This window comes from Canis lupus, chromosome 13 (assembly GCF_003254725.2).
Source record: "Canis lupus dingo isolate Sandy chromosome 13, ASM325472v2, whole genome shotgun sequence".
Lineage (NCBI taxonomy): Eukaryota > Metazoa > Chordata > Mammalia > Carnivora > Canidae > Canis > Canis lupus.
This window is the reverse complement of record NC_064255.1, coordinates 24,514,961-24,659,139: the sequence shown is the minus strand read 5'-3', so window position 1 is coordinate 24,659,139 and position 144,179 is coordinate 24,514,961. Positions and strand designations below refer to the sequence as shown.

The 144,179-nt window shown below is 38.8% G+C and overlaps 2 long non-coding RNA genes across 4 annotated transcripts; one reads left to right on the top strand and one right to left on the bottom strand.

Annotated features, from left to right (window-relative positions):
- Positions 1 to 47,854: 47,854 nt before the first annotated feature.
- On the bottom strand, positions 47,855 to 112,118 carry LOC112662332 (uncharacterized). The gene is made up of 6 exons (XR_003138413.3): positions 111,860 to 112,118; positions 111,220 to 111,308; positions 110,592 to 110,680; positions 102,405 to 102,567; positions 59,530 to 59,732; positions 47,855 to 48,118 (listed from the first exon to the last, which is right to left on the bottom strand). It is a non-coding gene; the product is annotated as an uncharacterized LOC112662332 (long non-coding RNA).
- Positions 112,119 to 112,172: 54 nt separating this feature from the next.
- On the top strand, positions 112,173 to 121,819 carry LOC112662333 (uncharacterized). Of its 3 annotated transcripts, XR_003138415.2 has the most exons (5): positions 112,190 to 112,280; positions 116,257 to 116,396; positions 117,552 to 117,606; positions 118,949 to 119,149; positions 120,867 to 121,819. It is a non-coding gene; the product is annotated as an uncharacterized LOC112662333 (long non-coding RNA). The 3 variants fall into 3 exon arrangements; XR_003138416.2 differs by lacking the exon at positions 118,949 to 119,149 and having other exon boundaries at positions 120,867 to 121,818; XR_003138418.2 differs by lacking the exons at positions 116,257 to 116,396; positions 118,949 to 119,149 and having other exon boundaries at positions 112,173 to 112,280; positions 120,867 to 121,818.
- Positions 121,820 to 144,179: the final 22,360 nt, after the last annotated feature.

Genomic DNA, 144,179 nt, shown 5'->3' with positions numbered 1-144,179 from the left:
TTTAACAGAAAATTGGTCAATTAATCCAACAATACCAGCTTGAGAGATTAAAGTTAAATGATTTTTTATTTTTTTATTTTTTAGGACCCGCTTCCAAGCCACACAAAAGAATAAATAAAAAATTTAAATCTATCCTTTGGTTTTTGACCCCAAACATTATTACATGGCTTGATCCCAGCCTTCATTCAACAGAATTGGCTCTGAATAACATTTTGTTTCCAAAAAGTCTACTCCACCCTCAAAGAATAGATTCATCACCATAGGAAAGACAAAAAAAAAAAAAAAAAAGTGCTGTACGCTCTGAAGGCAGTTCTCAGGAATGTCCAAACAAACTCTGGCAAAGTCATCTGAATAAGAGTTCACCCTGTGCTGAGTGAGATTGCTGATAGTTATCAGCAGCTCTTTGAAGGTATTAGTACTGATATACTAAAACACACTGAATTATATACTTTTATATGGGTGAATTGTATGATATGGGACTTATATATCGCAATACCATGATTTTTAAAAGGAAACATCATTGGTTTATCCTGGGCTAGCTGCGCCAAAGCTCAAAGAGGTAGCTTTATGCCTACAGGTTGCAGTTAAGTTGGAGAGACATAAGCCCACCATTAACCTTTGTCCTTCCTGCTTATCAGCTGGTGACTTCCTGCCACCTCCCTGGGTTCCATGAGCTTATCATCTCCATTACTACGCAGGAGTCCAGGGGACTAGATTGAGCCTTCCAGTCTTTCTTCAACAAAGATCTTTGAAATGGGAGTCTTTTGAGAGCTATCTTCATGGCACAGGCCAGCTGCCTTGAGGCCTGCCAAGTGTTCATAGAAATTGACAAATCCCCAAGGCACCTCATGAAAACTATTTCCTCAAGAAGACTCCCTACAGAGGAGTTCAAGGAAGCTGCAGAAATCCCCATCATGTGGGGCTGCAAAAGAGATAAGGAAGGTTGGAGAGGTTAAAGCTAATTACTCTGAGGAATATGTTTGGTCAATACCTGGGGTCTTTTAAAACCAGCAGCAGAGTTTACTGAGTGGAGAGATTAATTGAGTAAAAGGCATTGGCACCCTGAATTCAAGAGAATGTCCTCATTAGCAAAACTCACCAGTTATTGAGAGAACCTTGAGTGAGAAACAGAGGAGTCTAGTTATCAAAAAGTTTTACCTAAAACTGATCTAAACACACACACATATACACACGCGGACACACCATTTAATACATAGAATTTTCTCTCTTTACCTTTTGTATCTTCTTTTTTCTCTCTGCTTTCTTCTTTCTCTTAACTCATTCATCAAAGGACCTACTTTGGGCCAAGTGCTGAGGGAACAACTCTGTCATAGCCCCTGCTCCCACATAGTTAATGGTTATTGGGATATTTCCAGAGAAAGAATCTAGAATGCTGCAAGATTGCTTCTCACTCTCATTCTTGCAAGTGGTCCAGTCTGGAGCTGTGTGTGTAAGTCCTCCATACACGTGGATATGTCATACATGGAAAATGCTTCCTTTGGTCAAGATCAGATTAATTCTTGTCACCAACCTTCTTAGAGTCTCCAGAGGGACCACTGAAGCTACAAGCAGTTATAGAAGTCAGAGACCCAGGGAAATTCTAATTTTTGATAACTCTGGAGTAGATTGAGGAGCCCCAAATCACAGGAATCCTGGTTTACAGTATTTACCTTGCCACAAACATCCTATTTTTCTTTAGTTCTTCCAGAGTGTGGGAGACCCAAACATCACAACAGATGATTTGGAACAAGGAATGTTTCAAATTGTCATAGCTGCCGTGATCCCAAGATTACTGATTCCCATAGAAAAGTAGGTGGAAACACAAAGTATCTGGGTATTGATTCAAACACGAGAGGTCAAAGCAACATTAGAGTAGTACTTCCAAGGTAGAAAGTCATACATATAAGAGTTCATTAGGATTAAGTTTTGCTGTCAGTAAAAGAAATCTAGAAAATTATTGCTTAAAGAAAAGTTTCTTTCTCACATTTCAAAAGTCTTGAGATGGGCATTTCAGAGCTGATAGATTGCCTCCTTGATGCCAAATACTATCATCCTGCTATATTTGGTCCTCTGGATGGCTTTCATTCCCCCAACATCCTAAGGTTCCAAATTTCTTTCTAAAGTCAGACATTACACACATATTCCAGAAGCAAAATGGGTGAGTAAAGAGAGAAAGGCAAGCCTCTTCTCTCTTAAAGAAAGTTCCTAGAAGAGCCTACTGACACTAACGCTTATGTAACGTTGGCCAAAATGTAGTCACATGGCCTCACCTTATTGAAAGGAAAGGTGAGAGATTTGGTGGAGCAGCAATGTGTCCCAGTAAATATTAGGGTCTGTTACTAACTGGAAAGGTAAAATGGATTATGAACTCAACTTTAGATAATCTTTCCATGGTTATCAAAGAATTTGCTAAAAAAGAAAAAAAGTTTCATAAGTTTCATAAGCAAGCTATGGTATTGACTACCTAAGGTCCTTGGGAAGGAAAACTTCTGCTTCCCTGAGCCTGTTTCTTCACTTGTAAAATGAGGACCTGTGATCACTTTGGTGGCATCCTTCTCTTTTTTTGAAACCTATTTGACTTGGGTAGAGTACGTGGAAAATTTTCTCAATTCCTTGGCCTTAAGAGTCTTAACAACTATCTATAAAACCTGGGTTATCTTTTGCAAACATGTGTCTGTCTAGGACTTGTTACATTCAGTAAAAAGACAAAACTATCAGAGTGTGGTCAAGCTAATGACAAGGAAGAACAAGGTCCATTAAACTCCAAGTTAATTGCCAATAAGTGGTAAACTCCTAATTAAGCAGTTGACTTAAAAACCAGACAGTTAGGATTACATTAGTCCTTATTTTTCCCAAAAAATTGTTCAACCATGAGCATGAAGGACTCTTTATGCTGTTGAAGTGCAATGGATGCCTCACCCGACCCAGGGGAACCCACTGAGGACCAGTAAGGGAAGCAAAAAGGCCCTTAGGGCATCTTGTGCAGCTTTCCAAAACACAGACGCTAACTCAGCTTCTGGAAATCTAAATTGTTCTGCATGTACACTCATGATTACAAGGGGAGAGGAGGGTATACAGGAGAATTCCACATGCCTGGGTTTTTCTGGTAATCAACCAGGGAAATTTCAATGTTGATCCAGTATCTAGAGATTAAAAAAAAATCTTTAACCTTTACTTTCACAGCCCTTCAACCACCTAACACACAAGACTTTTTAAAATATCATTACCATCAACTAATCCAATTCTAGGATTTCAGATTCTGAGATTTATGTTTTTTTTTATACAACCTAAGGTGCTGTTATGATATTGGGACTAAGAAATCAGATTCAGGAATTGGATGGCTTGGGGTGCTAGCTCCTGTTCTAAAATTTACATGTTGTATGATGTTGAGCAAATTAGTCAACTGTGTATATCCCAGTTCCTTCTGCAATACTGGGAATGATACTGACATTTATCCCTTTATGGGAGTAGTAAATACAAGAAATCCTGGAATGAAAGCTTTTGATAAATTTCACTTTAAAAAATGCAAGCAAATTTTTATTCTTCTGCATTCCACTTCTTCATTTCCACTAAAATTTCCCATTGGCCTTACTTCCACCACCACCTCCCTTGCCAGATATATCTTTCTTGAGTCCCTGCTGGCTGGATATCATGGAGGACCTGTTTCAACATCAATCTTGCAAGCCTCTACCCTCCCAACTTGACCTTTCTTGTTGTCTGCCTTTCCAATGTCCACCCTGTAGTACCAGGCCTGCTGAGTACCACTGGGAGAATGATGAGATGGAAGCTAATCGGCAACAGTACAAACTTACATGCAGCATTGACTGGGCTCAGAATGCAGAGAGGCATCTGTTAGTCATGCCTAGTTCCTACTTTCCACAATGAGGTTCCCATTTTCCACACACAGTTATGATCCCAACTCTACCTTCTCAGCATGAATCAATTCTTTTCTTCATACATGCTCTAATTCACTCAGCCAATAAATATTTAGTCAATCTCTTCCACAAGCTGGATTTATGGTTTCCAAGACAACTCTCACCAAAAGAAGTCTGAGGCTCATTCATTCATTCAAAATGATCTTACTACTGCAGAAAGAATGCCAAGACCTTTAATAAATTCTCTCGAAATTAATCCACACTTTCTTCTAATGTCTACAGAAGAAACACTGTTTCTATACGGCCCAGTTGCTCCATCTGTGTTCCTCTCCACTCTCAGCTATTTCCTTTGATACTTCTTTTCATATTCTTCATTTCTCCCTTGTGGCTAATTCCTTATTTAATTATTTGGAGAGTTTCCATTGAGAAAACAAAACAATCATTATTATCTTTTATTTTTGTTCTCTCTCTTTTTATCTCTCCTTTTCAAACATCCTAAGCATGTCTAACACATTCTTAGGACCCTCTCCCTTTCACTGCATTACTCTTAGGAATGTGGTGTAGCCCTCAGACAACTGGCTCTAAGTCACTACTGGCCATCTCAGTGCCAGGTTCTAGGGATCTTCCCCATCCTCATATCATTTATCTGTCCTTTCTATAGTGCTTAGCCTTGGTCATTCTCCTGTGCTTGAAATATCAATCCACCTTCCATCATTTTATTCTGAGTGCTTCTCTGCAACATTTATAACTATTTCATCTTACTGTCCCTCCTTGGATCCAAGTTTTCCACCACCCAGGGACGCAGTCCCCCAAAGTCTGTTCTCTCATCTCCTTCATGTTCCTCCTCAGTCTGTTTCATCGCTGTGTAAATGAACTCACAATTCTCTCTCTATGCTATAACCTTTCCCCATGTTCTAGACTTAATCTTTTCACTGGTTACTGGACATCTCCATATCAATGGGTCGCTCAAACATTGCTCAAAATAATGAACAACCTTCATGCTTTGCTCTACTTCTGCAAAAGCCCTTAAATGGTCCATTTTTGCAGTCTTGCCAAAGATGATTATAATCTAGAGTGCCCATTGTAACCCAAAATATTCTTCTTAGATTCACATATATCAAAAACCATTGATCAAAATCTTTCTACAGAGAAAAAAATAAATGTGAAATCTCTGCTAACATAGTTCTCAGATGCCTCTATGATTTGGGTCCAACCATCTTATTAGCTTCATTCATTCATTCATTCATTCATGCAGTCAACAAGTATTTATTGAGGACTTACTATGATCCAGACACTATTCTAGGCATTGCTGAATAAAACAGATAATACTTGATTAGTATTATCATCACTACTATTATTAATAATCCTGCTTTTAGGGAGCTCCTGTTTCTGTACGAGTTTATCCCCACACGATGCTAATTACACTTAAAGTATGCTATTCACTTTTTCTGACCCATTCAGTTTTGTTTTTCACTATTTTCTTGATTTTTTTTAATGTATGGAATTCATTTTCTTCATTTTCTTCTTACCTGACAAAAATTGCTTTTCAGAATATCAATCATGACTATGAATAAAACCTCAGAAAAAGAGGTTTATCAAAATCCATTATGTATCCTCTCCTCAGCCTCATTCCATCCCTCATTCCCCAGATGCACGATGGGTTTCAGAAACAATGAACCCTGTAACTCCTGGGATGGCTATGCCCTTCCATGGCTCTTTACCTTTACGGTTGGGTTGATCTCAGTCTGGGGAACACACTTCTCCTTTCTTTTCCTGGCTAACTCCAGGAAGACAATTGAACAGAAAAGTTAGAGTCTGGATTGGAATCCAGGCTCCACACACCCCCCTTTTTTTTTTTAACTTCTGGCATGACCCGGACAGATTAACATCTCAAAGTCACAGTTTGATCACCTGTACAATGTGGCTATCAACAAAAGCTACATCATAGTGGTGTTGCCATGGTTAAATAATACACAGGAAGCAAATGGGATACTGCCTGACACGTGCAAAACCTCAATAGCTATGGCTATTGCTATTGTGGTCACAAGTCGTGTGGTAGAGATAAATCAGGGGCTAGAACACACCTAAGAAGAAGAGTTTGTGTTACTCTGACAGGTCTGTGAAGTTTCGAGACATGTATATTCCTCTTTTGTGTATATTCCATGTATCTATACCACAGACTGTGACAACATATTTTTCATTGCGTATTTACATATCTCTCTCCACCATGGAGAGGCTGAGAGGGTAGGTGCCATGTCTTATTTATATTTGTATTCACGACACATAGCACAGGCACTGGTTTGCAAAAGCTCAAGCATGTTGAGTGAAATAAGAGTGCACCAAATTTAACTGCTGAGTCAGCTTCTTCTCAAGGAGACATTTCTGGCTCTCCTCCACCTGCCTTATTCTCTGCAGCATCTGACACTTCAACATTTCACAGTCATAGTTACAAGGGCAATATCTCACGAACCCCTAGACTGTAAGCTCCCTGAGAGAAGCCGCTCTATCCACAGGCCATTATTCAGTATCGCTTGCCAGAAGAATGCATTAACTGAGCTGAAATCATGCCTAGAAATGGAGTGGCTAGGAATTTAGAAATTGCCCAGATGAAAGCCCTGGCATGGGTCTTGAATGGGTGGCCCAGCGTTGCTCACATTTCCTGCCTTCCTCCAGAACCCCATGCTTACACAGCTTAAAGACTCTACTCTCTGTGTGGCAAAGCTTTGGAATCTGGCTGCTAAAATCAAAAGAAGAGGAAGCGGAGGGGCCAGGGAGTCATTTGAAATGACTGTCCTGAGATCCCGTTTCATCATGTGGATGCACTTAGTGACACATCAGGAAACTTTTTTCCAGCAGCAGGTCTTTTTTTTCCCTTCCACTTGTGGACATGTTGAAAGATCACACATACGTTTTCAATGAAGTCACTGACAATCACGGGAAGCCAGCAGCAACAGCTGGTGGGTCTGAGTTACCCCGAGGCAATTTAATCTCCTGGCCTCTCATTGGGAAAACAGTTTGAGAAAGGTATAGCCTCAGTTTAAAATATACATATGTATAAATATATACACACATATATATTTTATACATATATATTTATATGTATAAAATATGCATAAAATATGTGTATAAAATATATGTATATAAACTTGTATAAATATATGTATATATGTGTATAAATATATGTATATATAAACACACATATATATGTATTTTTTTAAATACATAGGAGATGCAATAAGGAGAAATTATATGGTTTAAAGGAATTGCTGCCATTACTATAAGCTAAGAAAGAAGAAGGCAAGAGGGACCTCATTCCTTGGATGACAGTGAAGCTTGTTATCAGCACAGAGTAGCCAGGACCAGTGCTCCTGGGAGAATTTCACTGCCTTTGTAGAATGAGATACTAGATTTCTAACTCCCAGCAGGGAGTCTGGGACTGGGGCACTTTCTGATCTGGAATGTCTGGACCAGCATCACTCCTGAGAGATGAGTAACAGGAGAGGGACAACTAACAGGTCAGGGAACCCTGAAAACAGTCATCAGGGCCTGGAAGGGAGCAAGCAGAGGTGCTGTACAGCTGTGAAATGTCAGCAGGGATTCCAGGAAAGGTGCCAGGCAGTGAGGTCAGCAGTTGTCACCCTACTACTACTACTGTCACCCTACTACCCTACAGGCACAGGATCACAAAATTGTGATTTTGTGATCAAATCTAGCAAAATTTCTTCCCCAAAACAAAACAAAAGAAAGAAGGATTGTGGAGGTCCCTAATGCTCACATACTTCCTACTGGATGGAAAGGTCTAGAAGTTAAGAAAGATAGGAATTGAATCATGGGCAGATTAAAATACTGAGAACTCTAAGGAGGGCATTCCACATGTCAGGAAGGAGATAAGCAGAGGTAAATGGGCAGCAAGCATATGGTAAGGATAAGTAAAACAGGAATGTATTAAATAGAAGAAAAATGAGAAAAGGTTGGGGAAAATTTGGAAAGGGAGCAGAGCTTCAACTAATATGTATATAAGGAGCAATGAAGGAGCACACAAGTACAAATGCAAAAAAATAAAACTGTGACTGATAGACCACATATTTTTCAAATACCAGTGGAGTATTCACCAAGATGGCTGTATCCTGAGCCATGAAATGAGCCTCAACAAATTTAAAAGAATTGAAACCATACAGGGTATGTTCTCTGACCATAATGGACTCAAGCCTAGGCTCAAAACAGAAAAAAAAAAAACACAGGAAAATCTCAAAATGCTCAGACATTAAACAATGCACTTTGAAATAATCCATGGATTAAAAAGGAAGTCTCAAAAGAAATAAAAAAAGAGCTGAACAAATATGCAACATATCAAAATATGTGGGGTGCATCCTAAGCTTTGCTGAGAGGTACTTTACAGCACTTAACATGGTAGAAAAGAGAAAAGGTCTCAAATCAATAATCTAAATTTTTACCTCAAAAAAAATTACCTCAAGAAACTAGAAAAAGGAGAGCAAAATAGAAACAAAGCAAGCATGAGTACAGAAAAAAAAATAAAGACAGGCAGATATAGATGTGCTTGAAATTGAGAAAATAAATGAAACAAAATGACGGTTTCTTCAATAAAGTTAATAAGCCTCTCATAGGACTGATAAAGTTACCAGATGAAAAGACACAAATCACCAATATCAGGCATAAAACAGAGAATATTACTGTAGATCCTGCAGTCACTAAAGGGATAATAAGGGAGTAATACAAATAACTTTCTGCTTATAAATTTGACAACATTGAAGAAATGGACCAATTCCTTAAAAACCACAACCTACGATCATTCAACCAAGATGAAATAGGCTCCTGAATAGTCAGTCCTATAACCACTAAAGAAATTTAATTTGTAATTTATAGCTCCCCAAAAAGAAGTCTCCAAGCCCAGAAGATTTTACTGAAGAAATTTACCAAACATTGAAAGAAGAAATAACACCAATTTTACACAAGTCCTTCCAGAAAACAGAATAGCAGAACTGTTCACAACTCATTTGATTAGATATTACCCTGATAGTAAATAAAGAAAGGGCTGTACAAAAAAAAAAAAAAAAACAAAAAGCTACACACTATATCTTTTTTTTTTTTTAAGATTTTTAGATTTTATCTAGGTTTTCATGAGACACAGAGAGAGAGAGGCAGAGACATAGACAGAGGGAGAAGCAGACTCCCAGCAGGGACCCCTATGCCAGACTTAATCTCTGGACCCGGGATCATCCCCTGCGCCGAAGGCAGACGCTCAACCACTGAGCCACCCAGGCGTCCCCACACTATCTTTCATGAACTTAGATTTAAAAATCCTCAACAGAGGATCCCTGGGTGGCGCAGCGGTTTGGCGCTTGCCTTTGGCCCAGGGCGCGATCCTGGAGACCCGGGATCGAATCCCACGTCGGGCTCCCGGTGCATGGAGCCTGCTTCTCCCTCTGCCTATGTCTCTGCCTCTCTCTCCCCGTGTGTGACTATCATAAATAAATAAAATTTAAAAATCCTCAACAGAATATTTGCAAATTGAATCCAGCAACATATAAAAACTAATTACATGCCATGACAAAGTACGATGTATCCCAGGCATGAAGACTTGGCTCAGTATTCAAAAATCAATCCATGTAATCCAGCATTCCAACAAACTAAAGAGGAAAACCCATATGACTGTATCAACTGAAAAAGCTTTTTGACAAAATCCAACACCCATTCATGATAGAAACTCTCAGCAGATTAGGAATAGAGGGGAGTTACTTGGATTTGACAAAGAGAATGGACCAAAAACCATGCAGGTGACATCACTCTTGAAGGTCAAAGTGCTTTCCCCCTAAGATCAGGGACAGGGCAAAGATACACATTCTCACCATTCTTACTCAGCACAGCGCTGAAGTTCCAGTCCGTCCTCAGCCAGGGTGACAGTCTATCTCAGGCCCTGTGCTGGCAGCGGGTTTGGGGGACCACCAAGGGTCTTAGAAATACACATGACAAGTGGGTAGGGCCTCTGAGTTGTAGGAAGTGCAGCAGTATGGAGGGGTGCTAGGTGTGAATGAACACCTGCAAACTGGAGAAGCCCTGAGAATCGTTTCTCTCCTCCGTTAGCTCTGTAATAGGAGACCTGACGCCAGTGTCCCAAGTGGAAGTCCCCACCCCTCATGCTCCCCATCACATTGTCCCTGGAGTCACAGCAGCACCGGTGGCTCTTTGCACCTAAAGAGCAGTTTTAATTGTATCAGACCTGCTGGGGCTTGTTCTGAGTCTGTGGAAAGATAGGAAGCCCTCAAAGGAAGTCAGGGTAAGGTTACACTGACCAATCTGTAATCTTGCTCATGACTTTGGGGCAGAAGAATGTTCTGCTGCAAGACTACATTGCTACAATCAAATTTAAAATATGTGCGTGTCTGTCTGCCTCTCTCTCTACCTATGGTGCACACACATACGTGCACGCGCACACACAGACACGTTTAAGCCACTTTGGCTGCTTGGAGCTGGTTCCGACTCTTAAAGTTTGAGTGTTATCTTCGTTCTGTCCTAAGAAAAACCCTTCCCTCGTAGAGGGAACCTGTTTCCTTCCTCAGAGTCTTCAGGATCCCCTTTCAAGGTTTTAAGTGCAAACCTCTGTTAACGAGATCCCAACACCTCCAGGCTCTCAGAATCTCTAACCTTCCCTCTGTCTCCTCACACATTCCACAATCCCCAAGTCCCGGCATCTTTGCTTCTGAAATGCTTCTTAAGTGTATGATCTGCTCCCCCATAGGACACTCATGACTCCAGGTCAGACCCTCACCGTCTCTCATCTGAACTAATGCCCCAGTTTCCCGAACCATCTTCCCGACTCCGTCTCTCCCTGTAGACCTTTCTCCACCTTGCTGCCAGCATGGCCTCCACGACACAGATCTCATCAAGTCATTTCCCTGCTTCGATCATTCCTGGTGGTTCTCATCCCCAGCCATCCTAGGACCATCATAGTGTGGTCCATGGTCTAGAGACAGCTGAGGACTGTGCTCACATCCATGCCAAGATAAGCACAGAAATTGAGAGCGAGGGTTTGCAAACTTTATGGACATCCGACATTGCCATGTTTCCCAAGTGTGTGATGAGTGGACTTGTGTCATTGAACATGTCAATCCAGGCTACTGTTGGACCCACATAGTGAGTCATGTGTGGCACAAGCTCCATACTCCCACTGGTCTGTCAGAGACTGGCAAATAAAAACCAACACTGCTTCTTCACCACAGCTATAGGATAGAGTCCAGAACCTTCACCTCAAATCCTTCATCATCTGGTCTATGCCTATGACTCTTCTACTCCCTGGACTCCTATATCTTCCCTTCTTTCGTGAAGCTCCTTGACAGTTCTCCAAGTACAAGGTACGTATTCTTCTTTCTGAAATACCTCTCCCTGCCTTGTCTGTCTGGAGACTTTCTCTTATCCCTGACAGCTCTGCCAAAACAGCTTCTGTGATGCCATGACTGATGTACCTTTAAGTCACCAACATGGATATCCCCACCATATGTCCTTCCCTACTACCCAGTACAGTCACTCAAGAAGCATTTTTTTGCAATGGCAAATCCGGGATGAACAGAATAAGGCAAAACTCCTGCCATCGTATGATTTCTAGTCTCATGAATGTTTCGTGCGTTGTCTCCTTGAGACTATGTCTTAAACATCTCTGTGTCTCCAAAGCCTCCATGCTGTGAATCTAGTGGAGACAAAAGGGATAACATTCAAAATTAAGGTTGATAATAATAGTTAAAACATAAGGTCCTGGAATTTTTTTTTTTTTTTTTTTTTTTTTTACCGCCTCAGTTAACCTGTCTGGGATGTCACTTCCCCTTTTATCACATGTCGGATCTGAACTGTAGGACACCTACATTTCCTTTAAAGCTCAAAGATTCTACTCTAGAGCCAGGGGATTCACATTACCACAATCCTTCCAAATTTCCCTAGCAGATGGCCCTTATCTGCCCCACATCCCCACACCAATTCTTTGGACTCTAACACACAAGTAACAACCGTGAGAAGGCGTGTGGCTCTATTTTCCTGATACTTTCCATCAGGTCTTTCTCAGCACTGCATTCCTTTGGTGCTGGTGGCCTTTCAGCTGCTCATAGACTGTTCTGTAGCCATGTAATTAAAGTAGAAAGAAACAGGGATTTCATAAACGGGTTTTATTCTACTGACATCTTTCCTAGGTGTTGCTGGGAGATGGAGGGAATGAGAAAGGGCATGTTTCCACATCAACATGACACATGTCCCAAGGCTTGCAGAAGAGCATCTGATAGTCATTCACACATAAAACAGTGGGTCTGGAACACCTCAAGTTAAACACAGTAAGCTGGAAATTGAGCTGTCATTGTGAAGTTAAGTCAAATGGTCCCCATTAAACCTGCTGAAGTGAGGTCGGTGCTCTTCTGTTCTCCTCACTCTCTATGGATATCAGATTTCACAGAAAAGTACGTGGAAGTACATATTGTCCTTTGAGGTTTCAGATCAGATCAAAGTCTCTTGTCCCCACAGGATTTCAGCTCATAGAGAATCCTTTCTAGACTTATCCCACACCCAACTCTTGACTTGGAATAAACAAACTCTATCTGACTAAACTCTTTCCTTGCTCCTATGGAATATTGTTGATGAATTAATTTAATTGCCGTTTGGGTCACAACACTGTCATGCACAGTGATCATTTTCCATTGCATTGCCTTTCTGGAAAAGTGGGCGACATGCTCCTAGGGCATGGTGTCCCCCATAGGGCTTCCTCTTGCCCAAAACACATCCACCCAAGCCCCTCCACACCTGGCTGGAACTGACTCATGCTTCCAATTTGAAATTGGATAACACCTCCATCACCCCAGAGCATTCCCCAAGGTGGGGCAAGTGGCATTCTTGCCCGCTCCCATAGTATCCTCGAAAACCAAGCTATGAAAGAGAAGCAATAATAATACAAGTGTCAAATTATCTCTCACTTGGTGGTGAGCAAATAGAATGCCCTCATTTTGAGGTCTTCTTCCCCAAGTCAGTCTAATATAAGAAAAAAATATTCACCAACTCTCAAAGACCGAAGAGCTTGACATTTTTATTTCCTTGAACAATTCTCAAAGATACTCAACTGAGTCAGAAACATCTAACAAGATGGTCAAAGATGCTGCAAGTGTAATTGCTCTACAAGGGGGTGATTTACCATGTCACTTGGAAATGTCACAGTTAGGGAAGAGCCTTAAATCATACCGCTGTCCCTCACCCCACCCCCCACACCCCACCCCTCAAAATCTCCCATGCACTTAGCGTAGGAGCCTTGGCGGGCAATTCTTTAGTTCAAGACCTGAGTTGCAAATGATTCTGCTCCTGTCCCTGGGGCAGGCCTTGCAGAGATTCCTGTCACCACAGAAGGTCACCACATCTGTCCTCACCTTCCAGACCACTTTCTCTTGAATCAACAGGCTGGCTTACCTCCTCCTGCACTCCCCATGGCCCGCTCACCATACCCAGGGCCTGCTACACATATTAGTGCTATCAAAGCAATATTCCCGGCAGGTGTTCAAAGAGGGGGACCACACACCCAGGAGGAAGGAGGAGATAAAGGTCTGAAAACTCAGTTTTAATTGTATTTGGATTGGGGAAGCCTGTTTTGATTAACAAGTAACAATGTAACTGCGTATCGCTTACAATTTAATGAAAAGCTGGGGTTTTTTTTTCCTCCTTAAGAAAGTGAAAGGGGGACTCAGATAGCTATGACATCTTCCACCCAACCCCCAAGCAATTATTTGATTCAGGCTAGCGATGTAATTTGAATGCCCAGATGCAAGACTGACAAAAATCAACTTTCAAAGGGCTCTGGTGCCCCCTGCTGGCAACTAGTACTGAGACCAGTGACACAGAAAAGGATCCCGAGGCCCCGAATGTTGCAGTTCTCACTTCCACTTTCCCTGAAAGATGAAGAAGGTGGGTCAAAGAGACTTACTTAATAAAGCCATTAAACTTGTTAATAGGAATTGTACTGTTGTCCTAGGGGCACCCTCCCATGTTAGAAAATCCCTTTTTTTCAGATAGGATGTATTTTTATTTTTCTCTAGCTATGTTCATGAGCATATTACTGACCCTCCTCAAGTCAATTACCTGTTTCTAAAACAAGATAATAAAGATCAAATGACTTTGAAAGCACTGGAAAAAGTACCATTCTTTTTTTTATTTTAAGATTTTATTTATTTATTCATGAGAGGCACAGAGAGAGAGGGAGGCAGAGACACAGGCAGAGGGAGAAGCAGGCTGCATGCAGGGAGCCCGATGTGGGACTTGATCCCGGGACTCTAGGATCACGCCCTGGGCCGAAGGCAGGCACTAAACTGCTGAGCCACCCAGGGATCCCTGGAAAAAGCACCATTCTTTGAAAAATATTTACCCGGTAGTTTTTAGCTTTGGCATCTTCAAGGTTGTTTGGAAATTGTTGCATGATCAGGGCTCATGGGTTCCCCTCCCTAATTACTATTCTGTGAGTTTGGCTAATGAGAAGGTGGATAATAGGTGACAGTTGTTTAGTTAAAGTTATATAAATACACACATACTCTCTGTGCCCATATTTACAGCAAATTACAATCCATATAACTTTAGGACTGACTGAAGTACAGATGTGGTGTTATTTACCAGTTCTCCTTACTAATTTACTGGAACACCCACCTTCTTCCCGTGGAACACAGTGACCGAATGCCCTCTCTTCTCTGTCTTTGCCTAATTTGGCATCATCACAACCAAGTTCACATCTGAAAGCTCTGCCACTTTCTTATCTCAGAGTTAACATGTTAATCACAGGAAGTTCTTGGAATCTCTTTATGTAATTGTGTCTTTTTGCTTTGCTTTGTATTATTTTGGCAAAGCAAAATCTGGGTGAATTCAGAAACTTTAAAAGGCATGGCACTCTTCCAGTGGGAATTTGCTCTGCCTGTGGAAGTCACTATAAATATGCTGGCCCTGGTAAAACAAAACAAAACAAAACAGAACAAAACAAAACAAAACATTTTATGGACCTTCCTGGTTTTAGGCAGGAAAAATGCAATTCTATACAGATATTTATTAAATATCAGCTATATGCAGGCATAATATATTGTTCTTAATAAGGATACAGGGGGAGCAAGAGAGACTGGTTACAACCCCACAAAGCCTATAGTCCAGCAGGAAGGATGGTGATTGATCAAAGATCATTTGATTATTTCCTCTTTGCTATCATAAGTCATTCCGCTGGTTGCAGAGGCTGTATTTAAAAGCTGGCTATAAACTATTTCCTGGGAATTTGCTTTGAAATTATTTTGAATATGTATGCACATATTTTAAAATGATTTGAATACACACACAAAAGCAAGTTGCAAACTATAGAGGGCTGTCTCAGATGGTAATAAAATATGAACCAGGTATTATATTAGTGTCCCAGTTACTCTAACTCCCAGCTCATAATCTATTAAACCATTTTGGTAACCTGCAAGCTTGAGAGTTCAAAATATTTGCTAGAGGATTGCCATGAGCATTCCTGTGCTTCAGTCCCTGCATTTCTGATTCAGTAGGTGTGAAGTCACGTCTAAGACCCTGTTGTACCTGGCCCATAGACAACCCTTCAAAAAATGTACTTCTGTCGCACCTGAGTGGCACAGTCAGTCAAGCGTCAGACTCTTGATTTTGGCTCAGGTCATGATCTCAGGAATATGAGATGAAGTCCCACATTAGGCTCTGTGCTCAAAGTGGAGCTTGCTTGAGACTGTCTCCCCAAGGAGGCCTGTAGTGCGAGGGGCATGGTTTGGGGGTGGGGCCCTGGGGACTCCCTCCAGCCTTTCTCTGAGGGCGCCTTTCCAGTCTTGCCCAACCCAGGGACTTCTGTGCTTGCCTCAGCCACCTGCAGGAATGAGGTGCCACCAGGGCCCCCGCCCTGCATCCTTCCGGCCTCCATGCTGGCCGGCCAAAACCCATCTCCCTGTCTCTCTGCCCCTGCCCCTGATCACCCATGTGCTCTCTAAAATAAATAAATAAATCTTTTTTTCCCCAATTGTGCCTCTTCATGAAGATTTATTTTCCATCAATTCAGTAATACTTTTTAAAAAAATACTACTGCTTTGGGAGGTACCCATATTTATTGGATATCTTCTGTATGCTAGATGCTCTGCATGACACTTTCCCGGGGTGGTTCAGAATTGTGATTAAGACCAGAGAAAGCATACCATCCGGGTTCAAATCCCAGCTCACCTAACCTCTCTGTAGGCCCCATCTCATTAGTAAATAACAAAAGTAACTTCATCACGCAGTAATTGTGATGATAAAATGGGTGATACATGTAAAGCGTGTAGAACAGCACCTGGAATATGAAAGCAGATGTTCCCAGTACACATATTAAATTGAAGCTAAAAATGGCCAAGTGGTTTGAATCAAGTACACACAGCCAGTAAGTGGTATTTCTGAGAATGGTATTTCTGAGTGTTATTTCTTCAGATACATAAACCTAAAGCCTATTTTGAAACATATATAACCTTCACTTTCAACCCCCAATAAGCTTTTGGACAAAGCAAGGCATTCCTCTCGAGAGTAATGATGAAAATATGCTGTGGTGTGTGCTAGAGCAGGTGACAGAGAACAAGAAGCCCCATATGAGTTTAGATGAAAAACCCCCATATAGACCTTGAAAGATCCATCTATCACTGCCTGGTGAATAGAAATATATCTAAGAATTTAGATTGGCTAGAAACCCAGGTTTTCAGATACCCTGGATTCAATGAGAGCAAAATAAAAAGTTTCAGCTTCTAAGCTAAATGTTCTGGACTCTACCAGGTGTTAAGTGCTGAAAAGTGGAGCCAGACCATTCTGTAATGTGTTCTCACACTTGAGTGCAATAAACTTCATCTGGTCCAGAAGTTCTTTACTAGACATAAAGTGAAAATCTCCCTTGTTGCAAATTAAAATAATTTCATCCCATCATTGGAAATGAGATTCTCAAGTAAATTACATTACTGGTTAAAAAATATGCTTGCATGTCTCAACAGCGGTAAAGTGGTAAACATTCAATCAAATGCATACTAAAATCCGGAGTAATTAGTTTTATTTCTGAACTGTCTCTGTGCTTCAGCTTTTGAGAAGTGCTGAACTGGACAGATAATGGTTTGGGTGCAGTAACATTGTCTTACATTTCTGTATCATTCAACACACATACACAAAAATAATGCTTCTCATGTTAATGGTCTTATATTTAAAAAATAAATCTGTAAATCCCATGCCCTAAAGTTGGGGCATTGAGATCATATAATTAAAAATGATAAGCCCTGAGATGCCTGGGTGGTTCAGCAGTTGAGAGTCTGCCTTCAGCTTAGGGCATGATCCCAGGGTCCTGGGATCGAATTCTGTATCGGTCTCCTTGCAGGGAGGCTGCTTCTCCCTCTGCCTGTCTCTGCCTCTCTCTATGTGTCTCTCATGAATAAATAAATAAAATCTTAAAAAAAAAAACCAATAAGCCCTGGCATTCATATTGGTTTGATGCTGGCATGTTGAAGATACGTTATATGTTTAAATATTTGAACTTGTTCCTCCAGACAATAAAGCCCTACCAAAGAGTAGATAGCAAATCTGCCAAAAGCAGCTTCTTTCTAAAGAAAAAGGGCAAATATGCATTGTCCATTTCCATTTGTACCCAGATTAGTTATCATTCCCTCTAAAACATTCTACTGCTTTCTCATCCCCTCATTCTTTTCTAGATTACTTAATTCTTTCCCATAATCTTTATTGTTTCCAGATGCCACACTCATGATTTGTTTAATGGTTAGCAATTATAGTGGCCATGACTAAATTTAACCAGTAATTGTACAAAAGTTTGATACCTCAGTGTAATCCAAAAGTTATCTAGCTTTACAAATGACAGGCAAGCAATAGGATACCTTGAACAGTGAACCTAAGGAAACAAAGGATTTTTTTTTTTTTAATAATAAGGTGATAGGGGACTTCAGTTCTTAAATCAGTGAGGAGGAAAAGTAAGAAGGTCTTACCCCATTGATTAGAAGGAATTCCCTTAGATTTAGTTGATAAGAATGGAATGTGCTCTCTCGACAACATGATACAGAAAAGAGATTTCTGAAAACTGGAAAAATTTCATAGATTTGCCTGCCAAATTCAACATCAGTACAACTACTATGTAGTTAAAGAGAGAGCTCATGAGATTGATCCATAGATGCTTGGATTTGAGAGGATCTTGCACGGTATTTAGGGTAAGAGTATTACTTCAATCCAGATGCTGAGAAAAGTTAATTTATAAGCTAATTTAAATAGTGTCCTAGGATAAAATCAATAGGCAATAGCTAAGAAAAAACATTAAGGGCTTCGTAGAAAGATATGAGTATAAAAGTAATCATTACCACACACAAAACATCTTCCAAAATAACAGAAGCTTTATAAAAAAAGAGAGCAAATGAAATAAATAAAATATTGAAGGACTCTTGTGTATATAATTAGACATGATTATATACACATAATAACTATATATATAACTATATATAATTAGACATGATTATGTATGTAAATAACTATATAATTTTATAATAAATGTTTTATATGTCACATATACAAATATATAACATTTTTTACATATGTAATGTTACATATTTAAATATATATAGATGCATAGGCCAGATGTAATATATGCATATATATGTCGGAACTGAGACCAACCAAATCATTATCATAGTATCAGTAAATAAAAATGGATTCACATAACTTATTAAAAGGAAAATGTTTTCAGAACGGTTAAGAAAGTAAAATACAGTATTATGCTGTATATAAAAGACATATTATGAAGAGATTCAGAAAGATTAAAAATACAAGGTTAGTATATTTAGACAATGGAATATTTTTCAGTGCTAAAAGGATATTAGCTCTGAAGTCATGAAAAGATATGCAGAAACCTTGAATGCATACTCCTAAGTGATAGAAGGCCATCTGAAAAAGCTGCACATTATATTATTCCAACTGTATGACATTCTAGAGAAGCAAAAACACAGAGATAATAAAGAAATCAGTGGCTTCCAGGAGCTGTGGAGAGAGGAATAAATCATCAGAGCACAGACCACTTTCAAGGCAGTGGAACTATTCTGTAGATAGAACAATGAGGAACAGTTATTACTATATATTTGTCAAAACCCACAGAATGTACAACATCAAAAGTGAACCCCAATGTAAACTATGGATTTGGTGCATTAAGCACACTGATTATAACAAACGTACCTCTGTGGTATGGGATGTTGGTAATGTGGGAGGCTGTGTGTGTGTTGAGGCAGGGGGTGTATGGGGAATCTCTGCACTCACTTCTCAATTTTGCTGTGGATCTAAAATTTTTCTAAAAAATAGTCTGCTAAAAAATGTAGATAGCTAGATAGGTAGGTAGATAGATAGATAGATAGATAGATAGATAGATAGATAGATAGCAAAATGTTAATACTAAGTTAAAACAGAGATCACAACTTTTATGATCAACAAGATTGAATTTAGATTTCAATGTATTAAACATAACTCTATGATGCTAAAGGCAACGATATACAATAAAGCAATTACAGGTATTTTAAAAGAAGATTTTATTTATTTATTCATGAGAGACACAGAGAGAGAGGCAGAGACATAGGCAAAGAGAGAAGCAGGCTCCATGCAGGGAGCCCGATGTGGGACTCGATCCCAGGACTCCAGGATCACACCCTGGGCTGAAGGCAGGCGCTCAATCGCTGAGCCACCCAGGCATCCCAAGCAATTACAGGTATTAATATTTGTTCACCTAATAATATGGCAACACTTTTCATAAATCAGATGAAAAAGAAAACAGAGAGACTACTAACTGGGCACTTGGACACCATCAATACCAGAAACATGACACCAACCAGAAACTAGTAAGCACGTTTCAGACATAAAACAGCTTGCCTCTGAGGTTACAAGTGTCCCCAAGCAGAGCTCTGGGCCTCAGCTGGGATGTCTGCCATGTGAGGAGCACAGTTCCAGGTGGAGTGTGACCCACTCCCACTGATGAGCTCTTCTTGCCTCAGGCACATATCTCCTCACACAAAAATTCTACATCACAACCCCGGCAAGGGCCCAATTGACAACACACAGACACAACCCCAAAGCACAAGGAATGAAAAGCCTTTGAGGATAATCCTCAACATTGGAGATAATTATTCATCACTCAACCAGAATGGACAAGGGTGAGAGCCTTTACTTAATACTTGGGGAGGCCCAGCAAGCACCAGGCCTCAGTGTGGTCAAGTGGCATCTGTAGTAACACACTTACATAGACTATTCCTCACCCTCTTCTGTCCTTCACCACTGGTCTCAGGGAGGACTGTGTACAGAGGCAACCTGCACAACACCAGTCCTGGTTTTAGGGTCTCCTCTGGAACATCCAAGGGTAACTATATAATCACTAAAGTGGAATACACACACATTATCTATCCAGTTGTATATGTATCCAGATAAAACATAAATGTGTGTGTGTGTGTATATATATATCATATACATATATGATATATATATATTCTAAAGTAGACATATATACAGTCTAGTTTAAAATGTATAATATATATAATATATTCTACTTTTGAACAATGATCTGTTAGAACATATACTTTTTTTACAAGTACATAATAAGTATTGACAAAAATGAAAGACATCTTATGTTCCAAAGAAAACCTCTATAAACACTGAAGAACTGAAATAGCAACAAAAGCATTCTCTGACAATAGGGTGATAAAAGTATAAATTAGTAACAACTGTAAAAAATGGCTCTTCCACCTATAATTTTTAAAATATGCTATCAAATAATTATATCATTATAATATAATATAATATACTTATAATAGTTATATATTATAACTATCAAAGAGTTCAAAGGAGAAGATAAAATTTCAAAATTTCTCAAAAACAATGATAATGACCATAGCATATCCATCTCTATGAGATAGTTTTTTTTTAGATATAGCTAAAGTAGTTATCAAAGAACATGTTATACTACTAGATAACCATATCAATAAAAAGCAAAAAAATGAAAATGATATAATGCTCAACTATAAAAGTTAGAAACATTAGTAAGCCATTAAAAGAAGCAGAAGGACATGTATAATAAGATTAAATTATATTATCATAAATTAGAAAGGAGAAAAATAGTAAAACTAATAAATAAATCTAAAGGCTGACTTTAAAAAAATCAATGAAAAAGTAGATAAATCACTGATCTAAACAAGAAAATGAGAAAATGCACATGCACAAAATTCTCAGAGGTCTAAAATAAAGAAAAAAAATTAGAATCCTAAGAGATAAATTTACAAAATCTAAGTGGAATTAATAATTTCTTAAAAACACAACTAGCTGAAACTGATGCCAGGAAAGGGAGAGATTAAAAACAGTAATACTCATGAAAAATAGATAAAATAGTTAAAAAGTTCTTGTTGTTCCATGAGAAACAACAGTCCCAGATAGTTTCAACAGGGAAATTCTTTCAAATCTTTAAAGTTCAGAGAAACTCATTGCTACTTAAAACAAACAAACAAAAATTCCTAATTAGTTTAATGAAGTAAAATAATATTGATCCATAAATATGATAATAATTATACAATAAAAGAAATCTAGAGACAAATCTCAATTTAATTAATTAATTTATTTATTTTAAAAAGATTTTATTTATATATTCATGACAGACACAGAGAGAGAGAGAGAGGCAGAGACACAGGCAGAGGGAGAAGCAGGCTCCATGCAGGGAGCCCGACACGGTACTCGATCCCGTGTCCCCAGGATCATACCCCAGGCTGAAGGCAGGGCTAAACTGTTGGGCCACGGGAGATGCCCCAAATCTCAATTTCAAATGTTGATGCAGGCACATTGAATAAAATATTTGCAAAAAGAACGTGAATGAATATACATCATGACTAAAGATGATTTATCCCAGTAATTCAAAGGTGATTTAATATTAAGAAATCCATTACTTCAGAGAACAATCTGGCCCAGCTGCTACCTTGACACTAGCCTCCTGAGACCATTGGCAGAAGGCCCAGCTGAGCTGTGTCCAAATTCCCAACTCACAGGAACTGAGAAAATAAATGTTTGTTGGTTTAGGTTGCTCGGTTTGTTGTAATTTTCACAAAACAGTAAGAGATAACTAATGCAAATATACAGTAAATTCTGAACAAAATGAGTAATCATTATAAATCTTGGACAGGGTAGTCCATGAGATATTTAAACATAATTTAAGACCTCGGTAATTAGAAGTTCGTTCAGGTGGCTGGATAGACAGACATATGAACGGAACAGGATAGGAAATCCAGAAACAGATCAATTATGTGTGACTTTCAGTACATTAAAAGGCAGCAAAAAAATAAATGAATGAATGAATGAATAAATAAATAAATAAATAAATAAATAAATAAATAAATAAATAAAAATAAAAGGCAGCATCACAAACTAGCAGTATGGTAATAACTGGCTGGTTCTATTTAAAAAGTTGAAATTTGATTCATTGCTTACAGTAAATAAATTATAAATATATAAAAGATTTAAGTACAAAAACAAAAATGTATAAGAAGAAAGCATGAGTGGATTTTCACCAAAGAGGAAAAATGTTCTAAGGATGCCTCCAAATCCAGAGCAAAAAAGAAGAGTGTTGGTAAATTTGATTAAATACAAATTTGAAACATTTGTATGCCAAAGCACCATAGGCCAAGTAAAACACTGGGAAAAAAAAATATTCACAAACTGGTAATTTCCCTATTTTGTAAGTAGTTCCTAAAGAAAGAGAAGTAAAAGATGAGAGCCTTGCTTTTGGTTTGCAGACTTGGGACTTCACAGGTGAACCTTGGACCTGGCCCTGGTACCTGGATGACAAGGAGAGACAGAAGAAGAAAGGAAGAAGAGGCAGGTCACCCCAGATTGGTAGGTGGCCAGTTGAACAGGCAACTGAACTTAAACGAAGCTTGCAAGTGGATCTCTTGCATCCGCCCTGACACAATCTGTGCCATGTTTATATTGAGTCCTTGACAGGGTTCCATCACGTGTACCATCCAGAGGGTCTCAGCAACACCTCACTCTCTCAGTGTTATGTCCTTGAACATTGTTCCCACTGTGGAATAGTGAGCAGACCGTATCGTCCAAGGAGGAAGGGAGGGAGGAGATGAGGAGCAAAGACAAGCTATTCAGACACACATACACAAGTAAACATCTTTTAAATTCATGAAAAGATCCCTAACCTGTTCATAATGCTAGAAATAAAATTTAAAAACCATACTGATTGACGAACTAAGTTGTGGGAAAATAATCTCAAATGTTGCTTCTAGAAATAAATATTTAAACTACTGATGAAGGAGAATTTGGGAAAATCTAGAAAAATTACATGTACACTTCATCTTTGTTCCAGTTACCCCTCTCCTAGGAATAGATTTCAAAGATACATTGTCAAAATTTCACATAAGTCTGCAATATCCCTTGTTATTCACCCCAGTGATTCAGCTTTCCTTGTATCTACAACCTTGTCCTGGTCTCATCGTGGGTGGAACACCTCTCAACCTTTGACTCTGGGCTTGACCATGAAACTTACTTTGAATGACAGTATGTAAATGGAAGTGACCGTGTGCCAGACCCACAGCTGGGCTTTAAAAGATGTAAACAATAAATGATTATTTTTATATTCAACTGAGTTTAGGTGGTTATGTGTTGCATTTCATTTTGTAGCAAAAGCTGATACAAAGGAGGCCTTACTGGGAAGAGCAAATCATTGGGAACCACCCAAATATTCATCAATAGGAGGCTGATTGAATGAACTATGGGCAGACTACACAAAGAATTGTTATGCTTTATGCTTAATTTTTTTTAACAGCGAGAGCAATTGCCATTTAACCAGATCAATTTAAAATAATTATAAGCTACTATTTTTCTTGAGAATCTTCAGATATTTTTCTAAAGTTTTTATTTAAATTCCCTTTAGTTAATATACAATGTAATATTAGTTTCAGGTGTGCAGTATAGTGATTCAACACTTCCATGCATCACCCGATATTCATAAGTGCCCTCCTTAATCCCCATCACCTCTAGTTAAGAGTATCTTTCTTAGTCTCTCTCTCTCTCTCCTTTCTTTCACTCTGCTTAATTGTTTTGTTTCTTAAATCCATATATGAATGAAATCATATGATATATGTCTTTCTCTGACTTATTTTACTTAGCATTATACTCTCTAGCTCCATCCATTTCATGCAAATGGCAAGATTTAATTCTTTTTTATGGTTAATATCTCATTACACACACACACATCACATATTTATTTATTCATCAGTCAATAGACACGGGCTGTTTCTACAATTTAGCTATTGTAGATAATGCTGCTATAAACATCAGGGTGCATGTATCCCTTTGAGTTAGTACTTTTGTATTTTTTTTAAAGATTTTATTTTTATTTGAGAGAGAGTGAGCAAGAGAGAGCATAAGTGGGGGCAAGGGCAGAGGGAGAGGGAGAAGTAGACTTCCCGCTGAGCAGGGATCCCAACATAGGGCTCCATCCCAGGACCCCAGGACCACATACTGAGCCAAAGGCAGATGTTTAACTGGCTGAACCAGGCAGCCCTGTTTTTTTATTCTTTGGGTAAGTACCTCGCAGTGTAATTGCTGAACATCACGTAGTTCTATTTTAAACTTTTTGAGGCACCTCTGTGTTATTTTCCAGAGTGATTGTACCAGTTTGCATTCCCACCAACAGTGTAAGAGGATTTCTCTTTCTCTGCATCCTTGCCAACACCTGTTGTTTCTTGTGTTGTTGGTTTTAGCCATTGTGACAGGTGTGAAGTGATACTTCATTGTAGTTTTGGTTTACATTTACCTGATGATAAGAGGTGTTGAGCACCTTTTCCTGTGTCTGTTGGCTATCTGTATGTCTTCTTTGGAGAAATGTCTGTTCATGTCCTCTGCCCATTTTTAAATTAGATTATTTGTTTTTTGGGTGTTAAGTTGTATCAGTTCTTTATATATTTTGGATACTAACACTTTATTGTATATGTATTTGCAAGTATCTTCTCCCATTCCATATGTTACCTTTTAGTTTTGTTGATTATTTCCTTCACTGTGTAGAAGTCTTTTCTTTTGACGTCATCCCAATCATTCAATTTTGCTTTTACTTTCCTTGTATCAGGAGACATATATAGAAAGAAGTTGTTACATTAATGCCAAAGGGGTTACTGTGAGAATCTTTAAATATTGAAGTATTCATAGCATTTAACTTTTTTACAATATCATTGGTATTAAGGGACCATCGAAGCTCTGTTCTGACCAGATCATTGTTTTCAGCATTAGTAAATCAGAAACTGTAAGTTTCAAATTTGGATTCCTCTAGAAAGGAGAATCATGAATTCCAATAAGCCAGAAGTCGCAGACGTTTTCTCAATACAAGTGATCTCATTTTCTTTATAGCCACCACGCATGAATGAATAGGGAGAAGCTTTGGGGAATAAGTTGCTTACTGTGCATGGCTACTGAGTGCTTCCCCCACCTGGATTGCTGTGGGGAGCAGTATGTCAAGGCCATAAGATGACACCTTTGTGGTCAGACAGACCTGAACTCTAATCTCCACTCCACTTCTTGACAATCTGAACTATGACCAACTTAATTATTGTAAAACTCAAAGTCCTTATCCATCAAAAAGGGTCACTGATACCTACCATGAAGAGTTTCAGTGAGGAGGAAAAGAAGCAGTAAATATACAGGTTCTACACAGTGCTTGCAAGGTCAGGTACCCAAATATGCTTATATGTTTGTTTGTCTTCTGTTTCCCTCCCTTCTCATCAATATTGTGGAGACATGAATGTAGGTGTGAGCTCTGAAATCTCGTAATGATGGTTAAGTTCAAGACTTTCATTAATACACAATTAATGATAATTCATTAATACTTCCATTAATATAATAGACTAATTTTCAAATAAGCTGATATAAATTATCATAATACTTCAATATAAACACAAAATCAAAAAAAATTCTTGAGAACTCATTGGCATTACAAGAAACTCTGCAATCACATACAAAGGCTTGGAATTAATATCGCATTAAAAGAACTCCATTACCTTATTTAATCTAGCTGTGTATGTTAGATTAGATTTATAATTGTGCACTCTTTCTTCCAGTAAAATAATTGTAGATATCTGTCTGTTGTTGCAATGTAACATGACTTCTTCTGGGGGAGCTTATGTCTCCATCACATTGTCACACGTGATCATGTGATTTGCTTTGGCTAATGGCAGATGAATGAATATGAAATATAACACATCCCAGTGGAAAGTGTAAAACTCATCAAGAACCAGAGTGAAAAGTCTCATGATAGACCCAGCATCAATTAGAATACTAAGAATGGTCTTGCTTCAATCCTATGGAAAAATTAACTATAGTAAACTTCTATAAAGGACTTGGTAGTAAATCTATTCTATGCTTGCAGGCTGCATTCAGTCTCTGTTTTATAATATTTTTCCTTTTACAATTAAAAAATGTAAAAGCCACTCTTGGCTTGTATATAGTACCAGAAGAAGCCCCTGCCCTAAATCATACCCTCGGTACTACCTAAGCTTAAAAAGAAAATCCAAAAGGATCAAGCTATTTCTAAGTAACTTAAGTGGGCCCTAGAATAACACTCAAGAATATTTATAGAAATGCAAAAGTATCAGGACTTTACAAAGTAAAATTCACAATGCTTGACATCCAATCAAAAATCCACAGGCATGCAAAAGAATCATAATACAAAACCACAATGAGGATGTAAATCAATAAATCAAAACTGACCCAGAAATGACAGATAAAAAAACTTGTTTCCATAACCTGAGAGGTTCTGACCTGAGCCGTGGCTCACAACATTGGTTTTGAGATTTCTTTTTGTTTTTTACACTTGGGAATTTTCTTTTCCTAGAATTCAAGGTAATGATTTTTCCAATAATTTTCTTACAAAATCTACCTAAAATTTTCCGTGTGTTTGGAGTAGTAAAACAGATCTCTCAATACCTTTTCATCATGATAGTGCCTGGGAGTCTTGAGCCATTTCTCTGTTTTATCAACACACCTCAGTCCTGCAGAATATTGAAGGACAAACATTTATCCTGATCTTTAAGCAAACTAGAATCTCCATTGTGTCAGGTCATATTAGTGATAACCAATCAGGAAAACAAAAATCGATACAGATGTGCATTCAGTAAAACCACTAGATGGTGCAGTATCTTCACATTTCATTAACACTAAAACCCAGAAGGGAATTTAGTCCTTTACAAGGGACACCAAGCAGATAGCTGCCCGAATTTGTCATTCCAGTGGCCTGCCTTACTTGCTGATGATCTGCGAGAAGGGAGTAAGTGTAATGCATCTTGCTTTGCTTAACTTGAAAGGGAGCTTTTACAATTTTTTATGATGGTGCTGTGGTGAGAGTTTGAGTATTTTCAAATGTAAACCCTGAGATGAATTCTGATTCTGCTATCTGTACAGCTAAACATAGGCTGCTTCCCTTACTCGTCTTCCTGGCCCCAGATTCCAGCATTCCTCAAGGCCTAAGGTTGATTCTCCTCTGTAATAAACCTTCACAGACCTTTCTAGTCAATTACTATCTCTTTTTTCCCTAAATTCTTATAAAACGTTTGCTTTGTCCCTTACTAAATAGAATAGTGTAACAATGGGGAAGCTGTTTTACCTACCAGAGGCTCAATTTGCTCCTCTATATAGTGGAAACCACCATATTACATCCTCAAGAATGCTTTAATAAAAACATCATAACAATTAGCACAGTGTTTAACACACAGTAAACTCTTATATTTATTTACCAGCCTTTGCCAATACAGGAAGTATCATTTGTCACTATCTTATGCTTCATTCATAATCTCAGTAATTATTTCTTAACCATCAGCAACATGTCAAGTATCGGCTTGCTGCTATAGATGGAGTAGTGAATAAAAACTACACAATCCATTTCCTTACAAGCCTTAGAACAGAGGAAGGGAGATAAATCATCATTCATTCCAGTAAGTTTTACAATAGCAGCAGTACAGGGTGCTGTGGGAACATGAGCAAAATTAACTTATCGTATAGATTTAGGAAGTCCCCCTCAAGGAAGTATTATCTAAACTGAGGTTGATAAAAATAGCAGTCATTAGTTAAATAAAGCAGAGAAATGGGGTGGCATTTTAATCCGGCCTGTGAAAGCCCAAAGGCAATAAGACCAGGGTTTAGTGAATTGATGGCTTTCAAATGCTGTTTTACACAACAAATATATTTCACATCATAGCATGTACACAGATTCAAACACACATAAGTCAAACAAGGCTCACCCAACATGGTTAACCTTACAGCAAAAAAATGTATTCTTATATTTTCCATTCTATTTTATTTGAGAATTTTTGGTTGCGCCCCAGAACAAAGCACCGAAATACCTGAAGCAAAACAGACAGAAATGAAAGTACAAATAAGAAATTCAAATAGTGACACTTGGAGACCTCAAAACCCCACTTTAAATAATGGATAGAAAAAAATTAAAAAAACAATGGATAGAACAATCAGAAGACCAAAAAGGAAATAGATCTGTACGACACTATAAATCAACTAGCCGTAACAGACATCTATGGAACATGTCACCCAACATTAGAATATCTAGTTGGTCCTTGAACAGCTTGGGTTTGAACTATGCAGGTCCACTTATATGCAATTTTTTGGATAAATACAATATAGTACTATAATGTATCTTCCTTATGATTTTCTTAATAACATTTTCTTTTCTCTAATTTACTTTTTTGCAAGAATACCATATATAATATATCTAACATACAAATCATGTGTTAAATGACTATGTTATCAGGAAAGTTTCTGGTCAACAGTAAAACTTTTGGGGAGTCAAATGTTACAAGCAGACTTTTGACGATAGAGGGGGTCAATGTCCCTACTCTCCACATTGTTCAAAGGTCAACTGTACATTCTTCTCAAGTGCACATGGAACATTCTCCAGAAAAGATCAGATTCTAGGCCATAATATAAATCTCCGTAAAATTAAAAATAATTAAATTCAAAGTTCACTCTAAAAACAAGGGAATAAAATTATAAATCAATAACAGCAAGTAATATGGGAAACTGATATATATATGTGAAAGCTAAACAAAGTACTCCCGAGTCACTAATGAATCAAAGAAGAAATCACAAAGGAAATTGGAATATACTTAAAAATGAAAATAAATTAAGATATGCTATTCTAAAACATACAAAGTACAGCTAAATCAGTTCTTAGAGGAAAATTTAGAGTTGTAAATACCTGTATTAAAAGAAAGAAGAAGAAAGACCTCAAAATCATAAACTAACTTTCCATCTTAAGACACTGGCAAAGGGATACCTGGGTGGCTCAGTGGTTGAGCATCTGCCTTCAGCTCAAGTTGTTATCACAGGGTCCTGGGATCGAGCCCTGCATCAGGCTCCCCACAGGGAGCCTGCCTCTCCCTCTGCTTTTATCTCTGACTTTCTTTGTGTGTCTCTCATGGATAAGTAAATAAAATCTGTAAGAAAAAAAAAAGACTGAGAAAAGTAAATCTAAAGCAAGAGTAAAGAAGGAAATAATAAACATTAGAGAATAAATTAATGAAATAGAAACTATAAAAGAATATAAGAACAATAGAAAAATAAACAAAAACAAAGTGGTCCTTTGAAAAGATAAGCAGAATTGGTAGACCTTTAGCAAGACTCACCAAGAGAAAAAGAGAGAAGACTGAAATTACTAAAATAAAAAATGGAAGGAGAAATTGCTACCAACCATACAGAAATAAAGGGTTTCAAGAAAATAGTATGAACAACTGATGATAGTAAGTGAAACAAGTTAGATGAAATGGAGAATTCCTGGAACTGACTCAGGAAGAAGTTGACAACCTAAATAGACTTATAACAAGTAAAGAGATTGAACTAGTAAAACAAACAAACAAACAAAACTCAAGTCCAGATGGCTTCGTTGGTGAAGTCTACCAAACATATAAGAAAACAATACAAGTACTTCATGAACACTTCCAAAAAACAGAGAAGAGGGAAATACTTCCCAACTCTTTCTATAAGGTCAGAAATACCTTATTTCAAAACCAGACTTAGACATTACAGAAAACAAAACCAATATATTTTATGAATATATGTGCAAAAATCCTTAACAAAATGTCCACAAATTAAATCCAGCAACATAGAAAAAAATTATATACTATGGTCAACTGGGATTTATACAAGGAATGCAAGACTAGTTTCACATCTGCAAATTAATTAATGAAATACATCATATTAACATAATTAAAACAAAAGCCACATGATCATCTCAATAGATGCAGAAAAAATGTTTGACAAAATCAACACCCGTCACAATACAGTTATACATCTAGACAACAGAATATTATTCAGCACTAAAAACAAGTGAACTGTCAAGCCATGAAATGACAAAGAAGAACCTTAAATGGATATTACTAAGGGAAAGAAGTCAATCTGGGAAGGCTAGATAATGTATAACTCTGACCATGTAAAATTTTGGGAGAAAGTATAACTATGAAAACAATAAAAAGATCTGTGGTTGCCAAAAGTTGGGGTGGGGGGGCAGAGCACAGAGGACTTTTAGGGCAGTGCAACTATTCTGTATGCTACTGTAATGGCAGATACACGTCATTACACTATTGTCCAAACCCCTAGAAGGTACAACCCTAATGAGTGAACCCTAATGTGAACTATGGATTTAAAGTAATAATGCATCTATGTAGGTTCATTAATTGTAACCAATGTACCATTTGGGTGGGGGATATTGGTAACAGGGGGAGACTGTGCAGGTGTGGAGACGGGAAGTATGTGGGAACTCCCAGCTCTTTCTGCTTAATTTTATTATAGATCTAAAACTGATCTAAAACTTAAAATCTGTTAGAAAATAAAATTAAAAAGCCTACTTGAGGAGCTCTCTCAAAATAAAAATTTGTGGTCCCCCCTGGGTGGTATTTACCTCAGGCTGTTGATCCTCTGTGTTTTTTCGCTTTCACTAATGAAGACTGGGCCCTCCTTGTTTTTGGTGAAAGGACATTTTCTCTTGAGGTACCCATTCATGCGTTCTCTCTGGAAGCAGAAGGCTTAGAGTCAGCATGGTGGAACCCAGGAAGCTGGGGACCTTGATGTCTCCTGGTTGATCGGCAAAAGGCTTTGTGCAAAGCATTTTAATCCACTAAGCCTTAGGTTCATCATCTTTGAAATGGAATTAGTAGTGACAATTGCATTTAATTATTCACTTAACTATCTGACTAGTGTGCTTCAGAGCAAGGTCCACAAAGACAGGAACAATGTCTGTTTTATTCAGCATCACTATCATAGAGCTGGCACAAAGCCAGCACTGAATAATGATGTACAGATGAATGGACAGAGGAATACACAAAGGAATGATAATGCCTGGCCTGTGGGGGAGTTCTGAAGCCTGAATGAGCCTCTGGCACATGCTAGGTGTCCCCCTTCCCGGGCCCTGTGAATTTGTCTCTTCACCGTTAGAGATCCTCACCTGCCACCCTGAGAAAGCGTTCCTGGCAATTAAGACCAATGGACACCTAGACAAAGAGAGGCTTTAAGAGTACGACTGACCTAGAGAGAAAGGAGACACCTGCTCCATTTTCCCTTAACAACACTTAACAAAAGTAGGTCTTTGTCTTTCCTAATTGCACATTGGGGAAAAGCAGTATCAATTTAAATGTAACACGTTTCAACCAAGGGATAGGCTATTTCTATCCCAGGTCTAACATAATGATTCCCAAGAAGCCACAAACCTACTGATTCAATTATTTGAAGAAAATTTCTAAAGTTGAGACAGGCTTTAATTTAGTCTCCATTATCATTTTCCTGGATCCTGAAGCAGGCGGAGTGAGAAACAGAATGAGCAGCCTTTGTCCAGAAGAAAAGAGAAGTTTGTCTTGTTCTTTCACTGTCAACAACAGGCTGTGTATACTTGGGCACATTGTGTCTCCTCTCTGGGGCTTCACTTCTGGATTTACCAAATCTGGAAATTAGCTACATGAGAGGATCTCCAGAGCACATGTCTAGAGGAAACACTGGGTTAATATTGAGATACAATTTTACACTTGGGAAAACAAAAAGTAGCCATTGTTATAAAACAACAAACTGTATCTTGATTATGTTGTATTATGTCAAAGAGTGACTATAAAGAGAGCTTGTTCTTAGCCATCACCCACTCCCTCTCAAGTCCAAAGGAAACGTATCTGAGTTTTGAGAATGATGTGTGTGTGTGTTGTATGCATGAGTGTGACTTCGATTGTTTATCACAATTTGGAATGGACTAATTGTTGAAAAAATACTGATTATATGATTATTTTATTATTTCCATATCTCAGATTAAAGGATAAAGATGATCAGAATTTTATTTATTTATTTGTTTTTTTAGTTTAAATTCAATTTGCCAACATATTGTATAACACTCAGTACTGATCAGGATTTTAGATACAGATGTCCCCCACTTTGCAAAGTCCGTGATACACCACTTTGCTTTTATGGAAGGCCTACATTAACACCTGTTTTCACTAGCCAAAAGAAATCTGAAGAGTGTTTTTGCTTTTATGAAAAAAGGGCTAAATGTGAAAATAGCATTCTGGATTTCTTTGTAGCAGCCATTATAGAGGCAGCCATACCCTAAGCAGGGAAAGGCCCCCCGCCTCCTTCCAGCTCTGTCCCCTAGAACTACATTCACATCTCAGCATCAAGTTGCCAGAACTTTGACCTATATCCATGAGCATTTGAGCTTTATCTCAATTTATTTTATGCATCTGTTAGCAAAATGTGTCCTATGGTATGAGAAAAGTCTAAGAGGTGATTTTTGGGGTTTCTTTCTGAGAGTGGGGCAAACCTGTATTGAGTTCTTCTACACATGCAAGGTATTGTACAAAGGATTTTATTTAGAATTTTACACTTACTTCTCAATGGCCACTAAATAAATTGACAGAGAATATCTCAATTACCCTCTGCAACATTTCTCTCCTGAGATTTTCAGGGTGGTGAATGTTATTACTTATTAAACTCACAAGTCAATTCCCAAGTAATAAGATACTGCTTTTTGCCACGGAGGCCCAAGTTAATGGACCAATAATGGGCTAGCTTCGGTTTAAAGTTAGCAACAGGGAACTGGAAATTTATAATTCGACGTACACTGTGCCACCTTTCTTATATATGGGAAGGAAATTGGTATTTATTGACTTCCTACAATGTGCTGATTTTCTTCTGATTTAATATTTTAAATAGCTCACATTACTGACACATAGTAACTGTTCAATAAATGCTTACTGAGTTAATAAGTTAATTAGTTAATTTGTCTTCACGTATTATAAATGAGGACATTGTGGCACCTAGAGGCAGTATGTAGTAGAGGTAGGATTCAGGTGTGCCTAATGTCACGTCCAGTTCTTTCTCTTCTTGTTTATACCTCTTGGTTTCTAGAATCCATTCTTAACTTCTCAGTAGCATAGTGCATAGCACATGATCTCCATGTGCCTCAACATTTTTTTTTTTTCAGCTAAAATCATCTTTAAAATCTGAGTTGCCTCTCAAGCCGAATGTTACCATTTGCAAAGACACCTGCAGGGATGACAGGATAGAGCAGTAAATAAGGAAAAAAAAAGTGAAAGAAGTAGGTTAATATCGGTCAATTGGCAGAAGCCCCCCATTTCCCCACCATCCTGGATTTTAAACTTAGTGACGTTTATTATAAGATTAATCCTTTTATGAACAGTGTGCAACTATGAATATCGAGGATAGTGTTGGTGGGAAACCAATAAAAGCAAAATTAATCTACTGAAGCCAGGAGCAAGAGACTGAATTCACGAAATAATGTCATACTTTTCATGAATGGGCCTATGTGGCATTGGCAATATGAGAGCAGCTTTCTCCTGAGACCTTGTGAGAATCAGCCATCATCCATCTCTGGATGTAGGATATTTTAACAGCTTTAATTATTATTTAAAATCAGTAATGTAAATAAATTACAGAATTTGAAGAAGGAAAATGAGAGCTTATAGTGGTGATGTGCCCTCCCTGGATAATCTGGTTAGAAGACAGAGTATAAATCCCATTCTTTCTCAGTGCTAACCATTTGCCAATTCTTTTTTTTCCCTCAAGATTTATTTATTTATTTTACAGAGAGAGAGAGAGTGTGTGCACACAGGTGCATGACTTGGGAGAAGAGCAGAGGGAGAGAATCTTCAAGCAGACTCCCCACTGAGCCAAACATGGGGCTCAAGCTCAGGATCCATGAGATCATGCCGAGTTGAAACTAAGAGTTGGATGCTTAATGGTCTGAGCCACCCACATGCACCTATTTTTTTTTTCATTCAAAAAATGTAGAATAAGTTATAGAGCTATTTTTTTGTTGTTTGATTTTGAAATTGATATTTTTAAAAAGATTTTCTTTATTTATTCATGAGAGACACAGAAAGAGAGGCAGAGACAGAGGCAGACGGAGAAGCAGACTCACTGCAAGGAGCCTGATGTGGGACTTGATCCCAGGACCTCAGGATCATGCCCTGGGCCAAAGGCAGGCACTCAACCACTGAGCCACCCAGGCATCCCTGAAATTGATTTTCTTTTTAAAAAAATTTTTTTTATTGGAGTTCAATCTGCCAACATTTAGCATAACACCCAGTGCTCATCCCGCCAAATGTCCCCTTCAGTGCCCATCACCCAGTCACCCCAACCCCCTGCCCACCTCCCTTTCCACTACCCCTTCTTCATTTCCCAGAGTTAGGTGTCTCTCATGCTTTGTCACCCTCACTGATATTTTCACTCACTTTCTCTTCTTTCCCTTTATTCCCTTTCACTAATTTTTATATTCCCCAAATGAAAGAGACCACATAATGTTTGTCCTTTTCCGATTGACTTATGAAATTGATTTTCTGATGATGAATATAAATTAGTAATTTAGTTCTAAGTGAACACTTAGAAAACCGAAACACATCAGTAATTAAATAAAGTCAATCAGAATGCAATAGTTTGGATATAATCATTGTTAGGATGTTGCTATACTCAACAGAAATTTGGGCAATAAATATGGCTGAGCACTTCACAGAAGAGAAATTCCAGTAAGTATTTAAAAATGGTAATAGACTATGCTCAAACCCACTGGTTGTTCAGGAAATTGAAAGTAAAATGAAACAAATAGCAAATTGAAAATTAAATTAATTAAAAATGACATAGGAGACATAGCTAAAGAAAATATCAAGGAACTAGAACATAAAATCAAGGAAATTATCCAGAATACAGTACAGAGTGAAGGGAGCAGAAACATCTACTCTCTAGAAAATGTGCCAAGTATTCTCTCTCCCAGGATTTCCTTTCTCTTTATGTACCTTGCCTGAATGATCTAGCTGTAAAGCCATTCACTGAGACAAAGCAACTAGACAGGAGGAGTGACCAGGAAGAGGTGCATCCATGCAGGAGGGGGCTGCAGTATTGATGAAGAGACCTTTAAGCAAGGTGAGGAAGGGACAACTGTGGAGGGGTGTCAGTACCTGAGCCAGGTGAGGTCATTCTTGCATGAGAGTGACCCAGAATGGGAGGACTTGACATGGTGAGCCAGACCAAGGCAGGGTGGGGAGGGCATCTGTGCATGTGAATGCATAGAGGTAAGGATGGAAAATTAACTACTCAAAGGAGGATCGAAGAAACTAGAAGCTTAATTTTAAAAAAGATTTTATTTTATTTTTTATTCAGCAGAGAGAGAGAGAGAGAGCACAAGCAGGGAGAGGGAGAAGCAGGCTCCTCACTGAGCAGGGAGCCCAAAACAGGGCTCGATCCCAGGACCCTGGGACCATGACCAGAGCCGAAGGCAGACGCTTAACAGACTGAGCCACCCAGGCTTCCCGAACAAGAAGTTTATTAAGGAGAACCGTAGTCAAAACTTTTTTTGTTGGAGAAAGGAGTTACAAATACAAAAAGAGAGAAAACTAGGACAAACTCTGGGCTATAGGATTAGAACTGGAGGTACCATAATTTTACTCATTTGCTATTGCTGCTTTAACAAATTACCACATACTTTGTGACTCCCAACAACACAGATTTATTATTTTCCAGTTCTGTAAGTTATAAATCCAACACAGGTACCAATGGGCTCCAGTCAAGGTGCTGGAAGGGCTGCCTTCCTTTATGGAAGTGCTGGATTTGATCCCCCTCCCTGCCTTTTCCAGGTCCTCTAAGCTGTCTGCATTCCTTGGTTTGGGACCTCTTCCTCCATCTCAAGGATAGCCTGAGGGGTGTAATTATCATATTGCATGGCTCTGACCTTTTCTGCCACTTTTAAGACTTTTTTGGGATTACATTGGACCAAGCACGATAATTGAGGACAACCTTCCTACTTTAAGAGCAGATAATTGGCAACTTAACTCCATCTACTGCTTTTATCCCCCTTTTCCAAATAAGATAATGTTCACAATTCCAGGGATTAGAATATGGACATCTGTGAAGGGCCATTATGTTGCCTACCAGAGATGGGGACTAATGGTTTTCAATATATATAAACAGAGAAGTATATATAGTTGTTAATGTGTCTATGTGTGTTTCTATTTATAACCTATATGTGTGTATGTATATACAACTCCCTCATTAATCCCTAGTTTTGTCACTGGGTGATCCTGGGACCAATGACATCCTGATAGCAATGACTACACATAAACACAGATCTTGACTTCTATTTAACATTCTCTATCATAAAGAAACAGGGCTCCTTGGAGAGATGGCTGATCCAGAGCTAGGGCATAAAACGTTTAAGATGAGTATAGTATGCCTTATATGTCAGAAAGCAAGAGAAGTACTCCAAGAATGATGGGATGTGCTGAGAGGACACAGAAGCCAGCTTGAAAGGGCCCCTTCTGGCCAAACTGGAGAAGCTGGAACATTAAAATAAATAATGATCGTAGCACATTACAACCCACTGAATGAGACAGGAAACCATGACTCTGCAGAGGTATTATTTAGCAAGTGAATACATCAAAACTTTGATGAGGGAAGGACTATGTATGCAGTTTTAAACTATTCCCTTCAAAATATGTATTAATTTTACAAGACAAACAGTAACTTTAGATCAGAGAAGCAGATGATACCACGTAGCACTGCCTGGGCATCTATTTTATTTGGCTACGCAGCTGCAGGGACCTTACTTACACTAACCTCATGCAAGCCCCTCAAGCAAGCACCTTCCCTAGATAACAGCCTGGAGAGCACAAGCAAACGTACATTCCTGATATGATCCCCCCAAAGCCTTTTGATATACAGCCTTCCCTACTCTTTCAAGGCCTTTCCCTGTGTGCCCCTTAAAGAAGACCCCCATGGAGCTTACCAAAATCCTGGGGCTCCTTTTGGTTTGAATTTATCAATGTAGAACCTACCCAGGGACCCTCACAAATGCATGTGCCCCAGGTCTGCATCTCTCTGCCTGCACCTGCCTTCACCTCCCCACGTGGCCCTTCGAGATGTGCCATGTACTTCCTCCACGACCTCTGAGTAATAAACTTTTGTATCTCACTTTCTCTTGTGCTCTTTTGCTGAACCACAGCTCATTTAGCACCCCAGGATTCTACTTAACAAACGTTAATGTAACAAATCATAACAGTAACTCTGTGGGAAAGTCATTATAGGAAGTGACCTCAAGCCCAACTGTTAACCCCAACTGTTCCCACGAGTGCAAATGACAAAGACTTCTCTAGACTATTAGTCAGTAAAAGATGGCAAACATATTACTAGATAAATGAACAAAAGCCCTGATTTGGAAGGCAAATAAACATCAGTAGATTATCTGTGTGTCTCTTTTAATGCAGGAAATCAAAATTGAAAGAAGATGTCATAATGATAGACCATTAGAAATCAACAAATTAGAAAATGTTAAAACCTGCCAGCATCAAGTATAAGCAAGAATTTGGAGAAATGAGAACTCATCTAAAACTCTAATATATAAATTTGTAGCAAATCACTAGAATATTATTTGGTAAATAAAGTTATGAAGTAGAAAGGTTTTATATCCTAGAGCCTCATAATTTCACTTTTAGGTATAGAAGTATATGGAACTTTGAATATGTATGAGTCTCCAGTTAATCCTGGAGAATCCAGTTAATACTGGAGAATTCCACTGATGTTGAAGAGTCTTTCAATGTATAGCCTAAATGTACACTGAAAGAAGAATGGATATATTAATTAAATATATTTGCACAGTAGAATACTGTTCAGTTGTAAAAAAATGAATTGTAGCTACATTTTTCAGACAGATGCATTTTTAAAAAGATTTGTCCATTTATTTATTTGACTTAGAGAGAGAACATGAGCAGAAGAAGGCAGAGGGAAAGAGTGATTTCCGAGCAGACCCTGAGCTGAGCGCAGAGCCCTATTCGGGGCTGAATTCCACAACCTATGAGATCACCAGCTGAGTGGAAATCAGGAGTTGGTCACTCACTCCACTGACTGAGCCACCAGGTGTCCCAACATGGATACATTTTTAAAACACAACATGGAATAAAAAAGCAAGTTGTGCAAGATTAACCACAGCTTGATAAAATTACATCAAGTTAAAAAACAAAGACAACAAAGAATTATATATTTCATGCATATATAGGTATGTGGCCCTATTATTAAGAAAATCATGGAAATAGGGGTGCCTGGGTGGCTCAGTCAGTTAAGCGTCTGCATTTGGCTCAAGTCATGATCCTGGAGTCTTGGGGTGGAGCCCCGAGTCAGGCTCCCTGCTCAGTGGGGAGTCTGCTTCTCCCTCCCCCTCTGCCCTTTCCCCTTGCTCATGCTTGCTCTCCCTCAAATAAATAAATAAAATATTTTTAAAAAAGAAAATCAAGGAAATAGAAGAATTCCATTTTTGATTCATTAAACAATACAAATTAAAATAAACATTATATCAAGGACTGGTGAAGATAGGGAAATGGGCATATTTACTAAGAGGGATTGGATTACTGCAATATTATTGAAAAGTAATGTGGTAATATTTACTAAAATAAAAATATATACTCTGATTAAGAAACTGTATTAATCAGGGATGCCTGGGTGGCTCAGAGGCTGAGCATCTGCCTTTGTGTCAGGGCGTGATCCCAGTCTGGTGATCGAGTCCTGCATTGTGCTCCCTACAGGGAGCCTCCTTCTCCCTCTAGGTCTCTGCCTCTCTCTCTCTCTCTCTCTCTCTCTCTCTCTCTTTCTCTCTGTCTCTCATGAATAAATAAATAAAATCTTTAAAAAAAAAAGAGAAAAGGAATTGTCTGATCAGAGCTGATCCCCTTACAAAATACCTCTAAATAAATATATCTGTGCAAAGATGCATCCCTATTTGTGTCAACAACAAAGTGGAAGTAACCAAAATGCCCATGAATTGAGGAATGGCTGAATACACTGTGGTATATCCATTCTTTGCAAAGTTATCTAGCTATTAAAAAAACTGAATTAGACTTTGAGAGATAGTGATATTTAGTTAGATGAAAGTAAAAAATGCCAGAATAATGTAATCTAAAATGATCCCACTTTTGTAAATAATTGAATTGTAAAATGATAACCTTAGTCCTAAGCATTTGTGCATATGAATGTATAACTTGTCTGTGGGGAAAGAAATGGATTAATGCATATCAATATGCTAAACTTTGTGACCTTGAGAGCTGGAAATGAAAATGAGTTGCCATGCTATTATTAATTTTTAAATACAATCTTGCATTGTTTCACTGGTTCAAAAGAGAGGATGTTACTTTGATTTTATGAAAAATAAAGGAAAAAAATTTTAATTTTAATAATTCATCTCCACAGGGGACATTTGGAATATTTAATTTCCAAAGTGTATTCTAGGAAACTATATTTTATAATAAATTTAAAGAATTCTCTTTTCCAATAAGTTTGGTAATATGGGATAAAAAAAAGTTTAAGGTAATTTTTTTTACTAAATTATTTATCAAATCACTTAATAATTTTACTTGTGATGTGAATTTCTGAGATGAGGGTTTCACTTGTAGAATTTCTTAAACATTTTGACAACTTAGAATATCTCAGGGAACTATCACTTTATAAAACCAATTTTCTGAAATAATGTGCTAATCCAACTCCCCAGACATAACTAATCTCAACATGAGGTCCAATTCTTTCCAATTTTTTTGCTAGCATTTTTACATAGTGTAGATTATATGGTACCCATAACTTTCACATCTTTTTATTTGTAATGCCTTGTCATAGACATTGTTTTATCACTGGGTAATTTTTATAGACATCAGTTATTATAATTTAGTGAGAATTCCAACATAAATGTTTATGAAAAAATGTAACCAACAAAATCCTATATTAGTAATGGAAGATAGTAAAGAATATGATTAACCTATAATTCATGTACTTGTATGGTTCACACTAAAAGCTTTAAGGGACTGACCAGAGATGATGGATATCTGGAAACAGGAGAGAAGGCATCATGGAGGAGACAATTTTTTTTTAAAAAGATTTTATTTATTTGTTTGAGAGAGTAAGAGCACAGGGCTCCCACTGAGTAGGGAGCCAGACACAGAACTCCATTCCAGGACCCCTGGATCATGACGCTAGCTGCAGATGCTTGACCAGCTGAGCCACTCGGGCACCGCTGAGGGAAAGGAATTTGAAGACAGGATCAAGGCAGCTCTGGCTCAGATTAGAGAAAGTCGAATATCCTGATAAGACAAGAGCTTGCTCAGGACCAGGACTATAGCTTTTATTAAGAGAGGACTGGTTTATATAGAAATCACAAATGTGACTTACGGGTGAGATCCCATTCTACAGAATTCTGTAGAAGGAAGCAATGCTTATTATGACCGTTAAATCCGGGTTGTGGTAACTGAGGCCTGTAATAAAAAAGATTTATGTTTCTAAATACATTCTAAATACAATGGATTGTCTTCACTGTTCCCCTACAAATCCCTTGTTCATGGAAATGGCTGTCCACCGAAAAGAAACCTGAGAGCCTATCTGGAGTCAGTTCAGGCTGCTATGACAGCGTACCATAGCCTGGGTGGCTTAAATAATGGAACTTCCTTTGCTCAGTGTTCTGGTGGCTGGAAATCCAAGGTCAAGATGTCTGTAGACCCTGTGTCTGGTAAGGGCCCCCTTCCTGATTCAGAGAGAGCTGTCTTCTTCCTGAGTCCTCACAGTCAGAGAGCAGATGACAGAGAGCAAGGGCAAGCTCCTGTGTCTCTTCTTCTAAGGGCACTAATCCCATTCATGAAGGCTCCAGTGCATGACCTAATCGTCATTCAAAGGGTCCTCCTCCTAATACCATTACAGTGAGAATTAGGATTTCAACATAAGAATTGTGAGGGTGGGAGGTGGGAACAAACACTCAGTTCATAACAAAGTCACTCCAATAATTCAACTGGAAGCTGCATAAACCCTTATGTGAGTAATAACAAGTACTAACATTTTTAGAGTAACTTACAAACACCAGTCATATATATTATCTAATCTTACCTATTTAACCCATCTGTGAGAATTGGGTATCACTATCTAAATATTATAAATAAAGAAATTGAAACTCAAAGAGCTCAAACAATTTGTCTGAAGTCACAGAGTGAACTAGTGAGTGAGCTCGATTTATACCCGGATGTGTCATCTCATGTTTGTTCTGCTGCACCATACTCCTTCCTCAGTATCAGGCACTCTGACAATAAAGACAGAGGATATTAGTACGTTTAATTTGTTAATTTGTTCATTCTTGATTTTTTTTTCATTCTTGAGTTTTTAAAGTGGAATTGTTTCTTTTATTAGTTGGGGGATCTCTTCACATACTTAAAAAAAAAAACATTGGTGGCATATTTCCATGCCATCGTGTATTGGAGAATATGTTTCCTTTGTCAGAAACATGAAAGGTAATTGGCATAGGTGTCAAGATTTGGGGTTACAACCTTCTTCCCTTAAAAGCCATCAGCTGTCACCCCTTACATTCTAACTTCTGATGTAGTGAAGTCTGAGCCAGATTGACTTGTGTTCTTTTGCTGGTAACCTGTTTTTCTCCCCTCCTAACTGAGTACTTGTTAAAATTTCCTTTATCCTGCTATATCATAAATTTTGCCAGGATCCATTTCCATCAGTCCTTTTTCACTCATGTCATCAGAGAAGCAAAAACTGTTTTGTCTTTACCTTCTAATCTAATTACTTATTGGGATTTTAAATGATTTTATCTTTGTGGGTTTTTAAAAAAGATTTTATTTATTTATTCATGAGAGATACAGAGAAAGAGAGGCAGAGACAGAGGCAGAGGGAGAAGCAGGCTCCATGTAGGGAGCCCGATGTGGGACTCGATTCCAGGACCACAGGATCACCTCCTGAGCTGAAGGCAGATGCTCAGTTGCTGAGACAGAAGATATTAGTGTCCCACAATTTTATCTTTGATACCTACATCCCAGTTACTTTGATTTTATTTTTCCTTGTGAACACTTGTTATGTTCAGGTGAGACCTTCTTTCTCTACCCTCCATATCTACCATTTTTGCTGTTATTTTTCTCACTTTTTATTATTTTTCTTTGAGTTTGAGTTCTCAGTTTATCTTTTTATTCGACAAGCATTTATTAAGTGTTACTCCATGTCACTCATTGTTCTACAACTTTTGGATACAAGTATGAGCAAAAGGAACCAAAATTCTTATCTTTGTGTAATTTATAAGAAAAAACAGAGAATATTTTAGATAGAGATAAATAATTTGGAGATAAATACGCAGGCAAGTGAATGCCAGGAGTGGGGGAAGTTGAATGTTTAGACAATGAGACAGCAAGATCTTTCTTTCTTTTTTTAATTAAAAAAATATTTTAAATTTAAATTCAATTTGCCAACATATAGTATAACACTCCAGTGCTCATCCCATCAAGTGCCCTCCTCAGTGCCTGTCACCCAGTTACCCCAACCCCCCCTCCCCTTCCACAACCCTTTGTTCGTGTCCCAGAGTTAGGAGTCTCTCATGGTTTGTCTCCCTCTCTAACTTTTCCCCACTCGGAAAGCAAGATCTTTCTAAGAAACTTTGGAGTGAAGAGTAAGCCAAGTGGGTGTCTGAAAGAAGAGCACATGAGGTAGAACAAGTAGACGGACAACGATGCTGCCTACTCACGTGTTCAAGGAAAAGCAGACCTCAGTGTTCCCAGTCTACAATATGACAAGGGGAATAGCAGGGAATGAGGCCAGTGTGGTCATGTAAAACCAAGTCATATGAGGACCATATGGGTCATAGTAAGAACTGTGGCATTTGCTCTAAAAAGGAAAGCCTGTGAAGAGTTTTGAGCAAAGAAGTAGCATGAGTTGATCTGCTTTTTCATAGAATCACTCTACCTGCTGTGAATAGGGCCAAAGGCAAAAGAAGAGATATCAGTGAAGGCTACTGTCATAGTCCCAGTGAGAGGTGACTGGTGACTTGGACCAGAATGATAGGGGAGGAGGTGATTAGATGTAGTTGGACACAATATATGTCAAAGGTTGAGTTAGTTAAAACTTTCTGATGGATTGGATATGAGAACATAGATTTTTGTCCTGGGCCACTAGAAGGACAGAGTTAAATTTCAATAAGGAGAAAATCCAGAAGTAGGGAAAAGATATCAGGAACATATTGGAAGTATGTTATTTATGTGATTTTCAAGGGGTGTGGCTTATTTTTGCTCAAGATTTTATTTATAAGATTCAGACATGTTAACAAACGTAGCTGTAGTTAATATATTTTCACTGATCTATACCAGGGGTTGGCAAACTTTTTCTGTGAAGAGAAGATAATAAAAAATTCTGGTTTTGCAGACCAGATGGTCTTTACTGCAACAACTCAACTGTGTCATAGCGTGAAAAGAGCCATTGCCATTATATAAAAGAACGAGCATGGCTGCATTCCAATAAAATGTATTTGCAAAAATAGGCAATGGGCCAGATTTGGTCCATGGGCTGTAATTTGCTGACCTCCTCATCTATAGTATCCAACTGAGTGATGATACCACAATTTGTTTATCCATGTTACTGCTGATGGGCATTTGGAATTTTCATCTTGGAGCTATTGCAAACAATGAACCTTCCTGAGCATGTTTTTTTGGTGTCCAAGTGCTTGCTTATATTTCTATTTTATATATAAAAAGAAATGGAATTGCTGGGTCATAGGCATGTTAATTATCAATTTAAGATAATATACTGGTTTTCCAAAGCAATTCTAATAATTTAACTTTCACCATCTGCATTTGAGAATTCCCCTTGTTTCCCCACCTCACCATGAACTCGCTACTATCAGACTTTTTGTTTCAATGTCCTGGTGAGTGTTTAGTGGTACTTCATTTTGATTTCAATTTGTACCACATGATTGCTAATGAGGATGAACACTTTCATATGGTTTTTGGCCACAGACATCCTCTCTCCTATGGGGCTGGTTAAAGGATTGTGCACATATTCCTATCGGGCTGTCTTTTTTCTCATTATTTTGTAGAGTTCATTATAAATTCTGCTTCTAGGTTGCAATGACATTTACCCAAGTATTCACTTTTTTTTAATGTTCTTTATTCATTCTTAGATTTCTCAGCTTCTATATGGAATACATTTCTTGTGCATTAAATGAACACATCTTTTTTGTGTTTCTACCATATAGTTCTGCTAGTGATGAATTTCTTAAGTTTCTGTTTGAGTGAAAATATCTTAAATTCACATTAATTTTCAAAAGGTCTATTTTTCTAAATATAATATTTTAGGTTGTCTACCATTTTCTTTTAGCACCTTAAGGAAAGCATTCCTTTGTCTGCTGGTTTCTATAGATTCTGTTGATAAATCATCTATCTATCTTATGGCTGCTCACTGGGGAGTAATAGATCTTTCCTTTCCCTCTAACTGCTGAGTTTTAAAAAATCTTTGTTCTTGGTTTTAGCAGTTTTGTTTTAATGTTCCTAGGTGTGGCATATATATATATATATATATATATATATATATATATATATATATATATTCATCCTGCATGGATGTCTAAGGCATCTGAAATTACTGGCTTAATTTCTCTTGCCATTTTTGAGGAATTTATAATACTTTTTGCCTTATTGCCTCACTTCCCTTTCTTTCTGGGTCTCCAGTTATCTATTATAAGACTTCCTTATTAGATTGTCTAGGTATGTTATAATCTGTATATTCATTCATTTGTCTTTATAAGCTTCATTCTTGATATTTTCTTTGAGTTAACTAATTCTGCTTTTGGCTTTGTCTAATTTGTTCTTTAACACACAATACATTATAATTTTTAGTTATATACTTGTTTCATATTTAGAATTTCAATTTGATTCTTTTTATAGTTTCCAAGGCCCTGTCAGATTATCAAACGTGTCTGTTATTAACTTGAAAATATTTAGCAGAGTTGTTTTGTTTTAATCTGTGCTTTATAGGGCAGCCCGGGTGGCTCAGCAGTTTAGCACCTGCCTTCAGCCTGGGACGTGATCCTGGAGTCCTGGGATCGAGTCCCACATCAGGCTCCCTGCATGGAGCCTGCTTCTCCCTCTGCCTGTGTCTCTGCCTCTCTCTGTGTCTCTCATGAATAAATAAATAAATATTTATAAATAAATAAATAAAGTCTAAAAAATAATCTGTACTTTATAGCTTTATTATGTGGATCACCTCTGGATTCGTTTTTCTTATTTGTTGCTCCTCTTGATTCTATGTCATATTATCTTGCATGTGGATTGTGTGTGTTGTTTTTCAGTTTCATAAATATTTTTTCCAATTTTTTTCTAGGTTTTCCCTGGAGGAGGTTAGTCTGAACCACATAGTTTGAAATTCAGGAAGTATAATTTCTGACTCTTCCCTTTTTTAGAAATTATTATTGCTTTTTTTTTTTTTTTTTTTTTTTTTAGTTTTCTTGCCATCTTTTACATCACTCATCTGCATTTTCATCTCTTCTTAATAACTTTTATCTCCCCCTGTCTTTATTGTGGTGATCTGCTTCTGTTCCAGAGTGGCAATGTTTTCTTACATTCTCCTGAAAATACCAAACTAGATCTGAAATTTTCCTAAGTTTGTTACTCCTCTGAGTCTTCAGGACCAAGTTCCTTTGTTTTATCCTACAATTTACCCAAAAAGTTATTAACATTGCTCTTTCTGTTTGTTATCTAAGGAGAAGATCTTTGTAGACTAATTGACAGAGTTTGCAGATCACTATTATTTTGCTTTCTGTAAACTGCAAGTCTGGTCAGGCCTCAGACTGTGACCTATATATACCTGAATGGCAGCCTGTTGTGTACAACTTTTAGGCCAATTCTTAGTAGGCTTTCCTTGAGTAGGTTTTAATTAGGCTAACAGATCATTTCCTTGAATGCATACAAATGCAGAGTAAAAAACATGGTAAATCCTGGTATATATATATATAGAACTCCATCTAGTTCTCCCTATTTTTACCTTTCACCTCCTACTCACAACACCACTTAGGAGCCTTATACCTCCAGGATGCTGCACTACAGCCTGTTTGAGACTATGTGGTTAAGGTAGTCTAACCTTGACTATTTTAGCAACCTTTCTAAATGTCATATTCTTTATTTGTAAAATATTATACATGTAAACTTAACAGCACAACTGCTGACACTTAGAATCAAATAAATGTTAGCTATTGTTATTGTTAGTAGAAGTAAGGAGTCGTGCCATAGTAGTAAGGCTATTAATTCGCTGCCACTTGCTTCCCAGTCTGACACTAACCTGATGGATTTAATTAGAGATAACTTGATGAGATTATTGGTGTCTGAGGAGTAGACCAGTTTGTAGGCTCTTTGAAAGGCAGTACCAGTGCAATAAAGGGATTTATATCTTTTCTGATAGGAACAGTTTCATATGTTTGCTAAGGGTTGGACAATGGAAGAAGAAGAAAGCAGTCTCAAATGCTGATAGGTGTCCAACAGAATAAAAATGAGTGTAGTAGGCCAGGTGTAGTCAAAAAGGATGGGTAGGGACTGGTAAATCTGAGAGCACATGCTTAGCTTCAGCTTCAGCTATCAGACACTACACAGAAATGTGGGTTAAGTGATTTTCCCAAAAGGTTGGGATTTATAAATGAAGTCATATTTCATATTTATGTCATTTCATTTTTTTAAAGATCCATGAGAGCAAACAATCTGTGTGGACTCTATGGGCTGTATATCACTCATGATATATTGTTTTCTAACTTAGAAAATAAAACCCACCACCTTGTCAATAACATCCTATGACCTGGCTCCAGAAATCCACTTTATCTTATGCCTCTTCTTGGTTTTGACCTTCCATTCTAGTAATTCCAAAGTGCTTCCCAAGAATCCTCTGACTAACTGCTAAGCTGTGGGCTTGCTAAATGGCCCTATTACAGTTTTTGTGCCAATTTGGGCACAGAGTTATCATGGCACTTGTTGCCCGGCTTTAAAACATCTGTTTCCATCATGCAATAGTTTCTTGAAGCTGAAGATCATTATTATCCACATCTTATCCCAGTGTCTAACACGTACTAGACCCTCAGATAACATTTGTTAAACTGAAATTAAATTTTTGAAACAACAGTGTGTTAGCAATATAGTCAGTCTTTGCAATAGAGAGAGTATGGAGGGCATAGTGCAGAACTCTTATCATTCACAGTTTTCTTTACTAATCATTTTTGGGTTTGAAGAACCAAAGATCTGTAGGACCCCCAAGGCCAAATATGCTCAAGAAACTTTTAATAGGCTTATTTCCCTATATTGTAATATTCAAATAGCAAAATTACTCTAATAATAGTGGCCATCACTATTATTTATTTGAGAGACTATGAAATGAAGTTCTTTGCTAAGTAGTTTGCAGGAAATATGTATTTCAATCTTCATGCCATCCATAAAAGGCAGATACTATCATTGTTCCCATTTACCAGGTGAAGAAATCGAGGCTCAGAAGACTGTCCATGATGATGCAGCTAGAAATGGGATCCATACCCAGGTCTAACTCCCTCTCATTTCTTTATGCCACCTCACCAGTGCCAAGTGACGTCAGTGAACTATGGATGATTTTTTTTTTTTTTTTGGCCCAGTGAACCTGTAACTCAGAAAGAATCCACACTGCTTTGTGATTTTCTCATGACAGTTTTGAAGAGGTGAAGAATCACAGTAGGATTAGAGGCACCTTGGATTAAAATGAGCACATTTGATTGCTCTGATTGTGCCTTTAAGCATTCTTTTGGTGTACAGATCCTTTTAGAAGAAGAAGCACTCTAATAGGGTGGTTTTTGAGAAATTGCCTCTCTCTGCCTGTGAAAAAAAAATAAAGCAAGGACCCTGGAGTCATATATTCTTGGTTTCAAATCCCCACTCTGTCCTCTTAGGGATAGATTATATTCTTTCAGGCTTATTTTCCTTATATATAATAAAATAGAACTAATGATGCCCTGCTGGACTCACAAGTTTGTTATGACAACATGCATGGGAAAGAGCTTTTGAAATTGTAGGGCACTAAGCACACAGGAGGAGCAGTTACTTTGCAGAAATGACATTCCCCAAGCCATTTTATATAAAATGTGTTAACCTGGGGCAGGGCCTAGGTATATACTGTGTGGTCCTGCTTTGATAACAGCTCAGTGGTTCAAGTAACCATCAAACCAACGGAAATCAGGCTATTAACACCAGACATATGTAATATATTGAAATGGACTTTTTCTTTGCCAGGGATCTATAATCACACCTTATAAAAAGCAATATATATTTTTCAGCATGTTAATAAAATGCACATCGATGAGCAATGAAAAGCAAGAAGGCAATAACAGAAAGAGATATTAGACAGAAAAGCACATGTCTATGTGGATGGATGGAAGAAATTCAGTGTGCCTTTTATTAATACTTATGTAACGCTTACCCAAACTCATCTTTATTAGAATCTCAAGCCAGGTAGATCTTATTTCCATCATTCTAATGTCCATACAGTAAAGAGGAAATTCTACTCAGCTGAAAAGTGATACCAAGGAAAGGAAGCAGAGATTTTTCTTTGCATCCCCAGATGTTATGTGGACCAAACTCAGACCTTCTGATTTAAAGCTATTTTTTATCTGCAAATCTGCTTTACAAAAGAAAACCAACATCTCTCCCTCCTCCATGACCCTTTTACCAGGAAATAAGCAACTCATTTGTTATCAATTTAGTTTTCATAGATTCACTCCAAGAGAGTGTCCTGGGACTATGAGACTCTGTCTTATCATAGCAGATGTGATTTTGATAGCATTTAATAGCACAAGCGAGCCTCTCTCACCAAGGACCCCCTTGTTGACTGTTAATTAATAACTAGTGGATACTTCTGTGCAGTAAAGAAGCCAGTAGGTGACACACAGGACATAAAAGAATATTCTTATTAGGAAGGGAAAAAAAAGGGTAATCTGAAACATTTAAAATGAAGATAAAAATGATGATATTATATTTATTAAATAGTTCTGGCACCATAATAAGCACTTACATAAATCATTTACTTCGCCCAACATACTGTGAGGCACACAGTATTGTTAATCTCAGTTTTGCAGATGAGGATACTGAGGCAGAAAGAATTCAAGTAAATTTCTGAAGACTCCCAGCTGCAGAGGCAGAAAACAGACGAACTCTAATATGAAAGTAATCAGCCATTCTTTCTCAGATAAACCTCTGGTGCTGTTGGCCCTTGTTTACCATGAAGACAGAAGAAACCAAGGAGAAAGAAAGAAAGAAAGAAAGAAAGAAAGAAAGAAAGAAAGAAAGAAAGAAAGAAAGAAAGAAAGAAAGAAAGATCATCCCCAGCTGCCAGGAGCCACTTCCTATCTACATCACTTCCCCTTATCTCCCTACCTTATTCTACTTCCTAAGTCTACTTCCTAACCTTTCCACATTCTGACCACCTTCTACTTCCTGGGACATGAATTCACCTTTGTTTTATTGGTCTCCTTTTACTTCCTGCAACAAAAGCTCAGCTTTCCACTTGCAGGCCTTGTTCTACTTCCCTGGTCATTAGCTCACATCTCTTAACTGACCTTGATTTACTTCTGGGTTATCCTAACTAGAATGATGTTTGGACGTAGAAAACAAAGAAGCAAAAGAATAAATCATTACCTTCATAGTTTTTACTTTGTAAGCAATACCAAAAATGGAAGAGGACTTTGTGTGTTTGAAATCTCTTTATTCTTTGAAGCCTGGGTGGTCAGCATTTAAGCATCTGCCTTCAGCTCAGGGCATGATTCTGTGGTTCCCGGATAGAGTCTCACATCGGGTTCCCTGTAGGGAGCCTGCTTCTCCCTCAGCCTATGTCTCTGTCTCTCTTTCTGTGTCTCTCCTGAATAAATAAATAAAATCTTTAAAAAATCGTTTTTGAAACCTCTTTATTCTAAGAGTGACAAAGCACTATGGAACCTAGCATTCAGACTGAGGCCTCAGAGTGTCTTATGAGACTCATTCTCTCTCAAGATAAGAAAGGGAGATTATAGCCATGAATTCAGACCATAGGGCTGTCAAAACGCAAATAATTGAGCCTAGAAGCAATGAATCCAGAATATTTCTTTGGGTTCTATTATTATTAATTATTATCACTATTTTTATTTTAATGGGGACTTCTATGCATGAGATCTCTTCCAAAAAATGAAAGGAAGGAAGGAAGGGAAGGAAGGAAGGAAGGAAGGAAGGAAGGAAGGAAGGAAGGAAGGAACGAACGGAAAAAAAGGAAAGAAAGATCAAATGAAGCTTCCGCCTAATAATTCCTTGAATTTAAGACAAGCATGCAGTGTAAGAGTAGTGCAAGTACAAGAATAATGTTTTACTAAAAAAAAAAAAATCACGGAAATCAGGTCAACGTAAAAAAGCACAGCTGTGAATAAACATTCTTAACCACTCACTACTGGATAGGTAGCTGAGGCTTGAGATCAGAAAGACCGAGGTCAGTTTCTTTCACATCATAGTTCAGATATTTGAGCCTTAGAGTCTCCATTCGTAAGTAAGGATCAGTACAAACCTCTCAGCATCTCACCAAACGAAACAAATAAGAATTGCTAACCTTTAGGAGAGTTTACTCAATGCCAGGCTCAGCTTTTAACATACATCATCTGAGGTTTCCAACTGTTGGCCCATGTTGTATTTTTTTGTGTGTATCTGTTGTGTTTTACCTACTAGATGTTTCAATATTTGTTAATTAGTTGTCATCATTTAAAATTGGGAAAATTTCATATTTCCTCTCCATTCTTGGTTTCTCTTAAAAGAATGGCAAAGTTGATTAGCAAACACATTTAGGTGAGACATTCATCGCCCCCCCACCCTGGTTTGTTTTATACCCTACCCTGCCCTGTTGCATGGCACTTTTGCTCATGCACATGATCTTCTTGGCCTCTGTAGCTCTTTGAATTTGCCACAACTGCATCACATCTTAATCTTTGAATAAGCTCAATGAAGTAAGTATTGCATTTGCATGGGAACATATAAGCAAAATTGATTTTTAAAAAGGGTTATTCAATCCACACAAGTTAACTTCTTCCTTCACTTTACATCTACAAATTTTGGTTGGATTCCATTGTAGGGGGGAAGGCCTCTTCTTAAAAATTTAATTAAATACAGCTGAAAATAGAGGCTCTTTGCTGAAGCTTTTATTCAAAGAACCATAAAGTGCTATTCAAAGCAAATCCAAATACAAAAATAAATCCACCAATGTCCACTTCTGCTATTAAATGTAGATGAGACACATCATTACCTAATATCAACCAAAGAGCCTATTAAAGTAAGAATGTTTTCAGAATTAGAATATGTCTTGAACTGGAACTTAATTATTGCCTAAAGAGGTGAATGTTTAAAGCAGAAAAAAAGTTGGGGGAACAAATTTAGAAGATGGGCTGTGAATTATTTATGGATCTTTTGAAAAAGGTCAGCGTTTTTATTCAATTCCACCAGGAATGAATGGCTTCTTCCTTAGGCTTCCATGGCTTCTTCCTTAGGATGCCTGCTCTTTATCAGCATCCCTGTCTCCATGGTAATAGGTTAGTGCTCATCCCCCACCCCCACCTCTACCTACACCACCCATAGCAAACCTCAGCAAGAGGAAGAGCCCTCTAGGGGGCCATGCACTGCAGCTCCAGGACATAAACAACTCCATGGGTGGTTGCCATGGCAGTTCTTCATCCCCAATATAATTACCCCAAGGTGCACTGGCGATGCACTTATGTGCATCGAAACAAGAACAGCTACATTTCAATAAATCACTCGAGCTAGGTGGTCACCAAGCTAGAGTTTTAAGAAGCTTGGGTTACAAGGCAACCATGGCCATAATTCATCATTAGAAATAATAGCAGGCCTGGAGTCCATCCCAGGCATGGAGTGCTTTTCCAGTTGTATAGAAGAAAGCCACATGTCTCCATAAAAAGAATACCAAGCAAATTCAGATTCCCAACCAGACAAACCTAAGAATGATGCTTGCCTCTTTTACTTAGCAGTTGTGCAGATCTGGTCACATCATTTTTCCTATCTGAATGTAGATTTGCTCATTTGTAAAATAAAATGCAAGTAACAGCATATACCTTATGAGATTGTTACAAGTATTAAAGGGGATTTATATGTGGATAGTGACCAACATTTAACAGCAGTGACTAATATTATTTTTATAGTGAAATGAGTTTGAGAATGAATGATAGTCATCAAATAATTAAAAGATAAAATCTTCCAAATGAAAGGACCCATTAATCCCTCTTCTCCATATAATCATGTACATGTACATGTGTGGCTAGCAACCACTCATACTCAAAGATATGCCCTGTGGATGGAGAGGTTAGGCAAATTCTCTGCGTGTGTTGTGCATATTGAATTCCTTCATTAGACACTCTGTTGAGGTCTAGCACTCATTCTTTGGCCAGTGACTGTTTTATACCCTATAGCTTCCTAATAAGAACAGTGTATCTAAACAAGGTTCAAAATTATGCTGAATGATAAAATGAAACTCCGTTTGGAAGAATCCTCCTCCAAGCTGAATAGATGTCACCTCCTACATCAAGCTCAACTTTGTCTTCCTATCAATCCCTCATCACCAACCATTCCCCCTTTTCTTCTTCTGAGGATTTTGGCAAACATTCTCTCAGGCTACAAAATCCAGAGTTGAGTTGGCATTCTCATTCCCATTTTGTCATGTGCAAACTGATGCTCACGGAAGTTATGTGACATGTCCAAGGCCACCCAGCTGGTCAGTGGCAGGACTTGAAAGGAACACAGGTGTCTGACCCTTCCTGCCCTTCATCCAGAATTCATTAAATTGTCCCAGATGCCTCTCCTAATAGTCTGTTGAGAAAATTATTATGCCATTGCAAATATGCCATTGATACCAATACTATGAAAATTAGTGTCACTTTGAAAAGTCTTGTGTATTTCAGACAAAGCCATCAAGAAATGCCACTTGAGATGAAGTGGTTGAGTCCTTTGAACAATCCAGTTGTCAACCACCAGGCCTTGCTGTTTTTCAACCGTCTCTCTTTCTGACCACAGGAATGATCCATGTAAACACACAGGCATCTGCTTCATTTTAGTTAGCTTCACTGCTAACATTCATGCATGCATTTGGTTCTGCTCTTTATCCAAACTGCCCCCATTATATCTTTTTTTTGCAGCAGGTTCTCTAAGAAAAATGCAGTTATCTTTTTACAAGTTAGTCGGGCTTGCCTGAAAGTCTTAACATTTTAATTTCATCAAGTTTTCTCTGGACCTGAGGGATTCAGAGTTGGAGGGATTCCTGATTCTAACTCACTGTTTTACAAGATGTTTCTTTTTTAACCAGCCTTCTGATCTTTGTCAGAAGTTCAATGACTTTCTTTATCCTTCAGGACAGACATTTTTATAATAGGATTTTCTACATTCTCTAAGGGATAATGTGGTTAAAGGGAAAACCAAGGGTTGACCATGAAGAGTTTCTGTAACTGGTGTCTGAGGTTCCAGTTCCCCTTTGGAAATGGAATCGCTGTGAGTAAATAACCTCCCAAAGACAGGCTTTCCTTTAACCTTAAAACCAGGTTTCCAGGATCAAGGGCCCTTATAAACCTTCACTTGGTTTGACTTTTATTTTAATATTACAATTATTTGGGGGCAGCAAAACTACTCTGTATGATGTTGTATTCATGGATATATCTCTTACATAATTGCCAGAACCCATAAAATGTACAACATCAAGAATGAACCCTAATGTAAACTAGGAATTTTGGATGATAATTACATATCAGTGTAGGTACATCAATTATAACAAATTTGTCACTCTGGTGGGGACATTGATGATAGGAGAGACTGTGCATGTGTTGGGGCAGGAGATACGTAGGAAATCTCTGTTCCTTCTGTTCAATTTTGCCATAAACCTAAAACTGCTCTAAAAAGAAAATCTGTTAAGAAATATTATGATAACTGATATGAAGATTCTTTACTTGCAGGTACATAAGTTATACCTCAAATAAAAGCTCTGCTTTTGTAATCCTATGCTTTTTTAAAGCCATTTTTTGCTTTACTCATGGCCCTATTCCTAGTTTCCATACAAAGACCTGGCTGTATGATTGTGTGTGTGTGTGTGTGTGTGTGTGTGTGTGTATTTGAAACAATTTCAGCATAAGAATTATGTGATTGTAATCTTGTCCTCAAATATTTGTTCATATGGATGCTACTAATTGGAATTCGTGCTGTTTAATACATAGGTTGCAATTCTTTGTTGAGATAGTAGAGGTGCAAGAGACAGAAGTGGTAAGATTATTATAAACAACTTTCAAAGTATCTTAAAAATCTCTTCATCATCCCTCCTTTGAACATAAACACACATCAACTGTAGATTATTCTTATTAATTCAAAAAAGCCAATTTAAGAATCTCTTGATGAGTATTGGTTTGTTAGTTGCCACACTGAATTACTGTATTTTATGGCAAATAATAAACCTGGCTGCTCTTATATAAATCACAGAGCAAAGAATGAATTTCTCTCAAGTTCTTTTAAATTAGTTAAGTTTAAGTATACATGAGATTCTCCAGTATCTTTGAAATTTTTATTCAAAATGTATTTACCAATAGAGATACTGTTTTATTCTTATTTATACAGGATCTAAAATCACATACAACATAGATGCATGGTACATATTAATAAGCTGTTTGATAAATTCTTTGTAAGTTTTATAATCTTTTTTTATTCTATTTAAATTCACATTAGTTAACATATAGCATTTTATTAATTTTAGGGTAGAGTTTAGTGATTTATCAGTTGCATATAACACCTAGCACTCATTGCATCAAGTGCCCCTCCTAATGCCCATCACCCAGTTAGTTACCCCATCCTCCACTTCCCCTCCAAAAACCCTCAGTTTGTTCTCTATAGTTAAGAGCCTCTAATGGTTTGTGTTTCCCTTTCTGCTTTTATCTTTTGACAACCTTATCTAACCTGGGCTTTCTCAGTCTTGGCACTATTGACATTGAGGATGGGTAATTCTTCGTTGTGGGAGGCTGTCCTGTGCATTGTAGGATGTTTGGTAGCATCCCTGCCCTCTGTACACTAGAAGCCAGCAGCACTCTCTGAATGTGACAACCAAAAACGTCTCTAGATATTGCCAAATATCTTCTAGGGTGGGAGGATCTCCCCCAGATAAGAACCATGAGACTAACCAATGATTGAGCTCACAAAGCTCTCCTTTCTCTAAAAGAAATCTATTTTAATTATGCTTAATGTGACTCGAGTTAGCTCAGCTCTTTAGAGCATAGTACTAATGAGCTCAAGGTCAGAAAATTGATCCTTATGAGGTTTATGCATTCATTCAATAACCATTTATTGAGTGGCCTACAATTGTATTGTACGGTGCAAGCTGCTGAGAAGGAAGCCAGAAAAATGGAAAAAGCAACCAATGCCCTCGGAACTTATGATCCTGCATGGTGAGTGAAAAAAAAAAAAGCTAAAATGAATGGTGGGTATAGTAAAATAATGATCCAGGGTAATACCAGGGGTTGAAAAAAGCTATGTATGAGCCTAATATTGAATAGAAAAGAATGCGGTTAGACAGAGAAGAAAACGACTTGATTCCTCCTATGAAGTAGGAATACCAAGGACAATTATTTCTAGTAAACAGTTAACATGTACTAGTCACCACAGTACTTATTACATCATACCCTCTGGGTACAATGTAGATGAACATCACAGAAATTAAGTTCTGGCTCTGAAATCATCAGACCTTGGTTTAAATCCCTACTTCTAGTTCACTATATGACATGGGAAAGATGTTTAGCCTTTTTGCATATTAATTCTCTGTGTATAAAATGGGGATAATATATGGTATGGTTGTTTTGAAGCCTAAAAGAGGCGATACATGAAATCTAATTTAGTATAATACCTACACTAACAATAAATAGTGAATATTTTTATCCCTCTTATTTTTATAATTGCTATTAAAAATAATCATTTATTTTGGTATTTAAGCCAGGCCTCTCTGCCTCTGAAGCTGTGCACTCTATAACTCAGGGTGGCTGCAAAGAGCAACAGGAGTGCCATGCCCTTCCTGGAGGAAAACAGTGAACCACATATCTAGGAGCTGATACTATTCACAAACAGCAAGAAGTATCAATGACTTGGAGCACTGCTCACATAAAGGCCCCCAAAAGCCATTATAGCTGGAGTGAAGAAAATTTTTAGGAAGAGAAGAAGGAAAAAAAAAAAAAAGAAAAAAGAAAGGAAAGCAGAGGAAATGTGGCATCAGATGTAGAGAAAAGATCATCCTGGCTATTTAAAGAATGGAGAATGGATTGAAGAATAGCACAACTGTAAACAGTAGGGCCAATGAGGAGACCAATTATAAACAATGGCATCCTGGACTTGGCTAGTGATGGAGAGATGGGAAAGATAGAAGGATGTTTCAAGGTGTTTTGGTGATAGAATTGAAAGGACATCAGCTAGGTAAAGCCCAGATGTCTGACTGCAAATCTAATGCCTTTTACCCTACATTATAACCACTTTCTCCTCCAACCAACATACCTATAAGCACTAGACACTATAAAAGCAAGAATAACTATATGCATAAATCAGCACTGCATCTTCCAAAATGGGAAAAGAACTCAAATTTTATCTATCTATCATCATCTATCATCTATCTATCTATATCTAACTATCTAATCTCAGTACCCAATTTGGGCTTCAAACTTATGACTCTGACATTAAGAGTCACATACTCTACAGACTGAGCCAGCCAAGTGCTCCAAAAGAACTTAAATTCTATGTTTTTGGATTTTTGCTGAAAATTGTAAATGTCTATAAAAAGATTAAGTGAATGGTATGGAGTTAGTGATATCATCTCTGTATATAAGGGAAACATGACTTGTCTGGAATATGGTATTTACTCCAATGCACCCCACTGACATCAAATTTTTGTCAGATTATCTGTTTCTTCCAGGGCAAATTTGAATAAGTACATATTTTTAAGTTACACCAAGATGGTTTAGGTTTGATATATAGTGCTATCTTAGAATAAAATGGCAGCTGGAGAAATCTTTCTTATAAGCATATCTTTGATTAACTTTTAATGCGTTTACTAATTTATTCAATAATTATTTTGAGCTAGTGTCTGTCATGTGTTGTGCTTAATGCCAGTGGTAGCATGATCACAAGATAGAATATCTCCATTTTTAACCAGTTTATCGTCTACAGAGTGATGCAGACAACTCAACAGCACTTTCAAAAAGTCAACAATTTGCTGGATTGAGTATGTATAAGGTACTTGGGGATGAAAAAACATTTAACCCTCTTCTAGAGGAGCTAATATTGAAATAGAAGCCTGAAGATAAAATGTGAAATAAGAGGGAGAATGAATGTTCCATGATGAGCTCAGAGTATATACAAAGGTCCAGAGATGAGTATGAAAATGACATGTCCCTGGCACAACAATATTTCAGAATGGTTGGAGAGGAGATGTGTACAAGTGGTGAACTTGCAGGGACCACATCATGAAGGAACTTACGGTTCATGCTAAATAGCCTGAATTCATACAAATGGCAAGGAACTATGAGAAGACTCTCAACATAGAAGTGACATGATCAGGCATGAAGTTTAGAAAGACATCTGAGTGCAGGGTGAAGAATGCATGAGTAAGGGTGGAGAGGTCAATTACAAGACCAGGCAAGTGAATGTGAAGCCTTACATGTTATGATGGACTAGCAGCTCTCTGCTCTAAGAAAACTGAATGGGAATGGAAAATTATACATATTTTCAAGAGACTATTTTAGTTGATAGGATGGGCAACAACTTGGTGATTGACTGGATGTGGTGGGTGAGTGTTAGGAGGTATTGAAGACAGTTTCCAGGTTTTTGACTGTAAAAACTGTATGGATAGTGGTGCTATGGAGTTAGGAAGCACAGGAGAAATGGTTAGGATATGGTAGTAAGTTGTACCTCAGACATGTTCAGTTTCAGCTGTCTGGAGATCATTTTAGAGAAGATGGCCACCAGGCAGTTGAATTCACTATACTGACAGGAGATCTCTGTGTGAGATTCAGAGATCCTGTTGGCATCTGCACAGACTGCAGTATTTTGATAGAATGTGGTCCATGAACACAGAAGTCAGAGAAATGTGACAGCATTCTGTGAATTACCCTTTCCCAGCTATCCTGGGGCTGTTATAATTCCTCTTTGTAATCACTGATACACTAAGCAAGCAATTTCTAAGGGCTACTCTAATGACTTTGTTGCATTAATCTATTATTAGTTTTTGCTGATTGCTGTTTACCACGATTCCAACCTACAGCCAATATGCTGATCAATATTTACATATCGAGTGCCCCGCATACGTTCAGCATAATGGCTATCTGAATTATCTTCAGACTTCTGGATATGTTGTACTAGAATTAGGACAAAGAACCTTAAATAAAGGGCCCAAGATGGGAAGGAACTTGCAGAGTAAATCTCAGTTTTAAGCACAGAAAACAGCAAGTGTCAGTCAGTACAAAGTCAAGATGGGTTAGCAAACCCAAAGAGTGAGAGCGTTGCACAAACCAGGAAGTAATGCTAAGGGTGCAAGATCAAGTGGAACAGGACAGAACAAAGTACAGAGTCAAGAGAGTGTGGAAGACCCGAGGCAATAAGGTGCTTAAACATCCTTATATTGACTTCATTGTTTATCAGGACCTGGTTCTTGGATGGGCCAAATCGGTTTATAAGTGCAGAGTTGTGACAGCAAATATATATATTGGTTTGATTCTTTCACAACTCTTGAGCTCTATTCTAGACATTTTTGATTATGGCAGTATTTCCAGTTTTCATAATCCCCCCCCATTTTCTAAATCCTTTAGGCAGAAACTCCTGAAATAATTATAAGTAGATACAACTTAATGAAAACTTATTGAATGTCCCTGAATGGCCCTTGTTCATGCTTTGTCCCATTTAATCCTCACAACAGTCTTATAGAATGAGTATTGATTTTATTGATGAATCTATTTTACAGATGAGGAAACTGAGTCTTAGGGAAGTTCATTTATTTACTCACCCAAAATATGTATTCATGCTCCCTAATATTTATCAAAACTAGAACAGAGAAATTAAATTCTATGCATTCACAGAATACTATGCAATAATGAAAATGAATAAATTACCATAATGATCTACTACTGCATTACTATATGCAGTAATCTAGAAATATCTTACAACTATTGTGATAAAAAAAAAGAAGTTTGATAAAAAAGAATACGTACTGTGTACGATCACTCTTGTACAACTCCAGAAAAGGCAAAATGAATCAATGACAGCAGAGGTCAGGGTAGTGGTTACCACTGGGAAGGAAGCAGGGCTGAGATGAGCAGGGATCATGAAGAGGGCTTTAGGTGCTGGTAGTATCCTATTACTTGATCTGGGTGCTGGCTGCATGTATGCATCCACTTTATAAACATTCGTCAACCTATACAACTATAATTGATGCATGTTTCTAGATACATATCATATTTCAATAAAAAGTATTTATTATAAGAAATAGAGACAAGTTTTCTTTTTGGCAGGTCCTCCATAGAATGCTACTAGTATGAGGTACTATGATGCTAGTATGAATCTGCTCTTTGCTATTCATTATACCTATAAAGAAGGATAATATTTCATGAGAAAATGGATCAGGTTTTGTAAATGTGCATTAAATAACAACCCACTGGTGAAAAATGAGACTAATAGTGGAAGACTTTTACAGTTCAGAACATGTGCTGAGAGAATTGTTTGTTGCAAGCCTACCATATACTGACTCAGTGCTGTGTGACTTACAAGTGCAATCAGGCTCATTAAGACTTTACCTCTCCCATTCCCCCCATATTAAGTCAGAAAATTGATGTTCCTATTGTCACTGGGAAGAAAACCAACACTCTGAAGACTTCCTGCAAGACTCTGTTTATTCTACTGTGCTTTCCTCTCCATTTACTCTGGAAACTTGCTCCGACTCACGCTTGTGTTCAGCTACCCTGTCCTCCTTTCAGTTTCCCATAGCCACCATTCTTCCAGACCCCAGAATATGTTTTACCTGCTGTCTCTTCAGTCTGGATTCCATTCCCTCTTTTACTTTACGATCTCCTTTAGATCTCAGCCCAAGGAAAGCTTCCCAGGCCAATGTTCCCTGCCTTCCCAGTACTATTCACTACCCTTGGTCATGCGTTAGAGGACCATACCCTTCTCCTGCCAAGCCCTGAGCTCAGAATGTAATTACATCTTTGTTAGCAGAATTAGATATTTAAAATTTTTCTCCCTTAGTAGACTGTAAATGTCATAGGAGAACTCATAAAGCATTTTTTTTGTTTACCACTCTATCCCCAATGCCAAGTACAGTCTTGGCACATGCCAAGTACTCAGTAAATATTTGTCAAAAAACAAATAAATGAAAAGGTAATTTTCTCAAGGTTACAAAGCTAGTATATCTATATACATGCTATTTCATCAAACTCTGCAACAATAAAGTTAGTTTTCATTATTTGTAAATTGTGAAAATGAGGGCTGGAGAAATTGTCACTAATATTCAAAGCTCAAACAAGTCATCAATTAGTAACAAAACTGTTGCTTACTCTCCTTTGACCATTTTCCTTTAAGAAATATTAAACCCATTTTGCTTGCTTTTTACCTTCCTCTCACCATCCTCATTGTGGTCATTTGTATGGATGCCCAAAAGGAAATGTAAACAGCAGTCTGTATCCTAACATTAATATGAGTTTAAGGAACTAACCAGAAAAGTAATCTACCACTAAAACTCTAAATTAATACGCTAAAACCATAACTGAAAACATTGCTTCAATTTGGCAACTGCACTTGTCATTTCAATAGAGTGTGGTTTCTTTGCATACTGCATATTTCCCTTCAGAGAAAATTGAGAACGGCTATTGAGTTGTGCCAGAAAGAGGTATAGTTGTGTTGAACATTCTACAAACATTCCTTTAAAAGCATGTGTCATTTTGACATTTTATTTAGATGTATCTTTTAAAGAAGCAATTGTCTCCATGCTGTAAGCTGATGGAAAGCAACTGTAGCTTCTTTTTAAAACCATTTAGGCCCCCAGAGCAGAACAATTCAAATCAGAGCTATACTGCAACCACGTATGTGGATGGCTTCCCCGTGGCCAAGTTCTTAGTTAAGCCATGGATCATATTATTCCACGTCAGTTGATACCTCCTTAAATGCCATTGCCTGTGTTTCTACAACCATATTTAAAGATGAGCCTTTGCAGTAGTGAGATACAAGCTCTTTTATTTCTTCTTGATTATTTTTGTTCTATTTGCCTTTCTCTTTACATTTCTACATATTCAGGTACAGATTATGAGCAGTAAGTCCCAAGCTGATAAATGAGAAATGCATTCCACTGACTCAAAATATGGTAATGTTCTAGTGTATTCCAGAAGGTTTCCCCCTTTTTAATCCAGCTTGGATTAAATAAAGTAATAACTCACTGAAGATGATAGCTGAATATGGGGCACACTGTCTTATCTTTCTCTACTTCTAAAGTCAATTGACCACTCCTAAAATCAGACCACCACTCATCCAGGACTCTTTGCTGAGAGAAAGGCAGTATTTTTATTAACACTTACCCAAAAGGCCTCAAAGCACCTGCTCTTTGAAAAAGATCAATAGAAAGGAAGATAAGAGAGGCATCTGAAGTAATGATAATGAAATACTTCAGTTAGGGACTCAGAAGAAAACCAATGCACATCAACAAAAAACATAAGGAGAAATGGTCAAGAACATTCCAGTGAGCAACAGAAAACAGGATAGTATAATGAAAGGTTAGGAATATAGGACTGAGGGGCACCTGGGTGGCTCAGTGGTTGAGCACTTGCCTTTGGCTCTGGGTGTGATCCTGGGGTCCTGGGATCGAGTCCCACATCGGGCTCCCTGTAGGAAGCCTGCTTCTCCCTCTGCCTATGTCTCTGCCTTTCTCCGTGTCTCTCATGAATAAATAAATAAAATCTTTTTAAAAAAGGAATGTAGAATTGAGTCAGACACTTAAGTTCACTGGTTCTTTCACTTATTAATCCACTTATATATACAATGTATACACATACAATGGTAGCATTGCACATTTTAGCCACAGTGACTAGAACCAAATCCCAGTTCTGGCATTGGACAAACTGTGAAGCCTCTGGCAAGTGACTTAATGTCTCTGGTTTCAGTTCACTGGTCTGTAAAATAGAGCATGATAATGTATCCATTTTATAAAGTTGCTAGGAGGATTTAATAAATTAACATAGATGAGATGCTTAAAACTGTGTCACATGCTGAGCACTATATAAAATTTTTTTTTACTGTAGTTTTTCCTTGTGCATCTGCTGTATTCCAGCTCCCTCAGTAGGTGTTAAGTTTTGGAAAGGGATAGAGCAGGACTTAGCCTTCATTTTGTAGACCACTGTAAATATTATGATGGGAAGGAGTAGAAGCTAGGAGAGAAAATAATGTGATTGTGGGGGTGACTTGATTAATTAACAAGTGAGAAAACCCCTCTCTGGAGAAGGTGTCACTGAATCTGAAAACTGAAGTCAAGTGACTTGAGGGAGATAAAATACCCAGTAAGAAGAGAAAACAGGTGTGAGGCACTGGTTGAAGAGTATTTGCTACTTCTGAAGAAGTGATGCAAGGTTAGAGGCATAGAAAGGAGGGTAGGTAGTGGGAAAGAGAGCCTGGAAGCAGGGTGCGGGCTCCACCAGGGCTCTTCATAGACCATGATCTAGTCTTAGAGTGGTGAGAGGTACTGAAGGATGTTATGCAAAGAAGGGATATAATCCATTTTTTAAGTGAATAGAATTTATATTGAGGGCAGTTTAAAGTTCACACAAAAATTACGCAGAATACAGAACATCCCATGTATCCTTTGATCTCTCAGCCCCATGGTTTCTCCCACGATTCACATCTTGCTTTACTGTAGGTACAGTTTTGACAAATAATAAACAACAATCAATGCATTATTATTACTAAAGTCCACAGTTGACATTAGAGTTCACTCTTTGTGTTGGACCGTTGTGTGGGTTTTAACAAATGCTTAATGCCATGTATCATACATGACGGTATCATTGAGAATCGTACTGAATAATTTTATAACTCTATACTATTTTATGTAAAATAAAACTAAACATTAAACTAACACTAAATCAGAAGTATGTGGAAAATGTGGCTGGGGCAAGAACAGTGATGAGAAACTAGTTAAGCAGCTTTGTTATACTCTTGACAATATATGATGGTGACTTGGCCTGGGATGAAGACATGGAAATCAGGTGAATGGTATATTTATGAGTATATTGAAGAGTATTTGCTACTATTTTGGTGATGAGTTTGAGGGGGTTATATTAGTCATGGTAAGATAACTTCTCTGTCTATAAACCTCCCAATCTCAGTAGTTTCTCATCAAATAGAAGTGTATTTCATGAACCCTGGCAAAATGGTTTTGGGCACAGGGCAGGAGTGTGAAGGATCACAGGGGAAGTGCACATCATAGTCTCCGGGCCAAGATCCAGTTCTATAGTCCTTAATTGCCAGAAATTTGGGGAAACTTAGTCTAGTTGTAGGTTAGAAGGAAGAGTAGATGTGATTTTTTTGAACACATATAGCAATCTTTACACAAGACAAAGAACAGGTTGAGGGTAACTTCTAGGCTTCTGGCTTGAGCTACTAGATATGGAAAGTAATATCTCCCCCCCCCCTTTTTTTCCTTTAAGTCCCTTTTCATTTAGATTCTCTGTTGCTAATGACCAACAGAGCCCTTACTGACACATGATCCATAAAACCCTTCTAGATCCCTCCAAAATGAACTGATTTCTCTTACTTCTTACAGCATCACTCTTCATATTCTTATAGCATTTATTTCTGCACCTGTCTTGTGGAACCTACTGCATTCTATTATGCATCACAATTATTTATGCATATACCTAATCACTCTATTAGAATTAAACTTTCTTAAGGAAAATTGCCGTTAGTGATTTGTCTCTAAATTCCCCATCTTCCATAATCCTATATTAGAGGGACAAGAAATGGCAGAGTTCTGGAAGAATTTGTTAAGGATATCTTGGTTAGTTCCCCCATTTTTTGTGGCAACGGGTCCCAAATTGAAGGTCTAGGACTCCTGGGCAGTTGAGAATTAATTGAGAATTCTTCAAATCTATATGTATAATATAATATAATAATCAAATCATTAATGTGTCTGATATATAGAAGGCTGAAAAATATTTTATAATCTATTATATTTGTTAATCTATTGTGATTAACAAAATGTAATCTCATTTTAACTTTATTACTAAATCTATGGCAAACATTTTTCAATATGTATCCTCTCAATTAGCACATACATAGCTAAATACATACCTTATCTGAGCACTTACAATAAACCAGACACTTTAGATACATCATGTCACATAAGCTTCCCTGAAAGTGACACTATTTTGCAATGTTTTCCAGTGGATCCTATAACAATGTTTCCCAAATTTTATGTCCAAGTACCAGTTGAAAACACTACCACTTCTGTGGCTCACTGCAGTAACAGGACAAAGATGCTTGTAGCTGAAGGTGATGTGTAATGACTTGTGGCTATTCTACTATCTTCCAGCCAGTCGTGCTAAAGACTGAGCTAGGTTGGCGCAACTAGAATTTGTCATGGTACGGCAATGTGCTATAATCTAGTGGATAATTTCTTTAGCCTTGAATACAACATCCTCACCTACACTTCACAATCTTGCCTCCCTAATCCTTCCAGCCCCAATACCTGCATGCATGAACACACATACACACACAAACAAACACACACAAATGTGGGTATATTTGCTACCCTACTGCAATATTTGACTATTAGAAGCTTTTTTGCACAACTTGTGTTACATTTCTCTGCATCTCTATTTTCAAGTGGGGAAATGGAGGTATAGAGGGGTTAATGTTCCTAAGATTTAGATCCAAACCTTAGACAAATCTAACCCTAGAGTCAGCAAATTTACTCATTGCTATATACCAATTGTTACTACAATCTGAATTTGAATATCATTATCTTTATTGACTTTGTCATTATTGAAAACCACAATTGAATAGGATCATTTTTAGATTTGCCACATTTTACCTATTGTCTTTTAATTTAGATCTGTGGAAGCATTTTCTTAAAAGAAAAGAAAGAAAGAAAGAAAGAAAGAAAGAAAGAAAGAAAGAAAGAAAGAAAGAAAGAAAAAGAAAAAAACCTTGAACCTGCTGTAACCTGACTCCAGGTGAGTATCCCTGTGATGTACACCTCTGCTACTTTCACTACTCCATCATGTATGAAGTGGCTTTGTGTTCTTGCTCTTCATAGTAGTTGCCTTTGGGAATTATAGTCTTATGTGATTTGAATCAAAATTGTGTATCAGAAGGATGGTGTTTGTATTTGATGGGAGAGGAACCTGAAGTGGGAGAATGGGCAGCCGAATGTGAATTCCTGTTTTCTATGGACATCCTGTTAATGTACCACATTACCTCAGAGTTGAAGTGTCAGGAGGTGTCAGAAACAATGATGTTATACAGCATTAACTTGATACAGTAGCTGAATGTCAGAATCTTGGAAATGCATGTTGATTAGGTTTTGGTCTCTCTGATAAAAGTCTTTGCTCTAATAAGACAGAGAGGTGGTATCTATTGGGTTCTATTTTTTTTTTTCCAATCCCCTGCCCTGAAAATTACCCACCATCACTGGAAGTCTCAAGCTGTTTATTATGACAATTCCTTAATTACCTTTGACATCCAAAACCGGGTTTTTGTTTTTTTGTGATTTTTCATGGTGACATGACCCAGTGGAATCATAACTAAAGAGAACACTAGAAGAGAGCTAGAAAGGATATAGCTATGTACCTTGCCGATTATTGAGCAATGGGACTAGCAATAATGCTTAGCTGGTTGATTGTTTCTCCTTTCATTTTGAAGAGGTGATTCGTCCTCTGAGTCACCCAGAGGATGTTGAGCCCATGGAATGACCAAGGAGACTGTTGGTTAAGGTTAAGAGAACACACTTTGGAAACAGACTTTCTGGGTTCAAATCCTGGATCTGACATATATCAATGTGACTTCAGACAACTATTTAAACTCTCTGTGTCTCAGCTTTCTCAGCTGGAAAATGTGGATAACCAGAGCACTTATTTCATAAGCACTTACAGGGCCAAATGCATTAATACAAGTAAAAAACTAAGAACTGCACTTGGCACAGATGAAAAGCTGTATATACATATTAACTAGATCATTAATACTAAGTATGAATTCTTTATTTGCTATTTAGTGTTTCCAAAGATGTAAAAAATAAAAAAATAAAATAAAATAAAATAAAATAAAATAAATAAGTAAAAAAACAAAGATGTAATAATGTGCCTTGAGGTTGGGAAAACCTGGGTTAAATTTTTATTTAAAGTCCTGTTACATGTAAAGAATTTGGATTGGAATTTCATTTTCTAGGACGTAGAGTTTCAGCCAATCTCCCCTTGTCTGATCTACTAAGTTGTGCTAACTCTACTTTAGGAGTCGCCAAGTATGTGGCACAAAAGGGAGACATTCTTCTCGCCTGTTTTTTTTTTTTTTTTTTTTTTTCGCCTGGTTTTAAATCATTGACTATACACACAGAAAGGAAAGAAAGGAGACTACTATTTAAAAAGCAGCTGTAATTGTGATCCAACTACTTTGTTCATGATTTCTCACACCCTGGGGTTTTAGCCTAAGGCAACAGCTTCAAACACATAATTGTATTTTTTTGTCTGATGATTTATGTGAATTTTGTGTTCTACTCCATGGCATTCTACATTCCAAAGATTCACATGAAACTGGTGCTACAGGAATTCAGTTTGTTCCTATGATTGAAATATCCCCATCCTTCTCAAGAATTCCTGAACACAGAGGATATTCCTCTGGAGTACTCATAATCCCTTTTGAGAAGCACAAATATTCTTACTCTATATTATTTCTTTAAGAAATTCCATCTTTCTACATATTGGTTCCATAACTAACTACATTCCAATGTCTGCCAAATTTCTCTTTTTTAGCATGGAACATACCACTGCATCCTAGACTTCTATTTACCTGGCTAATGAAGCTATTCATTTTGTGTCTCAAAAGTCTCAAAAGCAAAACATTCCATTTTCCCAGATTAACATATTCAAATATGAACTCAAGAGCCACTCCCACCTTAAATCACCCAATCAATCTCCCTCAGCATCTCTTCTCCCAGTAAATGCCAACCTTAGTTGTACGAACCAGAAATCTGCACCTACAATCCCCTGAGGCATTCTTCATCCTCCATAATTAATCCGTCACCATTTCCAATCAATTTAACTTATTCATTGGTCTTGAATCTACTTACTTTTCTCCATCTTCACTGTGATTGTCTTGGACCAAGCTACTCTTCTATCTTTTAAAGACCCATAGGGTCCACTCTTGTTCTGCTTCAATCTGCTCTCCATACTGAAAGCTAGATTACTATTATAAAATGCAAACCCAATTATGTCACTTAAAATACTTGGGTAGTTTTCCATTGCTTTGGGGAAAAAGTCAAAGTTTCTTATCAGAACCTTTAAAAGCCCCTATAATCTGTTCTTTGCCTACTTCTCTAGATGCATTACCTATCAAAGACCACTTCCTCCAAGCCTGTTCCTGCCACATCAGCCTTCTTCGATTTTTGCTACAGAAATAATATACTTCCTCACATTTCTTATGGTTGCTTTTGAGCTATGGTGGCACAGCTGGGTGTTTGAGAGAGAAACTGGATGGCCTACAAAGACTAAAATATTTTGTGCTTTGTCCTTTACAGAAAAACTTTCCAACTCCTGAACTATGGTATGGTATTTGTGCAACCACTTTTTTCCTGAGAACTTAACTTGTGCCTGATAATAGTCTGACCACTGAATTATGTCATTGGAAAAGAAGAGCTAATGACAGGAAATGGATATTTTGTCAACCACTGTCCTCCTTAAACACAGTGAACTTAAAATCAAAATGGAGCTTTTCCTTTTTATTACAGACACTTTCTAGATGCTCTGTCTTCTTACAACTTCTGTGCAAGATGTCAGTTACCTCTTAAACCATTTCAATCTCCACACTGCTTTATTAACAAAAATGAAATCTGCCTTCAAATTTCTGAGGACTCTGAATATCAACTAAGCTGCTGGAGTAGAGGAAGGCAAGAAAAGAAAGAAGCGGATGGGAGAGAGAATGAGAATTATACAACAGGCCAAACTGGAGATTTGAAGGCCACTTCTCAATTAACGGGCACACAATCTTGAATTAGACAGTCCTAGGATTTAGCTCATTGTGAAACCTTTTATAAGCCTTAGAGCAAAAGCTGACTAATAACTTCCTTAAAATAAAACAGATTGAATTTAGTCACCCATAATAGCTTGACCTTAGAAAATTCACTTGTAGTCTCTGAATCTCAACATCCTTGTCTATAGGATGGGGGTAGAAATAAAACACATTTAATAATAATGTGTGTGTACATACTACTTATATGTGAGCTATAAATGTAGCTTAAAGCTCAACAATTAAGAAAAAACTCAACAATTATTTTTAAGAAAGTATGTAGATATGTATATGTTATATCAGTATTATGAAGTATTAAATACTATACAATTAATAAAAAGTATATACTCAAGTAATTTTCATATATATAATTTTATATAATGTTATTAATCTTAATTTGTTTGTACAATTGTGAATTGTCTATTTCTGGCTCATAGTAAGTGCTCCACACATAGTTGTTGAATAAGTGAGTAAATGAATAAATTAAAACTACAGTATAGTGTAAGAAATTTGCATGTTTGTTTCTTCTAATCCTGCATGTACTTTTAAGTCCCTAAGAACACTGAAGGACAAAGAATGACATACCAACATCTGATTTTGGATGCTGTGAGGATAATTCTTAGCTATTGAGAAAGAAATGTACACAACTTATTTTTCTACCTAGTTTATGAGTTCAGTCTTTCATGCCCTACAAAAGTGCTGACCTGGATTTTCTGAGTGCAGCTTCATAACCTAGTCTAGGTGATTTGGTGTGTTTACTATAAAAAGAAAAATGATCACCAGATGTATCTACACGACTGTACAAGTCTATAGTAGATAGCTCGTCTTAGGGGATCCAGTTACTATGGGCTGCCCAAAGTGATGGAAAGGTCATCATCCTTTGTATCAAATGGACCCAGTTTCCAATCCGTTTCCCAGCTCTCACAAACATTTGCTGTTGATGCTGTCCAACATGCATGCCTTTTCTCCCAACAATAATATCCTTAGCGTCCTTGGAGGAAACCCTTCCCTGCTGTCAATTTTAGCAGAAATTGAATCTATTTTTCACCACATGAAGATTTGGAGATACCTGTCTACTGAGTGGGTCTGGAAGCAGCAACACCTCAACAGCAATAAGCATGCTTAGAGTTTGTTTTTTTAAATATCATTCTCTCTTAAAATGAACTAGGGATCCTTGGATAAATGGCTGCTTTAGGAAGGGGGAAAGGAGGAAAGATGAAGTGCAAGATGAGCCTGAAACATTTTGTAACAGAAAGTATGGAAAAACTCAGAGAATAATGGGGATATGTCCAAAGGAAGCCAGCTTGTAGGCGCTTCCATGGACAAAATTGAATGTGATTAGAATGTCAAAATACATGATGATAGTAACAGATTTAGCTCACTAAATAAAACAAGAAACCATGAGGCCATATATACATAAATAAATAAATTTAGAACATAAAGAATACATAAATGAATAAAAGTTCGATAAACAATGGGATACACAGTTCAAACAACCTCCTCACAAAATAATTACTAACAACAAATAGAGCACAGTGAGGATCTTGGCAAATACCACTTCAATGTAATGATCACCGTTAATACCACCAGTCGTGGAACAAATCAATGTCGTGTGCCTCTGACAAGATGCAATGAGAATAACATATCACTTCTGCAATAGTCCTGCCAAAATGCATAACTTGAATCTACTCATGAGGAAACATCAGACCAATCAAAAATGAGGGGCACTTCACAAAGTCTCTGACCTGTGATGTTTGATAGTTTCAACATAATCCAAGTCAAGAAGAGGTTGAAAAATTATTCTAGACTGAAGGAAAACACAGATGTGACAGCTAAATATAACATGCAATTCTGGAATGGATCCTTTGGTTTTAAAGATATTGGAACAATTGGTGAAATTTGAATGGGGTTTGAGGATTAGATGGCAATAATGTATCACTGGTTGCAACTTTTCTATGTATAGGAAATGCACATTAAGAAATCCAGGATCAGGATCCCTGGGTGGCGCAGTGGTTTGGCGCCTGCCTTTGGCCCAGGGCGCGATCCTGGAGACCCGGGATTGAATCCCACGTCGGGCTCCCGGTGCATGGAGCCTGCTTCTCCCTCTGCCTGTGTCTCTGCCTCTCTCTCTCTGTGTGTGTGACTAGCATAAATAAATAAAAATAAAAATAAAAAAAGAGGGATCCCTGGGTGGCGCAGCGGTTTGGCGCCTGCCTTTGGCCCAGGGCGCGATCCTGGAGACCCGGGATCGAATCCCACGTGGGGCTCCCGGTGCATGGAGCCTGCTTCTCCCTCTGCCTGTGTCTCTGCCTCTCACTCTCTCTCTCTGTGTGACTATCATAAATAAATAAAAATTAAAAAAAAAAATAAATAAAGAAATCCAGGATCATGGGGCATTAGGTTGGCAAATCTCAAATGGCTTAGGGAAAAAAATCTGTGCTCTGTACTTGTACCTTTGGTGTGAGTTTGAGATGGTTTCAAAATAAAATACTGATAATGAATATGTAGACTGTATCTGGGAGATCACACCAGAACTGCGGTTGTCTATAGGAAGAGGACTAACAGAGAGACTCACTTTCTACTGCTCGAGATGTTTTATGCTGTGAATGAAAACCTGTGTCACTACAATAGCATTTGGAGACATTTTAACGGAAATTAAATAAGAAAATGCATACATGATCATTATAGAAATTTTGAAAATTGCGAATTATTTAAGGGTTTGGCCAGATCCTTCAAGGAAGCATTTTGATGTTTTTCTTATTGCAATGCATCATTTTTCTTCCCTTGGTTTTATACTATTATGATCTTGTGTTTCTGTGCTATCTGAAATTCCATATTTTTAAAATTAATGTCATTTTCTATTTTACTTAAGATTCTTTTAAGCATCAAATAAGTAAATAAATAAAAATCTCCTCCTTCAATCTATACCTTTAGGCTACTTAATTTTCATTGCTAGTGCTTGCCCTTACATGATGAAATATATAATGTTTTATTATTATTATTATTTATTATTATTATTATTATTATTATTATTATTATTATTATTATTATCTGTAGCTCCTGCACTAAAATGTTGTCTCCTTCCATGAGACTAGGAACTTTGGATTATTGTCTGCTGAGGCTCTGACACCTAGTGCCACACCTGGCACATAGTAAGAACTCAATAAACATTTACATTAGAAAGAAATATGTCAGGCAGACCCGCTGGCTCAGCGGTTTAGCACCGCCTGCAGCCCAGGGCGTGATCCTAGAGACCCGGGATCCAGTCCCGCATCAGGCTCCCTGCATGGAGCCTGCTTCTCCCTCTGCCTGTGTCTCTGCCTCTCTCTCTCTCTGTGTCTCCCATGAATAAAAAAATAAAAATCTTAAAAAAGAAAGAAAAATGTCACTGGAATTTATCTTATTTAGATTTAGTTTGAAAACCTGTTAGGTATAAATTGTTTCCTGGACTAATATTCATTAAGTCAAGTATATGTTCAAGCACTATGCAAGTACTTTACAAATACTCTGTAATTTAAAGATTTATTTATAACACTATGAAATGAAGACTATCACTATGTACAGATGAGCCTCAATAGGTTCAAGAATGACTAAATTGATTAAGGTCACAGTTGGCATTCAGAAACCTGAGATGGAACCTGTGTTGGCTGACTCTGGCTATCCCTCCATCTGCACTTCCTCCTGGTATTAATGCCTGTGGCAGCCACATCAGCAGTGGAAAATATTGGCTCTCTGCCTCCTCCCTGACTCAGCTCTTCATTACCTCACCTCTGGACTCCCATAGTGAATGCTCAGCTTTCTTGATTTCCTACTCATTCTATAATTTCTTTCCAGATTATATTTCCAAAGAAAAGTCAATGATGCCCCCTACCAGTTATTTTTAAGGGCTGTCCAGGGACTAGAACAGAAGTGCCCAGAGCTTATAAAATATTTAGTCCACAAGAAGTGAAAGCAAGAATTTCTCTTCCCTAAGGCAAAGAGGAGGGCATCTAAGCAATATATGCAAAGAGGAATGAAGATTGAGAGTATTCAAATGGCCATCCATTTAACTCACTGCTTCCTCTTGCCTAAGTGCATAGTTTCTAAATGTCAATGGCCTGCAATCCCCTCTAATGATAAACTGATTCAACATTAATTGAGCATATACTATGGTAGTTCTCTGACTCTTAAATGAGTGTTGAAAGATAGTTGGGAATTTATAGTGGGTTGAATGATGACCCGCAAGAACATCTGTCTACATCCTCACTCCTGAAACTGGTGAATATGACCTAATTTGGAAAAATGGCCTTTGCAGATATAATTAAGGATCTTGAGGTAAGATCATCCTGGATTACCTAAGTGCTCCTAAATCCAATGACGAGTATCCTATAAGATACTGAAGAGGAGAAGATATAGGCACAAAGGAGAAGGTCATGTGAAGACAGATGAAGAGACTGGACTTAAGCAGCCATAAGCCAAGGAACTCCCAGAGCCAATTAATACCTGGAAGCAGCAAGAAGGATTCTCCCCCAGAGCTTTCAGAAGAAATATCACTCTGCCAACACTTTAGCCACAACTGTAAGAGAATAAATTTCTGTTGTTTTATTTATTTACATTTGTTTTATTTAAATTCAATTTGCCAACATATAGTATAACACCCAATGCTCATCCCATCAAGTGCCCTTCCCATTGAAATTTCTGTTGTTTTAAACTACCTAGTTTGTGTTAAACTGCTGTAGTCACAGCAGCCCTAGGAAACTAATACAGAGGTAAAGAGGGAAGTACCATCTGATATGGGGAAACATGGGAATTCACTGAGATATGATAGAGAATACAGCTTCATCAGGACAGCTTCAGCAGTTCCATAGGGTTCCACCTTGGATAAAAAGATGGATAAGAATGAACCAAAATGAATCAGGGAAGGGCATGCCTCCCTCAATATGGAATTTGGGTTTTATTCAGTAGGCCATGGGAAAATGGGGGGGGCGGGTAATACTGACCCAGTGCACATCTTAGAAAGATCATTATGGGGCAGCTCTGGTGGCCCAGCAATTTAGCGTTGCTTTCAGCCCAGGGCCTGATCCTGGAGACCTGGGATTGAGTCCCCCGTCAGGCTCCCTGCATGGAGCCTGCTTCTCCCTCTGCCTGTGCAGAGGTCTTTCTCCCTCTCTCTCTCTCTGTGCCTCTCATGAATAAATAAATAAAATCTTAAAAAAAAAAGAAAGATCATTATGGCATGTGGTGGCACAGAGAATGGATTGGAGAGACAATGAAATGATCTCCAGTGGGAAAGTAGGAACTCTTATAGTCATCAGAGTAACAAATGATGAAGCTTGGAGTCAAAATGATCATAATGAGAATGAAAGGAAGGCAATGGGACAAAAGATATTTGGAAAATTTAATCCACAGAATTTGGTGGCTGATTGGATGTAGGTGGTGAAATAGAATGGGGGGAGTTGAATCCTTCTCCAAGGTCAATTTGGGTGACTGGGTAGATGGCAAAGATTTTCAACAGGTTACAAAATGCAGAAGAGCAGATAAGGTGGGACAATTTGTTCATGCATAGATGCATTTGAGGTCAAGATTCTCTGAGTATCCAGGAGAGAATGTCAAGCAGGCAGTTGATATAAGAATCTATATCTGAAAAGAGAAGTCCAAGCTAGAGATAAACATTGGAGAATTGTTGAAATATAAATGATCATGGAAAACATGGAGGGAGAGAAGATTAGCCAGGCAGACATGCAGAACAGAAGGTCAAGGATGGAACCTCCAGGAATGCAAACATTTTTCTCAGAAACTTCTGTGATGTTATAGATAATGGTTTCTAACCACTGTTACAACAAAATGTTATAGTTTTCCATGAAATGTGAAATCTTTTTTCTTTAATTTTTATTTATTTATGCTAGTCACACACACACACAGAGAGAGAGAGAGAGAGAGAGAGAGGCAGAGACACAGGCAGAGGGAGAAGCAGGCTCCATGCACCGGGAGCCCGACGTGAGATTCGATCCCGGGTCTCCAGGATCGCGCCCTGGGCCAAAGACAGGCGCCAAACCACTGCGCCACCCAGGGATCCCTGAAATGTGAAATCTTAAAAGTGTTTTTACATTCTTAATGATCCAGAATCTTTATTTTAAAATAATAGCAAATGAAAAAATACAAGTGAATGTATAAAAATTCTATTAAGAGGGGCACCTGGGTGGCTCAGTTGGTTAAGTGTATGACTCCTGATTTTGGCTCAGGTCATGATCTCAGGGTTGTGAGATAGAGCCCAGCATCAGACTCCAAGCTCAAAGGGGAGTCTACTTGAGATTCTCTCTCTACTTCTCCATCTACCTCTCCCTCCACTTGTGCTTGCTCTCTCTCTCAAATAAATAATCTATAAAAATTTCTCATTAAGAAAAATATCTTTCATAGAGCAAGACATACAGTTTCTTTTTTATTTATTTATTCATGAGAAACACAGGAGAGAGAGAGGCAGAGACATAGGCAGAGGGAGAAGCAGGCTCCATGCAGGGAGCCCAACATGGGACTCCATCCCAGGTCCCAAGGATCATGCCCTGGGCCGAAGGTGGCACTAAACCACTGAGGCACCCGGGCTGCCCAAGACATACAGTTTCTTGTTTCAATCCTTCTATCCATGCCTTTCTCCAATATCCTGAGCTCAGTAACTGGCACCATCATCTAATCCATTGCCGAACTCAGAAAATCGGGAGTTAAAACTTATACCTCCCTCTCCCTGTGCCTTAGCTTTAACTAATCCTTAGGTTGAATGTTTCTCTTGAATCTCTTCACTTCTTATGCCCACAACTTAATTCAAGCCACTTGGTCCTTTTGCCAATAGCCTCCTAACTTGTCCCCTACAGTCTCCCTAAACTCTCTCCAGTATATTCACACTGTAGTCATAATGATACAAACAACAATATAAATCTATTTTAAAAATGTAGTTTCTTCCTTAAAATGTTTTCATGAATTTCCAACACTCTTAATTCCTACAGTGTCCAATGGCCTCCTATGGTCTGACACAGCATATCTCTACACCTTCACTGAGCACATTTCCCCCTCCATCTCTAGACTCCAGCTATCCTGGGCACTTTCTTGAGGATACCACACTTTCTCACCCAGGGTATAGCTGCATTTCACCTGGGAAATGCATCCACCTTCTTAACTTTTAGGTCTCAGCCTAAATACCACATCCTTGAGGAAGATTCCCTTGATTCTATTACCTCTCATTATACATTATCAAAGACTCAATCTCTTTCTATTATAGAAATTAAGAACATTTAATTAAATTAGTTAAATTATGTAATAATTTGTTCAGTCTTTATGTTCTCAGATATACTTCATGAAGGGAGAAATAAAAGGGAAGAGAAGAAAGGAAAAGAAGTTGGCTCTTTTTGACTTTGAAGCTTCTCAGGGATTGGGTTCCAAAGATAATTTTTTTTAAAAGGCAGAAGTTGTGGTTTATTTTCTGTGGGGTTACTGAGCTACTATTAAGGGAACTAGGACTTTAAGAATTAAAACTAGGTCACTAGATCAACTAAGGTGATCCCCCGGGCCTCACAGAGAAATGTTATCTCCAACACATTCATACTTCTTTTGCCCTGTGTCCACACCTTTCACTAGGAATTTCATGTAGGATTACTCTGGAAGATGTGTGGAAGGGGCCCTGAAATCAGTGTGTACATATGGCTTCCTTTCTGTCATTGTCACTTACAAATCATGAAGTTCATTTCAGTAAGCACTTATCAATAACCTACTTTGTGTCAGGATCTCTTCTGGGGGTGAGGTTTTCAGAGTTATGGTCCCTACTCTCACAGAGGTCACAGTTTGAGAAAGACATGCAAGAATTAAATGTTCATGAGGTATAAGTAGGCTCTCTGAGGAGGTGACCTATTTCCTCATGTCACCCACCATTATGCACATATGACCAACTGATAGAGGAGGGAAAAGACTAAGCATGCTTCAGTGATGGGTAGGCCTGGTATAAGATTTGAAGCTGAACACAGACAGCTGCTGAACTGAAGACACAATGAAGGTGTCTCTGAAAAAAAGTAGGTTTTTTCCCAGTGAGCAGAGCTTTGGTTAGTGCCTGGTTATCCACTTTGTGTTGGAAGAGAGCTGGCCAAGATAGGGAAATATATGGACATGTGGTCAAGCAGATGGCAGAGCTGGTTGGTCAAGGGTCTGAAGGAGAAAGACTAGAAGATCAGTGCCCAGAGGATCTGGAGAAAAGACATGAAGATGGAGCCTCTGCCAGAGCAATAACATGGGGCAATCCATATTTTAATTGCAGGTTAATACCCTTGAGAACATTCACCATGGAAGTGGCCCTTAATAACTAAGTAATCTGAATGACTTGGCTGAGTTGACATCAGACAAAACAAAATGGGAGTACACTTAGTCTCTAGATCCTGCTAGATACGTAAGTTGTTTTTCAATTTAAGTTAAATTCCTTGTGGTGCCTTATATCTATATTCCATTTAATAATTTCCTATGCCTTGATACCGTTCATTTCTCACTCCAGAGAGCAGAAACTAACAAACTCCAGCCCACATATTTAGAAGGTATGGGCTCTTGTAAAAATGACCATACAAGCTTTGAAATCAGGCAGAGCTACACTTTGCTCCTTGATCCTTCCTGAAACTTAAACAAAGATTATAATGCCTATTTATAGGGTAGTTATAAGAATTATATGAAATAATGTTTTTAAAAGTTTTAGTGCAGTACCTATCACATGGTTAATCCTGAGTACAGGTTAATGTTGTCCCTGTGGTTAGAACTCTACAGCCAGATGTCTCTGTCTTGTACCCTTGTACCCATCTAGATCTCCTCCTCCTCTCCCTCTCATCTTCAGCCAGACTCTCACATAATTCTTAAGATGATTTTACAGCTTTGTAACACAGCTTGAAGTCTGGGATTGTGACGCCTTCAGCTTTAATCATCAAGACAGTATGGAACTGGCACAAAAACAGACACATAGATCAATGGGACAGAATACAGAACCCAGAAATGGACCTTCAACTCTATGGTCAATTAATCTTCAATAAAGCAGGAAAGAATATCCAATGGAAAAAGGACAGTCTCTTAAACAAATGGTGTGTTGGGAAAATTGGACAGCCACATGCAGAAGAATGAAACTAGACTATTTTCTTACACACACAAAAGTAAACTCAAAATGGATTTTAAAAAAAACTACATGTGAGAGAGGAATCCATCAAAATCCTAGAGAAGAACACAGGGAGCAGCCTCTTTGACCTTGGCCATAGCAACTTCTTGCTACACACATCTCCAAAGGCAAGAGAAACAAAAGCAAAAATGGACTTCATCAAGATTAAAAGCTTCTACACAGCAAAGGAAACAGTCAACAAAAGTAAAAGGCAGCTTACAGAATGGGAGAAGATACTTGCAAATGTCTTATCAGATAAATGGGTAGTATCCAAAATCTATAAAGAACATATCCAACTCAACACCTCCAAAAAATCCACTCAAGAAATGGGGTTAAGACATGAACAGACATTTCTCCAAAGAAGACATACACATGGCCAACAGACCCATTGGAAAAAATGCTCAACATCAATTGGCATCAGGAAAATATAAATCAAAACCACACTGAGATACCACCTCACACTGGTCAGAATGGCTAAAATGAACAATTCAGGAAATAATAGATGTTCGCAAAGGTGCAGAGAAAGGGGAACCCTCTTAAACTATTGGTGGAAATGCAAATTGGTGCAGCTACTCTGAAAACAGTATGAAGGTTCCTCAAAAGTTAAAAATAGAGATATCCTATGACCCAGCAATTGCACTACTAGGAATTTATCCAAAGGATACAAACACAGTTATTCATAGGGAGCACATGCATCTCAATGTTTATAGCAGCAATGTCTATAATAGCTAAAATGCAAAGGGCCCTGATTCCCTTGAACAAATGAATGGATAAAGAAGATGTGCTGTATATACACAATGGAATATTACTCAGCCAACAAAAAGAATGAAATCTTGCCATTTGCAATGACATGGATGGAACTAGAGGGTTTTACGCTAAGCAAAATAAGTAAGTGCGAGAAAGACAAATACTTCATGATTTCACTTATATGCGGAATTTAAGAAACAAAACAGATGAAAGTAGGGGAAAGGAAGGAAAAATAAAATAAGACAAAAACAGAGAAGGAGGCAAACCATAAGAGATGCTGAACTCTAGGAAACCAACAGGATTGCTGGAGGGGAGGTGGGTGGGTGCATGGGGTAACTCAGTGATGGGCATTAAAGAGGGTACATGAAGTAATGAGGCCTGGATGTTGTATGAAACTGGTGAACCTCTAAACAATCTCTGAAACTAATAATGCAGTATATGGTAATTAAATTGAATTTAAATATTTTTAAAAGATGATTTTACAACCATCAGAATGGCAAAGAAACTTCATCTTGCTGCCAATCCCTTGTACCCTTTCAGAGGGGCTGTATGAAGGTATGTTCCAAAGATCCATCCAAAAGACTAGCCTGCATTGATTTTCCCTGCATTTTAGTCTATGACTCCCTAAAGAACCTCTCAAGTTCCCTAGAGTAACTACAGTTTGAAATACTGGCCTAGAGCAATTGCTGTGAGCCTGTAACAAAGGGAACTTACTTAATGAAAGGTCTAGAAGATATATATATATATCATTTAACAAAGCAATTAAATACATTATCCAAGACTACCACCTGGGTTCCTGTGTCCTACACCAGCAAACCTAATAACATCATTTCAATTATGCACCAGGAGTCAGCCTCCAGATGTGGGTTAATAAAGAAATGCTAATGCAAACAAGACAGAAGCTCAATATGTACAGGGAAAGAAATGTAATGGTAGATTAACATAGTCTGGCCAACAAACTGTACATTCGGCAAATTAATAAAGCTAACAACAGCTTATTGTCAGAGCTGTTCACACAGCATTGAATTATTTCAGGAACCCACCAAGTGGGGAAACACACAAACAGAAAACAAAATAGGCCGGAGATGGGGGGAGGGGGAGCTGGATTCTAATTCAACTCAGCTGCTAACTAGTGATGCAAAATGAAAGTATCTTCACTGATGGGGAGCAAAATATGAAAACTATCTTCTCATAAGACTACCTTTTGCACTAGATCCTGGACAAATAAACTTCTCTTTTCTATATATTTTTTCCTTATCCTAAAGACTGAAGAAAAGGGTGAAAGAAGCTAGGGAAGTAAGGGGAATGTTCATTTCTAAAAGCTAATGCTAACACCACAGTTCTCTAATCTAGTAAAAGTATTTATTTAAGAAAATAAAGAAACAAGGAGAAAATCAAAACAAAGCCAGGGAACAGTTGGCAAATGGAGCAGGTTTTATATAAACTGTGAACCAACAAATATGATCAAGTATCTATTATCTGGGCCCAAAGCTTATCTATTAACTACAGAGAATAAAGCAAGGGCTTGCTAAATTCATTGAGCACTCAACCAACTGCCAATTCTTGCAACCAACCCTCACAAAAACCCCATGAGGTGCATACTCAGGGATGACTGAGCATAGTTTTGAGGACATTTAACCATCCATTGGAATGCCTTGGCTGCAAGTAACAGAAACCTCCCTATTCAAACTTGACCAACAAGGCAATGTGTTATTGCCTGCACCTGACAGTGCAGTGACAGACAGTCTGCTTCTCTGGAAGGACCCCAAATCTCTGTCATCAGTATACATTTCATTCTGTATCTCTCCCACCTGATGTTCACACTAGATGGGTGCTGGTTCCTTGTTTCTGTCTTCCACTCTCTGGATAGATTATCTATTCTTCCCTTGAAGCTGACAGGGACAACTTAGGTCACATGATAACTCCTGAATCAGTAGCGGTTGTAAGGATTTTATGCGCTGGAATGCTAAAACTAATAAGGAATTAATTTCTTATTTCTAGAGCTAGGAATGGGATCACTTGTCTCTGACTCATGAATTTGAGAGTGCACATGGGAACAAAAATAGAGAATTTATGAGGGAAAAAAGGGAGAAAAGACCAGATAGGCAACCACTGGGTCCATGGCATTTGCTCAAAGACAAATACTTGGCAAGTGACAGGGCCAGCCTTGAACTAATTAAGTACATTATAGAACTATGGACCAATTTCTGCAACATAGAAAACCACATTACCAGACAACTCTTGGTGCAACCCAACAAATCAATTTTGACAATTAGCGATTCATGACAACCATATTTACCCAACAAAAAATGTCAGGTGAACTTCTCAAGAATAGTAAACTTATCAAGACAACTGAATACAACATTTGAAAGCCAGAAGGTCATAGAATATTCAAGGCATATGAACGCCATGCCAGTTGAAACCATTTGCTTTGAATGAGAGTCAACTGTGTTATAAATATATAATAATATCTGCACATAAATATTCATGTGCCATTCGGTCCATCTTAGTTTTATTGCTATTTATTCATGGTAAAGCAGCACTGTTGTATTAAAAAATTGCAAAAAGTATAGAAAGACTTTAGGCATTTGTAATTTTTTTTTAATGACTAGTCGTAAACAAAACATCTTGGCCTGATAAGGCTTCTCTAATTTCTTCTGGCTGCTACTGATAATGATCTGTAAATAATGCTGCCCCAGTGTCTGGTGTCTCTAAAATATTTAACATGGGGACAGACATGAGCTGGCTGGGTGCTGGCCTATTTTTAGTTGAGACCTAGATCCCAAAATATTCCCATGTCATCTAGGGTCTTACCAGAGGCATGGATATAAACATCCTCTTTTCACAAAGAGTTTTTGTTCCTTCAGAGGAAAAAAATGGATAGTGGTAACTCAGGACAGCAAGTCTACTAGTTCCAGTTTGTTATGCAGAAGAAAATAAGCCAGGCAATTCAACTTTTGGGCCATCTCCCAATCTCTCCCTCTCTTTGAGATCATTACCATATATTGAGTACTCTCAGCTGGGCTCATTAGGGTCTTCTCTCTTCCTGGCTAAACAGCAGTCCTTCCCATTTTTTTTTCTCTGAGTAGATGATCAGTAAGTCTTCGTGAATGGAAGATCTTAGTACGGTTTTTATTAATTGAGCTGAAATGCCCAATGAGACACTTTGAAATAGGGGATCATCAGGTGTACATTTGCCTTCAGCGATTCTCCAATATTCCCCCTTCCTTTTTATCCCCATTCCTGGCCAGCCCTTATCACCTTCATCAGAAGTGTCATGGACTCTTACCCTTCCTATCTCAAATTCAGCTGAAAAATTTTGTAAACATCTCTTTGCTTATTACCTCCCTGTTCAAAAATCTTTATTGAATTCCTGTTATCTACAGAAGTCGTGCTCGACCAGAGGTCATCAAACTTTCTTCATAAAGGGCCAGATAATAAATATTCTTTGCCTTGGGGATGATGATCTCTGTGATAGTTACTCCTCTTTGCTCTCTGCTGGAGCATAGAACAGCCATAGACCATGTGTAGACAAATGGGCTTCACTATGTCCAAATAAAAGCTTATGGATGCTGAAATCTGATTTTGATATAATGTTCATACTATTCTTCTTTTGATTTCCCCAACCATGGAAAAATGTAAAAACCTTTCTTAGGTTATGGGTCATACTAAAACAGGTGGTAGACTGGATTTGATCCATGGGTTGTTATTCTCTCACTCCCTGGTCTAAAGCCCTTTGGTCCAGGGCACCTGGGTGGTTCAGTCGATTAAGCGTCTGACTTTTGGTTTCACTTCAGGTCATGATCTCCTGGGTCATAGGATCAAGCCCCATGTTGGACTCCATGTTCAGCATGCAGTCTGCTTGAGATTCTCTCCTCTGCCCCCTAGTCTTGTGCTCTCTCTCTCTCTCTCTCCCTCAAATAAATAAATCTTAAAAAAAAAAACCCTTTAGTCCAACACTCAAATTAATTCCAATTTGCAATCCAGCCACCGCTTCAGCATTTGCTTCCACTGTTCCCAGTTGGCTATCAACATACCACCACTCCTGCTAAACCGAACAACACATTGTTCTCTGAATGTGTCACATGCCCTTCCTTCCCAGCTTTTTAGACAATGTCATTCCTTCCATTCTGTTTCTAAGACTCAATGTGTTACTCTTTTCATTAAACTTTTTCTCAGATCTTAGCTGGAAATAACCTTTTTATCCTTTGTAATAGCAATTTCTGCCTAGTTCTGTGTAAGCAATTTGCATACATTATGCCCTTTGACCCTCAGACAATGAGAAAAGTGTTATTGGAATTATCCCACAAATATGAAATTGAGATTCAGGAGGATTATGTACCTAGTGTCACAATAAATGGCCAAGGCAAGATTCTAGCCCAGATATATTAGATTTCACAGCCCATGCACTGCTTTTTATGCCACACACACTAACATTTTATTTGTACTTCTTTTATAGTGCTGATTTCATTTCTACTCACTGTTAGAGCTATTTGTGGGAATTTCTTCATCTCTTTTTCTAAAGTCTGGAATTCTCAAAGGCACAGACCATGGCTTATTCATATTTATATCCTCAGAGGGATTTGCATAGAATAGGTGCTTAATACATCTTTGTTGAGTGAATGAACACCATTCAATATGTGCTTGTAGCAATGAATTGCTATTATTAACTTTTGGATTTGATTTCCTGTAATCACTACCCTTGATAATAGAGAATGAACCTGATTTTTTTTTCAGAAAGCAAACCCAGAGATAAATAGAAAATCAAAACTGGTTTCCATCAGTATGTGTGAAAAGATGTTGTTTGTGCTCAAGTGAAAACTAGACAGACACAAATGTGAAATGTATTTGGCCATTTGTTTTGGATTTTAGCACTTTCTTTACAAAAAACAGTCAAAACCATTGGTGTGTTAATGAGCCTTTGACATCAACAACTACTGGCACCACTGGTCATCAGGTGCAGGACCCACTCCCAGCCTTGTTCATGATAAGGTCATTCTTTATCTCTAGGACACTTGAGTCATTTAGAATGGAACTTTTGTCTAGCTCTGGTATTTGGCAACAATGACAGAGCAATCAACCATTGCCACCCACTCACAATTCAACTTGCCAAGTCCAAAAAGTGACTGATAATCATGTCTTCTGAAGTTAAGTTGGATAAGTCTTTTCCTCCTTTGGATGTGATGTCTGTAGGGTGATTAAGTAAGAAATTTAATACATTGAAGATCAGCATGGCATAATGGCATAGAGCCTGAGTTTGAGTCCAAGAACTACCATTCACTTGCATGTAGTGTTTTGTGTGTTTTACATGATGAATCTGACCTTTGTTTTCATTGTTTGTACAATAGAGAAAAGTAACATTCTCTTCATAGAATTTTAAATGAAGGAGACAACATTGTTCACCAACTTAGCACAGTGTCTGTCATAGAGTACTTACTCATTACTTCATTCCCTGTTATTGGTTTGAAAACAAGAACTAACACTAATTCATGAGTTAGTTGTGTAACTACAGAGTTTTGTTGTTTTGTTTTGCATTGCTTAGTGGCTGTCTCAGGAACAGAGTTAAAATTTGACTGTATTTAATCACGAATTATGTCACAATTAGAACCTATTTAAATGAATGGTGAACTTGAAAGTTAAGACTCCTGATTTGATATTTTCCTTTTTTTAATTTAAATTCAGTTAGCCAACTTATAGTACATCACAGTTTCAGATGTAGTGTTCAATAATTTATCAGTTGTGTGTAACAACTCAGGACTCATCACATCATCTGCCCTCCATCATGACCATCACCCAGTTACCCCACCCCCCAGCCATTTTGCCTGCAGCAACTCTCAGTTTGTTTCCTAGAGCTAAGAGCCTCTCATTTTTTAAAGATTTTATTTATTTATTTTTGAGAGACACAGAGAGGCAGAGACACAGGCAGAGAGAGGAACAGGCTCCCACGGGGAGTCTGAGGGGGGACTCAAACCCAGGCCCTAGGGATCACAACCTAAGCTGAAGGCAGACACTCAATAACTGAGCCACCCAGGCATCCCTCATGGTTTTTCTTTCTCTCTGATAACTTCCCATTCAGTTTTCCCTCCCTTCCCCTATGGTCCTCTGCCCTGTTTCCTATATGTGGAATAACATTGTTATTTTCAATGTAGAGAACAAGTCATGCTATAGATATACTGAGAGTCTCTGGCTTACAAACCTAAGCAATAGAAATAGAGATTGAGGGGTGAGGACTTCTGCATGGTTCTACCCGTGGCTCAAGGACTCACTCAGATGTTGCTGTGTCTTCAGCTAACTTTGCTCCTGGTAAAGAGTGTGAAAATCTATTCCCTAGAAAGCTTTTCTTCTGCTACAACCTCCCTTCTTCATCCCCCTTCCGGATAAGTCACCCAAGCCATGTTATTCCCTTGTTCCCCTCTACTTTTCACACACACTCCATCCCCCTTCATAGCTCAGTTAACAACACCTCAGGTCATTTTTAAATTCTAAAACTATATGCATTCCCTGCAGCTAATTTTATTCTTCTTCATAATTTATTCAATTATTTCAAGAACATCTATCTTATTTCCCACCCTCTTACTTTTCTGAACACCCAAATAATCCTAACTTCTTGGTCTTTCTAGAAAAAGAGTTCATTCTTTCAAAGAAGAGGAAATCTCTAATTTATGGAGTAAAAGAAGTATAATTTTTAAAGTGTCCTCCACAACTGAAACCTATAAATATGCCCAGGACTCCCCTTCAAAAATTCCATCCTCTGTATTTTTCTAAGTTCATTCTACAATAAATAAAATTGTATTTCTTCATCAAGATTTACAGATTTAGGTATTATTCAATTGTGAGAATAATTTACTAATTTTTAAATACTATTTGTCTTTGAAGCTACAGTATTTATGTTACATTATGTTTAGGCAGTTTTATGGTCTACATAAAACACTTAATCACCATCACAATCACATTTATACAGGTACTGATGATAAATTGCTAATGGCCCACTCACAATTACATTTTTAAGACATAATTCATTTTTATGGTAGCTTCTACTTGGATATAAGCTATTAGTAAATTTTAGAAATTCATAGCTCACTTTAGTACAAATCATGTAATTTATTGTTTTACTTCTTTCTTGGAAAATGTTTGTGATTGTTGTCACATACTAAACTTCTGGAATTTTTAACTTCTTGAAATCCTCAGTGAGTTTTCACTAGGATTAGACAATGTGCGTTGACAATTAACAATTTGGGGTTTTTTGTTAGACATTAGTTGCTCCCATGGTTGGAATTTGAGGAATAGGATGCGTCTCCAACTGGCTGGATTCCTCAAAGCTAGTCTCTGAACAAATTCAGTCAGGTGTTCAGATGTTTACTAGTAAAACAGTAACAAAATAGCCATTTAACAAATTGTGCAAGCTTGATAAAATCTCACTCTTTGTTCTTTTATGTACTCTGACAAATGCATTTGATGAAAGGCTTTCTTAATACAAGTCCACAATAGTCTAGTGCAGGATATAGTTAGCCCTCCAGAAGGGATGAAGTAACAGAATCCTGAATATGGAGCTATACACAGACCTGGATGAAATCCCAAGGCCAAGGCTTTATTCTGAAAGAGATTAATTTTATCAATAGATTTTTATAGCATGTTCATGCAAAGCAGAAGGCCTTAAAACCCATCTGGCCAATGTATGTATCTTAAACCCAGTCATTTGATCATTTTAAAAATCATGTGCAAAATCCATTATACTAATTAAAAAACTCTCTAGTGTTAATCACTGGTAAACTAGAATCCTAACAACACTACTAATCTGTGGGCTTCTGATTAGTCTTTCAAAGGCTAGCTAATTTAGAGTTTGCATTGACAATTAGGGTGCATCACATGTTAAACTAATTAAAATGAGATTCACACACACCAACATATTACAAAAAAAAAAAAATAAGGCACTTGAAAATTCCAAAACCCATAACATTAAAATTCAATAGATTCTTGTCTTTGAACACAAGAGGTCTTATGCAGATTCGTATATGAGAGACAATGATAAGGTGTATACAGTTACATAGTATGTGAGCCAAGCCTTAAAAGACAAAATAAAAGGCTGTTGTCATTTTGTAGAAGAGAAATACTGCAGGTTTATCAACTGAGAGGAACTTAAAAGTGCTTAATACTCAGTATCTCCAAAAGGGTACACAAGAAGGTGTAATAATTTGGAGCCATAGGCAGCTTAGGAAAAGAAGACTCAATATAGGTAGTTTGACATTAAGAAAGAGAGATGATTAGGGGTGCCTGGATGGCTCAGTTGGTTAAGCGACCAACTCTTGATTTTGGTTCAGGTCATGATCTCAAGGTTGTGAGATCAAGCCCCACATGGGGCTCCACACTCAGTGTGGAGTCTGCTTGAGAGTCTCTCTTCCTCTCCCTCTGCCCCTCCCTGACTCCTGGTCTCTCTTAATGAATAAATAAAATCTTTTTTTAAAAAATAAAGAAAGATGATTAAATGACCTATTTTCTTGCCATGTGATATTCTTTTAAAATTGAATATGGCCTCCATTTACATATTTTATGTAAAAAAATAACCATATAGAACACACAATACAGTGAAATTTATGCTTCAAGTTTCCAAGATGCTAAATTTAGGTAAAATTAAGGTAAAATGCCACTAGAATTGAGTAACATCTATGTTAGGATCACATGACCTCAAAGATTTCATTTAGGATGATGTGATTTATCTGAAATAAAGCCAGCATGGTTTAATTTTTTAATTATTGAAAAAGTATTTGATTAGTAAAAGTATTTAGTCATTAGATATAATTTAATAGTTAACATGCATTAAATTATAAATATATAACGATCCCTAGTGATTTTACAATCCAACCAATAAAGCATTTAGATACCTTTCTGTTAGCAGCACAATCTGAGATTTAACAGGAAGAGCATTATTCTTTTAAAATGTGGTAGTAGTTATCCTTCATCTAATTATAAATGAGGAGGGGATGGGGTGACTGGGTGACGGGCACCAAGGAGGGCATGTGACGGGATGAGCACTGGAGTATCATACTCCATATACGCTGGCAAATCAACATTCAATTAAAAAAGTAATAATAATTATAAATGAGGCACTGTTAGTGCTTCAAAAGAACAAAGCACATCTAATTACCACCCAGTTCTCAAATATCCTCTAGAATATCACGGCCAAAGTTTGTCTAGCCTAACCTTGAACCCCTCTGATAATGGGATTCTTACCTCATCCAAGGCCTCCAATTCAATCCTTCAGGAGCTCTGGCTACTATAGAGTCCATTCTCATGTGCTTTTATTCAACAGATATGCTCTGAGGGTCTCCTAATGTCATGTATTGTCACTGACTCTGGAACCCAGCATTAAACAAATAACACAAATATCTTTGCCTTCATGGGACTTACTTTCTAGTTGGGGAAGACAGACATTAAAGAGAAGTATGTGAAACATCTAGTCCAGGTTGGAATAAGCATAATCTATAGAGAGAAACCACACAGAAGAGGGTAATAGGGATGATACAGGAGAGCTTGGTTCTTGTCTCACGGAGTTGAAGAATGAATCTCGTGGACATGGGAGAGTGCGTAAAGGGACAGAAGTTTATTAAGTAAAGATACAGAGAAAGCTCTCAGGAGTGAGAAGGGTCCCAACCAGGGTTGCCACTGAGGGCTTTTATTGAGAGCCCAATCAGGGAAACTAAATTCTTTTTAACATTTTCTATTGACATCACCATTGAGTAAGGACTATTGATAACATCTTTAATGGCTTACTTCTTCTTTGCGGTCTGGTTTTATTTTGTTGGTCACAAGTAGCTGTTATAACAAGTCATTCGCCCCACTCACACCTTAGGGGTGGGTGGTCTGGCTTTTTCCCTTACCTCTGGTTTCCCTACACCTCCTCATTTATGGAATTTCTGTGAGCCTGATTCTGTGGCCCCCTACCCCCTGCCTACCCCTCCCTGTTTGTCCCTAACTCAGGGAGACCTGTGGTGTTGAGTAAGTTCCCAAAGGAAGTAGGTAACTGGGAACATGACAGAATGGACACAAGACACAGCAGATGCAAAGACCCTAAGAAGGAAATGTTCCTGGAGTATTTAAGGAACAGGAACCCCTGTGGCTGGTAAAAATGAGGAGAGGACACTAGGAAGGCCAGAGAGGTAGCAGAATAGCACAAGGACACTGTGGTGATGGAGGACCTATGAGATTTCTCTCAGAAACTGCTATGTGTGAGAAATGGAGATAGGGCCCAAACTAAGAAACCTACAAATGATAGATAATGAATATCTGCCCCCGTGGATCCAGAATATTTTCTTCTGGTTCAATAAATCTTCCTATTTCATTCCATTGCTCTTCATGTCTCCTGGTTCTGCACCCCTTCATCATACTCTTGACTCTCCTTTGAATGTAATTCAGGCTGTCTGTCAGTCCCTCTTTCTGTACAGGACCTATCAGTCACCAAAGAGTAGTCTTTACATTTGAGTAACAATGAAGGCCTACATTGCTCTTAACTGTCTCTATGGGAGCACTTCTGGTTTATGATGACTGCCTATTTACTTGTGTATCTCCCCCAATAGAAAGAGAACTTCCTGAGAGCAAAGATGTGACCTCATCATAATTATAATCCAGAATCCAATCTTCTATGTACGGTTGGCTCACATTGAGTTGAATAGCCTCACATGTAGCTGGTGCTAATTGACAATAGATGATAAAGCTAAAACCCAGAAAAGTTAAGGCACTTGCCCAAGGTCACAAAGCTAACAGAAAACAGAAGAACTAAGATATGATCCAAAGCAAGCAGTCTATCTAAATTGCCCCTCTTCTTGATTCTACTGTGCTCCATCTCACTAAAATTGCTGTTTGATGTCCTTGTCTATCTTCTCTGCTAACCTCTGAACTTCTCAGGCCAACTGCTGGGTGTGTTCATTACTGTATCTCTCATACTTAGCTTAGTGTCCAAAAAACCAGCTCAGTGATCAAACAGATGATTTGGTTTGGATTTTGCTCATGAATTTATCTAGCTATGGCCATAATTGATGGCACTTAGGAAAGACTTTCTTTTTTATTGATCAGCATTACCGTAGATGTGATATATTCAGTATGTTACTCAGGTGGGACAAAAATCTGTGTGTGTGTGTGTGTGTGTGTGTGTGTGTGTGTAAACATGAATACGCACAGGCTCCACCAGGGATTTTCTGGGTGTCTACGATCAAGGGCGCAGTCTCCATTTTCTCGCGAGCCAGCTTGCTCCAAGGTCATTGGTTTAAAGTGGGGGACATGACCTGATCCAAACTAAGCCCCCAGATAAGATAATATATATCAAAGGACACATGCTTAATGAATATGGACAGAGTCTATAGAGCAGTAAAGTCATTTTTATTTTTAGAGGATGGAACTATAGATTTTTGGTTGATCCCATCACTCTCCATTAAGCAACAAAGTCAATGTAGCAAAGTGGAAAAAACTCAAACCTTGGAAGCAGAGAACCTAACTGCAATACCTGGCTCATTCCCTTATCACCCTGTGGACTTGAGAAAGTCTTTTTAAGTCTTATCTGCTTTGGTTTCCTTGTTTGTAAAGCTCTTTCTGTTTCTACTGGTGACATTGAAAATTCAATGGACTAATGTGTAGTACATCAACGTGCTGAACAAGCTTGCCTCATTGGATATAATCAGAATGTAATTTTCTTTTTCTTTTCCACTCTCCCATTAGACTTATTAATAGAGTTGGTTGTCCTATCATTGCATGAAAACTTGCCTGGCCTCATGGCATTTCTGCCCACTTTAAGCCCAAAATACAGTATTCATTTAATCATTCAAAATCTCTAGTCTGTGTAATAACCAGGGCTTTAAAGCCTCATTCAAAAGTAAATTTTCTATCTCAATATCCAGGGCTTTGTGTTGGGAAGTTCTTAAGACCACCTCGGACTTGATGATTTCTTCGGAGGACTTACAGGTCTCATGTACATCGTTCTCATGGCTCTGATTTATTGTGCCAAAGCTAAATCAAAAGACAAAAGGCACATGGAACAAAGTCTGGTGGAAATTAGATGCAAGCTTCTGTAGTCCCCTCTTAATGGAGTCACAGGGGATGAAAATTCCCTTAGCAATGCACTGTAACAATATGTGTGAAAGGTTGCCAAGCAAAAAAGCTCATTAGAGACACAGCACCTAGGATTTTGACTGGGGGTTTATCACATAGGTGCCCTTGCCTAGCATGTACTAAAATTCCAGATGCCCAGAAGGATGGCAGGAGTTCAGCATAAAACATTGTTTGTATAACCAGTTTAGGCCAATTGAACTACTATGATCAGTTGGAAGAATGGTAACCTTCCCCAAATCCACGTTCCCAGTCACCAGCCAACCATATAAGAGGACCTTTCTAAGGTTAAGCGGTCAGAGCCTTTGGTATGCAAAGTACTATGTCCTCCTCTCTTTCTCTCTTGCTTACTTCCTTCCCAATTAATGCCAACCTTGATTATGAAGGGATTGAGGAGAAGGAGGAGAGGTAAGGAGAACAGGATATTTCTTATTTGACTAGTACCATTTTAACTTCACCTCCCACATATCTGGGTCTGACAGGTACCTAAAGATTGGCACTGTGTCTTATTGGCATCCCTATAGGTTCTTCAGAGATTTTTCCTGAGCACATTTAGTAGGACTTCCTGTGATGCATTACACAGAGTACCCTTCAGTTCCTTGTTCTTCAATAGACCACATGAACTTTCTGGAGCCCCATCATGCCTCTGAGTACCCTCCTGGTTAGGATTTAAGAGAGCTGCATGTGATTTCTTTCTGGCTCATGGGAAACACTTGGACATTTTTACCCTTTATAAACTCTGTGAGTATAGGTGGCCCAGTGCAGTCACCTCTAGTTGGCTGTGGTGATCTGGACAGCTAGCCAGAACTGGCTCTCTCTTTTAGATTTCCAGCCACGAGTCAAGTACTAGCCTTACTGTCACTCCAGTTGCAGGACCTAACATCAAGTTTTTGGAGTGGTCCTGTTGCAGCACTTCTTTCCATTTGATGTAAAAATAAGACTATCCTTTTCCCTCACCTTGGTGATTGGGAGATGAGCAGAGAAGGGACAGGGGCAGACTCATGGCACAACACCAGATCTCTCCAGAAATTACTTGCATAAATACTCTAGAGATCTCTATCACAATTTAACATCTAAAATCCAAATCTAGCTTTTTTAAGGGGACTGAAGTTTATGTAACTGTGGCAGTGGGGGTGGGGAGAGATGTGCCTTCTTTTAAAGATCTATAAAACTGGATACAAAATAAATATTTATTTAGAATGAGAATAAGTCACTGCAAAATAAACATTTTAAAATGCTGACAAATACTACAAATATAAAACTCAGAAAAATAATACTCAACTACCTGGAACTCCTCTGCAACACTTTTTGCTATATTTTTAGCTGTAGTTTTAGCATAGGCTCTTTGAATCCTTCTATATAAGATAACAACTTTGTAATATTTTCAAAAGTGTGAAAAGAAAAATAATTCAGTCTTTCCTCTAGCATGGTTTGGAATTTATTTTTATTATCATCGATAAGCTAGATAATTTTCTTTCAAAGTCAACAATACATCATTGGTAAAGTCACATACAATTTGGGGATTGCTATCAGAATTGAGAAAGTCTCTATCAAGTTTCTTTCATATGTGACTTGTAAGATTTGGAAGAAATTTTATTTTATTTTATTTTATTTTTTTTTTTTGGAAGAAATTTTAATAGAGTGGCTTCTTACTCCATCATTTCTAACTTTTCTTTCTACTCCATCCCATGTGTGTCTTCATGTACTTCCATTCAGGGATCTGTCATCCTAGTCCTGAACCTTGGTATCATGAGGTTAGATGAGTTGAAACTAGGAGCAGTATGAGTGTTTGTGGAATTCATAACCATACAGGAACTATTAGTTTACTATTAGTAAACTCATACACCAATGTGACCCTGAGCCACACGATTATGTTACAACTCAAGCTAAAGGTATCCACAAATTAACCTCTCATTAGTTCAATGGTTCTCAATGGATGTGGGTTCAATTTTCAACCAAGGGAGGTTTATCACAACTTTTAGGGGTGGGGATGAAGGGTTTGCGGGCTTCTACTGGCGTGGGAGGCCAGACTGCTACAAATATCCTTCAAGGTACAGGATTGATAGTCCACACAGCAAAGAATTATCCTGCCCAAAGTGTCAAGATTGCCAAGATTGAGAAGCCTTGATAGCTGTATCTCTAAAATATGTCCCCAAGCCACTATGCCACCACCGGACACTGTGGAAGGTGTGAAAAAGAGAAAACAGCAGATACAGACCATGGTCCTAAAGCATTGCAGCTAGACTATCTTACTTTTAAAATTTCATGAAAACATATGATCATACCATCACATTGCCACGGCTCACCCAGGGCTTTAAAAGAAGCCTTGCAATCAATAGTCCTGAGGCCTCAGCTTCACCAGCTACAGGATAAATCTTGTCTCCCCAACCCCACTGAAACAAGGGCAGTCTACAGAGCTCCAGGTTTGCAACCTGTTATACGTCAAACAAGAACAAATGTCTTCTAAATGTTTGTTTATAAGAGACAAGCACTTAGAATCATCCCAGTTTTATAAAAAGTAAGACAGAAGGAGGCCATAAACCAGCCACTGGTAGGCTGGGACTTGGCCTGCAGACATGGTATGCTGATTTTCACATTCAATTTGAATGAATTGCCAGCCCTTAAAATTTTCATTTTACATAGAATCCCAGATTTCAGGTTTTGACTGAAAACTCCAGCAGCACTGGGCTCCTACTCCTACCTGACAACAAAGGAGCTCATTTGATTTTGCTTGTGGTTACGGTTTATCAAAGACCCTGCCCAGCCAGTAGTCTCTCCTCCCTGCCTAGCCCTCTAGGTGTTTGAATCTGTAAGCCTGCCCTGTGACTTCGGCTCACTACCTAAGGGCTGTGCAAATATTCAACAGGATATTGGTATTTACACTTCAACATCCCTTTCCAGTCTCTTCTGAATGCTGGATACACACTCCCTTATTTATCACGGGTCATATTTCCTTCCTTGGAGAGACACAAGGTCTATACATTTTATTTTAATTGAAGTATAATTTTTTTTAATTGAAGTATAATTGACATAGAATATCCTGTTGGTTTCAGTTATCCATCTCAGAGATTCTAATATTTCTCTTTTTTAAATTTTATTAAAGATTTACTTATTTATTTGAGGATGTAGAGGCAGAGAGAGAGAGGGAGACAAGTTGTTTCCTGCTGAGAGGAAGCCCAATGAGGGGCTGGATTCCAGGACCCTGAGATCATGCATGACCTGAGCCTAAACTAAGATTCAGATGCTTAATCGACTGAGCCACCCAAGTGCCCCAGAGATTCAATATTTCTATACATTACAAAATGATCCCCACTACAAGACTAGTTGCCATCTGTTACCATACAAAGTTATTACCATGTTATTGACTATATTCCATATGTTATTCATACATCCCCTGACTTACTTGTTTTGTAACTGAAAGTTTGTACCTCTTAATCTTCTTTACCTATTTCCCCCATCCCTGAAACCCACCCCTCTGTGGAAACCAGCAGTTTGTTTCTTGTATCTTTGAGACTGTTTCTGTTTTGGTTTCTTTATTTGTTTGTTTTTTTAGATTCCCTTATAAGTAAAATCATATGGTCTTTGTCTTTGTCTGATTTACTTCACTTAACATAATACCCTCAAGCTCCATCCATGTTGTCCCAAATGGCAAGATTTCATTCTTTCTTATGGCTGAGTAATATTCTATTACATGTGTGTGTATTATAATATATATATCTTTTTTATCCATTCATCTGTCAATGGACACTTAGGTTGCTTCCCTAACTTGGCTACTGTAAATAATGCTGCATATATCTCTTCAAATTAGTGTTTTTGTCTTCTTTGGATAAACGCCCAGAAGTGGAATTGCTAGATCATATGGTAGTTCTTTTTATAATTTTTTAAGGAACCTCCATGCTGTTTCTCATAGTGGATGCACCAATTTATATTCCCAGTACAAGATCCGTATTTTAATAGGAGCCACATAGCCTCTGCAATTTGTCACATGCTGTACTTTCTACAAAAATTCTAAGTACTAAGGGGAAGAAGAAAATGTCCTTTCTGTCAAATGCAGCAGGGCTGCCCAAAAGGTGCAGGCCTCAAGGGGGTGATCTGTAGTCAACTGCTCCAGAAAAACCATTACTGATTTGAGTACAGAACACCAAATCGATTTGAAAGCCCAGAAGGCCAATTAAATCATCTAAAAATCAATGAGCAAAATAAAAGGCAAGAAATAATAATGGTAACACAAAGATTGTAACGTGTCTAAACTTAAAATTAGGATGCCACCCACTGACATTCAGCAGAAAGCATGAGTAGGCTCCTTTCAAAGCCAGGCCTTCTGGTCCCATCCACAAACCATTAGCATTCCCAGCCACATACCAGGTACTATGTTCGATGTCAGACATCAAAAGAGGTAGAAGTGTTTGAACATCCTTTGTCCCTGAATTCTAGACTCTGTTTTGTTATTCTTGTTCCCAAACAAGGAATTCATTATTTAGTTGGCAGACATCAAATCTCACTCTCTTATTTTTTATTGAAGGAATAGAGATCCAGGGTTACCTGGAAACTGCTTATGATGATTAATTTTACGTGTCAACTTGGCTGGGCCACAGTGTTCAGATATGTGGCCAAATAGTATTCTGCATGTTTTTGTGAGGGTGGTTTTAGATGTGATTAGCATTTAGATCTGTGGATTTTGAGAAATCAGTTTGCTATCCATAATGTGGGTGGGCCTCATCTAATCAGTTGAAGATGCACTCAAATAAAAGGCCTACCGCTCTCAAGCATAAATGAATGCAGATGGCTTTTGGACTTGAACTGCATCAGCTAATCCCTGGTTTCCAGCTTGCTGGCCTACCTTTCAGATTTTAAATTTCTCAGCTGCCATAATTGCATGAGCCAATTCCTTAAAGGAATCTCCTTCTGTATATATACACACTTCCTATTGGATCTATTTCTCTGGAGAACTCTGACTAGTACACTGCTCAAGGAGAAGATTTTAGACTAGGATGTGAATCCTGGACCTTCCTCTCCAGTGTCCTCTCAACATCTAATGGCATGACTACAAATGCCACTAAAAGTAATTGTTAAGCAGGCAAATGGTCACCTCTCTGGGGAGGTATCACTTGTGGGTATTGTTCAGCTCCAACAGCATGAATATTTTCCAGATCTCTCACCCCGAGGGTAAAAGGGGCACAGTCAGATTTAGACAAGGGCCTTTTGGAGAAGATAACCAGTCCCAGGACATCAGTGAGCTGAGTCAGGGGGCACTCTCCCAAGATGGATGATGCTGAGACCATACAGACAGATGGAGTAAGTGGTAGGCAGGAACACTAGGCTATAAACTGACAAGAGAGAAACTGAGATAAGAGTCAAATCTTGGGGACACGGGGGCGAGGGTACATGTTAAGGTACAAAGCCAAGCATTCAAACCAAACCAATAAAGGCAGGAACAAACATAGAAGATAGGCAGAGATTCAGTGATTCCCCAGGATATATTTGTGCCATGGGTCAGGCACTGTTCTGGACACTGAGAATGAAACGGTGAGCAAAAGCAACATGATCCCCGCCTTTGGCAATTACCTGGAATCGTGATTCTCAGCTGAGTAGAGGAGAGGGTGTACTGTGCCATGAGCTTGTTTTTCTGTCTCCAGGGGAACAGGAAAGAGATGTGTAGCTGTATAGTTTTTAAAAAGCATATTCCAGATGATTCTATACATTCCTACTGGGAAACCATTTAAAAAATCTACTGGTTTCATAACATAAACAACAGAGAGTAAAACTTGGGGAGTTCTTCTTGCAGAAAGGACAGTTTGAACAACACTTGCCAAAAATATTAGCAAGCATTTGCAGCTTGCTTTTATAAACTGGCAGGGTCGAGCTGAGGAAGTCTGTTGACATCCATTAAAGGACCAGAATGGAGCAGATAATGTGCATTCCCATGCACATGTCACTTACACATCCTCTAACTGCCACGTTCCCACCTCCCACTTAACATACATATGCACACTTCAACACACACATGCATACACATGCTGTCTGAACAGGGTCTTTCATCCATTGCTTCATAAGCAAGCCATGTTGACCACATGGCAGACTCAGTGCTAGGCCCTGGGAATGTGGCCCCTGCCCTCCTGGAGCTTACCAGCCATCAGAAGAGGAAAACAGTAAGCAAATGCTTGCACTGATGGTGATATTGCAAACCGGATACACAGCTGGAAAGGTTTGCAGTAGCTGGGGGCACAAGCAAGAGAGAGCAAGCCAGCCCTGGAGGAGGCAGGGGCAATCAAATGACTTGACATCTTTAGGTAAGAGACACAGTCCTCTTTTCAGAGCCATGGAAACATCTTATTATTCTTTTACATCTCATATTTTATCTACATATCAGACATGAAGGTGGCAAGAAGAGGGTGGAGGCCATTAAACTCAGTGTCAGAGTGATTGATGGAAGTGCCATAATCTTCTGAAAATGTTACCTGAATATCACTCACGCGGTGAGTGTGACTCTTCTACAGTCCTTTAAAATTTTCATAAATCCTACTTGTAAGAAAGAGTGCTAACGCTCACAACACAAAAAGGTATTCACAGCCTTTTGATTTTTACCAAGTGATGTGTAGTCATTACTAATTCAAATAGTTCAGCTTCAATAAGTCACAAAAAAACAAAGAATAAAAACGTACATCCCAGGCCTTGTCCATGACCCAAAGGCCAAATTTGTGCCATTTCTTGATGTTTCTTTACAAGATTTCCTTAGAGAACCATATATTTGTTCGTTTTTAACCTCCTTCTTGTCCAATAAATAAGAAGACAATTAGGTTCATCCCATAGCTCAGAAGCATTTATCAGAAAGCATCTTGACTAAGCTACTATGAACCAGGCTGCAGAGTGGCTGGCAGGCTAGCCAGGAGATAGAAGTGCAAATAAATAAAAAAAAAAAAAAGAAACCAGGGGAAGGATGAAAACAGAAGCAGAGATTAAATGCTTGAGAGAGGGGAGGGTGAGGGATTGTTTCATAGGGAAGATACTATTTTAGCAGCAGTGAAAGATGGATAGGAGTTTACCAGGCAGATATGGGGGAGAAGGAGGGGTGGGGTAGGGACAGGAGTGGCACAAGCAGAGGAAACAGCTTGTTCACTGTTCAAAGGCACAGAGGTGAGGAACAGCTTTGCCTATTCCTAATCAGAAAGCTTTCCAGTAAGTCCTGCAAGCACGAGACAGGGGGTGCAGGCATGGTGACCAACGGGAACAGAGAGCAGGGCCTTGGGGCCCGGTAGTTTTGAATGCCATGTTAAGAAGTTGAGGCTTTTCTTGGAGTCAAAAACAATCTGAAGAATTTTCAGCAGAAATGATTTACAATGGGATTTGTGTCAGCAACAGCACCCTGGTAACTGCTCAAAGGCTAAACTGGAGCAGAGAGATCCAGAGTGACACGATGTGCCAGGAGGCCACAGAAACATGAGTTTAGGCTGAGAGAGAGTGTTCCATCTGGACTTATTACTCCCAAAGCCTGTTTCTTCCACCTAAGTCCCTGCTCCGGGAGCATGCTTTTACCTGAAATTGTGTTTATTTCAATCTTCACTCCTGGGACCCAGCACTGGGTCAGTCAAAATGGGTGAGGGCTGGTAGGGAGACTTAAAAAACTTGGAACAGCAAATATTCCAGATTCCCTTTTTGTGGCTCTTCATAAGCCCCAGCCCTGGAGAATATCATGCTGACTACTGGTAAGCCCTGGTTTAGATCCTGATGCTTGTTAGCCCTTACCTATTCTTTCATGTTATATCCTAGAAACTTGTAACCCGCATGCCTCACTTTAGAGAGGAAATAGAAGCCCAGGTCAGTCAAATGACCTGCTTGAGGTTATCACCTGCAGTTAGTAGCAGGGTCTAAACCACGACCTCCACAGCCTAATGGCTTATTGAGATCTAAGGCTTAAAAGGCAATGTGGTACCAATAATAGTAGTTATCTTGCATCCTGAAATGCGTTCTTGGGTTGGTGAGAAACGATAGGGAGAGAGGGAAAAAGAGGTCAGGCATAACTAGCCTTGCTGGGCAGCAACAGAGGTAGCATCTGCATTATCAGGATGTTTGGTGGCCAGTGACAGACATCAAACTTTAGGTTAAACACGAGGGACAAATGACTGGGAACTTTATTTAAATGCATGAAGGGCTGAGTGGCAGCTGGTCTCAGGAAGAGTTAGAAGCACACAAACATTCCAAGCCACCTTCCATTCCTCATTTCTGCTTCTCTCTTCCAGAATATAATCACCTTTAGTCTTTCAAACTAGTTTCATCCATTTGGCAGAGGTAAACCAAGGGTGAAATATGGTGGCTGAGGAAACACAATCCTCACCTCTTACCTCTTCGCCCAAAAAGAGTATTTGTGTTTTTCCTTCCTTCGAAACTGAAAATACCCTCACAGGAAAAATTTGATTGACTTGGTTTATGATACAGGCCCCAACCCCATCAACCCTCTGAAGTCCTGTCACTAGAGGCCACCATTATGGCCATGTAGTTGCCATTGGGGGCAGTCCCAGAAGAAAAGGACCCAGGAGGTGAATGTCTTTACTACAAATGGCTTTACTGATGTCGTAAATACAAATAACTGTATTCCCTTGCAAATATTTTAAAATTATTATCATTATAAGGATGGCACTGTTTTCTTTATATGATATCATCTTTTGCACATTTCTCTTTATCCCCTATATGGATTTTTATTTAATATATATAAAACTTTTTCTCCAAATGAAATTGTAAAGGTAAAGAGAATGATAGCTTTGTGGTATGTTTTTCTTATTCCCCTGCAAGGCGTAGTACCCATTCACTACTTATAGGAACACTTGAACTCTGCAAATCCCAGTGCTGGGGGCAATTATACTAAAATGGACAAGCAGCTGACTGAGGACAGAGGAGGACACCTGGACTATGGGTGATATCCTACCAGTGAAAACAAATCCACAGTCATCCGTCAGATCCCTTCCCTGGAGAATATGCAAGAAAAGGACCAGGGATTATTTTCTAATTTGTAGCATGCTTGGTAAGTGGGAAGAAACAAGGAGTGGCCTGAGCACAGAGCATCGCTTTACTTGCCCTATTGAGGAGCTAAGAGGAGGAAAATCATGAAAGCAAGGGAAGGGGGTCAGAAATCATAGGCAATGCCAATGCCTAGTAACACTACAATACAAACAAGAACAAGGAATGATTTACCCTGCATGGGGATGCTGAGGAATGCTTTGCAGTGCTGACAGCTGAACAGAGTCCTTGAGGATGAATACAGGTTTTACAAGGAGACAAAGGAGGACAGGCAAAAATGTCAAAGGGAACTGCCATATGCAAGTACATGGCATGTGGAAGCATGAGGCATGTCTGCTAGGAAAGGCTGATTGTAAGGAAAATAAATCTACTTAACCCAACTAAAAGAAAAAGGGGAGGGAGGGATTGGGGCACCTGGGTGGCTCAGTCAATTAAGTATCTGACTCTTGATTTTGCCTCAGGTCATAATCTCAGGGTCATGGGGTTGAGCCCTGTGTCAGGCTCTGTGCTGGGCATGGAACCTGGTTGAGATTCTTTCTCTCCCTCTCCCTCTGCCCCTCCTGCCTCCCTCTCTAAGGAAAAACATAGAAAGAGAAAGAAAGGAAGAAAGGAAGAAAGGAAGAAAGAAAGAAAGAAAGAAAGAAAGAAAGAAAGAAAGAAAGAAAAAAGGAGGGAGGGAGGGAGAATAGGAAAAGAAGAGAGGAGAGGAGAGGAGAGGAGAGGAGAGGAGAGGAGAGGAGAGGAGAGGAGAGGTATGAAGTGTGGGAGAGACGAGGGAAAAAGCAGAGTGTTTGAGAGTGTAGTTTGTGTCCTGGGCATGGAGGGTGTCATACGTGCACTGGGGAATATGGCCATTCTATCTCTCACCGAGAAGTGGAAGTTCTCATCTTGCTTTTCTTTTATTTCATCTCTGCCCTTCTGCATGTGTCTGCTCTGTTCTAGTTTTGCTCAGAAGTATTATTCCATTTACTCATCAGTTGCATATGATTTGATGGCTGAATAATATTCCATTGTATATATATATCCTGGGGGGGGGGACAAGCAAAAATCTGGTTCATTGTGCAGCTCAAAGAAGAAATCCAACTGTCTCCTGGTCACCCTGGGGTCTGATTCCCTTAGATTGAGATGCATTCTTTGTTTGCTTAGTGGATCCCCTGTAAAAAGGGGGCCCCTTTAAAGTAGAAGGGCAGTAACATGGTGGATGAGTTAAAGACAGCATGCTTGGTAAATGGGGAGAAGCAACGATTAGCCTGAGTAGAGCATCACTTCATTTGCCCTGTTGGGAGGAGGAAAACCACAATGGAGCAGCATCAGTACCAGTATGAGTGACTCTAGATAGCAATAGGAGCAGTTATCCATCCAGGCAGCAGTGTTACAGTAGACAGTCAAGGACAACATGACAGTTAAAGAAGATCCAAGCAAGGGTGATGTCAAAGCTGAAGGGTTAAGTATCACTGAATTCAGTCAGCCTGACAGTGTGACTATAGGGTATTTACCCAGATGATGTCTTTCTTACCTGGGACCCCACTAAATGGATCACTAGCATATGTTCCACAGTGTTTTTCAAATTCCAGGTGGAAATTTATTATGGCTGAAAAGCCGGCAATGATCATTCCAACTCTCTGTGAGGCTCTTCTCAATGACCGTGGCCATGCACATATCTAATCTCATAATACAAGATAGGGCCCTCCCTTTCTACATTGTGTGAGCTGATATTTATGGGAAAACAGGCAGGCAGATAATTTTTCTTTTAAAATGTGCAGAGGCAGAAACAGGAACTTTATGTAAGAAAAAAAAAGTGGTCTTAGGAATATGTTCTCATAAGAAACAGAAGATCCCTTGGAATCAGCTCTTCTGGAAGCTACAGAGCTCACATCCTCTCTGTGTCCTGTTTCCTATACTGTTCAAAGCTGGCAGACAGAGGAAGAGCAGAAAGTCAGGCCATAAGCATCCCTAACTCTGAAACCCACATAGCAGTCTTCTCATTTTTGCTGGGAGTTAGATTTAAAGTAAAGCTTTTCTTTGATTTTTGTTTCTTTATTAATTTGGGGCCTGAGAGTTTCTTTATATGTTCAGGCAGAGGCGAGAAGAGACTGGGAAAGAGAAGAAAAACAAATGAGTCTCTCTTCAGTAGTTTTTCTAGTGCAGGAGCTAAGACATCAGCTCCGTTAGATTGGAGGCTGTTAGCAGCCCATTAACATTTAACAAACTTAAATGCAGTCAATTTCTATATAACCAAGAGTTAGAACCACCTCTTACTAGCCAATTGTTTTAATGTGGTGTTCACCTTGAGTTATGTTGGCCATATTTGTCATGGCCAATTCTTATATTAGAAAGGATGGGTTTGTACCCTGTTATCTACAGGTAGAAGAAAGTAGTAAAGGAGAGAGACCCATAATCATTAAAACCACCACCATCATCAATGTTGTCGCCACCATCACCACCATCATTGTTGCCACTGACCCGCTGCCATATGCCAGGCCCTCATGTAAGGTGCACCATCTAGTAAAAGATGTACCTACCCTATAAGGTAATACCAGAACTGTCCCTACTTTGCAGATGAGTAAACTGAGCTCCTAGAGGTAGTATAAATTGCCTAAAGTCACTGAGATGTTAAGTAGGGGGCTTGGACTGAAATCCAAGTCTTTCTAATTCCAGATTCTATGTTCCCAACTAAGATGCTGCACATATTCTAAGGGATCTGAATCCTAGGACTGGTCAACTTCTAAAGAGTAAATCAGCTCAGAGAGCACTGGACTAAGAGACTGAAGGTCTGTGCTGTAGTCCCAGCTCATCAATAAATAATTGTTTGGCTTTGGCAAGGTTACTTACCACCTGGTCCTCAGCTTCTCCATCTGTACCATAAAGGGGTTGGACAGATTGATCTCAGAGTTCCCTTCCAGGCCTCACTTTCTGCAACATGGTAATGTTAGGGACTGCCGATTTGTATAGATGTCTTCCAAGCAAAAAAATTAAGTGTTCTCAGTTTCTGCATCTATAAGTGGAAAGATTGAAATAATAAAGTCTCTGCTAAGAGAGGTCAAAATTCTGTCTGATAATTTTTAAAAAATATACTAATTGGGTTGATGATCAAACCTTGTGTTTAATCATTCCTAAGTCCAGCAAAAACTGCCACTCCCACACCCCTCAACCACAAGCAGGGGCACTCAAACCCCTGAGGATCTGCAGGCTCCAAAAGCCTGAAGCTGCAGAAGGATAAGCAATGCTTACTTTTATAATCACATTCTTTGCTTCATGAAAATGAATGGCTCTTCTACTAAATGGATCCTTTAAATAGCAATCTCTTTTAGAACATTTAAAAGTAATTCAATTTACTTCTTCAGAAACACATTTACCATACCAAGCAAGGCCCACCTTTATCTCCAACCAGATTTTTGAATAGTTACCAGTCTAATGGAAGCAGAGACATTTTATGCTTATAAGGAGAAAGATACAAATTTACTGATTGAAAGTATATTCATTGCCAGCCTATTTATTAAGCGCTGAATACTGGGCTAGGTCCTGGGGGAAAAAAAAAAAAGTCTGAGCAATACTGCTGTGGCAACTTTCCATACAAAAATTTTTGAATTTTTAAAAATTTAGTTTCAGAGGTAGGATTCAGTGATGCATATGAGTTGCATATAACACCCAGTGCTCATTAATTCAAGTGCCCTCGTTAATGCCTATCACCCAGTTATCACTTCCCTCCACCAACCTCCCCTCCAGCAACCCTGTTTGTTCCCTAGAGTTCAGCATCTCTTTTGGTTTGCCTCTCTCTCAATTTTCACCTTATTTGATTTTTTCCTTATTTTCCCCTATATTCATCTGCTTTGTTTCTTAAGCTCCACATAGGAGTGAAATCATATGGTATTTGTCTTTCTCTGACTTATTTCTCTTAGCATAATACCCTCTAGTTCCATCCATGTCATTGCAAATGGCAAGATTTCATTATTTTTGATGGCTGAATAATATTCCATTGTATATATATCACATCTTCTTTATCTATTCATCTGTCAAAGGGCATCTGGGTTCTTTCCATTTTGGCTATTATGGACATTGCTGTTGTAAACATTGGGGTACATGTACCCCTTGGAATCCCTATGCTTGTATCCTTTGGATATCTGGTAGTGCAATTGTTGAGTCACGGGGTAGCTTTATTTTTAACTTTTTGAGGAATGTCCATACTGTTTTCTGAGTGGCTCCACCAGTTTGCATTCCCACCAACAGTGTAAGAGGGTTTTCTTTTCTCTGCATCCTTACCAACATCTCTTACTTTCTGAGTTGTTCATTAACTATTGTAACTGGTGTGAGGTGGTATCCCAGTGTAGTTTTGATTTGTATTTCCCTGATGCTGAGTGATGTGGGGCATTCTTTCATGTGTCTGTTGATGATTTATGTGTCTTTTTTGGAGAAATGTCTGTTCATGTCTTATGCCCATTTCTTGAGTGGGTTTTTTGGAGGTGTTGAGCTTGATAAGTTCTTTATAGATTTTGGATACTAGCTCTTTATCTTATATGTCATTTGCAAATATCTTCTCCCATTCTGTAGGTTGCCTTTTAGTTTTGTTGACTGTTTCCTTTGCTGTGTAGAAGCTTTTTATCTTGATGAACTCCATTTTTGCTTTTGTTTTTCTTGCCTTTGGAGACATGTCTAGTAAAAAGTTGCTGTGGCCAAGGTCAAAGAGGTTGCTACCTGTATTCTCCTCTAGGATTGTGATGAATTCCTCTCTCATATTTAGGTTGTTTATACATTTGAAGTTTATTTTTGTGTGTGGTGTAAGAAAATAGTCTAGTTTCATTCTTCTGTATGTGGTTGTCCAATTTTCCCAACACCATTTGTTGAAGAGATTTTCTTTTTTTCCATTGGATACTCTTTCCTGCTTTGTTGAAGATGAGTTGACCATAAAGTTGAGGGTCCATTTCTGGGTTCTCTATTCTGTTCCATTGATCTATGTTTGTTCTTGTGCCAGTACCATAATGTCTTGATGATCTCAGCTTTGTAATATATCTTGAAGTCAGTCATTTGTGATGCCCTCAGCTTTGGTTTTTGTTTTCAACATTACTTAGGCTATTTGGGGTCTTTTCTGACTCCATATAAATTTTAAGATTGTTTCAGCTCTAGGAAAAATGCTGATGGTATTCTGATAGGGATTACATTGAATGTGTAGATTGCTTTGGGTAGCAAAAACATTTTAACAGTATTTGTTCTTTCAATCTCTGAGTATGGAAGGTTTTCATTTTTTTGTGTCTTCTTCAATTTCTCTCATAAGTGTTCTATAGTTTTCAGAGTACAGATCATTTGCCTCTTTCATTAGGTTTATTCCTAGGTATTTTATGGGTTTTGGTACAACTGTAAATGGGATCAATTACTTGATTTCTCTTTCTTCTGCCTCATTGTTAGTGTATAGAAATGCAATTGAATTCTGTATATTGATTTTAATATCCTGTGACTTTACTGAATTCCTGTATTAATTCTAGCAATTTTTGGGTGGAGTCTTTTGGGTTTTCTGCAGAGTATCATGTTATCTGTGAATAGTGAGAAAACCTTAACAGACCCATAACCAGCAAAGAAACTGAAGCAGCCATCAAAAATTTCCCCAAAACAAGAGTTCAGGGCCAGATGGCCTCCCAGTGGGATTGTATGAAACATTTAAAGAAGAATTAATACCTATTCTTCAGAAGCTGTTTCAAAAAATAGAAATGGAAGGAAAACTTCTAAATTCATCCTATGAGGCCAACATTACCTTGATCCCAAAACCAGACAAAGATCCCACCAAAAAGGAGACTTAAGACCAATGTCCACACAAAATTTTTAAGTCCAGTGTGTTGGTCGTTTATTTTTAAAGTATTAACTTAAAGCTTAATAAGTGCTATGAGAGGAGAAGTACAGGTTTTATGAATATGAACATACTGAGTGTGAGCATGTCATAGCAGATGTCTGAGATGAAGTGGTATTCATAGTAAGACCTGACAAATCAAAAGGAAATGGGTGAAAGCAGGTGAGTAGTTTGGAAGGAAAAATTGCCCCAGATGGAGTATAAAGCAAGCATAAAGACCCAGAGAAAACATGGCATCCTGAAGTAGTTCAATAGAAACATAAGACAGAATATCAAACAAATGAGATTATTCACGTGGGTAGGGACCATCTCAAAAAGAGCCACAAGTCATCCTGAAACCCTCAGTCTGAGTTACCTTGAGCTAGTCACTTAAATTTTCTGATTCACAGGTTCCTAATCTGGAACAGGAGGAGTTTAGTGGAGACAATAACTAAGGTCCCTTCCCACTATGAAATTAAATGCCATAGCTAAAGGCAGGGGATAAGATTGGGGAATAACTTTATCTGAACTTCAGTGGAGATGTAGAGAGACCACATTAGTTGCACTCATTTGTTTATTCAGTAGTAATCTGCTTAATATTTTTAATGTGCCAGCTACAAAATTAGTAATCTGTTAGATTCTGAAGAGGGAGGCATTATACAATTACATTAAATAATTATAAAAGTAATTATATAGTAAAATTTTATGAAGGTCAATAAGGTTCAGGATATCTACTGTAAGCCTGTAGAATGCACCATCCTACATGGCTAAACATTAGGAATGTGTCAAGAAGAAGGCAAATCACCATATGTCACTTCCATTCAGCACTACACAGGAGATTCTAGCCAATGCAATAAAACAAGAAAAAAAGTATAAAGATCAAAAGGAAGAACTAAAACTGCTACTTTTAGCAGAGAATAAGGTAATCTAGGTAGAAAATCTCAGAATATTTCAAATAATTCTTTGGAACTAATAAGGTAGCTCATCAATGTTGAAAACATTGATGTAATAATAAATTATGATGTTATACAATTGTTACATCTGAAACTGAAAGTTTAAAATATACTTAGCCATTTATAATATAGGATCTGCATGATCTTTAAGGAAAAATTTATAGAACTTTTTAAGTACATTTAAAAAGAACTAAATAAATTGGTGATAACCATATGTATTGGAAAAAAAAACCCATATGTATTGGAGGAACCCACATAGGTATATGTCAGTCCTTCCCAAACTGATCTATAGACTAGATTCATTTCCAATCAAGATCATGAAAGCTATTCACAAACTTTGGAAACTTCCTAGCACTTATTTGTAATAGGAAACTGTTAAGAATACACATGACAAACATGATTTATATCAAAATTTATGAGACACCATACCAATTAGAACAGCATAGTAGTTGTTTAATAATAGGTAAAAATGACCAACAGAGAAAAATAGAGAATTCAGAAACAGATCCATGACTATTTGATACTTAAATATGATGAACAAGTGAGGAAAGAATGGAGTATACAATACACACTAGTGGAGAAATGAGTTATCTACTTTAAAAAGATGAGGTCTCTACATCCACCTTATTCCAAAAGATTACATATGGAATAAAAATCTAAATGTGAAATATCAAATCAATACACTCTATACCTTAAACTTACCCAATGTTATATATCAATTATATCTCAATAAAGATGGGAAAAAAACTAAAAAGGTAATAAAATTTGAAAAAGTAAAATTTATGTATACTAAAATGTATAACAATTTTTTCATGCCAAGGAGTATATAATTTCTGGACCTGGTCACAAAATGTCTAAACCCTAAGGGATTTTGTATTCGCCTATATTAACAATTTAAATTTCCACTTAATAAAAGATAACACAATTTTAGAAAACCAAATCTCAAACAAGCTTTTGAGAAAATATTAGTATACAAATTATGTAAATAATTCTTATCCATCAATCCAAAAATGCAAATGACCAAATACAAAAGTGGGCAAAATTTATAAATAAATAAGTCAGATAAAGAAACATAAGTGGCCAAGGGACACAAAATGAATGATTAAATAAAAACTACAACTGCAGATTCAAATAAAAGAAGAAGGGAAAGAAGAGAAAAGGAAGGAAAGCAAACCTTGTAATATAAAATGTTGGTGAGGATGTGGAGAAATGGAACCTTTCCATGTACGTTGGATGGAAGCATAAATTAGGACAATCAATTTGAGAATATTTTGGTTATATCTAGAAGGTTAAAGATGAATATACACCCTAGAGAAATCTTATATAGAGAGTTAAGAATTCATCTACAAGAATGGCAATGTAGTGTGGTTAATAGAGGTGAAAAAGTGGAAACCGGCCAAATGCTCCCAAAGGGGAACTTATTAATAAATTATTGTATAGTTGTATAATGGGCACTAGACAACAGTTAATGTGGATGTTCTGTGCTACATGTGTCAACATAGATAAATCTAAATATCATAATGTTGCACTCATAGAAAAGCAAGTTGCAAAAAGATCATAATTACCCCAGAGGAAGGAGTGTGGTGAAGAAGAAGAATGGGTTTATGAAACCTATCTTTTACACAGAAATATTTTTAAACAACTTTAAAAGACATATTCAATTTCTGTGTTCCATATTTCTGTGATTACAAGGAAAACAGAGACTAAATAGTATCCACAGGATTCAGGAACATGAATGTCACTAATAGTTGAACTTGGCACAAGGTAATTGCCCACAAAAGTTTTTGAATGAACTGTTGTAAGCAAATGACTGAATGAAGGGATGCATGAACCCTCTACTACTAAAATACCAGCCCAGACTACTTGTCTGGGTGGAAGGAAAGAGGATGGGAACATGACAAGGTAGAGCACTGAGAGAGTCTTTCTTTCATAGAGTAAGTATACATGTGTATTGAATATTAGCAATCTACTCTGATGGAGCAAATTATGCCAGTATTTAGTAGCTTAAAATAGCAAGCATTTATTATCTCAAGAGTTTCTCATGGTCAAGAATCCAAGAATGACTTAGCGGAGTGGTCTGACTTAGAATTATTTTTGGTTTTACAGTCAATATCAGTTTGGATTGCTGTCATCTGAAAGCTTGAATGGGGCTGGAAGAATTATTTCCAATTTTCTCATGACTGGAAAATTAGTTCTGATGGTTGGCTGGAGGCCTCAGTTTCTAAACCTGTGGCCCTCCCATAGGCTGCTGGAGTGTCCTGATGTAGCAGCTGCTTCCGCCCTGACAGAGTGACCCAAAACAGAACAAGCAATAAGCCACAATGCCCTTAATAACTTAGTCTCTGATTATCACACACCATCACCTGCACTTTATCCCATTTTGTAAAATCAAGTTGCATAGTGCAGCCTACACTCAAGAGGAAGGGAATGAAGCCTCACCTCTTGAAGGGAAGAGGGTCAAAGAATTTATGGACATATTTCAAAACCATCACAATATGTTACAAGCTCTTTGTGCTGTGAGGGATACAAAGTTAGATGTGATTTCTGCTGTCCAGAGTTTAATCTTGTAAAGCAATTAAATCACATGCAAGGCAGTTCACATTCAGGACCTAAAAGAATAGGGACAATAGATGGACTGATGACAAATAGTAAACAAAGATGGAAAGAGCCTTACCTCAAGTGGTCAGAAGGCTTTGTGGAGGGAAGAGGACAAGACCAGGATCCTGGAGTATAGACAGGATTATGAAGATTTTCTAAGCAAGGAACAGCAGTGATGAATGCTTGAGATGATAGAGACTATGCATTCAACACATATTTTATTTGCCTTTATTACAGAAGACACCAGATTGTGCTGAAATAGGTGCTTATGAAGATTTTCCCCAGATAGATTAAAATTCATACACCATCCTGAGAGCCTTTGTGTTCTCTTAGGGCCAGGATTGTATATCGTTCATTTCTGTGTCCTCAGGAGCTAATGCTACACTTGGCACCATATAAGTTGTCCACAAAAGTTTTTGAATGAACTATGTATTGAAAAACAGAGTGAACAAGTGAGCAAATGACTGAATGAAAGGATCCATGACCCTCTGTTCCTGAAATACTAGCCCAGATTGCTTGTCTGAATGGAAGAAAAGAGGATGGAAACATGACAAGGGCAGAGCATTGAGATTTCCTGATGTATGCAAAGGCCAACACATATCTACAATGAATGCCAGCCTCCACTCTCTCAGGGGCAGGGGTCACTCTCTTTGGTCTTCCAAATTTCCCAACACAGGCAGTCCAAAAATCTACCAACTTCTAACCTTCTGTCTCCATATGAAAAGATGACCAGGCATAGACGCTGCCTCTCTCTGTTCCCTATTACTCAGAATTTATAAGCATTCCCTATCCCTCAGGATAACTCTTTGTTAGCTTCTGATCCAGAGCTTCCCTGTGCCCCCAGACTAGCATTATCAAAGTGTGACCTGCATCTGAAGACAAAAACAAAAAACAAAAACAATGATGTTTTTGTGGGGGTGAGGGTAGGTCTGTGCTCTGATACACAGTCTCAGAGATGCATAATGTATGCTGGAAGCCATGAAAATTCCAACAGTACAGAAATCAACTTAATATATTTTTTTTTAAATTTGTTTTCCAAACTTGAGAATGATTTTTATTTTTTTAATTTTTTAAATAAATTTATTTTTTATTGGTGTTCAATTTGTCAATATACAGAATAACACCCAGTGCTCATCCCGTCAAGTACATACCTCAGTGCCCGCCACCCAGTCACCTCCACCCCCGCCCACCTCCCCTTCCACCACCCCTAGTTCATTTCCCAGAGTTAGGAGTCTTTCATGTTCTGTTTCCCTTTCTGATATTTATTCTAATATCAATCATAATCATTATCATCATAATAATGTATACCAACTGCTTTTGTTGGTGAGGCATGGTGCCAAGAACTTTATATGACTTACAAATAGCTTCTCAAAAGAACATTATTCCATGGAAATCCTACTGTTCCCATTTATAGATGAGAAAAACAATGCACAAAGAGATTAAACAGGTGACCTCAGGACAAAAAATAAATTAGGAAAGAGCCAAGACAGGTTTGAATCTATGTGTGCTTGATTACAGAGGCTGTGGTTTAACACCAAATAAATAATTCTGTGCCAGAGAAGATTTTTGTGGAAAAATCTTGTGCCCTACCTGTTCTTTGAGTACGTCCTCCTTCTTCCTTACCTCATCCCTTGTTGATGTGTCCCCTCTTACCTCTCATTAGCGACCATCTTCTAGTCATCTTTCCAGGTTTTCCTGCTTCATTGTAAGCTCTCAACAAATATCCCATGAATGGATATATCCTACCATGAGCAAAATCATACAAACATATATGTGTGTATCTTGCCAATCCAACACTTTCAGAGGTATCACTGTTAAAGAATATTTTATGTTTCCTCACAAAAAAAATTAAAAGAACCCATGCTGAGCTTCCTGACTGCCTCATTACCATATTCAATGTTCTGCATTCTAGAAGGGACCCTGTACACACTGTTCAGCTGATTAGTCCTCTCTCCACATTATTAAAAATGAGACACAGCCCCTTCCAGTGCAGCTCTCGATTAGATAGGATTTTACACACGAAGTTACACAGACACACGGACACACAGCAACACAAATAGACACACACACACGCACATACAGGTATCATAATGTCAGAAGGGCTATCAGGAAAATCTCAATGCACCCGTCTTTGCATTCACAAGAAGCAAATGAACATCAAATGGACCTGGGTTGATGAGCAGTTCTGAAATGGCAGGTGGTAATGAGCTTGTTAATTATTATCTAGCCACCCCTAGCTAGCCATCCTATCTGGCAACCTGGAAGATATGTTCCATCTCACCTTGAGAAGCCTCCAGTGCCTCTTCTCAGATAAAGACTGTCAAGCTGGTAACCTGAAAAATCTCTCCAAGTGACCTTCGGGTATCTAGGCTAATAAAGGAATTCAATGTGAAATATTAATGTCCCTCATTGAATGTGAACTTTTGACTGTGTCAAAGCCCTCACCAGCCTTCTCCACATGGTCCCTGCTTTCTCTGTTTTATTGTTATTGTTATTGATATTATTCAGCCAGAATTCAGGCTGCCCTCCCAAAGCACTGTTACTCCCCCCTGGAAAGTCATTTATGTGCATCTTATAGCCTCAGAGATGATTAAAGGATGATTTCTATTCCCGTTTAGTCATTTGTCATTTTGCCTTGTATCATAAAAGTCTAGGGTGGTTTCCAGGGAGATTTAATCAAGTGATTGGAGTGGAATTTTACAAGATGTCTCTCCAGAGATAAGGTGGGGTTGGGGGGATGGGAGAAGCATAAGCCTGAGTCAGACTGGAATTCCCACCATTTCCTGAGAGTGCCATCCTGATCAAGCCCCTCCCCTTTGCACCTTGGTCACCTCATCTGTCGAATGTTATGATCAGTGAGCTTATATTCATAAACACACTCAGCAGGTGCTCCATACGTGAGTGTTTCCTTCCCTACTCACCTCTAAAGAGGGACTCCGAGTGCTATCATTGCAGGAGTGTCTGTGACTCAGGTGAATAAAGTCTGGCACCTGCAGAAGCCCAGCCAACTAGGCTAGGATGGTCATGGAGATGATTACAGGGGCTGACGGCAAAGCTTTCAGCATCCCTTTGGGGGAGGGGTGGTTGATGTGCACTGCAAGGAAGTTCATATCCAGATGGGGTGCAGCATCCTTTTCTGTCTCTTGAAATTATGTACTCCCTAAAGTCCCCAAATCCTTGTAGCCATGGCAACATGAGAATGACCAACCTAGATAAAGCTCTGGCCAGCTTCACTGGCCCATTGTTGGCCCATTGTTTTGAAACCAATGAGAGGCTAAGGGACCATCTCTGAATGGGAAAAGATGTTGGTTCCCATGGTCCAGCTGGGAGGTAACTAATACTGTAAGTGGCAGTCTTTTCGGCGGGGGGGGTGCTGAGGAGCTGTAAGATGGATAAGACACAGCCCCCACATGTGCACATGTGAGGAGGGCTGTCCCAGGACTGCATGTGCCACGCTATGAATTTGGTATAGAGAGAGGGATGCCTTCTCCAAGAAACAATGTGATTTGAGGCTAAGCCTTGAGAAACACACCGGAGTTACTAGACAGGCTGCCTAGACTGAGGGGAGAAAAAGAATCCAGGGAACAAGTGTGAGAGGAAAGCTAGGAAGATAACTTGGGCCTCACATACAATGCTAAGAGGTCCTGCAAAAGGTTACCGTGGAAGTAGATTTAAGCAGAGCACAACAGGATCAGATGGGTTGTCCTTTCCTTTATATTTTAGAATTTTATTAACAACCTTACGGTCTTAGGGAAACTTCTATTAAACATGTATATTGTTCCTGAAAATTTATAATGTATTTTACCATACATTATGGTATTTATTATTTAGTGAGGGTATGTGTAACACATCTAATACAATGAGACATCATTTAGTGCCCTATGAGTGGAAACAAAAGCCACCTATTCTCAGATATTTTCCTTCCTGTTTCCACCGGATTTAAAGGTCCTGCACCTGGAAACTGACCGATTTTTACCAGTTATTTATAACCATATTTAGTAATTTGTATCAGATACTTAGGGTTTTGCCTAATTTGTACTATGAAAAGTGGGACTGCAATAAGTATCCCTATCTATGCCCCCTACTAAATATATGCAAGAGTTTTTCTGGGTATAAAGGGATGCTTGTGTACAATGTTATCAGATAGTGCCCAATAGCTATTTTATCCTAGTACATGGTATAAGGTTTCAGTTTCTCTCCATCATCCCAGCTCTTGGAATAATTATACATTTTTATTTTTGCCATTCAGTGCAGAGTGGTAGCTCTTTGCCATATTAACTGTGTTGCCCCTAATGATTAGCCAGATCAAGTATTTTTCATACGCTTACTCATCACTCCTGTTTCCTCTTCTATGAACTCCATGTGCACAACCTTTGTGGATTATTTTACTTAGTTGTTCTTCTTTTCCTTACTAATTTGCAAAATTTATTTATGTATTCTGGACTCTAATCCTTTGTTGGTTAAGTGTGTTATAAATATAATCTCCCAATCTGTGGCTTGTCTTTTAACTTTGCATGGTGTCTTTCAATTATGCAGGAGTTTTTAAAAATTTTAAGGTGGTTTAAGGTTATTGTCTGATGGTGATGGCAAACAAATTTCAGAAAGTCATGGGATCAAACTCTAAATTCCAAGCCCTTGTTTAGGGCTGCACTTCCAGGGAATATCTAAATCAGAAGTCAACATCATGCTCTAAGAACTGCAAATAAAGATTCATAGTGCCATAAATTTCCTCTTCTATGGGCCCTGGACCTGCATGACTCAGTTAAAATGCAAGGTTCAAAAATGAATGTCTTGTTTTTATTAAACCCAGAGGTTAGTGGCAGAAACATTTATCATTTTATAATTCTCTCAGAACCATCCAGTTTAGAGTGCACCCACAAAAGTAACCCTAATGAAATTATCTTTGAAGGAACCCAGTTTACTCATTTGGAATTAAGACTATATGATCTCTAAGTTTTCATTCAACTTAATATTCTACGGGCTGAGGTAAAAGTTTTACTAACAGAGTCCATTAGTGAGTCTTACAAGAGAACACAGTGGTCTTAGAGACGCACCTTTAATTCTTTAATTCATTCAATTACATTTTAAACAAAAGTACATTGTATTTTTATTATGTTGGTACCAGCTAAATTGAGAGAATAGAGTGAACAGGACAGACCTGTTGAGAGCAAATATATTGAGTTTACAAAGTAAATGCAGAAATGCTGTGGGTGGATGACGGGAATGCACACAGTATGCACCATCTTAGCTGGTGTGAGGGTCCATGCAAGACCCTTTTAAGGAAGTAACATTTGAGTAAAAGACCTGGCAAGACCCTCAGGAACTAGTCTGATCAGAGACAGACAGAGACAGAGAGATTGAGATGGAGATGGAGATGACACAAGCAGCAACAGTGAGAGGGAACACAGCCAGAGGTGAAGCTGGAGAGGAAGGCATGAGGCAATTAAGACCTAAAAAGCCACATCAGGAAACCTGGGACTTATCCTTAGTGCAAAGAAGAGCCATGTGGAAAAAGTTAAGTGGTGTTTTGACAGAGTCAGTGGCTAAACCAGAGGAGTAACATATAATGTACAGATTTAGGATCTCTTAGGATCAGTACATGATGGACAAGCAGCGAGGGGAAATCAGGTGCTCTTGATGATGATCCTGTAACTGAACTCTGGCTCCACGATAATGCTGTGTAACAACTACTCCAAAAACCAGTGGCTTCAGCCATAATCATTTATTTCATTAAGTCAATTGCAGATTGCCAAGAGTTGGCTGCTGGGCGTAGGCATGGTTCATCTGCTTCAAACTGTGGACCCAGAGATCCTGGTTCCTTGCTGAGGTTTGGACTCAAGTCTACTCCATGTGCGTCTACTTATTCTAGGGTTCAGTCTGAATGGGTATTCATTACCCTGGGGAAGCCCTTCTCATGGCCTGGGCAGAGATTCCAGGGAGCAAGTGGAAACACAGAAGGCTTCTCGAAGCCTAGGGTTACCTTGGCACGCTATCACTTCCTCCTCTTCTATGGTCAGTTCCACCTTCTTATTTCTGATAAACTATATATAACATAAAATTGACATTTTTAAGGGCATAGTTCTGTGGCTGGCTTATCCCACCTTATGGCCTTCAAGGGTCATCAGTGTTCTAGTATATGTCAGAATCTCCTTCATTTGTAGGGCTGACTAGCATTCCATTGTGTGTTTATACCACATTTTGTTTATCTGTTCTTCCATCAATTAACACTAGGGTTGCTTCTACCTTTTGTCAATTGTAAATGATGCTGCTATGAGCACAGCTGCACAAGTTATGCTTGAGTCTCTGAGTCTCTGAGTTCAATACTTTTTTGATGTTTATCTAAAGGAAGAATTGCTGTATTATGGTAATACTGCTTAATTTTTTGAGAAACTGTCACACCATTTTATAGAGTGGCTATACGATTTAACATTTCTACTAGCAATGCGCAAGTGTTCCAATTTTGCCACATCCAACATGCATTATTTTTTTTAGTTTTTTTGGTAATAGCAATACTAATGGATATGAAATGGTATCTCATTGTCGATTTGGTTTACATTTCTCTAATGATTAGTAATTTTAAGCATCTTCTCATGTACTTACTCATCATATATATATATATATATATAAAATTTGAAGAAATGTCTATTAAAGTACTTCACTAACTTTTAATAGAGGTATTTGTCTTTTTGTTGGTGGTGTGTGGGGTTGTAGAAGTTCTTTATATATTGTAGTTATTAATCTTTCATCAGATATGTGATTTGAAAATATATTCTCTCATTCCATGGGTTGCCTTTTCACTTAGATGATACCATTCTTTGATGCACAAAAGTTTTAGTCTTGATAAAAATCTAATTTTTCTGTTTTTTGTTTTGTGGCTTATCCTTTTGGTGTTATGTCTAAGGGATCATTGCCACATTCAGCATCATGAAGATTTTTCCCTTGACTTCATCACTTTTTTCCTATGTTTTTTATTTATTTATGAGAGAGAGAGTGAGAGAGAGAGTGTACTTACTCATGGGGGAGACAGAGGGAGAGAATCTCTGGCAGACTCCCTGCTGAGCATGGAACTGGATATAGAGCTTGATCTCACTACCCTAAGATCAACACCTGAGGCAAAATCAAGAGTCGGATGCTTAACCAACTGAACCACCCAGGCACCCCTGACTTCATCTCTTTTAAGGGAAGAACTACTAAGTTATATGGCAAAGGGTGTGGGTAAAAGGAGTTAAAAATCAATCTGGATAACTCCCTTCTTTCTTTCAGGTGCTCACTGTCCTAATACCCTTTACTTGTTCTGTCCACATGCTTCTGTTCTTAGGAAGGAACCCAGCCAACTCTGAGGTGACAGTGATGAAGTCTTGTCTAAAATAACTGCAGTCCCAGGGATACTTTAATTTCAACCATGGGAAGAAATCTTAAAGGAAAGAAGACATACATTTGGCATTTTCTCACCTCTAAGTATGTGACAGAAACACTGCCACACCCTGAAGCCATAAATCAGAAAACTGCCCCAGTGGCCCACCTGCCACCTTTTCTGTATTCCTGCCTTTAGCACCAAACTGCTTTGTGAATAAAAGTTACCAGGACTCCAGTACACATAGGCTATGATAGAAAGGTGGCCACTAACTTAGCAGAACTTATTAGTGAAATAGGCAAACAAAATTCCTATAACTCTCATAAAGTTGATTCCCTCTTCAGAGAAGTGTGGCCTGGCCCCTCCTCTCATGTAACGGCAGGTAACTACTTTTCCTTCTCCTCCAGCTTTTGTTCAAGTTATATTTACACTGTATGATTTATTCCATAAAACAGAAGATATTTTCAAGAAGTCTTCTCCAAGTTTTGCCAAATCTTTTTACATTACATAATCTAGATAATAAAACAAGGTGCTTTCTTCCTGTCTTCTACATGTAAAGTCACAATGCTGAATATGGTATTTCAAGCTATGCTCCCTTACTACAGACTCTGATTTTATTTCTCCACCATCATCCTAAGGTGCTCTCTCTCTCTCTCTCTCTCACACACACACACACACATACAGTCACAAATCATTGGTTCATAAAGCAGAGGGATTGAAAAAGGGTTTTCCTGTTTATTGGTATTTGTTTTGTTTTGTCACAGAGAGTGCAGACTACGTACATCAAGCTTTATGTGTATGATGGATGGAGGATGGGATTAGAAGGGGTAGCAATGAACCAAGCAGGCTGTGGGAGGACGTGGGTGGCGGCGGTGGGGGGTGGGGTGGGAGGTTGTGTCTGGAAGGGCTGGAACTGACAGGTAAGGGTGAGTTTATTGCTGACACAAGCTAAGGAAGAAGCTGGGTGAAAGGTACATAGCTGGTGAGATAAGTTCCATCCACCATCTATTGTAAGTCCGTGTCAGTCCACCCATTGAAGTGTGCTGTGAACACACAGTTGTAGGTATAAAAGCTGAGTGGCCTCTCCTGTGGTCAGGATGATAAAAAAAAATCCCAGAGAGGATTAGGGATAATGTAGAGTCTCTCTCTCTCTCTCTCTCTCTCTCTCTCTCTCTCTATATATATATATATATATATATATATATATATATATATGAGTGAGGGTAGAGTAAAAGCTTTTTATGCCTAATTTGTTGCAGAAATTATTCAAGAATCACTCAACTGTGAAAATATGGCCACTGAGACACTGCCAAGGTTAGTATGAACCATTAGGATCCGCTGAGCAAATGCTAGCTATGTAATCAAAAACTGTGTGGTTGAAGCTTTAGCTTAAGTACAGATTTTTCTCGTCCCCAGTTTTAATGAGGGAATGGTGTGGGGTGGGGGTGGGCACGGGCTGAGGTGACCATGTTGCAGGTAATTGTGCTGAGCTGGATAATGTGCTTCCTGGTCTCTCTGTCAGAGAGCTTTTATTTTATTTTATTTTATTTTATTTTATTTTTTATTTTATTTTATTTTTATTTATTTTATTTTATTTTATTTTATCCCTCTCTCTTCTATCCCTCAGGACCTGAATATTCACCTCAAATTCTACACAAAAATGACAAAGGGACACTGGTTTTGCTGGGGTTTTACTGGAGAGCTAGGAGTATTCTCTTTTTCATTCATATTGGTCGATTCTTGGCTAAATAAAAGGGCATAAAAAAAGAGCTAAACAAAGCTTGAAAAGCAGAAATAAGGGGGAAGGGGAGCCAAATGGTCTCACGTGGACTATGAATTAATTGGTGTCACCAGAAGCAACTCATTTGATAACTCAGTGAATATTCTAGCAAGGACATATTTCACATTGTCCCCAAATTTATAATTATGCTTACTACACTCCAATGGAAATCTCTCCCCAGATTTTATACTCTCTAATGGCCATGTAATAAAAGGTAATATATATTCTTATACTAAGCAATAAATAGGGAGCACTCAGCAGTACTCTGTTCCTGAGGAAATCTCAGGTCTTCTGGGATGCATATTCGTTCACACAATAGGGAGACACAAATCAACATGGTGGCCAAGCAGACACGGGGTGAGTGATGGCTTTAGCTCCTAATGAAACCAAACCATGAAAGGCATTAGAAAGATTGATTGGCATTAAGTTAGCTGCCAATGTTAGCCGGGGTACCCCAGGCTGTAATGAAACTGCCAGGAGTTATTTATGGAGACATAGGGCTTGGGGTATAAGTTATGTCCAGCAGACTGGTCTTACAGACACACACTTGAACCTCCACAATGAATGGAAAAGCATATGCCCATATTCCATGGGGCTCCTTCATGCTGGTTGGGATGGCATGCTTTCCCAAGTATTTGTACCAGCCTAATAAGGGAAAGTTCCCAACTAGGAGGAAAATGGGCCAAGGTGAACATATAGCTTGAGAATGTTGACTTTAGGTTGGATAAGGAAAAGGTGTCAAAATCAACTCTAAATAATTGCTGATAAAAGAAAATCAAATAAATGCACACACACATATAAAATCATGCCCTTATCTAAGTCAAGAGATGAGATGTATACTTATTTTCAATGTTTGCTAATCTTTTCTGGACGTAGCTTCTTTCTTAAGGGCTAGAAAGGAGAAAGAAAAAGAAAACCAGCTTTGATCCTGGGTAATGCAACCAGGTGTTCAAGCTTTGGGGGCAAAGATCAGAGGAAGAAGGATGAACAGTGGATTTGGAAAGGGGAGTGGAATAACTCCAATATTGTCACGTTCTCCAACCCAGCTTTAAGGCGGTGGTGGTGTTCCACTTTAAGGTAAATGTGGAAAAAAAATTATGGGAGCATATTGAAAAATAGGACTTCTCAAGAGCCACTAGGAGCATGATTACACAAACTATAGTGTGGCCAAGAGACTGGAAATGTCATCCAATTAGAGAGTCTCTTTAATTTCCTGCTTTACTGGCTCCTACTGAAGAGAAAGGGGAAATGGTGTGTAGGCTTCGTGATCTAGAAGCTGACTCTCTTTTAATTTGTTGCCTCCTATTCCGCAAAAATGTAAAATGTTGTGGAGGAACCTGGGCACCTGAAGAGACAGGCCAGGTCACCAGTGGATACTGCAACAGCAGCTCATGTCTCTGAGAGGAAGGAAGAGAGGCCAAGGAGAGAACGAGGAATGGGCCCAGCAGAGTTCAATGCTGCGAGTTCCTTTCAGGGCTCCCTCAAATAGAGACCCTGTGACGGGGACTTGGGGTGGGTAGTTTACTTGGAAGGTGTTAACAAGAAACATAAAAGAGGAAGTAGGAGAGTAAAAAAGGGAATAGAGAAAAGCCAAAAATCTGAGAAAATGTATTGAATACATTTAGGAATCAACCCACTAGGGGACAAAGAGATTGGGCCATTGACCCACTGACTCCTCTTCTCCCTTAATTGAAAATTATTCCCACAAGATATTTCCAAGTCACTGATACTTGTGTTGGAACAAGCTCTGAAATGTCACAGAAGCCAGCAGATGAGAACAGAGATGAAGGGTCTGCAGGTGGCAAGCTATCGGCAGGCCAGGCACTGCCAACCAGAGCACCAGGTGAATTCAGGAGGGCCAAGGGGTTATGGACCAAACACATTATAATTCAAGTCATCCTGACTCATAATCTGAAAAGGCTGGATCTGGTGAGTGGGGCTAAGAATAGTCTTCATGAGGTAGAGGTGTCTGAGTGAGGCTAGTGAGAATGGAACCAGACATACAGATGCCAATTAAAAATCAAGGGTGTTATGCTATATGTTGGCAAATTGAACTCCAATAAAAAGAATTTAAAAAATAATAAAATAAAATAAAAAATCAAGGGTCTACTGGGGAGCCTGGGTGGCTCAGTTGGTTAGGCGTCTGACTCTTGGTTTCAGCTTGGGTCATGATTTCAGGGTCCTGATATCGATCCCTGAGTCAGGCTCTGCACTCAGCACAGAGTCGGCTTGTCCCTCTCCTTCTGCTCCTCCCCCTGCTCTCTCTCTTTCTCTCTCTCATAAATAAAATCTTCAAAAAAAAATCAAGTCTATTAACATGACTTGATTTTTGCATTAACTCTTGCCCAAGAAGATGAAACTATTTTTTGGGAAGGTAGTAGGCTGAGAAAGGGCCTACTATATTAGGTTCTAGGGCTGCTGTAACCAATTACCACAAACTGAGTGGTTCAAAAACAAAACCCACAAGAATGAGAGATGTATTCTCCTATAGTTTTAGAAGCTAGAAGTCCAAAATTAAGATGTCAGCAGGGCCATTTGTTCTTCAAGCCTCTAAAGAAGCTTTAGTTTCTGGTGGTTCCAACTATCCTTGGCATCCCTTGGCTTATAGACACATTATTCCAGTCTTAGCCTCCATCACCATAAGGTGTTCTGTCTTCCTTGTCTACATCTGTGTCTTGGTTTCTCTTCTTAGGGTTCTCCCTAAGCCAGTATGACCCGTCTTTAGGGTCCTCCCTAAGCCAGTATGACCTCATCTTAACTAATTACATCTGCAAAAACCTTGTTTCCAAATTAGGTCACATTCTGAAGTTCCAGCTGGACATGAATTTGGAGGATCCAATACACCAACTAAAAGACATCCATGTCAAATCTCTGGAACCTATGAATATTGTCTTATATGGCAAAAGAATGGATATTACCTTAAATGGCAAAATATGTATTTGAATTAAGGATTTTGAGAGGAGGAGTTTATCCAGGATTATCTGGAGGGACCTAAGTGCAATCACATGTACACTTCCAGGAGCGAGGCAAAGAGTATTTTGAGAGAGACACACTCATAGAGGAGCAGGCGATGTGGTGAACCACACATAGCAGAGGAAGATGGAACACAAGCTAAGGAATGCCAGTAGCCCCAGAAGCTGATTCTCCCTTCAGTCCTCTGGATAGAGTGGTGTCCCCAACAGCTGCTAGGATTTAGACTTGTGGCCCCCAGAACCGTGAGAGAATAAATTTATATTGTGTCAAGTCACCCAGTTTATTACAACAGCCTCAGAAAGCTAAAATAAAGAACTTCCTGAGGACCATTAATTTGATGTTAGAGTATTCCACTTTGCCTTAGGGGAGTAAAGACCCATTCTTGGTGCAATAAATAACATCAAACAACTGTCTCTTTAAGATTTACTTTAAAACTACCAACCCCACCTAGCTCTAGTCACTCATCTTTAATTATTCTGTACCTATCTGTCCAACCCAATAATGCCCCTGCATCAAATGACCCAGTATAAACCTAACCCCATAAATTACTTCCTGTGCCTTCTCATTTCCAATAAATCTATTAAGATTTACCAAGGTAGGGGGGATCCCTGGGTGGCGCAGCGGTTTGGCGCCTGCCTTTGGCCCAGGGCGCGATCCTGGAGACCCGGGATCGAATCCCACATCGGGCTCCCGGTGCATGGAGCCTGCTTCTCCCTCTGCCTGTGTCTCTGCCTCTCTCTCTCTCACTGTGTGCCTATCATAAATAAATAAAAAAAAAAATTAAAAAAAAAAAGATTTACCAAGGTAGTGATCTCCCTTACTGTAATATTTTGGGGATGCCAGCTTTCAACACCTAGCAGCATGGGATACAGGCTTAGTAGTAAACAAGGGCAAAACAAAGGTTTGAGACTCCTGCCAAGACATTAAGTCTCCATAGATATTGAGAAGATTGATCTGTAGCCTCTGAAATAGTGATCTCCAAATGTGGCAGCACACCTTCATTGGTAAGTGATTTTTAAAATTACAAATATCTGACATATGTATTTATGTTTATTTTTTCTAGAAAGTATTTACAATTTCTACCTTTGAACAAACACACAGGGATGCCCGGGTGGCTTAGTGGTTGAGCATCTGCCTTCAGCTCAGGGTATGATCCTGGGGTCCTGGGATGGAGTCCCGTATTGGGCTCCCCACAGGGTGCCTGCTTCACTTTCTCCCTCTGCCTATGTCTCTGTCTCTCTCTGTGTGTCTCTCATGAATAAATAAATAAAATCTTAAAAAAAAGAAGCATAGACAAAAATACAAAATGTAAAGGTTTGAAATAGAAATAAAATGAAAGCAACTGCTTTAAAATGATTTAGGAAGATTATGAAAAAACTTTGAAATATGCAAAAGATCACTAGGTATCTTTTCGGTGGAATGCTGAGCATTATCTCACAAACCCTCCAGAGTTATCTGATTCTTTAGAGCTTTACACCTTTGACTATCTTGGACTCAGCTGTTTTACAACTCTGTAAATTGTAAAAAACTGATGATAATGCAATCATTTTTTTGCCCAGAAATGCAAATGCAGAATTTTGTCCAGTAGAGATACAATTGATTTGTGTCCTATAGAAATATACAATTTTCTGTGCTCTAGGATATTAACCAGTTTTGTAACTATTAGGAAATTCATTTTAGCATTTCTGCCTGACTAAAAATGTCTACTTTCCAGATTTTCTTTGGACTAGATTAATCAATTTATGGGTTCTCCCATTAATTGATAAAGTAAATAAAATCTTTGACACACATTCACTTTACATATTTATGCTGGTCATAATTTTATCTTTAACAAAGTATTCTTTAACAAATGAATAAATATGTCTTTTTAAAAAATTATCTTTTAACAAATGAAGATAAATATGTCTTTTTTAAAAAATCTTGATTTAATACTTTGTGATACACTTTAATCTTTTGTGATGCACTCAATTTGAATGTCTGATTCTACATTTAGTTAATTTTGATACTTGGTTTTAATGGATGCTATAGCTGGAAAATTACCTTCGTAGAGATGAGTTGCTCCAAATGTGGTATTACGATGGTCGTTATTCACTCCCACTTCAATTATGCAAATATCTGTGACAAAACAACAACGTCTCTCTTCCCTGATCTTAATCAGTTATTTTTGTAAACTGATAAGAATATGTTGTTTTTCTGTGTAAAGTATGTGTATAATCAAATGGGTTCATATACCACTGAAACTTGTTATTTAAAATATTTTTAAATGGGTTAAAAATGTAGTTTCCCAGTTTAATAACTCCAGATGTGAGAGTCACCATAGTTCTCACATATACTTCATTCTTCTTTTAAAAGACTATTTATTTATTTGAGATAGAGAGCAAGAACAAGAATGAGAGACAGAGAGAGAGAGAGAGAACAAGAGCAAGGGAGAAGGGCAAAGGGAGAGGGAGAAACAGGCTTTCCACTGAGCAGGAAGCCCAACTCAGGGCTTGATCCCAAAACTCTGGGAACATGACCTGAGTCAAAGACAAACACTTAACCAACTGGGCCACCCAGGCACCCCTCACACATAATTCATTCTTAAGAGAGAAATAATATAATGTTAAAATATATCCCCATATTCATTTTTTGGTGTTCTCTCCATAATGCAAGTTTCATTTAAAAAAACAGTGATATTTTATGCTCATTGTTAAATCATCATCTTTACCTGGAAGGGATAGGATAGGTATATTAACTTATTTTTAAAAAATATATGCTGGATAGTATAATGCTGACTAATGCTGACTAGTATAAGGTGACTATAATGGTCACCTTTTACCACAAAAAGACAAGAATTTTTTTAATGTGTTATGGACTGAATTGTGTCCCCCTGAAATTTCCATGTTGAAAACCAAAATCCCTTTACCTCAGAATGTGCCTGTTTGAAGATACGGCATTACAGAGTTGACTAGGTTAAAATAAGGACATCAGAGTGGTGTCTTATCCAATATGACTGGTGTTCTCAGAAGAGGAGGATACCAGAAATGTGATGCACATAGGGAAGACTATGTGAGGACACAGGGAGAAGGCAGCCAACTGCAAGTCATGGAGAGAGCCCCCAGGGGAAGCCAACTCGGCCAACACCTTGATCTTGGACTTCCAGCCTCCAGAAGAGTGAAAAAATATATTTCTGTCTTTTAAGCCACCCATTCTGTGGTATTTTGTTATTGCAGCCATGGCAAACTAATTCAATGTGTAACTCATCTTTAAGTGTGGCAAGACTTATCAAATATTTGCTGAGAAAATCAGTAAACATCTTGTGTTACAAAAGATGCTCATCTCTATATATAATATCATAGAGATCATTCTACTTAGAGTCGTCCATATAATTTATAAATTCCCTTAGTAAAGGAATATAAACTATATAACATAACACATAAACTTCAAAATGCTGCAGTACACCAAGAAAGCCAGAGAATGAGTAGGGTCACCATTGTCAAGAGCTCTACATTATGGAATTCCCATTATTCCATCTCTGACACATATGATTATTTGACCTAAGTTCTAGATGAGAGCTCTGGATGCCCAGTGTCAAGTCATAGATTAAATAACTCTCAATCTCTTTCTTTTTCTTAAAGATAAAAACAAAATACAAATAAAAAGTCCAAAATTTTCCTGCCATACTCCAAAGAATCAGTTTTGGATCCTAGGAATACCCCCACTTGCCTTGGAGAGCATCACTGTAGGCAATGAGAAACTTTGTAAAATCTAAGTTAAAAAGACATTATTTAAAATGATTACAGGGGTGTCTCGTTGACTCAGTCAGTGGAGCATCTGACTCTTCCTTTCTTTTTTTTTTTTTTTTTTTTTGACTCTTCCTTTCTGATCAAGAGTTGGATGCTTGGGTCATGAGATCAAGCCCCTTGTCAGGCTCTGTGCTCAGTGGAGATTCTGCTTGAGATTCTCTTTCTTCCCTCTCTCTGTCCCTCTCCTGCTTTCACTCTTTCTCTTTCTAAAAATAAATAAATATTTTTTAAACTGATCACATTGGTGGCTCTATAGAAAATGAATTATGAGTGGATGTGAATTAATGCAGTGGAGCCAGTTGAGAAAGAGGCTGATGCAATTTTTTAAGTGAGAAACAATGAAGAATGTAAAATTAGAATAAAAAGAAAGAGACAGATTCCCAACATGTTACAGTCAAAGCCAGGTTGACTGGATTCAGGCAGCAGATCAGCTGTGGGGTGAAGAGGGAGAATGGTAAATGAAAATGTTAAAGTTGGGGCACCTGGGTGGCTCAGTCAGTTGGGCATCTGCCTTTGGCTAAGATCATGATCCTGGGGTGCTGGGATTGAGTCCTGTGTGAGGCTCCCCATTCTGCAGAGAGTCTGCTTCTCCCTTTCCCTCTGTCCCTCCCCCTGCACATGATTTCTCTCAAATAAATGGATAAAATCTTTAAAAAAAAAGAGAGAAGAAAGAAAGAAAGAAAGAAAGAAAGAAAGAAAGAAAGAAAGAAGAAAGAAAGAAAGGGAGAGAGAAAGAAAGAGAAAGAAAGAAAGAAAGAAAGAAAGAAAGAAAGAAAGAAAGAGAAAGAAAGAAAGAAAGAAAAAAGAAAAAAGTTGGATTCAGGGTTCTGGGGTTTGGGAATGGGAAAGAATGGTGACCATTAAGAAAAGGAATGAGGTACAAGTAATATATTTTGGAAAAGAGAAAAAGCACAATTTCCATTTTATTCCTGTTGAGCACAAGGCACTTTAAAACATCTAGGTGAAACTGTCCACTGTGGAGTAGGATATTTGTGTCTGCAGTTCACAGAGGGAGATGCAGTTAATTTTGTATTAATTAGAGAAATGATGGGGTACAGAGAGAAGAGACTATCACTGTAATTTAAGATCACAATTAAAACAAAATTAGAGTCAGTTCTCAATATTCTAGTGTCCATTCAATCTTGTCCTTAATTTTAACCAGTCCACAGGGACAGAACTCTGTAATTGCATAGGACCTGGCTGGTCTGCCAAAGATCCTCCCTTTAAGAAAGAGATGGATAAAGTAGGACTGCAAAAAAGGAGACAGGCCTTGCCTCTAAGAGGATTCAGTGTCTGAGTAGGTTCTGTGCCCCAACACAAAACTGACCAGTATACCTCGGGGGGAGCTTGTAACACAACTCCTTCCTTCTAGGGAACTACACCCATCCCCCATCCTTGGTATACCTTAACCAGCGTTCACCTGCCCCTTGGTAAGAAAGAGTTAATTTTGTATATTTCAGAGTCATCAGGATACTAGTAACAGCAAAAGTCAATGGCATGGGTAGACTCACAGAACAAGGAAATAGCAGGATTTTCAAATAGTACTTACTCTGTCTCTTAGCTGACACTTGAGAAGAGAGGCCAACTGTTCCCATACTCCAAAGCAAGTGATAGGCCACCTAGTCAGGGTCTGAAAGGAGTTTCCAAAAGATGATTTTCAACCCCTGATCTAATATCCCTCCTCAGAAACAACAGGGTTGGAGTTGGAAAGCTTTTAAGAGAGAATTTCCTTAGGAGAAAGCTGTTTGAATCTGTGGCATTGCTTTGTCACCCACTCAAAAGGAATAAAGGAGGGTAGTATGCCCTCTCCCCTCACATAGTAAAAGGATCTTCAAAGAAAGCACTTAGAGAATTTTATTGGTACCCTCTGGAGTTTGGGGGACACATAGGACTGGTGTCTGACACAGATCCCAGAAGTCTAAAGGCCAGAGACTGTGCTATCAACCCAAGGCTACAAGGCAGAGAGAGTTTGAGCTGCACAAGGAGTTAGCTATACTTCTACCAAATGAGAACGAGGATGCCTAAGAGTTTCTTGGGAATGAAAAGAAGGCCACATGGCAGAAAGGCATCACATTTCATAATCATTTCAAACCATCCCTCAGAGCACCCAGAGGGGTGATGTGATCTGCTCAGAGAAGGACCAGTGCAACATCTCAGGGAGAAAGTCTAAGTCACCATCCAGACATTATCATCATGCTGTGATGTGGTTGCTGGCCACATCATTTTTTTTGTGTGTGTGATAAATCAATTTTATAATGTTGTCATGGAGGGTGACCAGTACTGGGAGGAAGTCACAGGCAGAGTGTGGAGGCACAGAATCCGGGGTGGCAGGGAAAGCCTTTAAATATGGCAGTCAGGGCAGGTGTCATTGAGGTGGTGACATTTGGGCAAAGGCTCAAGAGTTGGCCATGAGGAGATCTGGGGACAAGCATTCTAGGCAGAGGGCCCAGCCAGGGCAAAGGCCTGGAGGCCATGGCATGGAGCATGTTGGAGGAAGAGCTCCAGTCCAGCTAGAGCAGCATGCGGGAGGGCAGTCAAGGTCAGAGAGGAACCTGGGGTTCCTGGGGGCCCCTTCAGGCTGAGGGAGTGTGGAGCCTTGCCACGGCTCAGATCGGATGTGCAGCCTCAAAAGGAAGCTGTCTCTTCCCATCAGAAAAAGAAAAGCAACTGGACAATCCTAGTGGGTTGAATCTTCAAGGGACTGGTGGACATACCCCATAAGGAAAATCAACATTGATCATTGATTAAATCCAGAGAAGCTAGTGCTAAACTATATGGCAGCATCACACAGGTAAGACTTTTCCTGGCTCTTGACTTCCTTCTGCCACAGCTCTGGATGAGAGAGAAAGAGAAAGAAAGAGAGAGAGCAAGAGAGAATTCAAGTGAGTGAGAGCCCTCCGGATGAGAGAGTGATAAGGAGCAAAGTTCTAAGTTCGGAATCAAAGAAGAGGTGTAGACTTCCCAGTGTGGACTTCCACTTAAAAGGATGAGCTTGGGTGAGGAAGGGAGAATTCTAGCTTCCAATGATCTATGGAGTTTTAATTATCAGTTGGGACTGGCCATGTTAATGATTCAGATGAGTCCATTTTGTGACTTAAAATGATCAGAAGAATATTAATTATCTGTTGAGTAATCAGCAAAGTCATGGACTGGCTGGCCCTGGATTCTATTCAAGGGCAGGGAAGAGCAAGTCCCACAAGTCAGATGGGAAAGGGCAGTCAAGGGAGAAATCAAGTTCCCTTCTCCTGTTCTCCATGGAGGGGTACTCTTTCAAGGTAATGGCTCCAGGAGATTAGATGGAAAACAGAACATGTCCAAGAATAATGAATGTCTCCTAGAGCTGTGGTGTCTTAGGTGTGGGCAGCACAGATGAGCACGAGAGACTGGGAAAGAAGAGGAAGGAAAGCAGGAGGGGAGCCAGGAGACGGTGGTGTCAGGGAAGTGGTTGCCTTTTTCTTTCTTTAAATGCTACCCTGCTTTCCCCCCATCTTCACACACCTCCCTACACATACGCATACTTAGTGCAATCTTGGGACATCTGGCGGGCTACTGACAGAAAACTTGTGAACAGAATTGACAGAACAGTCCTGCAAATAGTCTCTATCCAACTGTCTCAGCTTTGAAGACTGTAAGCCTCTCCACCGAAGAGGTCCTTGTTTCATAGATACATGAACCATGAAATCCCGGGTCTCGGTTTACACTGCCAGTAAAGAGCCCAGAGCTGATGAACTATTGACACCTCCATCAGATGACTGCCTTCTGCTTTCTGCAGCACTTTTCCTGTGCCATGTGAGCAGGTGAGCCCAGCACATCCATCACTCCCTGAGGAAGGGAGAACAGGTGTGGTTTCCCCACTGGACAGGTTCCAGGGGGTAGGATTAAAAAAGAAGGGGGTACCTGGGTGGCTCAGTCAGTTCAGCATCTCTCTTTGGCTCAGGTCATGATCCCAGAGTCCTGAGATCTAGCCCCAGGCCAGGCCTGAATCCCTGCAAGGAGTCTGCTTCTCCCTCTGCCCCTCCCTCCTGCTCCTCTCCGGGTCCCTCCTCTAGTCCATCCCTACTCCCCTTGCTCTCACTCATATGAGTGCACGCTCTCTCTCTCCCTCAAATAAGTAAATAAAATCTATTTTAAAAAAGGAAAGAAAAAGAGATTGAGAGACTTACTAACTTGGCTAGGACAAGAAACCAGGATTCCAGAATGTTGAGGGATTTTTATAGAACCTTTTGCTCTCTCCTGGGGACACTGCTATTTAATGATGCCTTTTATTTGCATGACCCTTTACATTTACAGAGTATGGGTCATTCAATTTACTTGAAGTTCCTCCACTCCCCTGCAGCATGTCAACTCCAGCTGTCCTACAAAATCCAACCCTTTGTCAGCACATCGTAACTCTGTACTGAACCCCTTAAGCCATATACAATTTTAAACTATTTTAGATGCCTTTATCGCATCTAAAAAAATGGGAATAATGCATAATAATGTAACACAATGTTACAGAGGAATGTTGCAAGAATTAAGGAGTTATGGCGAGTCCTCAACACATCAAAGGCCCTCAGTGAATGATGAGTGATTAATGGACACTACCATAAAGAGTTCAGTGGACACTAAGTAGGGAAAAGACATTGCAAGGACTTTAGCTCAAACCATCTACATGGCAAGTGTTGCCCTACCCGAGATCAACAGGAAGACACAATGCTTGTGCTCAGTTTCTGCAACATAAAAAGCAAAGCTCAGGTGACTTCTCGGCCAAAGCCATTCCTAATGTTTCTGCCCCTTACTTAATTGCAGTGATAAATACTATGCAAAGAGCCAAGGCTAAATGCCAAATGCATAAACCAACTGGATAGTAGCAAAAACATGAACCATTAGGCCCCTCTCTCTGACATCCAGGGGAGCTTACCTGTTCCTCTTTTTCAACAGGCACCACAGTTAGAGTACAGTTTGATGTGTTTCATAAGTCGGCATAGCAACAGCAGGGATATATATATATATTTGAAGTATCCTGTATCCAAGCCTCTCTCCGAGTACTTTTAAAACCAGCTTGTACCATACAGACCAGCAGAAGTTGGTATTTAATAAGACTGCTACCAAGAGGCATGGTGTCCCAGAAAATCCCACATGATTCCAGGGCTGGCCAGGTGCAAGGCTTTTTCATGACACTCCATGACCTTCAGAGCACCTATGAGAAACTTACAGCCCCATCTTAGACGCTGGGAAAAATGAAACAGAGGGTAAGGGGCCAACAATGGGAATGGATAGTCAAAATCAAGGTAGAACCTATGACTTCTGGCCCCAACTCCCACAACCCTGGTTCTACAATGTGGCTGTCTTGGTCTTCAATACAAATTCTCGTGTATGTCCTTGATTCAAACACAAGCATCCTGGGGACTGGGGAAGAGTGTGCTAAGGCTCCAAGGGAAAACAGCAACCACCCAGTGTAGTGATTTCCATTTTTATTTTTTAAAGATCATGCCATCATATTATGAGGAGATGGTATGTGATTTCCCCAGCTTTATCAAGAGAGTAAGAATTGGAGGTATGGATCTGACTCAGGTCCTCTTGAGTAAGGGACAGGCGGGGCTAGGTAGGGAGAGACAGATAAGGGTGATGAGGCTCACAGAAATCCCAAAAATGCTGAGGTATAAAGAAACCAGAGATAAGGGAATAGACCAGACTACCTGGTCCCCGGATGTTAGGACTGTTTTTCTTTGGCGGCTACAATGTGATTACAGAAAATCACCAGACCACAAAGAGATAAGTCATTAAGGGTGTTATCAATAGTCCTTGCTCAGACTAAGACAGCACAAGAATCTCAAGACCACCAGCTTCCCAGTCAGTTCTCAATAAAAGACTGCCACTAAAATTAGCCCTCATTGGCAACTCTGTTGGGACCCCTCTTGCTTCTTTCTCTGTATCCTCACTTAATAAACTTCTATCGCTTTACTCACTCTCCTTTGTCCATGAGATTCATTCATCAACCCAGTGAGACAGGAATCTAGCTCTCCTGCTTCACTCTAACTCTTGCTGAGCACCTGGCCACCACCGTAGAGCTGCTTCTTAGGCCTCTCATAAGGAAGGAAGCAAAAGGTATGCCTCATTAAAGCAGAAGTTCACAAAGGCCCAGACCTGTTGTGTGTGTTCTGAGCACCCGGGCTCCAGTGCTTATCAGTTCTCAGTATTTATTAAACAGGCATCGCTTCACTGGTTTATATTCCAGAACACATTCTTGGAGTTTAAGTGCTACAAACATTCCTGGTGCATGCCCCTCCTCTGCCATCCTGGGTGAAATAATTATATATTGTGTGGTTAATTTGTACCTGCTACTGCTCAGCAAGCTTACCCTTCCCATGCAGCCCAGAGGAAGGGTGTCCCGGGGTGGGGGAAGGGAAGAGAGGGGAAATGTGAGTTTCTAGGTAACCAGGGGGTTGGCAGTGCAGCAAGAAGATGAAGTGAGTGTGCACAAAGAAGACCAGAGTGAGGAAGGATGAAACTTAAGTGACTCGTAGCCTGACACTTCACAGATGTGGTCCCTTGTGGGAATCATCCACCCTACTGCTGAGTAGGTACAGCAAGATGTACGCCTGGAGTCATCTGCAGCAAGCATGTAAGCCCTGCCATCTTTTGGCTATTTATCCTACAGGTACTGACAGGCTTAAATGTAAAGAGCACTGACTTTTTTAAAGAAATGCAAATTGAGTTTGTCACATAGCAAGTTACCATCTATCCATTTCTCCAGCTATTCTTTACACTTGATCTTAACCAAAAGCCTAGAAGCGATCCAGCCATCCTTTAAATCACTCACTCACCATCACCCTTGCTTTCCATAAATACATTCTGCGTGCTTATAAAGGTGTACACTGTACTAAATACAATCATAATTTTAGCTCCACAGGAAAGCTAGCATTCACTGAGTGCTTATGGCGCAAGCACCTTACTGAGCATTGTGTGCGGACAATTACATTTAGTGCCCCCAATTCCCATGACATTATTATTCCCATATTCAGATAGACTGAGGTATGCCCTCCAAAGATATGCAGCTAATAAGTAATGGAAACCTGTCTGTGGACCTAGAGCTCAGGCTGTTAAGCATCATGCTAGATGGATGGACTTTATAATTTAATACAGAAATAGCAATGGATGACCCCAGTGCCAACCTTTCTTCCTGCATTCGTTTTCTATGGCTGTGTAACAAATTACCACAAAATTAGCAGCTTAAAAACTAAACACATTTTTATTTCACAGTTTCCATGGGTAGGGGAACAGCTTAGCTTGGTTCTCTGCTTAGGCTCTCACAAGGCTGCAATCAAAGCGTTGGCCCGAGCTCAGTCATCTCTGGGATCTCTATGAGCTGATGAAAAGCTCCACAATGTCTGCATTTTGTACTCGGTTACCCTTCAGTACCATGTCATTATTTTTGTAGAACATTTTGCTGCTCTGACCACACTTTTTTCTACTTCTGAGCAAAATCCTATCCAGATTCTAGGAGGTCCGCCTTCTTTCCTTGGTGCCAGCATTTCATTACATTATGCCTCTTTTCATGTTTCAAGTTGTCACTCTCTCTATACCTTATTCCACAACCTACGTAGCTTAATACTAAGGAGCAGAACTTGCTTTAATAATATGTGGGGTATGAATATGTGTGTGTATGTCTGTGTGTTTATTTGTGTGTGTGTGTGTGTGTGTGTGTGTGTGTATGTTCAAGTAGGGGCAAAAATAAATACACATTGACCAAGATTTGGCAGCACATCTGTGAAATAATTGTGATGAAAATAGTATTCCTTGGTACATGCATTAGTAAGCTACTGCTGAATAACAAATCATTCCAAAACTACAACCAGCTATTTAGTTCCAAATTCTGTGGGTTGAGGAAAATTAAACTCTGCTGGGCTGGGCAGTTCTTTTGATCTTGCCTGATCTCAGTTATGTTCACTCATAAATCGACAGGTTGCTCTAGACTAAACCAGGTTGACTTGTCTTTCTCTCTGCTCTTCTTCTTCAGGTACCTGCCTCTGCCGTTCTTTCACTTGGGGCATTGCTACTCCCTCATTAAAAAACCTATAGGGTTCTTGGTGGGGGAGAAGGGCTTCCAATCACAGAAATATCCTCCCCAATTCTGTCACAGAAATGAACTTGTGACATGGGTCCAGCTAGTCAAGTACCTCATCTTGTCTGGCCCAAAGTGTAGATATATGACATAAGCAGGACAAATCATAAACTTTTCCAATTTTTGATAGATAGATATGGTAGGATAAGAGAGAGACATTTACGTCTATATACAGAATAAGATAGATAGATGTTTATATATATTTGTACCTATCTCACTTCTACTCCTACAGATATACTTGTGTCCTATATTTAATTTTTATTTTATATATACAGTTCCTTGTCACATTCTTGCAGAAGGCCAGCTCTATTGGAGCCTGTCTTTGCTTTGGGTTTGTAACATGGCTGCACAAAGAGCTAAGTGAGAGATTTTCCCCATTTTCCATGATTTGTGATAGAACCAACAGCTGAAGAACCAGAATAAGAAAATTATAAGCTCCCTCACAACCACCTGGAAGGGCTGGATATCATTTCCCCCTTACAGAGTACTCTCACACTTTCTTATGGAATCAGAGAGGGGCTAATGACAAGAAAGGAAGTTCGTCTCTTAAAAAAAGAGAAAGTTTGTGGAAAATTGACTGTTTCTTATTTTACTCCCCACCCAAGGAGGAAATCTTCAATTTACCTCAGCCCCTAACCTTCTTCCTCTAAGATGGAGTTACACAACACGTGTTGCTCCCACCTCCAGCTGCACCACCACCATGACCAAATAGGTGACTGACTACCTGTTGCATGAATGTTTCTGAGCCACTGAACTGGCCAAGAGACCAATGCTGCTGGGCTGTAAAGAAGAAGGCCTGTGAAGTCAAGAAAAGAAAGCCAAGGGGACCCCATACTGCCTCCATCTGGCAAGAAGAGATGACATTTCCATGAGCAGAGCTAAGACAACAGAAGTTGTCTTGGGCTTACATCATTTCACTAGTATCCCCAGAGAGGGCTGCATACCTGGCTAGTGAGGTTTGGCAGCAAGGGCTATGGGGCTGATGACCCACAAAGTGGCTGAGGTGGGAAGAGATTGAAAATCCACCAGTCCTCTCCCAAGGAAGCTGACTATCCAGGTGAAGGCCATCTGGAATCTCCACAAAAGTAAAATCTTAAGTGTACCTCCACAAAAGAGCCAGTGTTTGGACTCCTGGGACATAGAAGAGACTTTAGGTCAGAATAATAGCAATAGGGGTGCCTGGGTAGCTCAGTATATCATGTTCGCTTTTGGCTCAGCTCGTGATCTCAGGGTCGTGAGATCGAGTCCCGCATCAGGCTCCATGCTCAGTGGCAGTCTGCTTGTCTCTCCCCTTCTGCCCTTCCCTGTGCTTGTGCTCTGTCTCTCGAATAAATACATAAAATATTTTTAAAATGAATAATAGCAATAATCAAGGGGAAAGGGCCATGAAAAACAGAACCATGAGGACTATTTAAGGAAACATTGCTTTTTGTCTCTTTCTTTCCCATTCTTGAGACCAAGAAGCTGTAAAAAGGCAGAGGAATGAACATATGGAAGAGCAATGAATCTCATCACCCATCTTGTTCCTCCCAATGAGGCCACAGGCTTACCTATGCTTGGAAAACTGGGATAAAATAAGAGATGAGAGTTTGTAGAATGAAGAGAACTACGTCTTAGTCCTTGAAGGTGACCCGGATGTTATAAAATCTGCCCAGGATGCCATTAAGTGGGTGACCATATAATTTATTGCACATTACAGGGCACTAATGAGAGTCAAAGGGGACACTATTTATAATTGCTTAAGAACAAAAAAGTGTAAAAGCAGAATAATCCCAAGCAAACCAGGACATATGTCACTGGGTCCATAAGGAAAGGGGCTTCTGTAGAGCAAATGTTAACAGATTTAGGAAAAATAATAGTGCTTCAGGTTTATATTTGAAATTGAATTATGAAGCCAATTAATGTCCACTTTAAAAAGTGTTTTGCATTGAAGCTAATTTGATGGGTTTCTATCACAACCAAAAGCCTCTCACTAAATAGTATGTAAATGTAAAAGTCATCAGTCTGGGTGTAAGTACTGAGACAAAGGTAAGAACCCGGTACTGGTGTAGCATGGATGAGAAGCCCCTAACCCAGCCTAGATAGTCAAGGAAGAATTTCCAGAGCAAGAAACTCTGGGTTGCACCTTATATTACAAGCAGAAAATGAACAAATGTGCAAGAAGGATGGTCAGAATGGAGAAAGGAAGGCAAAAGGAAGAAGCATGTGCAAATAAATAACGCAGCGGCAGGCAAACTGCAATCCACAGGCCAAATCTGGCTCTCCACCTGTTCTTGTCAATAAAGTTTTATTGGCACATGACCAAAGACATTATTTTACATATTGCCCGTGGCTGCTTTCGCACTATAGTGGCAGAGTTGACCAGTTGTAACAGAGACTGCCTGAGGACAGATTCAGATGAATAATTATTTAGATTAATAATAATACCTTAGTTTTATTGGAATAATACCTTCTCCATTACATATATACAAATATTTTATAAAATAAATGAGTGAAATATTAATTTTATATATTTTTAAAAATATATATTAAAATAATTTAATCTTTAAAACACATTTGTGAAATGTATGTATGTACACGCATGCTGTGTATACACTTATGGTTATATGCACTTGGATATGCATATTATTCCTTTTTTATAGATATGAGGACAACGAAGTGCAGAGAGGTAGCATGTGAAGAGAAAGAACACAGGCTTCAGCGGGAGGTAGATTGAGATTTATTTACTTATTTTTATTTTTTTTAAGAGAGAGAGTTGGGGGAGGGAGAGAGAAAGAGAGACTCTCAATCCTAGGACCCTGAAATCATGACCTGAGCCAAAATCCAGAGTCAGATGCCCAATCAACCGAGTCACCCAGATGCCCCGAGGCAGACTAAGATTTAAAACGTAATTTAGAGGCACCTGGATGGCTCAGTGGTTGAGTGTCTGCCTTTGGCTCAGGTTGTGATCCCAGGGTCATGGGATCAAGCCCCACCTCTTGGGATCAAGCCCCACCTCCCTCAAGCCCTGTGGGGGAGCCTGCTTCTCCCTCTGCCTTTGTCTCTGCCTCTCTCTGTGTGTTTCTCATGATTAAATAAATAAAATCTTAAAAAAATGAAATAAAAATAAACCCTAATTTAGACTGAAATTAGCAGGCAGTGGCTTTGCGAAGTTAGTTAGGCTATCTGAGCCCATGAACAGAGGATTTTAATGCCTCTTTCACGAGGTTTTTAGATGGATTCAATAAAGTATTATTGTGATAAGAGTAGCTACATTTGGGGGGAACCAGTACCAGGCACTGTGCTAAATAAACATCTGATGTACCTGACTTCATTTCATTGCCTCAATCTTTCATGATCTGTCTAATATTACACCCCTGTAAGGACTAAGCAAATTGAGCAAATGTATGTAAACTGTATAGAGCACTATCAGCAAGCATACTGTGGGAAGGCAACGCAGAGGGGCTGGTCTCCTAACTGAAGAGGCTGCGTGACAAGCAGTGCCCAGGAAGAGCAGCAGAGGAACGAAAAGGATACGGTTTCCACACTCCTGCAGGAGAAGCTGCCCTTCAGGAGTCGGGGTGCAATCAATTATTTGACAGATTGCACCTTTTAAATAAGGTCCCTGTTTATTTCTACTGTTGCAATAAATCAGGCTGTATACCTTTTTTTTTTAAATGTATTTCCTGCAAGAAAAAAAAAAAACCTATTTACTTTACAGGGCAAAAAGTATACCACCATGGCTTAAATATACATTTATAATGGCAAAGGTGGAAAATCAGCTGGCGGTGGTCACAAGAGAGGTCAGGCCTGGTGCATGGGACCAGGTCAGTAATCACCAGTACAAGACTTTTCCTGACCCCTGAAATACATGGTTATTTGGCAGGGCTACACCTCAAAAATGAACTTCGACGGAAATGCTGGCAGAAATGGAAAAGCTAGACTGGCTTCGTTCCTGGTCCTTGAACCCCTGGCACACAACTTTGGCACTTGCTGTTTCTCTACCTGGAACAGTTTCTCCCCAGAAAGCCACCCGGGTTTCTCCCTCACCTCACTCAGTTCAGTGATCACACGGTGAGCCTGAGACCCTTGCATCACCTTATCTGAAACAGCACCCTCCCCACCTGTATTTACTCTGTCCCCAGTTGTGCTATATTTGTTCTTCACAGCTCTTATCAGCACTTCGAATGTCACTTCATTACTTTATTACTGTAATTTTATCTAACTATGTAGTGATGGACTTATTGATTGATTGGTTGATATTTACTCCCAGAGACACAGAGAGAGAGGCAGAGACACAGGCAGAGGAAGAAGCCGGCTTCCTGTGGGGAGCCCAATGTGGGACTTGATCCCAGGACCCTGGGATCATGACCTGAGCCAAAGGCAGACGCTCACCCACTGAGCCACCCAGGTGCCCCTGGATTCTTTTATTTATTCAGTTGTTTACCATTGTGCATTTTGTGCATTGCCTGTCTCTCCACACTAGAATGGCAACTGCACAAGAACAGGAGCTTTCTGTTTGCTCAAGCACCTCACACATCTACAACAGAGCTGGGCATATATAACAAAGGGGAATAAATATTTTTATAAACAGAAATTTATCCTTACAGTCGCTTGGAGGTTTGTTTTATTTGTTGATTTGTTTTTGAATGAGAGTTACAAGCAAACTACAAAACTGATTAGATTGGTGCTATCTGCCTCTTCTCTTGGGTCCCTTGGCTTGGGCTGTCAAAATGCTACACTGAATGAAGAAAAGACGGCGGAACTTACAACCGTGTCTGTGTTTTATCTGAGATTTAATACAGTAATTTTCAACTGATTGTCTTATCGTGGCCTCAGCTACACTAGGAGGACTGAGTTGGCATCCTTGTTCCCATTGGAGAGATAAAGAAGCTATGGTTCAGAGAAGTTAAACATTTACCCAAGGTCACACAGCAATGTAGTTATTGAAGGAACAAGTAGCTGAGGTTAGAACACAGAGATCTGGATTCCAACCTAGTGTGTTTTTTCATCAGGCACAAAAGAGAAAACTGATTATATGTGCAGCACCACCACCTGCCACAACAGCACTGTAACTACAGAAGACATCGTCACCCACCATCAACCTATGGCACAACTTCCCCTGGCCCAGGGTGTGGCTCCAGCATCCTCTGCAACACAGCATTCCAGCCAGTCCCCATATAGCAATGGTGTTTTTTTTTTTTAAATTTAAATGTTACTTAGTTAACATACAGTGTAATATTGGTTTCAGGCACAGAATGTAGTGATTCATCACTTAGATACAACACCCAGGGCTTATCACAAGTGCCCTCCTTAATACCATCATCCATCTAGTCCATTCTTCACCCTCCTCCCTCCATCTTTATTGTTGAGAGTCTCTAATGGCCTGTTTCCCTCTCTCCTTTTTTCCTTTGCCCCTTCCCCTATGTTCATCCGTTTTCTTTCTTCAATTCCATATATGAGTGAGATCATATGGTATTGTCCTTCTCTGACTGACTTATCTCATTTAGCATAGTACTCTCTAGCTCCATCCATGTTGCTGCAAATGGAAAGATGCCATTCTTTTTGATGGCTGAGCAGTATTTATATATAGATATAGATATAGATATACCACATCTTCTTTATCCATTCATCTGTCAATGGAAATTTGGGCTCTCTCCATAATTTGGCTATTGTTGATAATGCTGCTATAAACATCAAGGTATATGTACCCCATTCAAAGCTGGTGTGTTTGTTTTTTCTTCCTTGGGTTAAATACCTAGTAGTGCAATTGTTGGATCATAGATTAGCTCTGCAATGGGCATTAAGAGACATTAACATGTCCACTTGCCCCCATCCTGTTGACTCCTTTGCCCTCTTCTGCCCCCTGTCCACAAGATGGAGACAATGCATGACTGAGGTTCTAGAAAGTGTCTTTTAGGGATTACTTACTAGAAAGCTTTAACAGTTGCTCAGCACCATTTCTCAATATATACAAGTATATTACTGTTATTTTGATATATTGCACTGGAATGAACTGTGTATTTTATACACATACACACGTATACACAAACTCATAAAATAGTATTATAAATTATGTGTAAGGACAGGAGTAGATGCCTTAAAATATTTATTTCATTCCCATTACAGATACATCTCATATTTATACTTTAGAGAAACTAGAAAGAATGAATCTAATCTTTTGGTACCAGATGATTACATGTTTCAAATGGTCCTAAATCTTACATGCCTGCATTATCAGATTAAAGAAACTGGACTTGATAAGGCATATGTGTTTATTTACGTTTTACACAGACCAAGGCTGTAATACAAACAGTCTTTCTTTTAAGGAGCATTCCCAAAGAATCTGGTTTATACCTGAGCAATAATTGTGGTGCATAATTATTTTGCAAATAGGCAGTAAAGGTAAAATTTCTTTATACCTGATTTCTCAGTAACCACCTGGGGTTCTAATTAAAATTCACTCTTGGTATGTGGAATAGCATCAGATAATGTTATCCTTACCTCATTATGTAATAATTACATCTGTGGCTTTTGGTTTTGCTTTTAATTAACTTTCACAGTTCTCTACAAATGACACAGGGCAACTGACACAATTCATTTTTTTTTTTTATGATGGATAAAAAAACTTAAAGGACAAGCAAAGTATGAAAGACAATTAGGAAGCCATGAATAAAAAGTAAAAAATTCAGGGTAAACTGGATTTTATTTCCCTCATCCTTTTCTCTTACTCTTCAGCTCCTGTGACAAGGCTATGCCCACCATGGAGGGAACCTCATGGAGAATTTGTAAAGGTAGAGGCCTGTGATAAGTGGTGGTTCTTCCAACTGATGGAATTATGTGGTATTGGCTTCATGGCATTTTTGTCCAGCTTTATCCATTCTCCAACAGCTCTCTGCACCATACTTGCCATGGAACTCTGGGAAGCCTGGAGAAATGGGGCTTGGTGGTAGGTAGTATCAGAGAAGAACCAGAAGAATCAGCAGTGGTGCTCAACCCAGGACCTGGTTTCAGATTTAAGGGCAGGAGGAGCAAGGTGGTTGGAGGGATGCCATGGTGTCCAACCTCTCATTCCTTGGGCTGGGTATGTGCAAGAGAAGACTTAGAGTCACTTACTGCAGGTTTAACTAAAATGCAAAGTCATTTTATATTAAAAAGCTGATGAGACCCAATGACACCTGGGCTATAGCAATTTTATATTCAAGAAAAAAATTCAGCAGGCATATGTTGAGAGCATGAGGCTCTGTGCCAGGGGATTATTGTCGAGTTGAACATAATAATTCTTTAGTCAAAGATAATAACTACCCTGTTTCCTACCTAATTTGCTAATTCAGTATTCTCTCCCATGCTTGAGACCTCTAACTACTCTAAGAACCTTCAATGGCTCTCCACTACCTACAAGATCAATTCTAAATACCTATACTGGTATCAAAGGCTTCCAGGTAAGACCCCAAAATATACGTTTTGCCTTAGCATCTAATATTTCTCTCTCTCTCTCTCTTTTTTTTTTCCAACAGAACTCTGGTTTATTTTAGAGGCTTTTTTTTTTTTAAGTTTCATTTTAATTCCAGTTGGTTAACATACAGTCTAATATTAGTTTCAGGTGTAGCATTTAGTGATTCAAGACTTTCATACAATACCCAGTGCTCATCAGAATACAATCCTTTCAAAAGCATTTGACACAGTATAACAGCCATTCATGATAAAACCGTCAACGAAGCAAGCTTAGAGGGAACACACTTCAGCATCACAAAGGCCACATATGAAAAACCCACAGCCAACATCATCCTCAATGGGGAAAAACGGGGAACCCCCCTTTGTGGTCAGGAACATGTCAGGAACGTCCGTTCTCACCACTGTTATTCAACACCACACTGGAAGTCCTGGCCTCAGCAATCAGACACCACAAGGAAATAAAATGCATCGAAAGCAACAAGAAGAAGTCAAACTTTTACTATTTCCAGATGCCGTACTTTATTTAGAAAACCTGAGGGGCACCTGGGTGGCTCAGCCAGTTAAGTACCTTGACTTTGGCTCAGGTCATGATCATAGGGTCCTAGAACAAGTCCCATGGCCCTCTCCCTCTCCCCCTCTGCGTACTCATGTTACTCTCTCAAATAAATAAATCTTTTTTAAAAACAAATAAATCTTTTTTAAAAATGTGAAATTAAAAAAAAAAAAAGAAAACCTGAAGGACTCCATTAACAATGTGCTAGAACTGACACATGAGTTCAGTGAGGTTGCAGGATACAAAATCAACACACAGAAATCTGTTGCATCCCTATGCAATGACCAATTGCAATAACCAATGATGAAGAAACAGAAAGAGAACTCAAGGAATCGATACCCCCCACAATTTCACCAAAACCCATATGATATCTAGGAATCAATGTGATTCATCATATCAGCAAGAGAAAAACCAAGAACCATATGATCCTCTCAATAGATGCAGAGAAAGCATTTGACAAAATACAGCATCCATTCCTGATCAAAACTCTTCAGAGTGTAGAGATGGAGGGAATATGCCTCAGCATCTTGGGGGCCACTTATGAAAGGCCCACGGCAAGTGTCGTTCTCAATGGGGAAGCACTGGGAGCCTTTCCCCTAAGATCAGGAACAAGACGGGGATGTCCACTCTCACCACTGCTATTCAACATAGTACTGGAAGTCCTAGCCTCAGCAATCAGACAACAAAAAGACATTAAAGGCATTCAAACTGGCAAAAAAGAAGTCAAACTCTCCCTCTTCATCGAGGACATGATACTCTACATAGAAAACCCAAAAGACTCCATCCCAAGATTGCTAGAACTCATACAACAATTTGGCAGCGTGACAGGATACAAAATCAATGCCCAGAGGTCAGTGGCATTTCTAGACACTAACAATGAGACTGAAGAAAGAGAAATTAATAATATTTCTCTTAAAGAACATTTTATGCTAGTCTGGTCCTAAAATAATATTTTATGGTGATACTTCTGTCATTATTTCTCTCCTCTTTGCCCTTGACATCCCCCCCCACACACAAAAAAGGATTTTTTACTCTCATTTCCCCCTATGTAAGCCTGATAGATCCCTGTCCGCCCACTTCAAGCCCCATGTGTCACTAAAGAGTATACAAGTCCTCTGTCACTTAGTACAAGAAAAACCTACTAGAAGCAATAGAGAGTTGTCTGAGTGTTGCACCAGCCATAAAACCACAGCTCTAGTCTCTGGGTCTGTATTAGCCTGCCTGCCTTTGGCTCTAGAAAACATATAGGCCCATATGCTGCAATCAATCTCGTCCTGCTTGATGAATCCAGTTAGGCCTTCTGAGATTAACAGAACAAACATTTCTGAGCATCAGTCAAGTGAGGCACTTAACTGGTACTTTATGTGGATCATGTTGCAGTGGCCCTCACAGCACCCAGTGAGGTTGGGACTAGGTGTATCCTCAAAGAGATAGGTAACTCAGGCTATGTGAGGTTGACTTGTCTGAGGTCACACAGCTAGAGTGCAGCAGAAGGAACCCAGTAGGACAGGCATATTGCTTCACATTGCTCGCAGCTACTGAAAAGGGATCCCTCCTCTAGTCATTGCAGACAACTCTAGCAAGGGGACAACTTTGAGAGAGTCTTCCAGAACCTTACAGGGCACCATCTCTACAGAACTCACAGATTGAGAGAAATGAGGAAGCTTCTTTATTCTCAGGGCAGATTGAACCGGATGGCTGTCTATCAAAATTCCTGGAACAATACTGACCAACAGTTCATTCTACTCAGAGCGCTGTTGTTTTCCCAGCCTCCTGTCTTCCCAGGGCATTGAAGGCCATAGGGATGACCCTCAAGCAAGATGCCCTTGCAGGCCTCATACATCAATCAAACTGAATGGTCATTATCTTCTCCACTTGCAAAGCTCCCTGCCGTTTATAAACACAATGCATTCCTCACAAAGTACATTGTGAGATGGGTGGGCACAATGGCAGAAGGATTGTCAATGTCCCTGACTTATAGGGAAGGAAATAAAGGCTCTAAGTGACAGAAAGCTTCCATCAACTTGTAAGTAAAAAGAGAGGTATGGACACTGTTCTAGTTCCTGATAAGATTAGTAGTTATACAATATCCACCTTGTCATGACTCATTGAACTGTATATTTTGTTTTATGCACTTTCATACATGCATTATCCTTCCAAAAGAAGTTGAAGATGGGTAAAGAGGGACATGATTAACTTAATTACAAGACCCAGGAGTTGACCAAAATGTATTTGTGATTATGCATCCTCCCTTTCTCTCTCTCTCTCTCACCCACACATATCACATGACAAACTTTGTCATCCTTTGTCACAGCTGTGTAGTATTCTATTTTATAGATGCACCATAGTATATTTAACAGTGTCTTCTTCAGTTTGTTGCTAATCTTTGATATTATATACTGAAATAACCATTATGTTCATACACCATTGTTCATATGTGCATGTGTATCAGTAAGATACACTATTTAGGATCTCTTTAGCATGTTAGTCCCTTGCTGAGCTTTTTAGAATTTTTTAAAATGTATTTTAAATACATCAGGTAACTAACATATAGTGTATTTTTAGTTTCAGAGGTAGAGGTCAGTGATTCATCAGTCTTATATAACACCCAGTGCTCATTCCATCGCGTGCCCTCCTTAATGTCCATCACCCAGTTACCCCGTCCTCCCACCTCCTCCCTTCCAGCAAACTTCGGTTTGTTTCCTATAATTAAGAGTCTCTTATGATCTAAATAAGTCCCTCTCTGATTTCATATTGTTTTATTTTTCCCTCCATTCCCCTATGCTCCTCTCTGTTGTTTCTTAAATTCCACATCTGAGTAAAATCATATATAATTGTCTTTCCCTGATTGACCTATTTTGCTTAGCATCATACCCTCTAGTTCCATCCACATCATTGAAAATGGCAAGGTATCATTTTTTGATGGCTATTATTCATTATATATTATATATATTGTGTATATATAATATATAAATATATATTAAATATGTAAAGTATATATCATATATATTTATATAAACCACATTTTCTTTATCTACTCATCTGTTGATGGACATCTTATCTCTTTCCATAGTTTGGCTATTGTGGACATTGCTGCTATAACATTGGAGTGCCGGTGCCCCTTCAGATCACTAATTTGTATCTTGGGGGTAAATAACTAGTCGTGCAATTGTGGAGTTGTAGGGTAGCTCTATTTTCAAATTTTTGAGGGGTCTCTACTGTTTTCCAGAGTGGCTGCATCAGTTTGTATTCCCACCA